The 144,179-nt window shown below is 42.3% G+C and overlaps 5 protein-coding genes across 10 annotated transcripts; 2 read left to right on the top strand and 3 right to left on the bottom strand.

Moving 5' to 3' along the window:
* Positions 1 to 9,589: 9,589 nt before the first annotated feature.
* Positions 9,590 to 16,681, bottom strand: armc10 (armadillo repeat containing 10). Of its 3 annotated transcripts, none has more exons than XM_048256530.1 (6): positions 16,156 to 16,681; positions 15,565 to 15,707; positions 13,985 to 14,119; positions 13,694 to 13,870; positions 11,855 to 11,926; positions 9,590 to 11,046 (listed from the first exon to the last, which is right to left on the bottom strand). In XM_048256530.1, the coding sequence occupies exons 1-6, from the start codon at positions 16,433 to 16,435 to the stop codon at positions 10,795 to 10,797; spliced, it is 1,059 nt and encodes a 352-aa protein (XP_048112487.1). In that variant the 5' UTR covers positions 16,436 to 16,681; the 3' UTR covers positions 9,590 to 10,794. The 3 variants fall into 3 exon arrangements, with proteins under 3 accessions (XP_048112487.1, XP_048112486.1, XP_048112484.1); XM_048256529.1 differs by having other exon boundaries at positions 15,565 to 15,710; XM_048256527.1 differs by having other exon boundaries at positions 15,565 to 15,728; positions 16,156 to 16,678.
* On the top strand, positions 15,688 to 27,082 carry fbxl13 (F-box and leucine-rich repeat protein 13). Of its 4 annotated transcripts, none has more exons than XM_048256524.1 (21): positions 15,688 to 15,753; positions 17,184 to 17,287; positions 17,666 to 17,759; positions 17,864 to 17,928; positions 18,366 to 18,520; positions 19,964 to 20,073; positions 20,175 to 20,270; positions 20,491 to 20,586; positions 20,715 to 20,850; positions 20,946 to 20,998; positions 21,089 to 21,189; positions 21,312 to 21,441; positions 21,531 to 21,629; positions 21,895 to 22,015; positions 22,280 to 22,442; positions 22,549 to 22,665; positions 22,801 to 22,927; positions 26,059 to 26,142; positions 26,272 to 26,406; positions 26,504 to 26,667; positions 26,860 to 27,082. In XM_048256524.1, the coding sequence occupies exons 3-21, from the start codon at positions 17,715 to 17,717 to the stop codon at positions 27,041 to 27,043; spliced, it is 2,181 nt and encodes a 726-aa protein (XP_048112481.1). In that variant the 5' UTR covers positions 15,688 to 15,753; positions 17,184 to 17,287; positions 17,666 to 17,714; the 3' UTR covers positions 27,044 to 27,082. The 4 variants fall into 4 exon arrangements, with proteins under 4 accessions (XP_048112481.1, XP_048112478.1, XP_048112479.1 ...); XM_048256521.1 differs by lacking the exon at positions 15,688 to 15,753 and adding an exon at positions 16,805 to 17,070; XM_048256522.1 differs by lacking the exon at positions 15,688 to 15,753 and adding an exon at positions 16,805 to 17,070 and having other exon boundaries at positions 26,812 to 26,899.
* A 129-nt stretch (positions 27,083 to 27,211) lies between these two features.
* Positions 27,212 to 33,034, bottom strand: fam185a (family with sequence similarity 185 member A). Its single transcript, XM_048256526.1, has 8 exons — positions 32,396 to 33,034; positions 32,180 to 32,289; positions 31,871 to 31,963; positions 31,616 to 31,754; positions 31,111 to 31,152; positions 30,860 to 30,955; positions 28,619 to 28,753; positions 27,212 to 28,238 (listed from the first exon to the last, which is right to left on the bottom strand). The coding sequence occupies exons 1-8, from the start codon at positions 32,805 to 32,807 to the stop codon at positions 28,126 to 28,128; spliced, it is 1,140 nt and encodes a 379-aa protein (XP_048112483.1). The 5' UTR covers positions 32,808 to 33,034; the 3' UTR covers positions 27,212 to 28,125.
* Positions 33,035 to 33,725: 691 nt separating this feature from the next.
* Positions 33,726 to 44,889, top strand: snx33 (sorting nexin 33). Its single transcript, XM_048256525.1, has 2 exons — positions 33,726 to 36,188; positions 43,572 to 44,889. The coding sequence occupies exons 1-2, from the start codon at positions 34,757 to 34,759 to the stop codon at positions 43,823 to 43,825; spliced, it is 1,686 nt and encodes a 561-aa protein (XP_048112482.1). The 5' UTR covers positions 33,726 to 34,756; the 3' UTR covers positions 43,826 to 44,889.
* A 14,013-nt stretch (positions 44,890 to 58,902) lies between these two features.
* Positions 58,903 to 100,024, bottom strand: cspg4 (chondroitin sulfate proteoglycan 4). The gene is made up of 10 exons (XM_048257704.1): positions 99,917 to 100,024; positions 78,290 to 78,453; positions 74,194 to 77,754; positions 69,873 to 70,343; positions 67,382 to 67,558; positions 65,442 to 65,640; positions 64,945 to 65,076; positions 64,584 to 64,744; positions 63,353 to 63,530; positions 58,903 to 63,166 (listed from the first exon to the last, which is right to left on the bottom strand). The coding sequence occupies exons 1-10, from the start codon at positions 99,984 to 99,986 to the stop codon at positions 61,347 to 61,349; spliced, it is 6,933 nt and encodes a 2,310-aa protein (XP_048113661.1). The 5' UTR covers positions 99,987 to 100,024; the 3' UTR covers positions 58,903 to 61,346.
* Positions 100,025 to 144,179: the final 44,155 nt, after the last annotated feature.

Below are 144,179 nucleotides of genomic sequence, written 5' to 3' on the forward strand. Positions count from 1 at the left end.
CTTATAGAATGTTCCAAACATTCTCACAATCAAATCATAACAATCCTTGTACTGAGACTGTTACAATGATACCAATCATGAATATATTTTCATTTCATGACACATGGATACATTATAGCAAAGTAACATCCTTTGTCTTGTGGATCTGATAGCCCTTGGAACCAGTACATTAGCATTTCATTGGGGGAGGGGAGGGTGTCTCTGTTTAATGCCAAGAGGGGCCACATGGCTAACTGAAACTAGTCTTGAATTTTAAATTACAATTAAAATTATTGCTATCAGCTGTCTCAGGAAGTATAACCTCTGCTAGGCCTTTTTCTAGATAGCGTCAATGTGGAGAGGACCACCTAAAGGAATCCACATTGGACACGGTGTCTTTCTGAATGGAATGGGGGTTCTAAAGTCCACTGTGATCTCCACAGTCTTCTTGGAGTTAAGCTCCAGGTGGTTCTGACTGCACCACTGGGCCAGCTGTTCCAGAGTTCTGGAGTTTTACAGATGGGCTCTTTGTGGTGCAGTCATTAGTGTAGAGGGAGAAGAGCAGCGGGGAGAGGATATACCCCTGTGGGGCGCCTGTACTGATGGACCGGGTTTTTCTGACATACTGCTGCCTGTCAGTCAGAAAGCTGATGATCCACTGACAGGTAGAGGCAGGCACTGAGAACTGGGTGAACTTCTGATGTAGGAGTTCAGGCATGATGGTGTTAAACGCCGAGCTGAAGTCCACAGACAGGATCCTGGCATACGTCCCTGGGGAATCGAGGTGGTGCAGGAGTTGCAGTCCCATATTGACGGCATCATCCGCCGACGTGTTTGCCCTGTATAGGCAAACTGCAGGGGATCCCAGCAGGGGTCCTGTTATGTCCTTCAGATGGCTCAACACCAGCCTTTCAAAAGATTTCATGACCACAGACACCAGGGTGACGGACCTGTTGTCATTTAATCCTGTGATAGAAGTTTTTTGGGGACTGGGGTGATGGTGAAGCTTTTGAAGCAGGAGGGCAAACAGCACAGCTTCAGGGACTGGTTAAAGATCTGCGTGAAGATTGGCGCCAGCTGTTCAGCACAGACACGCAGACAAGAGGGGGACACACCATCAGGTCCTGGAGCCTTCTTGATTTCCTGCTTCTGAAAGAGCCGGTTGGTCTCACATAAGGAAGTGGTGTAAAAGAAGAAAAACAGGGGCCCTAATACTGATCCCTGAGGCACACCTGAGGTGAGGTCATGAGACTTTGATGTCCCTGCCAAGACGCACTAAAAAAAATCCCCTTTAAAGAAAGATTCAAATCAGTCAAGAGCTTTCTCAGAAATTCCCAGTTCAGATAGTGTAGAAAGGAGAATGTCAATATCAAAGGCTGCTGATAAATCTAGTAGAACTAATAGCCTACTGATGACTGAGCAGATTTAGCTACTCTCAATGCTTCAGTCACATAGTGCTCTAGAATCTTTGATTGAAACCCTCCTAAACTTGACGTCGGCGCCGGACATATGGCTGCCGTTGCTCAGTGTCCTCCTCAACTTTACGTTTTTTCATCTTTCTAGTGTTATTCTCGCACTTTTTTTTATCATGTGTCATACGCTGATCACTTACAATAGACAGACTCTCTTAGATATTAAACTAAATCTGCAAGCCGCAACGACATTGGGTGACTTTCACTCCACTAGTTAGGCTACCAAAGTTGTTTACATGGTTGTTTACCTTGGTTACCTGGGAAGAAACGCCGCCGGAGGAAAAGAGGTAGAAGAGCCGGGATATTGGTCAGATTGAGGAAAGGACAACATCGTCCTCCCCTTCCTAGCATTCTCCTGGCTAACGTCCAATCACTGGATAACAAACTGGATGATTTCAGATCCAGACTGGCGTTTCAACGTGATATCAAGAACTGCAATGTCTTTGTTTTTACGGAGACGTGGTTGGACTCCTCGATTACAGACCGTCATTCTGCCGGAGGGATTCTCCATCCATCGGCAGGATAGAACAACGGAGTCGGGCAAAAACAGAGGTGGTGTTTGCATTCTGGTTAACAAATGCTGGTGTGTGGATGCACAAACAACATCGACAGGGTGCTCTCCTGACCTCGAACATCTCATGGTCAAATGCAGGCCTTTCTATCTACCCAGGGAATTCTCAGCAGTCTTTTTAATCGCCGTTTACATTCCACCACATGCTAACACCACACGGGCGCTGGACGACCTGTATGAAATTATTGATCGGCATGAAACTCTGCATCCAGAGGCCACATTCATAGTGGCCGGCAACTTCAATAAAGCCAACCTGAAGAAAGTTCTACCGAAATGCCATCAGCGTGTGAGTTTTCCAACTCGAGGTGATAACACCCTGGATCATGCATACACTCTAGGGATGCACGATATATCGGCGGCCGATATATTATTAGCCGATAAGTGAAAAAATGAAAATATTATTATCGGTCCGATAACAGAATTCTGGCCGATAATTTGCGATAAATTAAAGTCTTAATTTAGGCCTACGTAAGGTCCGTCCTGCTACACTGAGCTACTTGAGCTTGGTTGGCTATACTTTTTCCTCAATATAATGTTAGCGGTGTGAATGTATTTCACCATATTTCATTTGGGAATCTGTGCATCTCAAAATCCTCTCGTGAATGATCCGCCATTAACCATAACAGAGCGGAGCTCAGCCCTATCTAGAGCCGTCTTGTGCTGGTGTGTTTGCACTTTACCGCGCTGGTCGGGGAAACAAATAAACAAACTTGTTAGTGGGACGAGTACATAAGTAGGCCTAGTTCTAAGTTGTGTTTTAGTATTATATTTGCATTACTTTAGCTTGGGTTTTGTATTTTTACCTAGAAATATGCTAACAATTCGTGCTTCAGTTCCAGACAGGTCATCATAATAAGTTATTAAAACCTTCGGGGCTAACGCCTTTCATTTCTGCTGCAGCAGGTTGTGCGCAACAGAGTAGACATAAGATACAGTCTGAGGAGTTGCAGCTTTATTCAGTTACCCGCAGTTGAAACTAAACCTAAGTTTCCCTCACAAACTCTGATTTGGTCGCTATACTGTAGCTTATTCCAAGCTGAGCCGTTTATGAGCGTTTAGTCCTAAATGAAAACGATTCAAACTCTCTAGCCACTCACTCGCAATTCACTGACGTCAGGTTCACTTAAAGGAGCCACACATACTGCAGGGCTAGGCTACTGTTATGTTGTTGACTGCCGTTGAGGATTGAGTTCTGTCCATCATTTGGTGGTAGGTAAAATTACTGCAATAAAATTATGCTTATTAAATGCTTTCCCCAAATCACTTTTCACATTTTTTTTTCAAGAGTAATATTATCGGTTATCGTATCGGTATCGGCCACAACAAACCAATAAATATCGGTTATCGTTATCGGCCCTAAAATTCCATATCGGTGCATCTCTAATACACTCCATACAGCCATGCCTACAAAGCATGGAATCATCCAGCCTTCGGTAAATCGGATCACTCTTCAGTCTTGTTACCTCCCGCCTATAGACAGAAGCTAAAAAATGTGAGCAGCCTGCGATTCGCTCAGTACAGCGCTGGACGGATCAATCAGATGCCGCCCTGCGTGACTGTTTCCACACAACTGCGTGACTGTTTCCACAAAACAGTCCTTTTTCGGACTGCTGCTGATAACATCAACGATTACACTGAGTATGTAACGGGCTATATACGCAAATGCATTGATGACATTGTACCGAGGTAGCCTAGAAATCTAGATGCACCCTAGCGGCAGCAAATTACATTTGCTTCCAGGACTAGTCTAGCAACTCTCCGTTGGCTTGTGAGCTCGAAAAATTAAACTTCTATCAGGCCAATCAAATCGTGTATAGAGTCGTTAGGCGGGCTTAACATAATGATTGATGGCAGAGTTGCAACGGTTTGGCTTGAATTCCCTGCTACTTGCAAACAAAGAAGATGGATGTTGCTGTTGGCCAACAGTGTGACACAAGTTAAGCTTGTTTTAAGATGGCAAAAGTTTAAACTAGCCAACTAGCTCCGCTGGTGGGAAAACGCATGGGACTTAATGTTGTCCTATTGCGTGCAGAGGGAATTTGAAGGACAACCGATTATCCCGCCCCTCGGACTGAGCACTGCGAACGGTGAGTGCCCAGACCCTACATTTTAATGTGGGTCTGGCTCGTCAGGCTAGTACCGAGGGTGACCGTACAAACTTTTCCTAACCAGAAGCCATGGGTGAACGGAGAGGTATGTTTAGCACTCCGAGCTCGGACAGCTGCCTTCCATTCTGGCAATCCAAGCGAGTACTGTAAAGCACGTTATGAACTGAGAAAAAAAGTGCTAAGAGACAGTACAGGGAAAAGGTGGAGTCACACTACAGCGGCTCTAACACCAGAGACATGTGGAGTGGACTAGGACAATTACAGACTACAGAGGAAGGAGTGTCAGAGCAGAGGTGTCTGCATCTCTTGCAGAGGAGCTGAACTCCCTCTATGCCCGCTTAGAAAATGACATCAGGTCAGAGGCTCTGTTAGAGCAAGATTGCTGCCCATTTCAGTTATCTGAAAGAGATGTGTGTAAATCATTTAGAAGGGTGAATACACATAAAGCTCCAGGACCTGACAGCATCCCAGGTCGTGTTCTCAAGGCTTGCGCATCTGAACTGGCTGAGGTCTTTATGGACGTCTTTAATCTCTCCCTGCATCAGTCTGTTATCCCTGCATGTTTCAAGAGGTCCACCATCATTCCAGTCCCTAAGAAATCAACAGTGAGCTGCCTTAATGATTACCGACCTGTTGCTCTCACCTCTGTTGTTATGAAGTGTTTTGAGCGGTTAGTTAAAGATCATATTACATCCTCCCTGTCTTCTACATTAGATCCACTCCAGTTTGCCTATAGGCCAAACAGGTCCACAGATGATGCGATAGCATTTGCTTTGAACACTGCTCTTTCTCACCTGGATAAGAAAAACACCTATGTACGGATGCTCTTCATCGACTACAGCTCCGCTTTTAACACCATCCAAGCTGATCATGACAAGACACAGGCGGTACGGCTGGGTAACATCATCTCCTCCACTCTAACACTCAGTACTGGTGCACCGCAGGGATGTGTGTTAAGCCCCCCGCTGTACTCGTTGTATACTCATGACTGTATGACAACTCAAACCTCAAACACCATCATTAAGTTTGCTGATGACACCACCATAATCGGCTGTATCACGAGTGATGATGAGTCTGCTTACAGAGCAGAGGTGAAAACCCTGACATCCTGGTGCCAAGATAACAACCTGCTGCTCAACGTCAGCAAAACCAAGGAGTTGATTGTGGACTACAGGAGACATCAGGAAGAGCACACACCATCTGTATTGGAGGCACAGCAGTAGAGGGAGTCAGCTGCTTCAGATTCCTTGGAATTAACATCAGTGAGGATCTGAGCTGGTCACACCATATAGGTCAGCAAGACAGCGACTCTTCTTTCTTTGGCTGCTGAGGAAGTTTGGTATGGATGGTGAAATACTGACCAACTTCTACCGCTGTACCATTGAGAGCATCCTGACCGGCAACATTACAGCATGGTATGGTAACAGCACCACTCATGATCGCAAAGCTCTGCAAAGGGTGGTCAGGTCAGCACAACGCATCACAAGGACTGAGTTACCAACTATCCAGGACCTTTACAACCAGCGCTGCAGGAGGAGGAAGACCAAGCGAATCCTCACTGACCCCAGTCATCCCAGCCACAGTGTCTTCCCCCTCCTACCATCTGGTAGAAGGTACAAGAGTATGCGGACTACAGATACAGAGATAGCTTCTTTCCACAAGCCACCAGGATGCTGAACTGTAATTCTCTTCCCCATAGCTAATCAACCTCAAACCTCAGAACCCCCACCCAGACACACAACATACCCCCCCCCACACACACACAGTACACACCTTTTCATCATTCCCCTTTTCACCCCCCACATACCTTCTTAATTACTTTTTTTTTTAAATTGTACTCTTTTACTCACTCAGAACTAAGTGAAGTGTTAAACACATGCGTGACTGCCAGTAGAACAGCAGGTGCGATAGGCTGTAGAAGAGTAGACGGGACAGTATCCAAAGGGAGGTTGTTGGACGACTTCGCTGAAGCAGTTGAGAGACCGCTTCCTCATCAAGAGGAGAGAAAGAGTCCAACGATGCCATGCCAACACCAGGCAAAGTCCTCCTTTTAGGTATAGAGACTTGAAAGTGGAACAAAGTTTTCTACTGTCAGTGACGCTCTCAATCTGCCCTGATAGAATGCCTTTTTTGCAAGTGTAACAGTGGATGAAAAAGATGATAGCACAGACTGGTAGTTACTGAGATCATTTCCACCTCTGGATTAACATAATTTCCTCTCAGCAAGTTCCTTTCGTACAAAGCGTATACTGTTTGTCAGCCAGGGATGAGGTTTAGAACGAGGGGGTCTTGTGGAAAGAGGACATGCTGGATTCAGACAAGATGCCAGTGTAGAGCAAAGAGTCTCTGAAGCGTCATTAACCTCAAGTGATGAAAATGAACTTGGAGTAGGCTACTGTAGGTAAAGCAGATGTTACTATTAATGTTGCAAAATGGTCGCTTAAGAGGCTTCTGAGGTTACACCGGAACGAAATTGTCGGAGGAGGAGCTATGTGTGACTCAAGACATGAGAGAACTGACAATTGTTGAGATTGTTAAAAGACACGAGAGAACCGACAAAACCAGACATCAGTACATCAACTCCAGGAGGACAAACTCCCTACGAACTTTGGAGTTAACAAGCCGTAGCTGGACACAGAATAGTCACAGTTAAAGAACACACATAAAGAATAACCACATCGGACACCACATTTTACTGTGAATGCTGAGCATTGTTATCCTGGGAATATTAACCTTTGGCAAATTTGGGATTTGCTCTGCAGGTCCATCTGGCCAAGAGGCCACTGACATTAATTTCTAATGTCCCTAAAACACTGGCAAGCCATTACAATCACTAATCCGGCGTATTCTCTTTGGAATTGAGTAAACAACTGCATTTAAAACCTTCGTTTACATGATTGATGCACTTCTGAAATGATTTGGGGAGAGTTTAATGCACAAATTCAATTTCACTGCTAGTTATGGCCCTGTTGTGAGTTGTAGTGTTAATTTCGTCAGACGAGACTAGAGAAAAAAATGTTAGTCAACAACCTTTTTTTCCATGACTAAGACGAGACGATGACAAGACTGCACTAATGTCCTGAAACACTGACTAAGACTATCTTAAGATGCATTATTGTTGACGAAAAAGACGAGATTAAAATGTTTTGCATGAAATAAAAACTAAGATAAAATCTCTCTTCATTTTTAGCCTAAAAAATGAGAAGCCAGAATAGCTGTTACGTTTCAAAATATTCAATGAGTTCAGGTTCATGCTAGCAGCTTTCCTGTAGGCTAGTCTACGTGCTGTTGCTGCAACTAGACATTCTCTGCTGCAACCCTGTACCTAAACTACATGGAACAAGAACACCGGAGATTTCTGCCAGAGTTAGCAAGCTAACTACCTAGGCATTAGGCCACAATGCTACATACCCAGAAGTTGAAGCTTCTCTCATACATATACAGATTAACATCCCCAGAATGTCCATACGAAAATTTTCAGCAAGTAATGTCAACTATTTAACTAGTTACACTGATGATGCAAAGTTTGCTAGCAAGTAAGCTAATATGGAAAGTTCGCTAGCAAGTTAGCTAAGATAGAGAGTTTGTGTTGCGTTTGAAGATATTGCCATCTAGCGTGACGGAGTAAACATTCATACTTGAGTCTAAGACAGTGTTTCTCAAACTTTTTTCAGATGAAGGACCACTTAACTAATCAATAAAAAGAAACGCACGGACTACCTAGCTAAAAACAATTAAAAATAGACCTAGCAGTATATTAGCCTACACAATACTCACTGAACCACCTTGCTTATTGTCTTTGCACTTTGCTTAATTGTGTCGGAGGATTCATATGATTTAAACTGGCATATCTGACATAGACAGTGTTGTAGAACTGTTTGAATTTACATACAAGTTGGTTCAATATTGCAAACAACTCATCTATATTATATTTTACCAGGTCTGCTCGTGGACCACTTGGGATAACTTATGACCACCAGTGGTCCCCAGACCACACTTTGTGAAACACTGGTCTACGAAAGATCATGACAGTGGTCCAGTCAAATCTTTACTGTCTATGGTCAAATCCCAGCCGAGCTATAACTGTAGCTCGACTTACCTGTGCATGTAAACATACTGACTGACTGAAATAATTTGTTATAAAAAAAGACTGAAATGTTTTGACTAAAACTGACTAAGATAGCTTTAGTTTTCTTTTGACTAAAACTAGACTAAAATTACGAGACTTTTAGTTGACTAAAAACTTGACTAACAAAAATGATATTTGAATGATTAAATATGACAAAGACTAAAAAGGACATTTCGTCACAAGACTAAGACTAAGACTAAATTAAAAATAGGTGACAAAATTAACACTAGTGAGTTGTAAGTCAATGAACCCTCCACTGTCATTTTCAATTGAGAATAGTCTGGTGTCAACGAGGCTAGAACATTGTGGCTGTAGGTTACACTTTATTGCATTGGATTGAAGCAGCTTTTAGCTGAAAAAAACTGTATTTCATAAATTCTTTATTAAATTAGACAATATTTCTAATGTTGTGAAACAAGGCTTAGGTCGAATAGTTTCTCTTTTTATAGTTTCGATCATAAGTTTCTCTTCTATTAGATAAAAATGGTCCGGGCAGAGCTATTTAATTCCCTCACTAGTCAAGCTCTTTGCCATTATAAGCATTGAGCCTTGACATTATTTCTGTGTATCTTAGTTTATTGCATGCGTCTAGTAATGCTGCTTCATTTCAGTTCAGTTTCAAAATCTGGCTCTACACCTTCATTGGTTTAATCCACATCTCTGTGTTGTTTTAGTCCTTACATTAGTAGGCTACATTAGTCCATAGTGTGTGGACTCAGAATGCATCAGAATATGAAGGTTCCAACCTAGAAACCGCAAACGATCCAGCCAACGAGACCTCTGCTGAGTCAAAATCAGTCATACGCCGTTTTATTTCCTAATTTCCTCACTATCTTACTCAACCTCTTTCAAAAAACAGTGTTCATATTGGCAATTGGTTTAGTTAGTCTTAGTCTTTAGATGAAAATGTGTATTATTGTTTGTCGCATTTTTAGTTTTATCCCATTTTAATCAACAAAACGTTATTACATTTTAATCAATTTTTTGTCATTAATTTTAGTCAAAAGGTTTCCACTCTTTAAACATGAAATGCTATACATGAGTCATTTTCCTGGCATTGTAGGCTACATCATGAACTTATAATATGGACATGATAAGGGTACAATTATTTTATCATCATAAGAAATGTATGTTGTTATTCAACCTCAAAATATATTTAAATTATGACTTAGGTTCCGCTCCTTCATGTGATATGCGTGTGATATCTGCAGGACCAGTACAGTACTCTGTAAACAAATCAACAGAGAAGGAGGGGTGTGATGTGAATAAATTAAGGGTAAAACATAATCAAAGACTTTATGGAAGTATTTTAAATGTCACACACTCCAAATATTGTAAAACCAGTTTATTTGATTATAACAAATATTAAAGCATTCAAATGTGCAGATCAGTAACACATAACTTAGAATAAATAATTCATTTAACATATTTTCACAATTCATTATGTTATCTTTATTACACAGAAAGATCTGTGTAAATCAAGATGTCTTTACTCTAGTCTACTGAAATGTTATGGCAGCTCTTATTGGATTTATCAGATTTGGAGTCCGTCTCAGTGGCCAATTGTAGCAAATGAAAGAAGACCATATATAGATGGGTACATATCCCTATACTTCTCTCTAGAATTTCATGACAATAAATATGGATATCATTGTGTTGATTTTAAACAAGTAGGAGGTGTTTTATCTTTTGGAAAAAATTGTGCAGTTGTTCTTTGGACATGTTATTTTAATGTAAAAGTAGTTCTGAACAACATACTACCTGGAATGTCTTCCTCCCATTTTCAAGATAGTTTGGTTAACTTCTGATGCCACTCTTGGGATCAATTAGGCAGCAGGGTTGAGGAGAAAACCAATTTTTTTTTTGCAGGTTTGCATTAGACAACGGTTTTGTTATTTTTGGTAAAAACAACCAGTTCAAAAAAAGTCAAAGCTTGAACTGGTATTAACTGTCAACTTCAGAAGACAGGAACTCTGGAGATATCCTACTTTCTGACAATTACTATAAAAAGACCTTTAATTGCTGTGCAGCATTTTTACATCACCAACATTGGCACACAGACACAAAAACGAGAAGAATCCAGTCAGTCAGAAACTCACTCTCCATGCTAAGGCATGCATCTAAACCTGAAAACATTCCCTTTTATAAACTGTCTGTGGCAGGACACAGTGGTGTCACAAAGGCAATATGAAATGCAAGTCTCACAAAAACCTCCACATAACGAACTCCATTCCCTCTACAATCCTGCCAGAGGGTCATTTCTGGGTGCATGGGAGGAAACACCTGATGTCTCAACTGACATTCACATTCACTTTTCTATAAAAAGATTTGGCAGTGGGGAATTTTCCTAAGCCCCAAGGGAGCTCAGAGAACTAGAAGAAGACACTGTGTGGGCATTGCTGAGCTTACATTACGAGCCTACAAACATGGCCCAAAATGGCAAGTGGACAGTGAATGTAAGTGGGCATTTAGAGGGGTGGTGTTGTTATAGGGACAGGGACATCAGAGACAACATTACTGGGCCCAGCTTGGAAGCTACGTGAGGATCTTAGCCACCTGAGCCTTGACTTCGCCGTCAGGGTGAGAGAGTAACTGCGGGAGTCTATGATGCACCTGGGAGGAATCGTCCAGCAGCACACAGAAGAGTGAGTCCTGCTTCCAGCGCAGGGCCTCTGCAACCTGGGCCGAGGGTCTCCAGGCCCTGAGGTTTCCCATTAACGTCAAGAGACGGAGGAGCACAGAGACCTTGGTGCAGCAGTCAAACAGAAGAACCAATGAAGCTGGAGCCTGCCAACACATAAGGAGAAGATAAATAGATAGATGAATTCATAGAATAATTCATTCATCTATTCCAGTTTCATGACACATAATATTCTTGCGCTGACTAATGTTGGGGGCAATGTATGAAACATGACAGCATGGCATAATAGCATGTAAGTAATTACTTTGTAGAAGACATGAAAGAAAGCTTACAGGATTACAAGTTTTCTAAGAACAGACACAACATCCCTTATTACTCCGGCTGCAAGTTGTTTTAATAGCACAGATTCATTATTTCAACTGCTTCAAGTATGATCACTATCTCAGCACATATCGTATCCCTTAAACAACACGCACTGCTATGTGCTTTGAAATCTACTAATAGCTTTATCTATTTATAGACTAGAATTCCAGGACAGTCGTCACCAGTCTTTTACTGATATAGTATCAGATACAACACTGTATATTCAGAAGTGATTATGAGAAGAAGGACTTAATTTATTTTACTTTTTGATTTTTTTTACTTCTGAAGAAATAACCTAAAACACTTTTCCCATTTACCTGCAGCAATAAAATGAGCTGTTTTCACTATGGAGAAGAATTGAAAGAAAAGCTGAATAGCATGCTCAGGTAGTTGAAATAGGAACAGCACACTTTTGTTGTGTTCACTACCTCAAAATCTCAAACCACAGTATGCTAAGGGATTTTGCCTTCATGCCAAGTCGGTAACCTTTGATCTCTCAGTTCTTGGTTCACATTATTTTGTCAAATAAAGTTTATTGTCAAATGAAACAGCTGAACCATACATATAACTATTCTTCACACATGGTTTTACCTGTGCTTGGACAATGTCTTCAATCATATCTGGATTTGAGGACAAATTCACCAGGACCTTTAAAACCTGAACCTGTGGGAAAGAAGAAGAATGAGAGCAGAAGAAACTAAATAAAAAAATAGACAAGGCAACAACTACTAATATATTAAGGGTGCAGTCCACCATTCTAATCCCATACACATTTTGTTAAATTTAAAAACGCCCTCTAGCTGTCTGTTTAAACTAAAATAACTCCACTGTTTGTACACAGTCTTAGCTCAGTAAATGGGAAACAAACATAGTGGCTGTGGGGTATACTACGGAGATTGATTAGTGGGTTAGCGAGGTACGCTGAACTCAAAGCCAGGGTGTGACACGAAAGTGGCTCTGTTTTAGCGTCGCTGTATCACCATGGTGTCTTATGCGGTCAACCAAACCTGGTCTGGAGGAGGTTATCAGCCATCAGTTATCAGACTTTCGGGTTAGATCGGCACAACAAAACACGATTGGTGGACACAGGCCCTTAAAGCGCTAAGCGCAGCTTCCAAGTCCCTCCTTTGACAATGGCATCACTTTTGTGGGTATTCCCTTGACCTGGGAGACAGGGGTCTCTCCGGAGACAGAGGGTCTTTTGGGACAGATCTGATTCCTTGGCATGAATCCTGAAAATGTTCTTTATTCTTTTTGTTTCATTTGTAGGTGGATTTTTTAATATATTTTTTAGGTGTCCTCTACGAAGGAAGTGTTTTATGTTGCTTTTTGAGGAAGTTCTTTGTTCAATAAATCTTTTGTGTTCGTTTAGAAGAAATACAATAAGACGGAAATACATTTGTTCATCTTCCATATACGCCACCGCCTCTCCCTCACAGCTGTTGAAAAGATATACAGTTATTGCATAGGGTGTAGTTAACGTGAATTCCCTAAATTATAGAATAAAATACTTTTCCACAAAGCCAGTTGGACATTGCTTTTGCATTCTAAAATCACCATCACTTTATTGCAGTGTTGTCAGTCGAGTCCGAATCATGAGCTAAATTTAGAGATTCGTGACTTGACTTGGACTTAAGCACTGAATGACTCAAACTTGAACTCGGACTCGAGGCATAGTAACTTGACTACAACACTGCTCTATTGGGATTAATGGCAAACAATTATTTTTCAGACAATAATATGCAGAATCTTTTCACTTACGAATTTACACGATCAAATTTTTGCCAGCACACCTCCCTAGCCTTATTATGCGCAACTGTGTTGCCCCAAGCAGTGATCTGCTGCTTGAACCGAGTTTATTATTAGGCTATAACCTGTTCCTCTTGCGTGAAGTAAACCGCTCCAGATCGATCCATTTTGTGAAGGTGAGTAAAATGACGCGATAAACGGCATTTCTATGGGAACGCACATTGAATTTACTCGTAAGTGAGCTTCGTGGTACCGCGAGTTTCGTATTTGTCAATCCAGGTTATCCAAAGAAAGCTTGGGTATGTTCGGCGCGCTCCGTAGTATACCCCACTGGGGGGTATTCCAAGTACATGGTTTAGTGACAAACCTGGGTAAGTTAACTCAGAGTAAGTGATAAACCTCCTACAACAAGAGCCCTATGGCATTGCTTTGCCATACAGCTCTTCTAGTAGGAGGTTTACCCCTTACTCTGAGTTAACTTACCCAGGTTTGTCACTAAACCACGTACCTGGAATACCCGCCTGATCTACAAATAACTGATCCTAGACGATCATGAGCATGAGAGAGAGGACTCATGAGAAAGAGTCCCATTGGCTGTGGAGCTCAAATATCAACACTTTTTTGCTGAAACCAAATTGTGGACTGCAGCTTTAATGGCTGGTGCTTCCTATGGACAAATACCTGAAGGATTTCATTGCTCACTACTAGCAGAGACAGGAACAGGGTGACGGAGTTCCTCATCAGATGTTGGTGTTTGTCTGTGACTGACATATTGGTCAGCAACCTCAAGGCTGCAAGCTGCAAATCTGAATTGACTGGTGACATTTCTATCATCTCCAAAATCTGAGGAATGTACACCTACACAAAAAGATCAAATAAGCCAGGATTAAAACTTAACAAAAGAAAAAGACAGATGACATGAGAACCAGTGTAAAGGTAAACACAATAAAGGCTGCATGTGTTGTGCTGTACCTTCAGCTGTTCTTGATTTCTTATGTTCATACTCAGGTTGTTCAATGCGTTCAAAGTTTGTAGTCGAACATCTGCTGATGTGTCTGTAAGGGACCCCGCAATAATGTGAAGGCCTCCAAATTCACGGATGAAATCCTGGTAAAGAAAAGTTTTGTTAAATGAACATTGAGTAACAGTTTAGTGGGTCATTCCACGTCAATTCAACCAGGGCCCACACACTTAGGTCTCAAAAAATTCTGAAAAAATTACCAGGTGTACCCAGGAGAGACACTGTAAAATTACTTTTATGTAAGATCAAAGTTCACAAGCCCAAAGCACAAGAACTAAACCATGTAGGTGGCTCAAATTTTGCATGCTGGTACATCAGTAGGAATATGTTGTAGCAAAATTGTCACATTTGGACTGGATGATCCTGCATGGTCATAGCTGTCCCTCAAAGTTGATCAAAATTGTATTGGAGTTTTTGGCTGGGCTCTGTTTAGGCCTTCAGAAGATATTTGTACTCAACATAGGCTCTTGATTTATTTCCCTTACTGAGATAAGTAGAAACACTCACAAAAAGCAATGAACAGAAAATAAATCCCTTCAGGGTCTGAACAGCAGACCTCACAATTCCAAACACCTTGTGGGAATATACATAAATATTTTTTTTCTTTTTTCTCCATAATCGCTTCTTTTTAAAAACACCAATTTGACTTGTCTTGTGCAAATATTTATTTTCTATTTTCCATCCTGAACATGGGCAAAATGCACCATTGAGATCAATATGTTTTGATTACCAGTTACCATAGGTTATACAACCACAGGTGGCACTGTGGTAACTCCACACAAAACATATTGATCTCAGTGGTGCATTTTGCCCATGTTCAGGGTGGAAAATAAAAAAGAAAATGCATAAGACAAGTCAAATTGGTGTTTTTAAAAAGAAGGGATCATGGAGAGTGAAGGAAACAATATAATTGTTTTTTGTATATTCCCACAAGGTGTTAAGGCGCTCTGAAAATGAGAACCAAAATTATTTTTCAGACTTGTGAAGTCTGCTGTTCATACCCTGAAGGAATGTATGTTCTGTTAATTGTTTTTTGTGAGAGTGTTTCTACTTATCTCAATAAGGGAAATAAATCAAGACCCTATGTTGAGTACAAATATGTCTTCTGAAGGCCTAAACAGAGCCCAGCCAAAAACTCCAATAATTTTTTTTATCAACTTTGAGGGACAGCTATGACCATGCAGGATCATCCAGACCAAATGTGATGATTTTGATACCTACTATTCCTATTTATGTACCAGCATGCAAAATTTGAGCCTCCTACAGTTCTTGTGCTATGGGCTTGTGAACTTTGACAAAAAAAAGAGGCTGAACAAAATCAACACCCCCCTCCCCCTGTAAAACTGGCTGTATCTTAGAAAGTATTGATCTTACATAAAAGTAATTTTACAGTGTGTCTCCTGGATAACATAGGTACACCTGGTAATTTTTTCAGAATTTTTTGAGACCTAAGTGCGTGGGCCCTGGTTTAATTGACGTGGAATGATGACCCTGTAGGGAATACACAGTGACAGATTGTTAGTGTCCCTACCTGATTCACTGTGAAAGCAGCACTGTTCCCCAGTGTAACAAGTACTTGAGACCTCTCTGAAGTGGTAGGACTGCTCTGCAGAAGGGAGAGGAGCATCCCTATGTGCCGTGGCTCCAAACAGTTTGGGGACTTCTTTAGAATGTCTGCTATTAAAGGGGCAAAGACTACAACGAATCGTAAACACACATCGTAAGTAGATGCTATCCTAGCTAGTTGAGTGAGCAATATTGCACATTTTCATTGGCTTATATAAAAACAGCATAGGCTGTATAAGATGAAGAACAGCATAACGGTGACAGTGACATTAACGTTAGGTCAGAAGAACCTTGAAGATGCTATAACGTTAGGTGACTGGCTAAGATCAATCAGACTGAAACAGCTAGTAAATGTCTTCTTAGCAAAGTTAACTAGTAATTCATTCAAAATAAACTCACAGAACAAAGTCACAATTGGCCTCTACTGATAGCACGTGTACATAGACAGTTGGTCTACTCTAGCCTAGTTATTAAATACCGTTCTATTTACCAAAGCTAGCAAAAATAGGTTGCTAGCCAGCTAAAGGTTACTAGCCTGTCAACAATTTATTCTTACTTGATGCCTCAGCGGTGACCTGAGAAGGACTTTTGCGTACTCCAACCACATCGAATCCCGACACTTTGGCCATTAAACTCCCCGGTTCGAGAATTACATCTCCCGAAGCTCTGATATCTTGACCGCTTCTTTCTAGTGATTTCGTTCTGTTTTTCTTCTCGGCATTTCCTCCAATACCGCGGACAAGTTTGTATAACCCATAAGAGGCACCTGCGCCAGCAAGTATCCCCAGTACTGCTTTCATATTACCCAATTTGGGTATAACATTTCCATCTCCCATTTTGACAATCGTCTTCTAAACATGAAGATAATGCTCACTAAACCTCGTCAGAATTAAAATCATTCCCCCATGCTGTCTGCCATCCTCCGCGTCAGGCCAACCAAAATCTTTCCATGGGATTGCCGACACTGCCTCGCAGTCGTAAAAGCTTCTGCAGAGAGACATACACTTATGTTTTATGTCGACTAATAGTATAATTACAAGCATAATAGGAACTAATGCACTCTTTGAATAGATTATTTGAGGAAGTTATCAATGCAACGGGTTCTTCCCAGGACAACTAATATTAGGCCTAATTTCCAAACCCGTTTTTGTTACTTAGTAACATGTAGAACTACGTTAACAAGCTTGTGTTGTGTTTAGACCAGACCACCAGACCATAGACTGTAAAAAAATAGTTTAGACCTGAGAGGATTGAAGCTGTTAGTAAGGGTATTTTCAGACTCTGGCCTGATTGTCTGGAAAAGGATATATCCCGTTAATTTGACGATTTTGACAGGCGCAGCCTATTTCTGACAATAGGGTCTGGCCTAGCCTATTAAAGAAAATTTGAGCGCAGTATGGCATCACTGGAAAATGCAGACCCATCGCTGAAAGAATACATTTTGAAGAATTCTCTTCCTCAAATTTTTCAGGTAACGTTAGGGCTAACATTAGTAATACAACCTCTCAACCACAGGGAAGAATTAATGAAGTTTTAGTTAATGATTAAATTAATGCCATCATACTGTTTTTTTTTCTTTTCAAGTCTCTTTTAGCTGGCCTGTGCACCTCGTGTCCTGACAATCCCCTGCATTATATTGAGGAGAAGCTTTTAGCAATCCAGGGGAGCAGAGAAATTGATATTGTGTGGTGGGTGACATTAAATGCCTAAATGAAACTTTTCATGCGTCCCAGACAAAGTGTCCTGCATAGCCTACAAAAGGTTATCGTAGTTGTTGAAACCAAAGAGAGCTTTGGTTGAAACTACTGAAATTGTGACCCTATAATAACACTAAAGTGGATGATACACGGAGCAACTTTTTGAGCAATGTTGCTAAGCAACCAACCATATGCTGATTGGATGATCATGAACATTTTAAAGTGGACTAAACCTACTCTCCAGAATAGAATGTTGTTCAATGTGAATGTACCAGAACAACAATATTTAGGGAACATTACTCTGCAACATTGCTCAAAAAGGTGCCCCATGTATCAGCTTAAGATCATAATCAGCTTCTTTTGATACAGGGATGTGGAGGATGACCTTTACCCATCTGATCAAACTTTGGTGCATGACATGATAGGTCTATGTATTTCTGAGAACTCAGATGACGACATTACGGTAACCTACACAATGCCAATCTTAGTGTTTATTTTTGCAATGGATAATTTTGCCCAAAGAGATATCATTGACATCTGTATACTAATGCTAATTCGGTTCTGTAGAAGTCATCATTTTTTGAAGAGGCATTACACTGTTACCGGAGGAGTCTCATGAAGATGGGCTTCATGTAAGTAAGCTTTTAATTAAAATGAAATCGGTACCCTTTGCACAATTTAGGTGTCCCTGTAGTTGTGAACTTTAGATTGTTGGGACCAGTTGGGACTAGTTTTGAGTTGCTTACTATCACACCACTGTACCCCAAAGGCTTCTGATAATACTGCCTGTAAATGTATGTCTGCCTGTGTAAATAGAGTATTTACTCAACAGTCATATTAATTAACTTACACATGGAAGACATTATTTAGGCTTACCACTGATTTCCCCTGAGCACTGGTCTTTATTCTAGTTAGTTACTTTAGAATTTGATCCAGTGGGATCAGTTTCATTAAATGAATGCCTGAGTTCAGTGTTACAGCTTGAGGGCAGAGTCTTTTGTTTAACCTCGAGCTTGTAGTGGTTTGTCCGTAGTTCCTCATGAATTAATAAAGCATCACTTGTGGGTAGGGCCTGGAAAAGGTATACTCTGATAAGACGAATAGAAGCTGTCATTCTACGTCGGAACATGGATACTGCTAAGAGCCACCATGCAAGGAACGTCCTGCATTACACTTTCAGAATATGGATGAAGTGGGTCCAGAGTAAGAAGAAGAGAAAGAGCGGTATGTGGTTTTCATTTGTTTAATGCTCCAGAAATTAGTTTTCAAATATCCAAGTGCCTGAAGAGAGAGTTGACTATAATTCTGTATGATTCTTACATGCAATAAGGATATCAATAGGGTTTAGGGCAGGGCTCTACACTAACAAAAAATTTCAGGAGCACTTGTGCGCCCAAGTTAAAAAATTTAGGAGCACAGACAAAAATTTGGGAGCACAGTCAGTTCTGTACTTAACTTACACATAATCTAACATTATACTGCAGCTAACAGTTAAACATGCCAGTGCACCAATTGCGAATATTAAGAATGACTGACAACATTTAGGCTACAGGAAACAGGATTTTAAAGATCAGTGCCTACTTTATTTTCAGTCTGTTCTATTTTCCTACATTTTGTTAATGTAAAATAATATAATACATTGCCATACTTGCATTTAGCCTGTATATCAAGTATCCTGCCAAATGTTGGCTAATTTATTTATTTGTGAATCCATCTATAGCTAATCCAAATATGCCCATGGTGACCTATCTGACTGCATACTGCCTAATAAGACTACTACTACTAAAACAGTCCATTTTCTGTTCCACAAAACCCAACATAGGCTAATCAAGGATATATGTTTTATACTTTTAGTTTTTATTTGAAATATCTGCATTGATGGGGGCAGTAGGCAAACGTTAGGCCTACTTTCGTTTTGCACTTCAGCTTGTATTCGGTGTAAACAAACATACATGCGTGGAAGCCTGGAGTTGTCAGTAGCGTTCGATCTTTGAATAAAATGGGAGTATTACGGGAGGGTACTTTTGTGCCGGTTCGTTCGCTACAGCTATATTTTGCATATTGCAGCCAATACGTCAACTGGGCTAAAAGGCATGTTAGGTTACCTTTCCTTCTCTCACTGCATTCTCAGAATCTCATCCTGTTCCAATTATATCCAATGAATTCGGTGGATAGAAGAACTAATTTCTTCAATCTTTGCATTTTGGCTGGCTAGTCTAACTTTCCCCTTTTTCTGCGCGCTCTTGGATTTGATAGAAGCGACTACTAGCGAGTCACAACGCGAAACTGCTAACGTTGATGGGAGGTGTAGTTTTTATGCTGCATTCGCGACGTGATTCTATGGCTTGCACCAGTAATGTTTCTCGATGTTGCGGTGTATTTTGTAGACAAACATTGACATGGTTAGAAGTCATTCGCACCAGTGCGCCTAAATATTTTTTGCACTCGCACGGCCTCATTTTTACTCGCATGTGCGAGTGAAATGGGCGCACTGTAGAGCCCTGGTTTAGGGAGTTAATTGATAGGGAGTATTTTGATCCACAGACATTAACAAAGTGTAATTTTGTTTTCTGTAAATTATATTTATCTCTTTGAAATTATAGCAATGATGCTGTTCATCTTCTGCACTTGATGTATTACACAGTTCTACTATCTTTTTTTATTCAGATGCTATTAAAAAACTCCAAAAAGTGCATAAACTACTGCAGTGTAGAAACATTTTTTTTGCCTGGCGGTATGTGGTGCAGGACTCAAAGAGAACACAACAGTACATTGAGGTACCCTTTGCTCATAGATATTTTCAGAGTTGAAAGAATGGTGTATTTATTACTTATTGTTAAGAGTTATAGATCCTAACCTACTTCTTTTGTAAGGGCAGAGGTGGGAAAATAGCCTACTGGAGAAGTCTAACCAAGAGGTGGACAGCATTAATAACGACATTATTTCTGCGCTGCCGAGTAAATTGTCTTTGAAGGTATAGCATGGCTTTTAGTCAGTATCGTTGCAGGAGTTTTAATTGAATCATACTTCCATTGAGATAATTTGATAAAAACTTCACTGTCAGCATGTACTTAAGTAATAATAGTGAAGATATACAGTTGTTCTTATTACACTGGAATTGTTGGGTGTTTTAAAATAGTCATTTAAAAAAAAAAATTCTCATTTTGAACAAGGCTGGATGTGTTTGATCTTAGATCTTTCAGTATTTAGAATCCGGAGACCTGATAAGGTGTGCTAAGGTGTGCGACACATGGATGGCCATAACTCAAACCTGCAGTCTCTGGAACAAGGTGAGAGAGGCTGTAGACTTTTATTTTACAACACTGGTATTTAGCAAATATATTTTATTGTACTCCTTTAGCGTTATATACATATACAGTATGTATGTATATATGTTTATGTAGTCTTCTCTCGTAAGATAAATTTTTCAGTAGAAAAGCACTGGATTCAAAGCTGTGATATAGAAAAGATACTGAAGAAGTATCGTCCTTTTGTGGTCCACTTGAATCTACGCGGTTGTATGTCTCTGATGTGGCCCGCATTTAGATGTATAAGTGAGTATTTCTCTCAATGTTTATTAAAATAAAATAAGAAAACACTATCAAGAGGAAGAGCTGCATTGTAATTCTGTTTCATTTTAATCCATTAGGTGAATGCCGGAATCTTCAGGAACTCAATCTGAGTGAATGCACCAACATAGATGTCAGTAGTACCTCAGACTTAAATTTGTACTTCAGTGTGAGTTAAAAACAAAACTGCAGAAACCAAATACCTTTTGCCCTTTTTTTTCAGGATGAGACAGTTCGAATAATATCTGAGAGCTGTCAGTCCCTACTCTACCTGAATCTTTCCCACACCTATGTGACAAATGGAACTCTGAAAGTGCTTTCAAGGTAACGTCTATATCAGATTAGTTGGTTCAGAGCAGTGTTATTCTAATATTTCTTCAGTTTCAAAAGTATGTCCTTCTGTTTTCTTCTCTATACCCTCCTGTCTTCCTCACAACATATTGCAGGTCCTGTATGAATCTGCAGTACTTGAGTCTGGCCCACTGTAGAAGGTTCACAGATAAAGGGCTGCAGTTTTTGGCTACAGAGAAAGGCTGCCATGGGCTTGTTTACATAGATCTTTCTGGCTGCACTCAGGTTAGTGTAGAGACACAACATATAATACCTGTTTTCACAACAGATATCGCTCGCAAGTCAAAATCTAACCCCTCATTCTGCTGTTGTAGATAACAGTGGATGGGTTCAGATCCATTGCAGATGGATGCAGTGTGCTGCAGCACATTGTATTTGACAACATGCCTACATTTACAGATAGGTGCTTACAGGTAGGTATTTTAAGGATGTGAGTATTAAGGCTGTTTTCAATAGGGGTTTTAAAATGTGTTTTTGTGGCATGAAAGTGTAAATGAGGTTAAAAAAGTAAACACAAACACGAACAAACAATGATTTGGAGGTTTTGAACAATGTGAGTTAAATTGTTATTATGCAAAAATGCCCTCAATCTCTGTTTTAAATTAGTTTATACTTGTAGGGAGGTTTTGTTTGGATAGACTGCATTGCACACATTAATCTGTAATGATGTCTTTACAGGTGCTGACTGCTAAATGCCACTCTCTAGTTACAATATCCCTCCTGGGGTCCTCTCATCTCACTGACACTGCATTCAAAACCATTGCTGAAGCAGCTTCTCTCATAAAACTACAAATAGAAGGTCATTGTACAAATCAGTGTAGTATGCAGGTTTTAGACCAAAAATGTTTTCTGTGATTGCTCTGTCTGTATTGTACCATGTAAAAAAAAGCCATGTCAAAAATACAATTACAGATGCTGAGATCAGATTAGCTAGTTTCACTCGTAATATATAAATTAGTATAACACATTATTATACATACACACCATATGCATACAGAAATATGCTCTTTTTTTAACATGCAATGGTTGTTTAGCTAAAAATGAATGCGTTCATTCTATGCAGGCAACGAGCATATTACAGACATCGGCTGGAAGGCTGTTTGCAAGAGTTCTCCCAACCTAAGTCATCTACATGCTGCTGACTGTCCAAAGATGACTGATGCCAGTCTGAAATACATAGCATCCCTGAAGAATATTAGTTACCTTGACATCTCAGATTGTGTAAGGTAGGACACATTTGCCCTCACAGAAGCAGCCCTTTTGTGTACAGGCAGACTGTTGAAGGACATGGGGAATGTTGACCTGTTGTTCTTTTTCTACTTTGTCATTTAGGGTCAGTGATGTTGGCCTGCGTTGCTTCATTGACAGTCCATCTGTTGCCAAGCTCAAAGAGTTCAATCTCAGCAACTGCCGTGTCAGTGACATTGTGGTCGTCAGAATTGTACAGAGGTGCAGTGTGTGTGAGCATTGCCACACATATCCATCTATACACATTCCATATAAATAATGTAAACGTTGTAGCCTGGCTAAGGCAGCATGGGAAAACCCAGGCTATAAACGTTGTGTTTTATCTCGTCTTCACAGATGCAGCATGCTCACTACCCTGAATCTGGCGTACTGTGAATCCCTAACAGACGTGGGCATTGAGTTCCTGAGTAACTCCCGCTGTCTTGTCTGTTTGGACATGACTGGCTGTCATATGCAGGACAAAGTAAGCTGCCTTTTGTGACTTCATTGTAGAAACAATAGCATCTCTGTCATACCTAATACATTTATTCATGGTTATGGTTATGGTATTTTGCAGATGCTTCTTTTCCCAACGCGACTTACAGTATATGAACATTACATTAGTTAAAAATAAGATAGATAGATAGATGATAGATAGATAGATACTTTATTGATCCCCAAGGTGAAATTCAAGGGTCTCAGTAGCATACAGACATCACACACAACATGCACTTACAGCAGAAATGGTAAACATAAGTTAAGTATAAACATATAACTAAACTCCACTGTACAACAAAGACAGTAGAAGATAAGAAAGATAAGAAAACTAACAAAACTAAATATTAAATACACTATATAAATTAAATTAAGAAAGTCCAATGTGCTTGAGGGTGATCAAGCATAAGACGCTTGTAGTGACAGGGCCGGGACTGGTAGGGTGCTAAAGGGAGTGAGTGTCATGGTGAAGGTGCAAACAGTAGTCCAACCATAGTCCTTAGTTATGTGTGCCTGGCAAGGTGCTCAAGAGAGTGAGTGTCATGGTGAAGGTGCAAAAAGTAGTCCAACATTAGTCCAACAGTGCAACAGTGCAAGAGTAAGGTCTAGAGACCAGCATAAATAATATGGACAAATATGAGAGTAAAGTATAATGTAGACAAGGTAAAATAAAAAACTATTTCAGTGCAAGAACAAGTTGAGGTAATAGGGTTATAGCCATTCATTCATTCAGTATTGTAGCAGAAGCCTGACCGCAGCCATTGATCATGTGTGCTAATATAGCATGAAAAACAGTGTAGCAGTAAAACATTAGGCTGTATACATTAGTAAAACAGTAGTAAAACAGTAGTAAGGAGTAATGGGCAGTCAGTACTCAAAACATGGACATGGAGAGGGTGGAGAGGCAGACAGACTAAGCAGAGAAGTCTATCTCTCCTCTTCCCTTTAGTGAGGCCTAGGAACAAATGACTTCCTCAGCCTTTCAGTTGTGCATGGCAGTGAGTGAAGTCTCCAGCTGATCAAGCTCTTTTGGTTTTTGATAGTGCTGTAGAGCAGATGACATTCATTGTCCAAGATGTTGATCAGTTTGTTTAGGGTCCTTTTGTCAGAAATTGAAGTGAATTGAAGTGCACTCCAGTTCAGCTCCCACTACAGAGCCAGCCTTCCTTACCAGCCTGTCAAGTCGCAAGCATCCTTCTTCTTTGTGCTTCCTCCCCAGCATACCACTGCATAGAAGAGGGCGCTGGCCACAACAGACTGATAGAACATCCTGAGGAGCTTGCTGCACACATTGAAGGACCGCAGCCTCCTCAGGAAGTACAGCCTGCTCTGTACATTCTTGTAGAGTGCATCAGTGTTGGCTGACCAGTCCAGTTTATTGTCCAGGTGGAGACCCAGATACTTGTAGGTGCTTACCACCTCCACATTGACCCCATCAATGGAGACTGGTAGCAGAGCGGGCTTAGACCTGCGGAAATCCACCACCATCTCCTTGGTCTTTGAAGTGTTTAGTTGAAGGTGATTGAGTTTGCACCACTGCACAAAGTCCTCCACCAGGCTCCTGTACTCCTCCTCTTGCTCGTCTCTGATACACCCCACAATTGCAGTATCATCAGAAAACTTCTGCATGTGGCATGACTCGGTGTTGTAGCAGAAGTCAGATGTGTACAGGGTGAACAGGACTGGAGAGCACAGTTCCCTGTGGCGCCCGGTGCTGCTGATCACAGTGTCAGAGAGGCAGTTCTTCAGTCTGACGAACTGTGGTCGCTCAGTCAGGTAATCTGTAATCCAGGTTACCAGGTGAGCGTCCACACCCATCTGCAAGAGCTTGTCTCCCAATCTGAGGGGTTGGATGGTGTTAAAAGCACTTTTCCCCTTGTCTAGGTGAGAATGTGTCCTGTGTAAAAGATAAGTGATGGCATCGTCCACGCCCACTTTCTCCTGGTATGCAAACTGTAACGGGTCTAGTGCATGGCATACCTGGGGTCTGAGCATACCTAAAACCAGTTGCTCCATTGTTTTCATCACATGTGATGTTAGAGCGACAGGCCTGAAGTCATTAAGCTCGCTGGGGTGTGGTTTCTTGGGGACGGGGGTGAGACATGATGTCTTCCTCAGTGTTGGAACTTGTCCGAGACGTAGACTCCAGTTGAAGATGTGTTTCTGTGGCTCCCCCAGTTCAGCAGCACAGGCCTTGAGCAGCTTTGGACACAGTCTGTCAGGCCCGGCTGCCTTACAAGGATGGAGTTTTTTAAAAAGATTACTTACTTGATCAGCTGTAATGATGGAGGGGATGAGGGGAGTGAAGGGTGAGGAGGAGGAGGGGTGCTTCTGTGAGGGTTGTCATGTGGCTAGAGACTGATGGCCGTTGGCTGAAGCCATTGTTGCCGCACTACTCGTGGTCACCATGTGGGGGAGAGGTGCGATAGCCTGATCAGCAGTGATGATGGAGGGGGGGAGGGGAGGGGGGCAGCATCTGGGGTCTGTGTGTCTGATGGCTGTTGACTGAGGTCGTTGTCACCTCGTTGTTCGTGGTCGCCATGTGGGGGAGGGGTGCACTGGTAATGAGGTGGGGTGGGGGATGGGCAATCGAACCTGTTGTAAAAGTGGTTCAGCTGGTTCGCCCTGTCCAGGTCTCCCTCCACAGAGCTGCTGCTCTTCTTAAGGCCAGTGATAGATTTCATACAGTCCCACACCTCCTTCATGTTGTTATCTTGCAGCTTCTGTTCCATCTTCCTTCTGTAGTCCTCCTTAGCCTCTTTCAGTTTAATCTTGAGTTCCCCCTGTACTCGCCTCAGCTCTGCCATGTCCCCCTCCTTAAACGCCATCTTTTTTCCTATTGAGAAGGGTCTTGACATTACTGGTTATCCAAGGCTTGTTATTTGGATAGCAGCATACAGTCCTTGTGGGAACAACAATGTCCATACAGAAGTTCAGATAGTCAGTAGTGCAATGTGTGATAATATGTGATAATATGGAAAATGGAAAAAATGAAATGGGGGAAAAAGCATAATAGTAATAATAACAACAATATCAAAATCGTCAATGAAATGACATACATGGTATATTGTACTATCAATACATTTGTATCTATAGCTATTTAAATCTGTTGTCTTCCAGGGACTGACTGCAATAGGACAAATTCAATGTTTAAAGAAGCTCAGTATATCTGAATGTCTTTGGATAACCGATATTGGCATTGAGGTAATTTTAATTCATTTAAAATCTGATGCCCATTATTCAATCAATTTATCTTGTTGGATTTAGGTAGTGTTATAAAGAAATCTGTAAGAGCTGAGCTTATGGTCTGTCTCTTCCCTGACACCCTGTCAGATGTTCTGTCGGCGAGCCAAGCTTCTGGAGGACTTCGACATATCTCACTGTGTGTCGCTGTCGGACCTGTCCATCAAAGCGCTCTCCTTCTACTGCAGAGCCCTGTCACGACTTATCATGGCAGGCTGCCCCAAAGTACGCCTGGTCTGAATGCAGTGAGAGTTGTAGTGCTAATTCATTGTCTGTGTCTGTGATCGCTTCATGATGGGGTGAAACTTGTCTGTGAAACCAGATGACAGACGTGTCCATGCAGTACCTGACTGGCTCTGGACCCCACCTGAGAGAGCTGGACATCAGCGGTTGTGTTCTCCTCACTGACCGGGCCTGTCGCATCCTGCTCAAGGGCTGCCAAACCATCCACTCCCTCACCATGCTCTACTGTAGGGGAATCTCCAAGTAAGTCACCATGAGTGTCCACCACATCCAGTCCTCCACCGAAATCTTTACAATTATTATTCCGGGTTCTGTTTTGGACGTGATTGGTCCACCTACATTTGCTCTGTAGTCATGTTCTTCCGTGTATTTCTGGACTCTTTCTAGATTTCTCTTCTCTGTGCAGTACTTCTTAACATGGTGGTGATCTTACAGGCAGGCAGCGTTGCGCCTTCAGCCTCGCCTCAAGCACTGGGAACATAGCAGAGATGACGCTCCTTACTGGTATGGCTATGATGACCTGGACCACCTGATGCAGCTAAGCAGCAAGCCAGAGAAGCAGGACATTCCATCGGAATATGACAACAGCCGTCGCCATAGCAGCACTCTGCCCACATGACTGCCCAACACAGATGTGCTCTGGAGAAGAGTATTAGCCAAGGACATATCATGATGTGGGCTAGATTCCACGTGTGTGCCAGGAACAATCCAGGAACAATCATCTCAACACTGCATAATGAATTCTGTAAGACTCAGGATTCAGTTGTTATAACACCTTTCAAAAAGGTAAACAAAATATTAAAAATGCACGTCTTTATTTCATACAACACATCCATCCATATTTTTTTTAACATTACAGTTTATAGAGTTATGGTATATCATAGCTGGAGTAATAGTACATATTTTACATACAGCACATATTGCAGTACTTATAGATGGTAGCATTTTCTTATTGTGCGTGATTTATGTTCTCGGGAGAGCTACTCCTTCTTGTCCTTAGAAATTGTGATACACATAGCACTTTTAGCAGCAACACAAATACAGTGTAAATAAATAGTATATTTTATACATTAAATGAAACCTGCTCTTTCTGCACAAGTTCTGTTAAGTTTCCATGCCCCTTTTCCAAAGCCTTGATTTCATCAGCGTAATCACATCACAGACATTACATCTGGTGGTCAGTTTTGCCTACAGTACACAGGCTTCATTTTGGTTTCCTCAAGCTAAACAAACATCTTAGTGCAAGTGCATCCTCTACACAAGAGACTAAAATGGTCCCAATAACTCAGTAGAGACACTGGAGTAATACTGATAACTCTTAACAACATCAGCCTGACCTGCATTTCAAGCCATTCTGAAACACAACACTTAGAACTCCCCTTAAGGATGCCATCCTTTTTTTGTATCTTTTTGGCACATATTTTTTTCATATTTTAATTTAAGTTGTGTACAATAGGTTTTCATTTATTTAGGGTTACCTAAATAAATGAAATTTTATACATACACAAATTTTATACATACACAAATACATACATGTTTCAACTTTCAGTGCATTAGGCTTGCTTCATCAGTGTGGCATTTACATAATCTCAGTTACAGCCATTTATGTGTCTTGCTAGTGTAACCTGATTGAATTTGTAGACTGAAGTAAAAGCACAACTTTAGCGATCCTTCCGAGGCCGAGCGTAGGAACAGACACATTTACTTCTCAAGTCTCAGAGACTCGAACCAGCTTTGTGGCCTCAGGCTAATCGACCCTTTCTTAGCCTCAACTTTAATCCATTGCTCTCTGGCTGATGGTCCATTCAGAGTACCTGTCAGGGAAAGTAAAGTTTTTACAGCTGAGATCTACTTAACACACTTTTCTATATGCATTTTAGGCTTCCTGTATCATTTCTCACAACCTTCTGGACATTAATCACATTTGCACTTATTGGGGTGGTTTCCCATCCATTAACACATGTCTGATAGAAACATGCATTAACATTCTATTTAAGTCCAGGACTAGGCCTAATCTACTGTATGTACAGGAAACCAGCCTATAATGTATAACCATAATGCGTGTCCCTAGTTTATCAAACAATGACCTAAATGGTTAGTTAAGCCATTTATATCATAGGCTCTGAACATGTGTCTAACCTATGTGCATTGGCCTTGACTGAGCTCATGCCATTAGATTTTCTATTTGACTCACCGGTGACAGTTGTATTGCTGTCTCTGGACTCATGTTGACCCTCGTGTAGCATGATGTCAGAACTGATCTTTACAGATGCCCCAGACAACTGAACTTCCGCTTTCATAGAGGCAGGAACCCGTACTGACACAGACCCTGTAGGGATGGGGAGTGCAATGTGCTCTTAGACATACTAAGAAAAGTATACATTATATACAGTAGCCTCCATAAGAGTTGGAACCCCATGGTAAAGATGAGAAATGGATAATAATAAATTCACCTTTTGGTGAATTACCTTAATTTAACACTGAAATAGGAAAAACAAAGCCTTACATTGGGACATTACAATGGCCTTTGTAATATAATTGAGGAAAGTCCCTTAAGATAAAAGCATCGGCTAAATTAATAAATGTAAATTTATTCTGAGGGGGAAAAAAACTGCAATTGCCAATCTTGATCATGATACCAAGAACTGTGCAGCACACTGTATAATGCAAACTATTGATAATATATGAAGTATTTTTATGAGTTATGGTTTGTATATTATAGTATTTGTTTATTTTAGTTAGGCTATTGATCATTGATATTGCATTGACATTATTGTTTCTTAATGCTATTTTCCTTAATGTAGTCTTACCAACATTTTAAAACTGTTCACTTATCATTTTTAACAATTGTATTGGGTCATTCCACGTCAATTCAACCAGGGCCCACGCACTTAGGTCTCAAAAAATTCTGAAAAAATTACCAGGTGTACCTATGTTACCCAGGAGACACACTGTAAAATTACTCTTATGTAAGATCAATACTTTCCAAGATACAGCCAGTTTTACAGGGGAGGGGGGTCGATTTTGTTCTGCCTCTTTTTGTCAAAGTTCACAAGCCCACAGCGCAAGAACTAAACCATGTAGAAGGCTCAAATTTTGCATGCTGGTACATAAATAGGAATAGTATGTAGCAAAATCGTCACGTTTGGTCTGGATAATCCTGCATGGTCATAGCTGTCCCTCAAAGTTGATACAAATTTTATTGGAGTTTTTGGATGGGCTCTGTTTAAGCCTTCAGAAGACATATTAGTACTCAACATAGGCTCTTGATTTATTTTCCTTACTGAGATAAGTAGAAACACTCTCACAAAAAACAATGAACAGAAAATAAATTCCTTCAGGGTCTGAACAGCAGACTTTACAAGTCTAAAAAATCATTTTGGTTCTCATTTTCAGAGCACCCAAACACCTTGTGGGAATATACAAAGATTTTTTAAATATTTTTTTCTTTATTCTCCATGATCTTTTCTTTTCAAAGACACCAATTTTACTTGTCTTATGCAAAACTTTCTTTTTCACTTTCCACCCTGAACATGGGCAAAATGCACCATTGACATCAATATGTTTTGTATAGAGCTACCACCGGTTACTCTATACAACCACAGGTGGCAGTGTGGTGACTACATAAAACATATTGATGTCAATGGGGCATTTTGCCCATGTTCAGGGTGGAAAATAAAAAAGAAAGATTTGCATAAGACAAGTGAAATTGGTGTTTTCAAAAAGAAGGGATCATGGAGAATAAAGAAAAACATATTTAAAAAATCTTTGTATATTCCCACAAGGTGTTTGGGTGCTCTGAAAATTATTTTTCAGACTTGTGAGGTCTGCTGTTCAGACCCTGAAGGGATTTGTTTTCTGTTCATTGTTTTTTGTGAGAGTGTTTCTACTTATCTCAGTAAGGAAAATAAATCAAGAGCCTATGTTGAGTACAAATATGTCTTCTGAAGGCTTAAACAGAGCCCAGCCAAAAACTCCAATAAAATTTGTATCAACTTTGAGGGACAGCTATGACCATGCAGGATTATCCAGACCAAACGTGACGATTTTGCTGATGTACCAGCATGCAAAATTTGAGCCTCCTACATGGTTTAGTTCTTGCGCTGTGGGATTGTGAACTTTGACAAAAAAAAGAGGACGAACAAAATCCGAACAAAATCGACACCCCCCTCCCCATGTAAAACTGGCTGTATCTTGGAAAGTATTGATCTTACATAAGAGTAATTTTACAGTGTGTCTCCTGGGTAACATAGGTACACCCGGTAATTTTTTCAGAATTTTTTGAGACCTAAGTGCGTGGGCCCTGGTTGAACTGACGTGGAATGACCCTATTGCTTTTATTTGTGAGTTGCTTTAGACAAATCCGTCTGCTAAATCATATTACCATAACCATAAATATAACTTAGAACGTAATACTTCAAAAGTGGTCTCATACCCTGCTGAGTCATCAGGTCTGCTGATCCCCTCTCTCCAACATATGTATCAATATTACCACTGGTTGTCAAGATTCTCAAAGCACCATTTGAATTATCTGGAAAACAGTGATACCTTTACAGTCAAACCAGTTGATCATTTAAAACCCTATTTCAGATTCCCAATACTTGAATTTGATCATTGATGTAGCAGAAAAGTGGCCATTCATTGAATGTAAATAGTTTGCTGTTGACACATGTATTTATGACATACCGACATTTACATTTCCTGCTCCGCTCTGCACGCTGGCATCACCTGTTAAAAAAAGTAAAATGATCAGCTTAGGATGGAAAAAATGACTGTAAACAATATTGTTGTTTACAATAACATAATTTGGGCAATAAATGACCCGATATTTTTTTTTATTTGTTATACCTTTGGTGCCAGAAATAATCAAATATATTATTATTATTATTATATTATTATAATATTCATAATATAATAAACAACCATTTTCAAGTCTTTAAACTATTCATTGCAATCTCTGAATGTACCAGTACGCGTATAACACTACATTAAACTAGTGCAGAATTGACGCAACATAACAAATAAACATTGGTCACAGCCATCGGTGACCATCGGAAAATGTTATTTGCATATAGACCAAGACCAGTCAACAAAGCAAATATTGCCTAATGCGGATATATCGGTATATCCCCCAAATTAACAGTATCCTATGAGTCTTATCGCTCTTAATCAACAGTCCACAAACACAAACCATGGATATGCCCCAACTGAATTTCCCCTGATGACGATGACACTTTGGAGGACTCTGCATAGATAGCTTTGACTTTCAGCTGCCCTTGTTCTGTTGAGACATTCATAAAGGACCCTTGGATCTTTTTAATGTTGACCTCCTAGGATGTGAACATGAATAATATCATTAGGTATGAAATTTATTTTGACGTGTTTTAACACTACATTATTGCATTATCTGTCAATAAATTAAAGTACAGAAATAATATGACCATACACTGCCTTCCTTTGCACAGACATCCACATTGCCATGGATGGTGCCAAATCCTATGATGTTCCCCCCTGCTGACAGCACATCCACTTTGTGACTCTGGAAAAAAAAATACATTAAAGGGTGTAGCCAAAATGACCACTTCACCCAAAAATATTGAGCATACTCATCCTTTCATCCATACTGCCCTGAATTCTCATAAACACACTGAATATTGGATACTTGGATTATGGTACTTCCTACTAAATCCTACACGTGACCACATAGTTACCAACTAGAAGAAAATCAAATTATAGGATGATAGGACAAACACACCCTAATAGAAGTCAAGGTGCAGTTGCCGGTTTCTGTCTGCACTTTGCAAACATCACTTTCCATCTTCTGGATGTTGACATTTCCTCCTCCACTAGTTGTGATGAAAAGATCTAAACAAACAAACAAATAAAATGCATCCAAAGAATAGGTCTATCATCCGAAATGTATAGAACATTAAACTTTCAATCTGCTTTCAATATGAATTTACACACTCACCACATTTTATTGGCGCTGTTAATTCCACAGTGACATTGCTGGTCACCTTATCACCGTGAATAAGTAGTTCCTGACTTTGATCACTGTAATGAACATGCAGATCATCCAGTTTAAACTCATGGTCAGCATTTGTGCCATGGACCGAGATGAAAGCCCGGTCAGCTTCGGGAAAAGCATGCGGATCCAATGGGCAGACAGACAAGTCACAACGAATCTTCACGTTAACTTTGCTGAAAGGGCTAACTTCCAATGACCACTGTTTCAATGGTTGATTAATATCTTTAAGAAGCGGTGCTGTTGACAATGAACGGACAACTGTTGAAGGTAATGCACAGCCGAAACGAAAATATCCTTTGTTTATAAAGCGCAGTGCTCCTAAGCATATCCGCGTGCTCAATGCTACCGAATGCATGACGACTAGCTAAAGTGACTGGCTATTATGAATTTTACTCGTCTCAATGTCTTCCAAAATATTGTTATTTATGCAGACATGCTACTGTACGGTCAGTTTAATTTCTGTCCCAGTCAACAAAAGATAAAATAATCCACTTGACATTCCAACGATGAGGCTGTACAGTTCGTAAGTGACATTGCTAGTTGCCATACATAACTTCTACAACCCTCTTACTCAACATTCGCTATGCAATGTATTGTGGGAAATGAAGTTAAAACACGCTGTCCCTATTGTAGGTGTGCATTTGGCCCATCTCCTTAAACAGTATAAAAACATTTTCCACGTGCACGAAATGGTAACAGGTAACAACTACCTTTCTCGCAGTCAGAGAGTCCATATGCTATTTTAATGAAATCTACTTGTGTATTCACAAACCACAATAACCACAGTGCAATTCTGCCGTGGCGTGTTAAACAACAGTAAGGAACACGTGTGCCATCTCGCGGTTGCATGCATGTCCTGGTCATCTGGTTGTTCATCAAATTGATTGTGTTGGGCTTATTTATATTTTAGGATATGTTTTTTCCTTGAGAGATTATTAGATGTTAACAATACGATATGTTTGAGCATTTTCCAAGCCATGCAATTGTTTTAATGTTTCATTTAGCATGCAATTGAAGCTTTTATTTTGGTGACTTTTGCAATTATTGGACTAGACAATTATTATTATATTTTCTGTTATATTGTCAGATATACAGCCAACTTACTACTGGGCGAACTGCACATTTTGAAAGGTATTTCAATTTGTGTTTGCTTGGGTATGTACACCCTCCTTCCCACTGAGAGGCAGTGTGGAGTCGCCTTTCAGTCACCTTATTGCATAAAATAAAAAAAACTTTCCTAAATTCATTGTCCATGCTTAACGTCATGGAAAGAGTTACTTTGCTGCTGATGGGATAGGAAGATCAACTTAAACGATTAAAGGAACGTGTATTTGGGTGTTCCCCGGACGTCAGCTGAGACAATACACAGCGTTTGTATATTGCATTATGTTGGGGCTGGATGCTCGCGAACCTGTTTTGTTCTGAAAATGGAGCAAGTTCCTAAAGGAATGTGGATCAAGCCCAGAATGCACTAGGATGTAGTCATTACTCATCGCTCTCCGTTTCGTCAAAATGCTATTCCTCTGTAGCGAGCACTTTGTTTCTGTGTTGGGACTAAAGGTTGCGACAATGTTTTGATGTTATTTCACATGGGGATGTATAACAAAGCGGATTTTGTGTGGATTGCTTCTCGTGCAAGGCGAACGATAAAGTCTGCCCAAGGGATTACAGTGGTCGTCTCCATCTTAGCAATTGTTTCATGGAAATAACTTTTTTTGTGATTGAGCCGGTGCGTCTGTGGTTGGAGATGGCGAGTTGATTTTTGCTGTAATTGTTCAGGTGACACTGATCTTGCACATATTGGTTTGGGTGGTAAATCCATGGAATGCTTGAAATATCTTTTTGCAAAGTTATAGACAGGCCTAAAGTTAACTGCAGTGGAATCTTTCCTTTTTTAGCCATTTGCTGGAACACAATAGCAAATTACGCGTTTGTAGCACAGGAAAACAAGTCGATATGACGTTTATAACGTTCTTGATGATTAATTGTTGTTGACAAATGTTTTAGAGACTAGTGGCAAGTTTACAACTTGTTTGTAAACAGCGGAGGTTGGGACGTCTCTGCTGGCTTTCATTCGCATTCAAATTTCTTGAAAACTAAGATGACGTCAACTGCATAATTGAAAGCTTAAAAGCTTTTAACAGCTTTTTTCTTGTATTTGTAGTGTGGCTTCTAGCATAAACATTCCGGTCTTTAAGTTCACCCAGTAGTTGCAATGAGTTGAAAAGAACTAGAAAACAACCAAGGTTCTACCTTTTACTTTATATTCCTTTGTTCTTTAACCTGTCAGCATAGAGAGTCACAATGTCCCTCAAAGCTAAGGCGCTGTACACTTTCCAAAGTGAGAATAAGGATGAAATCAGTATACAGGAGAATGAGGAACTGGTTATTTTTGATGAGAATTCTATAGATGGCTGGTTGCAAGGGGAGAACAGCCGAGGAGAGAGAGGCATTTTCCCAGCCTCTTATGTGGAGATTATTAGGCCACGCTCCAACTCTAACCTGACGGACTGCTCCATAAGCCCAGCTGGCTCCCCTGGCAATGACTCTTCCTATTTTCCTTCGGGTTCCAACACCTCTGGTTCCTTTAACATGCAGCAGAGTTACTATGACGACGACGATGACGACTGGGATGACTGGGACGACAGCTCCACTGTGGTTGAGGATGAAGACCCCCATGGGCGAGGTGCCAATGGGCATGCCCACCAAAGCTCCTTCAATAACCCCAATGTTCACTACCGCGCCAAGCCTCACATGGAGAGACAGGACAGCATCTCCAGCTCAAGAAAAGGCAGTATGGTAGGCAGAAACCTCAACCGGTTCTCCAGCTTCGTTCGATCAGGGGTAGAAGCCTTCGTTCTGGGTGATGTGCCTATGATGGCAAAAATAGCAGAGTCTTATAACATTGAGATGGGGCCCAAAGGAGCACAGTGGGGCCTGAGCCCTCAGCCCTTTTCCTGCTCCATCGAGGACCCCACCAAGCAGACCAAGTTCAAGGGCATCAAGACCTACATATCTTACAGAGTGACCCCTAGTCACACTGCCCGGCCTGTGTACCGACGCTACAAGCACTTTGACTGGCTGTACAACAGGCTACTGCACAAATTCACCGTCATCTCTGTGCCCCACCTGCCCGAGAAGCAGGCAACAGGCCGCTTTGAGGAGGACTTCATCGAAAAGCGCAAGAGACGGCTAATCCTCTGGATGGACCACATGACCAGTCACCCAGTCCTCTCGCAGTATGAGGGCTTTGAGCACTTTCTCATGTGTGCGGATGATAAGCAGTGGAAATTGGGGAAGCGGCGTGCGGAGAAGGACGAGATGGTGGGCGCTCACTTCATGCTCACCCTGAAGATTCCCAACGAGCATCAAGACCTGCAGGATGTGGAGGAGAGGGTGGATACCTTCAAGGCCTTTGCCAAGAAGATGGACGACAGTGTCATGCAACTGACCCATGTGGCCTCTGAGCTGGTGCGTAAACACCTTGGAGGTTTCCGAAAGGAATTCCAAAGACTGGGCAATGCCTTCCAGTCCATCAGCCAGGCATTCATGCTGGATCCCCCTTACAGTGCAGACGCTTTGAACAATGCAATCTCCCACACTGGCCGCACTTATGAAAACATTGGGGAAATGTTTGCAGAGCAGCCTAAGTTTGATCTTTTTCACATGCTGGACAAACTCTCTCTCTACCAAGGTCTGCTCTCCAACTTCCCCGACATCATTCACCTACAGAAAGGTAACACCTTGGAATGTTTGCCTTGTTTTCTGATATGAAAGGTTTGCTGTACATTGGTTAATGGTGATGCTGTAAATATACATTCAGAGATGCCCTTTGTACTTTGGCATACATTGTCTGATGTACTCTTTCCCTTATCTTTTACTGTAACATTTACTCAAAAACTGTTTTTTATAGTAGGTCTGTGGGTAACTAAAGTGATGAATGGAAAATGACTGGACACTTAGGCACACACACTTGTACTGCATGAATCATGCACATCCTCCCTTTTAGTGGAATCAGCATGTTGGAGACCGTCTGAAGTTCGTCAGTAATGCTGACAGGCTGTTTTGGGGGAAAACTCTGTGCCTGAAAACATTGAAGGCAACTGGAGCATGTCTTGGCACCTACTTCAAATCAAGCATAACTATAAAATGAGACTGTTTAAAACAAATCCAAGCCAAATAGCAACCGTTTAGTGCAGATGTATTTGTGCAGCCTGACTACTAGTTGGCTAAATTAAACTTAAATTAAATTAAACTTGAATTTCCCCCTGGGGATCAATAAAGTATCTATCTATCTATCTATCTAAATTATAAGACATCATCTAAAATAATGTTGGTTCTTTAAAGGAGAATTCCGGTGTGACATTGACCTAAAGTGTGTTGAAACATGATACCGAGTGTGAACGTATGTCTCATAGCCCATCTCGGCTTTCCCCCTGCACTCCAAAATCTGGCGCTAGTTAACCGATGCTACCAACAGCTTTTTCAATGGTGGTGCTTCGGCATCGGGCTAGCCATGCAAATAAATCACTGTTTTACACCATTTATGAGGCTCAATGTATCTCCACACTTCATTGGTAGACTTCGAGGGCCCCTGACATTTAAAACAAGACATTGAGAACTTTGAAAAAGCACTGGTAGTTTACTTACAAGACGATTTATACAGACAGTATCTTCCGCGAAGTTTAGTCACGATAAGTCGGCGGCGAAGTAAGAATGAACAGGTATGATAAGGGATCAGATTCCAAAAATAATTCAGTGGAAATGCATGGATTCCAGTTGTTTCCAGTAGAAACAACTGGAATCCATGCATTTCCACGGAATTATTTTTGTGTGCATTGCTTTTGTGCCCTCTGATTCATTTCGAGCAGCAGTTAAGCTTTATCTTGGCAGATCAGTAGCCTAGTGTTGAGTGGAGGAATTGCTTTGTAATATAAGGCGTTGAACAAGTTCCAGCAAGGGGCGAGGGAAGTTGACTTTCTAGTTTCCACTGATAAATATGGGTGAGAAATGTTGCAATCTTAATCATCTACCACGCCTTGTTCTTGATATCCGCAAAGCTGGGAAACTAGCTTTCACACCGCTGTGCATTTCATCACAACCATGAGCCATATCTGATCTTTGACTAATTTGGTTAATATTGATGCAGACCAGACTTGTGTGTGCACTTTCAGGTTGTTGTTGTTGTTGTTGTTTTTCCTCCTCCCTCATCATCCTCTTCATCATAAATGTCAGCTTAGTCATGCGTCCCCCTGTCCTTGTGGCCTTTAGGAAAACAAGCCTCTCCCATGCGGAGTTCAAGCTGTTGGCCCACCTCAAGGAAAGACTGAGGAATGAATGCCATTCTTGACAAGCCTTCAATTTACATGCCTAGACACTCGCGCATACTGTACCAGCACCCAGGGATCATAAGGGTTATATAAGGTTGGCTCTGATTTGGATGAATATGGAGACTTAAACAATAAAACAGTTTGTACTCTCTTTTAGACACATTTGACATTAGAGAAGCAATGTTTTATTTTAAACTAGGTTTGCAGGTTATATCACAATACATAGTCACAAAAGTGAATGATGAATTGCTCATTTGAAATTCAAATATGTTTGGCAACAATCTATTTGCCAACACACCACAGAATTAGTGCACTAATTAGAATGTCCCTGATTCCCTCCAACCCATTTTGATTTTATCTCCATTTCCTCGACAAGACTTTTGCATGTAGGGGCAAGTGAACTTAGGGAGTGAAACTTGAAAGCCTTTGGGTGTGGTGTGAGCAGCATATGGAATTAATAAAGAGAGGCAGGGTAAGAAAGGAGAAGCTCTGGAAATAAATAAAAAATATTGCTGTAAGTCTGTCTACCAGCCAGCTCTGTCCACTGCTCTCCCTGGTCTTTTGTCTGCTGAGAGGACTCCAGTCCTAAGTTACCCCAGTCAAGTGAAAGGCCATCTGCCTCCCTTCACAAAGAGAACGAAAGGAAAAGCATTTCCTCTACTGATGGCATCAGGATCACTTTTTCTAGCATGTGTGCCAAGAAGGATCTAATATAGTGAGCAGTGATTTCAGGGAATGGCTCTTTTGCTTTCAGCTTGAAAGGAATAGATGGACTCCTGGGCTCAGTACTGTAATGCCGCTGTCCGTATGGGATCAGTATCACCTGGGGTCATCCTCAGATGTCCTGCGAGGGAAACCAAGGAGCTCTGTGTCCTGGCCAGTAAACCAACTAGGTCATCAGTGTGAGTGGCATGGAAAAGAGAAGTCGTCTGTTATGTCAGAGGAACTAACCTGGCAACTGAACAAAGACATTGGAAAGTGCTGTTTGAATTTTAGAGAAGTACAGCTATTCAATGTATAGTGATCATGCTTACAGGTCTCTTGGCTGCAGTTCCTGTTTGCATGAAAGATAATTTAGCATTGATCACCAAGGGAAGTGCCTGTTATGCAAGTCCTGTTGCCAGGGCTGTTTTTTTTTTTAAAGCATTTTTTTTCCATCATTTATGACAGTCTCAGATGTTGACTTAACATGAGCTCCCCCGTGCGCTTCAGATATAGGTTGCTCACAGGATATATAACATCTTCCTGGATGGACTAAGACTTTGATGCGAGTCACACTACTTGAACAGGGAGATACAAAGGGACCATTTCCAACTTTGTTTTTCTTTATCGTTTGGCATGTGCTAAGTGGGAGAAGGCCAGTGCCAAATGACCTGTCCATCTCTGTTCAGGTCAATGGGGGCAGCAGCAGAAGAAGAGTCACTCTAAGCTTACCACCAATGTTTTCACTCTGCTTACCTGGTCTAAATAATCAAACATGACAGTCCAAAAACAGCTCGGCTGCCTGAGGCTTTCTCCCCTGGGGACTGACTTGACATGGGTCGGTTCTAGACAGGGAAATACCATTTCTCTTCACGGCCATTTCTCATTAGAAGATGTATCCTATCCAAGTTTGAGGCATGGCCTATGATGACCGCATTAACAGGAAACAGGGAAGAGATTGCTTGCCAAATGCCTGTGTTGACATGAGTTGCTGGTAAACAAATGGCATGACATAAAGCCTTAGCTACTGCTTAATATTTTGTAGGGGGTGTCCTTTTGCTTTGTTCTGTGCCTGTAAATATTTGCTCTTCTTATTTGCCTGTAGACAACTGTAGATGGAGGGCACATGTTCTCTCCACGCCATGGAGCTAAATGCCTTCACATTCCAAACCTTGTTGGCGTAGCACTCAGTTGTGTTAAAATGTACAACCTGTCTGACTAGTCTTCAGTCTACTGAACTGCTGGATAAAGGTCTGCTACTCTAAATAATTGAACTGACTCTCCAGGCTTGACTTCTAAAAATCTATCTTTTGGCTGAGGGTAAACCAGGGAACCATTCCGATTCAACTGACTACTGCTGTTATAACTGTTTAGTTATCTCAGATCTGAGTAAGAGGAAGTCTGCTCATACAGTCTGCTCACACAATGTTCTTGGAATGCTGTTCTACTGCTTGATTGCAGAGCACAGAAAAAGGCCATAACCGCCCAGCCTTTAAAGATCTCTGGCATTTGCCCTTTCTGGCTTCTGTACTGATAATGATGATGGTTCTTGGCTGTAGAATCTTAGCTTATCAATCACTACTGCCTGTCTGTTTAGTCTCCTCTTGCACCACCTTTAAAATAGAGCCCGTCTCTCACTTCCAAACTCTATTCAGAATTTCCACAGGTGAAGTAACCATTCAAAACAGCATGGTTAATTTATAAGTACTTGGTTTATTAATGGTAATGCTATAGCCCCAATGATTTAGCAGGGCCTCCCAATGGATGCCTTCTTAGATTTGAGCTATCTCCCTCTGGACTTTGATCAAAGCTGAAATAAACATTCAGTATGTTTTTACTTAGAAAAGAAAGGGGTGGAAATTGGTAGCCTGCCAAAGGGAACAGTGGGTCTCTAATCGTGAGCCCTCTATAACAAAATCTGAAAGGCACTGCAACAGACAAATAAATAGAGTTATTATTTAGTTAAATACCAGTAATACTCAGTTCAACAAATGTGAGTTTGTATAAAGTGTGAAAGTGTCCCAACTTTTTGACTGTATTTTATTCCCCCTGGGCATTGTACATCTGTTCATATGAAGTCAGGACAGTATTGTAACATTATTTTCTCTTGCTTAACAGTAATGTATATCAGGCTATTTCATGGAAGAAGAAATGTAAGGATAGATATTTAGGCCTTGAAAATCAGATGAGAACATCAGGGATCATATTATGGCATGTTATTTGAGTGCTCTCTCTCTCTGGAATTCTAACCACCACCCAGTATTTAATTTAATCAAACCAGCATGCCTCTAAATGCTACAAATAATGTCAGTTATTACTCTAAAGTTATCAAATTAGGGATCAAATTACACTTCTGTACCAATAGAAATAAAAAGTCTCAGAGAGCATGCAAGGGTTGATTTGATGCCGGCAAAGAAATGGGGATGAACTGTCTGTACAGGTCATTGCTGTGCTTGGCACAGACGTCAGTGCAGAAATGTGGGCTAAACTGCTATTCTTCAGTTCCTCACATCACCACTTGGCAACTGTGGCCTACAATGGCTTATTCTCTGGTAAGGTTGTGTTTTATCTACCCCCAGTGGTTCAATGGTGACTTGTTAGATAAATATTTATGTCACTACAGTAATGTAAAATGCTAACAGATGGTAAAGCTCAGTTTAGCTCATGTTTTTCATTGAAATTTAGGACTTTCACTGTTGGAAAGACGACCCTTGATGTTCCCAGAGAGAGAGAGAGACAGACAGACAGACAAGACAGAGAGAGACAGACAGACAGACAGAGTTAGAGAGAGTGTGCACAAATGTTCATACTCTTAAGAAGATGATGGGAATGGCAGTGGGGGATATGGGCTCACCAGGTTGCTAGATTCCATTATCTGACTCTGTAAAACTGTGACATTCTCTTGTAATCGCTCTCCCCTTCTCACGCCCCACTCTGTTCAATCTGCAGTTCATTATATGTACAGTATATGGTGGTAGGGGAGATCTGTGTAATGTTATGGGGGAATGTTAATAGGGAAATAAACCAGATGGTCCATTTCTAGGCCATTGGACATTTCACACTGTTCTATAACCCTGTGGGCGTGGTGATCATGGCGTTATCAGTGGCATTGCCACTGGGCAATCAGTTGGCCCAGGTTCGATTCTCAAACCCACCTTTGCGAGTCAGCCATTTTGGATAAAGTCGTCTGCTAAATACGAGTCACTTATGCTTTACTTTTAATCTATAACCCCAGCTCAGACTCTTTTGCCTTTCTGAACTTCATGAAATGATTAGAAGAGATTCAGTAAGTCTGACAAAAAGAGCTCCCGTTCCGATGTGAATAAGCTAAATGATTAGCTGCAAATCGATACATGTAGTCTGAAATGGTGATCAAACTAATGGTAGTATTACCCAAGGCTTAAAGTTCTCAGGCACTCACTGTGCTGGAATTCAGGTGTAGGCAGGGTTGTTAAGAATTTGTAAGACCATTTCATATATATATATATATTATTCTCTCTCTCTACATTTCTCGTAACTTCAGGCATAGATATTTTCCTTGCTTTAAGCCCTGTAACACAGTCGTGTTCATTTTCTGTCTCTACTTGGTATCTGATAAGCCTCTCTCTCTCTCTCTCTCTCTCTCTCTCTCTCTCTCTCTCTCTCTATCTCTGTCTCTCTCCCTCTCTTTCTCTCTCTCTCTCTCTCTCTCTGTCTCTTTCTCTCTCTCTCTCTTTCTCTGTCTTTCTCGCTCTCTCTCTCTGTCTCTTTCTCTCTGTCTCTTTCTCGCTCTCTCTCTCTTTCTCTTTCTCTGTGGAAAACAATGGCTGAATCTAGGTCAGCTTTACAGACTTGTGAATACTACTCTTTATGGAACAGCCCATCAGTGGCCGATATGCCAACTCAATCTGTGGTTAGGCATTGCTTTAAAAATGGAACAGGAATGCAGACCACATTTTTATGGTTTTGTGACGTCATGGTAAATGTAATTCTTTTTTGTCTTTTTAATACTGGTGAGGTAATTTGTGTATGACCACATAACAATATTATGTCTGAACTATATGGGTAGGTTTGGACTGGTTGCCCTTTATTCCATATGTAGCCTACATATGGTCTGCGTACAGACATATTTGATTAAGGTGATGTGTTAAACATGTGGTTTACTGGATTGCTCAGTATCTGGGTTACAGCACAGTTGTGCGATGGAATGCATTTTAACCTGGGGTATCTCTCTATCTGTAGTGAGTCAAGCATGCATCCTGGCTGGAAGATACCTATTAAAATTTACTGTGTGAAAAAGCCAATTACTGGATTAGGTTTTATTCGCAGAAACAGCGTCTGACAAGTTCAGACATTATTTCCTGGTCCTCCATAAAAGATAAGATCATACTTTATTGCTCCCTGTCAAGGGAAGTTGTTTCCTAAGAGCTGCTCAAACAATCACATGAAGAGAAAATATATTGAACTTATATACTTAGACATCCATATACTCATGCAAACATACTCAAAAGCCTTCTTTATGTACACACTAACATGCATATACTGTACATTTGTCCTTCTATGAACATATTTATATTTTTATAATAGCCTATGTAATTGTGTAGTGTATGTTTGTGTGTGTGTGTGTGTGTGTGTGTGTGCGTGTGCGTATGCACACCTGTACCTATCTGCATGTATGAGGTTTCTGTTACAGTTTTGCAGTTTTGTTTGCAGAATTTGCGCAGTGCTTCTGCTGTCCTTCTCTTTTCTCATGATAAAACGGTCAGCTGTTCCTCAGTGTCTGTCATCCCTAGTATTTCACACTGGTAGCCACGTGCCATGGTTATTGATGACATGATATCAACCAGGGAAAATAGAGAGAAATGGCAGTCATGTATGGCTTCTGTGGAAGTTGACCACAGGCTTCTCATGCATCGAACGTCACTGACTGATCGTTTGACCCGGGTTTGATTCCCGTCGTTGCGAGTGTGTGTCACTTTGGATAAGATTGTCTGCTATGTTATTCAACTTCAAAGTAATTCTTAGGGGTTGTGAGGTGGGGTATTTAGTATGGTGTTCCAAGATTGAAACATCGAGACACTAAGTTTTGAATGCTTCTGTCTCCCCAGGTGCCTTTGCCAAAGTGAAAGAGAGCCAGCGCATGAGCGACGAGGGCAAGATGGACCAGGACGAGGCGGATGGTGTGCGCAAGCGCTGCCGGACTGTGGGCTTCGCCCTGCAGGCCGAGATGAACCACTTCCACCAGCGTCGTGAGGTGGACTTCAAGGACATGATGCAGGCCTACCTCCAGCAACAGATTGTCTTCTACCAGCGTGTGGTCCAGCAGCTGGAACGCACCCTGCACATGTACGACAGCCTCTAGAGCCACGCAGTGTTCCTCACACCTACCCTTACCCTTGAACCCCTCGACCCTTCCCCCAACCAACCTCGATCCTCTTTGACCAGGGCCGGCCCTGCTCTGCTTCCCCATTCCTGCCTCTGAAAAAGCCATCTGTTATCCTTCTCAGCCCGATTGCCGAACTGCTTTGAACATGGGCATGAATACCAGGGAATTCAGTTAAATTGTTTTTAACCTTCCCTTGAAATAAAAACGCCTGTTACAAACTGACAGCTGTTTCAGGATTTAACAGCGAGTCTTAAAGCTGGTCATGCCAGCCTGTGCACTTTCAAAGTCACTTTCTTGGCTGAGTCTACAGCCAACCTTTTTACATTACCAGGAACGTATGTACTTCTGCCTTCGATTGAGAGTATTTCAATTGTATCTTGTGACCATAAAAAGAGTTTTATATGGCTACAACGTATCTTATTTAAATGTCTTAACACATTAAATAACATACATTTTGTCAGTATGAATTTCAGTGGTTTTGCTAGGCTGGTGTTGACCAAACCCATTCAGGTCATGGCACTAGGTGCTTGGGGTAGGTAGCCTCTCCTCCAAGCCAGCACTGCACCCTAGCATCTTTACAGCTTTATAAATGGCAATGCATAAAGGGAATTACCCTCTTACTTGCATCATTTAGTGGTCCCAACAAGTGCCTGTGGCAAGAGATGGCACAGTTCTTGGTTTTACTTTAGTTGGTTTAAACAAAGCTGGTCCTTTCTTGTCTCTGCTCTCTTGTGTAGAACTGTTATATTCCTCCAGCTGTAGTGTAAAGGCCTCAGGCTTCTGGTAACGTGGATGTTTGTGTCTTTGAGGCAATTATTTTGCTTATATTTGCAATTTTCATCCTGTTGAGAAACATAGTCAAACACTACACTGATTGACAATACTTGATATGAGCAAGAACTGTGTCGCTAGGCTTTATGTGATCAAAGATAGACTTGGGTTTATGTTGTAGCACACTGTGTGTCTGATGATAGCCAAAGTCCTAACAATATTGTTCTCGTCAAAATCTGTGATGATGGATTAAATGCCTGGTTTCTTTGTGGTGTGTGTGTGTGTGTGTGTGTGTGTGTCTGTGCTCTACAGAGCACTGGGAATCTGGGGTATAAGCAGCAGTGTTGAACACACATTTAATTTTAGATTACAAATTTGGATGACCTCTAAAGCCAACAAATTGTGTCAGTTTTAAGTTTGAGGTGGGAGAATGAGTACACATGCTAGACACAGCGAGCATGACAACCCTGTACACGTGTCGATTCTTCACTCCGTAATTTGAAACCACCCAATCACTCAAAAGGCATCAGCTCTGGAGATTGCTTTTACCTCAGGCTCTATATAGACTTAGTGGTTTGTGTCCAGTAGATGTATGACTGTAGGACTGAGTCAGGGCTGCATGCTGCCCCTGTGGCTGTTTCTCCAGAACTATTTGTTTGACCTTTTTTGTGGGAAGTATATGTCGTTGCTGGAATGTAGTTGTCTCCTGGGACACCTTTATTCTATTCTATTGTTCACAGACCAAAGCATTGTCAGTTTGTACTTGATGCCAAAAATGGTACTTGTGTTACATTAAGACAAAGCAAAGAGTCAGCGCTCAATCCCCCCCAGGCTACCATCTTTGGCTAGTCCAAACAAACAAAAACTTTATAGACAGTATTGCAGTAGTTTAGTAGACAGTTGCCTAGAAAAGGACCCAAGGGAGGCAGCGCTTGGAGAGGCTGCAGGGAACTGTGGAATGCCGAGGACTGCCTGTTCGAGTCATATGACCGCAGTTCTCTCAGAATCCTCTGGCACAGAAGAGCCTGAGTTGCTGTGGTCATCATGACTTAACGATCTGAGACATATCACAAGTGAAGGGACTGCAGATCTCACACGCATGACTCTTGAGGGACCTCTGAGGACGTGTGGGGCTTTGTGAACTTGTGAACTGGTTCCTGATGGAACGAGAGTGAAATAAAACAATGTCTTAAATTTCCAGTAGTTTCATAATGTCACTAAAGGAGAACTCATGATGTCTTAATAAAGATTAAATTGTTATAAATCTATTGCTGTTTTGTTAATTAATAGAGCTACACCTGGGTATACACCCTGTCTGTTGCTTAGCATTGTATACAGTAATGCTCACAATACATGAGATGGCAGCTCATCCTCTCGCTGAAACATTATTTAACTGTATTGATGGAAATAGGGGAGGAAGTAAGAACATCCATCCAATTCATATCAGTGCTACGTCCTGTTGACTCAACATCTCTACTGGTTTAAATCCAATTAGCCTTGTGGCTACATCAATAATATGGAACTGACCTTTCGTGAGCTGAATCTAATGGAGATGGATGGTCCAGCACAGGACACCTTAATTATGCATCATTTGTGGGCTATAGGCATATAGGCTAGTCACGCTATTCATTCACAGAACAGGCTTGGAGATGTGACCAAAGTTACAGTTGCCTTTACCTGTCAACCATCTTGTAAACAGATGCAGTGGCAGCACTTTTCTCCTGGAGTAGGCAATCTGATTGACCCCAGCTTTTTTCTTTTTCTGTGTGTGTGTCTCTGGATGTATGCATGGTAAACCTGTTAGGGCTGAAAGTGCCAACAGATGTCCATAAAAGGCACAGCATGCTGGGAAGTGTGCAGAAATCAGGTCTTTTCAAATCAAACAGAGGCTTCTGTGGGATGTATTAAATATATAGGACACTGTTTCTGGTGGTAAGATGGTAAGAACTTTAGGTACAGGCAAAGTCCTTTCAGACAAGTCTATCCACTCTGCGGACATCTTGGTAGCACCTCCAGACAGTTATTTTGGATTTTGGTTCCAACTCAAATGAATGGAAAGGCATACATCAGGCGAATGTTTAGATCTAAATTGAACTGTATAAATGTCTCCACCCAAATCGCTAAAATAAGGCTAAAAAGATGTTATTCTTTACGTTAACTTACTCGCTGCATATGCACAAACATTTGTGGCATGGCTAATTCCATGAAGGCTAAACGTAAACAATGACATTCCTGTATTATTTTATTCCTGTCCCAGGCCTTTGCCATTGATCACAAGGGTGTGCTCCTTTGTGCTATCACCCTCTCTTTTCCATAGAATGATAAAAGCAAACTATGTTGCATCCAGGTCATGTTATCAGGTCAGTCTCCAGAGAACTGTTGGGTTCGTGGAATGTCGAGTGGTGACTACAGGGGTGGGGTGGGATGAAGTGAGTAGGGGCTTCTTTTTTGCAGCAAAAGAAAACAAACAGAACAGATGGCCTTCTCTTCTCGCAGCATGTTCCTTAATCCCTGGCCTGGAATCCGTGGCGGTACACAGCGCTGCTGTCACATCAGAAGGATAAAGGCACCTCCTCCCTGCCTGCTGCATATACATGTACAGTGACAACATTGTACACGCTCAACACACCACATCTTAGGTGAAATATGGATGCTGGTCTTGCACTTCTGCAATTGATTGAAAAGATGCATAATTCAAATATCAAAGTCACTAAAGTCAAATAAGACACAATAAACTATCTGTCTTGTCAATGTGTTGGTACAAAGCAGTGGGATCAGAGAAGGCAACATAACAGATTTATTGATATAAAATGGTTAGATTAGATTATATTAGATGAACTTTATTGTCCCAGAAGGGAAATTTGTCTTGGGCATACAGTGCTACATACAGCTGCTTACAATACAAAACACACACAAGTTCAACGCCCCACCACATAAAAGACAACAGGGATAAGAGTAATAGGGTTATGGTACAACTTAAATGTATTTATTTTATGGGAATTTACTCAAATACCCAGGGCAGTGAGCTGAAGATGATGCCTGGGTTTCACATGTAATCTTAAACATGGGCAAAATGTGACAACCCGTTATGAGTTATATAAAGCTCAGACATTTAGAGTAAATTAAGAGCAAGTCAAGATTAAAAATCAGTAGGCTTATTAAAGAAAGAAAACAAAAACTCTACTTGAACTAATCTCAATGTCAATGCAAGCTCTGGTTTAGTACACATAGATGCATACAGATAAACAGGATTACAAAATATATACTGTATATCTTAAAAATTGCCATGGAGGCTAAGGACGCTAATGCTAAAGGCTAGGAACTGTGGGGGCTCTGGAACTGTGGAAAGGAATACAGGACGCAGGCCAGACAGAGGCAGTAACTGACCCACGTCTATTTTGTGAAGGACAGTCACAGTCACTGACTCCAGATGTACTCAATTAAGCAAGCCTTGCAGTGCAGCATTCTCAGAGTGAGTGGTCATTGCCCGGTGGGTGTGGCACTTGGTCCCCAGTACCAGGAGACGACGCTGCCAAACTTAGCTCTCCCCTCTCACCCCCACCCACCCTCCCCACTACCGCGTTTGCTGGGAAAACACAGTGAAATTCCAGTGGTTTGTGTGCATTGCTTCAGCATTCGTGTGGAAAAGTCGGAGGAGTCAGAATTTGTCCGTTTATGGTGTGCATCAAGCAGGAGCTCTGACAAGTTAATAATTTCCCATTGGACTCTTCTGGTCACAATCTAATGACATCATTGCTGTGCTGTCCGGCACAGTTTCAGATCTACATTATAAATGTTTTTGTCTCTTGATGTATAACACATGGTATTGGCTGGTGGTTGTGTGTCATGGTGATTATAATAAAATAATATATAAACTAGTGTAGATGTAGCTTTAGTGTAGAAGCTGCAGTTACACCAGCTGTGTATCTTCTGACATGGTTTATGTCCTGATGTGAAATCTATATGGATGTACTATGGCTCTTATTGTGACATTTCATCACATTCCCATTCTATTTCTTACCAATAACATTGAAAATATACTCAATCTAGAATTTCTGTTTTGACTTTTTGAGTTTTGCTTTTTCATTACATATGCATTTTACCTAAAAACCCAATGTGACTACTCTTCAAAGTAAACTGTAATATATGCCCCTAAGTCATTACATTGCCCCTTATACATAAAAACTTCTTGTTTTTCATATAAAAAGTAAAAAAACATAAACACTGAGCAACTACATGTCCTTATGATCTACAGAGCCCATGGAAAATATGACCAGTCCACATGAAATATCTCAGAGGTATGCTCAGAAACATGAGCTGGCAATCCATAGCAAGGATAATTGCTATTAGATGTTCTGTTGCCATCAGTAGAGCTTGAACCTCCCTATAGATAGAGCTCCAGCAGTAGAAACCTGTTTTGTTTCTCAGCACACATAGCAGTTTGTTGACATAGCTTTGTTTGCTTGTTTTGAGCATTGTGTTCTTCTTATTAAATACACTTACAAACAATGCGGGCACGCACTGTTCAGGTTTTTTACAAAGCCCAGTTTTTCTCATAACTGCACATCTGCTGAAAATTAATTGGCTTGAGAGGCAGAGACACACATTGTGAAGGCCTGCTGCCTCAAAAAGAAAAAAAAAAAACAGTGTTGCAAAATCCTTAAGATGTGGATGCTGGCATGACGCCAAGTACTGTGTGTTTCAGGAAGAGACAGGGATTGCTGTAAAATGTTAAGATGAGACATGGGACGTCAAAGTGCCCCTGAGCCTCAAGGGTGGCCAAATACTTTTCTTGGAGCATGAAATGAGGCCTTTTGATTGGATGTTTGCTTTGTAATCATACTTGCGCTGCAATGGAGTGTGTTGGAATGGAATGGAATATAATTCTTCATAGAATATGTTACACATGGTAGGCTATGTCATGCAATACAAACCTGGTCACAGAGTGTCAACAACCAATTGATGCAAGTCCATGGTTGATCTCAAAAGTGAAAAGGTCATTTCTTAACTCAAGGGGAAGTGGAAAATGTGTGTAATTCCCCAAATGGTGGAATATCCCTTTAAACAATTGATTTTTACCTTTCTCCAGTTCATTCCACCATTCTCTGAGACTGGCGATATCAGTTTTAGCTCCAGCCTAGCATAGATCTGATTAGACCATTAGCAGAGATGGGAAGTAACGAAGTACAAATACTTCGTTACTGTACTCAAGTAGATTTTTCAGATATTTTTACTTTACTTTACTGTTTATTTTTGAGTCGACTTTTTGACTTTTACTCCTTACATTTTAACACGAATATCGGTACTTTGTACTCCTTACATTTTACAAAACTGACTCATTACTTTAGTTTCAAATAATTTCAACCTACCATTATTATTTTTCGTGTCATCAATAGCGGATCGGAATATAGGCTACGTTGCACTTGACACACCACTACAAGATGACTCGATTTGGGCGGCATTCATTCGCGGCAAATAATTGCAGCTTGATGGCAGTAACGTTAACGTTAGCACATAGTAGTATGTCTCAATTAAATTTAATCAGTAGCCTAATGCCTTCCTCATCTCCTCGCCTTTGGTGCTTCCCTAACTTCTAGTAATAAGTAGGCTAGATGCAGCCTTGGGTCTTGAACAGGGATGAAGTCTAGTGGAGGCCGCTAAACGCAAGCAGACTAAACGCAGTTAACCCACCACTGAAATTTCAGAAATAGTTTCTCCACCTCTTATTAGAATTTATCCACCTCTCAAAAGAGTTTATTCACCAATTACAAATGTTAGCATTTAAAAATCACACTGTATTATCCACAATAACAATGTACACTCATCAACACTCTATGAACCACTTAATGGCACTTGTATTGTTATAAACATTTGACAATAACTGCACCATCATCAAACATGTTCTGAATGCCTTTTCTAAAAATCTGATGCCTTACTGTGATCACAGAATTCATAGTTTACCCACCTCTTATTTTACCACTACATTCCTGGTCTTGAAATATTCACAGGAATCCATAGGAATTAAATATTCATGTTGTTTTATTCAATATTAGTTGTGCAGATGTATAGTCCATCTTATACACACACATGAGGCCAACAAAGAAAATACAAAAATAGAGCCTTTTGTGTAATTTTTCCATTTTGTGTAGTCATTCTATATCAGAACCTGACACACAATCCAAATATTCTACAAGAAACCTCAGAAATGCCGACTTTTATTGTCAGTATGGATTTTGGGTAACCAAAAGTCCTATGAGGAGTTTCCATAAGGCATTACAAAACGCATGAGCATACCTTGGCAAATAATGGTCTAAAATACTGATTTTTCATTTTATATTGATCTACTTTTGCACAAAGCTTCGCAAGACCTGGTGCTAGGGCTCAATTGTGTTTCTAAAATCATATCAAGTGACCTAGAGGGCTGAAATGCAGTCCAGAGATGCTTGTTATCTCTGCAGAAACAAAAAAACAATATTCTAGGCTCTGTAACTCTGTGCCAGTGCTTCCTAAGAAACTACAGGATCTTAGCTTTCTAAAGATGTCCAGCATTTGATGGTAGTCCAAAAGAACACACTGCCCTCTGAAGTAGGCAGTGCAATGTTGGGGGAGAAAGCCAATAAATGGCCAAACAGGTTATGGGAAGATTTGGAGACTGGCACTCTTGCACTCTGGTAACATTTGTGTGGTCCAGGTGCTGTTGCATAAAAAATGGTTGTCATTCACAAGACTACTTTTACTTTTATACTTTAAGTAAATTTCCAAGCCTGTACTTTGTTACTTTTACTTGAGTAAAGAAGTTAAACCAGTACTTCTACTTTTTAACACAAGTATTTGTACTTTTACTTGAGTATGGAAAGTGAGTACTTTTGCCATCTCTGACCATTAGCTTCTCGCCTGCAGCACAATGATATCATGCAGCACCAGAAAATAGTCCCTGTGGGCTAACTTCCAGCAACAAGGTTGAGCTGCAGCAGACGAATTGGTTAGTGACTGTTTCATTATCTGTTAGTCTTATTACACTTTCTAACTTGAGAGGAGACAAGTTTTAAATAGGAAATTTACCGGAAGTCTTAGTCACTTTTAAAGGTGATGCTAGCAGGCAAGAAGCTAATGGTCTAATCAGATTCAATGATCTATGCTAGGCTGAAGCTAAAACTGGTATCGCCAGACTCAGAGAACGGCTGGATGAACGGGAGAAAGGTAAAAATAAATTGTTTAACTCAAGGGGAGGTGGAAAATGAGTTAAATTCCCCAAATGGTGGATTATCCCTTTAATGAATAATCTTCATTGTTGTATTCTTGCAATCATGTTTCATGATAATTAAACGGAACTCCACTAAAGTCCTGCATTTTACTGTGAACTGAATCAGCAAAATATACATTTATAGAAAGCAGTTTTTCTAATCTAGTCATGACAGTAACTATGGCTATGCTCATTTGCCTGAGCTTGTTCCTGATTTATGCATAGAGAGCATAAATTAATAGGTGAGAGGTAAGGGACTATTTTGGAGGCAGCAGCTCATGCTGTGACTCCTCCTCCAGTTCTTCCATCTTGTCCCTCCCTCTGAACTAAGAGCCAAGTGTGAGTCTTTCCCTTGGAGACAACAGCCATTTCCTTAGAACACTGCGTTAACATTCCTGGGATTCTGCCTGACCCCTGTAAACAACATTCCATCTCCGGGAGAGACACTTTGAGAGAAGGCTTACAGTTAAAGTCACTCAGTTTTGTCATGTTGTCACTTTTTTTCAGTTCTACCATCATCACAAACATGAATGTCTCCATATGATCTTTGTCAGAGCTGTAACCTAGACTCGGCCCATCTGCAAATCAGATTCAGGCCTTGTTCAACTGTACACACACCAATAAAGAGCATTTATGTCTGCAGCTCATCCAGTTTTCCCTCTAGGCAGTGCTATTAGCATTATAATGGACCAAGCCAGGCAATCCTGTGGAACTGTCCGTTGTCATAGCATGCTTGAGAAATTACTGTCATCAGAATAGCTTACACCTTGGTGTGGACTGACCAGCCATTTTGTAGCACTGAAATGTCAACCCTGAGCTTTCCTTATAATGGTAGTGTCTCAGTGTTGTGGACTTATTTTCCTCCATCTCAGTGGAAATTCCCAGTATAAATGGCACAATCCAGTTAGTCTTACTAACATTAAGTACAAACCAAATGTGTTTAAACCTTTAATATACAGTCTATGGTTTAAACCGGTAGCCCTCACATTCATTTGAATCATAATGGGTTACTAGTCTGTTGCTGAACACTTGGCTAGCGGTTTTGTTCCTATGCCTACCTTTACCACACTTCAGCTACGTCCAAAATAGCTGAGTCGCTATCTGAATGTGAACCAGCCAGATGTGAACCTGAGTACTATGGGTGTTGGCACGCAGTGTGAGGTTGTTATTTGTGGCTCTTGTAATAAAGCAATTCATTAAGTATTCAATTTCAAAAGCTTCAGAGATTTGTTTGATGAACGCATTTGGTGGAATTTTCAGTGAATATCAGAGGCCACATGCAGGGTGAGTGGAAAAACATCTGAAAATGAGTCTTAGTTCTGCTGTGACTTCGACAAGCTTTTGTGCCAGGGCATCTCATTTCCAGCACGTTATTTTGCAGATTCTCTCTCCATCTGTGGTTCTAAATGTTTCAGGATGGAGAAAGTAATCAAATCAAATCACGTTATTTCATAGAAACAATCCACACACATGCACATGCACACACACACACACATACACACACACACACACACACATACAGGCACACATGCACACCCACACACAGAGAGAGAGAGAGAGAGAGAGAGAGAGAGAGAGAGAGAATACAATTTATTACAGTTACAAAGGAAAATTCATATCGGTGACTCAGCAAGTATTGAACTTCCAGACAAGCCAAAATTCAGTTGTTGTTGCCGTGAAGTGTTTCTTCACATATTTGGCAAAATGACCTCATTTCACTTCCTTTTTTTGTGTGCAAATTTGAAGCCTATTGTGTAACTCGTCTGGGTCGGCTCTCAGAATGGCTGAGCTGGCTGAGCTGTTGCAAAAAAGTGGCTGCGGACAGCCTAAGTGCATTTCCAGAAGCGCACGCTCCGAAAATATCAGCACAGCCAGTCTGCATACCAGCCTCGGAGCGCTAGACCTCTCCCCTCACCATGCATTCAGTGGCAGGCCACCATCCCTAGGATACCGCCGGTGATGACCGTTTCTTGCTGGGGATTCCACCTCCATAATGTCTTGCCGCCTCAGTCGTTCACCTCCTTTGCCTAGCCCCCCCCCCTTTGGGCTGCCCTGTTTTTTCCTAGACAAACATCCTTAACAGGACAGACCATCATGAACACTTGGTCTCCATGACAGTTGTTTTCCAACCAATGAGGGGAGCTCCAAAGTCATGATGTCAGGATATGAGAGGCACTTACGGGATTATGTAAATAAAACAAAGCATTTAAACTGACCTGAAGGGTGTGGGTGTATTTCTGCATGTCAAGCATTCTATACACCTAACTGTTCTTCCACAAAGAGGACTAATGAATTTTGTTTTTGTATTTTTCTGAGTTGTTGATAAGTCAAACAGTCTTTGATAGAATGAAGCAGGAAATAAAAGATAATTTCAATTATGAGGTTTTCAGGAGTAGGCCTAATGCTATTTTATAAAAGATGATATTTATTGCAAATGCTACCTGTTAAATTAATTGGTTAAAAATTGAGTGAGCATGAGTGTTCTAACAGCTGTACTGAGGGGGGCCCATGTCCATAATGTGACAAACGTGGCTGTCTCATCTAAACACATGGCACCACCTCTATTGACACACACACAAACACAACACACACACACAAACACACAATGGTTAGTGTATGGAGGACTGCAAGGGGGCAGCTGACACAGTTGAACCCACGTGGTATAGTGTCATCTCCGAACCTCTTGCATTCTTGTAGACTGTCTGGTGAACCGCAGTGAAGGGACCATTCTTCTTGCTGGGAACACTACGCCACTGTTCAACTGGCCACGCTCATGACCCCACCACATGCCCCTCTGACATACGTTGTACCCAACACTGTGCTACAGCAGCTGGGTCACATCTAGAACAAATTGCCTCGGAGGCATGGCATTTAAAACAAATAGAAAAGCCATGGCAAGTGGTATTGTTGTTTTAGATCATTCATATTAAAGACATGCCAATAATGTGGGTTAAATTAGGGCTAAATAGATTCATCTTAAAGATTAATCTTAAATAAGGTAATCTTTTTGTGCGAATCATGGTGAAAATGTCAAAAATATCATTACTAATGTTTGCATTGTAAATAATGCTTTACTCATTTATAATTGGGATTCTTAGCCAATGATTTGGTGCATCATAGCATGTTCATTGGGTTGTTTATTTAGCTTAATGCACCAGTGGTCCAACTGAATTTTGTCACCTGATGTATGCACACAGGGGTACCCGGCATAGAGAGCATAATTAAATGTGCTCTAACTTAAGCGATGCTGGGTAACGTCACTTCTGTTGACTTTCAAACAAAACAGAGCGCTAGCTCGCTACTTCCTCCACCTCACTCCCCGTGCTGCTCCTGTGCAATTGAAACTATCCTAAACGCACATCTCGTCTGTGATTTGCTGGAACAGTTTGTTATGTTTTTATGGGCTAGGTTTGCCCAGGTTGTTTTTGGAGTCTGGGCTGTCCACAGAGATCACATTTTTACAGTGTATTCAGGACACAGACAGCTAGCGGTTGGTTAGGTGATGTTTGCAGTAAGTGACATAAAATGTTTTAGCCTAAAAAACGCGTGGCATCGCTTAGAGCACATTTTAGTTACAGATAAAGTTGTAGAGCCAGGTTATGTTACTAGTATCTTCATTTTTCGTTCATTGTAAAGAAAACAGCAAAAAGAGCCATCACCACTGACAGAGCTCAGCCAGGCTTACCAACCTTGGGTGTTTGGCTGGAGGAAGATTTTGTGAAGTCATAGTGTGAGCGCGCATTTTTCCTAAACCTAATTTTAAAAATGTCTAATCCTTGATTTATGTAAAATAAAAGTCTGTCGTTTATCTGTGAGGCAAAAGGATGACATTTCTCAAAAACGCTTGCACTGAGAGGGAAGATGCCAAGTGAATTTGCTCTCCTCGGGGTTTGCGTGAAATTGATAGGTGGAAAGCCACTGGTGAAAAAATATTTTATCCCTAATACATATATACATTCATAATTATCTCGTAATTATGAGATACTATCTCGTAAAAATATGTTATCCCTGATACATATACACATTCATAATTATCTCGTTATCTGATTTTTTTTGTGATGTGAATGCAATGCGCCACCATAGATAGACGACCTGCTGTTGGTCTAAAGAGCCTATTTATGCCTTTAAACTCGTCTTCTGTCATTTTTAAACAATCCTGTAGTCTAGTCTATCATGAACAGAAAATGAACGGATTGAAAAAAGAAGAATGAATGGCATGACATTTCTTATGCGTGAGATTGATGCTGAAAGTGTCACGCCAGATGCGTGAGAGTTGGCAACAGCTGCCTCAGCTAAATAACCGTAACCTATTATTCCAAATAGCCTAGGCTATTTGTAGAGAAATGTAGACGCCTCAACGCATTTTCGCCAAGATAATTGGCGTCCACTGTGATAAACAGTTTAACGTGGTAGCCTACAGCCTACAAGTCTCTCCACTCTTGTATGAGGGCAAAAGAATAACATCTCTCAGGCCTTTGAAGGTAAGATCACTTTACATGTTCATCTTAACACAAATGATATAGGGCAGAGCAGGATTAGCACCTATGAAAAATAAATAACTTAAAATATAATAGATCATTTGTTAGACAAGTTGAGGTCACCATTATTACAGAGCATACATATTTACTAGTCAGATGATACAGGAATACAGGGACCCCGCCCCTACACCAGACAGTTTTGACAAATAGCCTACAAACACATGGCACAGCTTTCATCTTCACTGAATGATAGCACCACCACAGCACAGTTCGTTTTGCGCGTCTGTAACCTACATTGTCCCAGTAAATCTAATGTTAGGTCAAGCCACTACTGGTACCTGCCAGTTTCCAACTAACCGAAGGCTAGGGCTGTCTGCCTTCACTGAGCCACTTCACCTCAGGTGACTGAGGCCAACGTCATTTGGGCCTCGAGGCTTGGTACAACCCATGTGGCTGGTAGCAATTCTCTTTAAAAACAATTTTGTGACGATATCCAGATAACAAACTTCAGAGAAAGGTAAACACGGTACACATCCTTGATAAATAAACGGGCTGAGTCACAAAGCCAGAGAAAACAATGGTGGGCTTACTCTGTTATGAGAAGCTAATGCCAATATTACTTGTGGAAGCAGTTCAGGGGGGTAGGTTGAGAGAAGAGACTCTGCCCTCTGCCAGCCACTGTTGGTGTGTTCTGCATGACTGACAACAAATGCAATCAAACACTTTCAGACACGAAGGCCTGCGTCAACTTATTCCTAAGATCTTTGATAACAAGCAGTGTGTGTGTGTGTGTCTGTGTGTGTGCATGTGTGTGTGTGTGTGTGTGTGTGTGTGTGTGCATGTGCTTGTGTGTGTATTTTGGAATGTTTGTCTTTCCAGCGAAACCAAACACTAAAATCAGCTTACTTTCAGGACATGTTTACAGCTGTGGTAAGGTAAGACAGGAAATGGATTACAGGAAGTCTCGACAAGTGGCTTTAAGGTAGAATTCAAGTCAAAGACTTCCCATAATTGTTAAGGTGCAATGCGACTCATCCCATATCATTGATATTTGACAGTTTGACAGTGAAAATGTGTTAATATGAGAATTTTTACTTTCCATCCCTCTACAAAATAGTGAGTGAACCAGTGATTTTTTCTGCATCAATATCTCAGTGAAGCACATCAAAATGTCTGGGAAATATTCAGACACATTATTGAGTTGAGAGACAAGTAGGCCTACATGATTTGATACATGTTTGTAGGGCTAATTAATTTAACAGTTTGTTAAATGCTTTCTATTTCTGGATTGAACATGAATATGGTTTCAGACAAAAACATTATAACATCCAGTTGAATAAGCTAAAAACTTACCATCACCATCCCAAAAAACTTAATCAGCCTTTCCAAGAAACGGTACAGGCCCCCTGAGAAAGCCACAGTTGTTAAATTGATTTACTATAGTGGAAGATGTGTTGCTGGATTTGATTCAACTTGTTTCTTCCACTTAAGTAGCAAGTTTCTTTCTCTTTGTATCTCATCATGACTGATTTTTTTTTTTTAGTTCAGTGAAATTCCACATTAAATGTTCCTTTTTACTGCAGTTGAGAAACTGATGTTCATATTAAATAAAGGTCTTTCTACAGTTATTGGGAAAAAAAGTCAAGAACTGTTGTAACGTGAAAAAAATGACAAAGATGGACTTTAAAACACTGTTTCAAGTGAAAATAGATTTCAAATGCATTTACAATGTAAGTTGACAAGGACGGGGTTCCTCGAGTTGTGAAACACCAAGGCCAGGGCGTAAGCTATGAACATATGTTGAGAACTGAGGTAAGAATGACGACAAGGTTTAAAAAAGACTGAAAGGTGCAATGAAAGAAAAGGCTGCTGGTTGGAAAGTATGACTGCAGTTGAGGGGCTTGTTAAATGTCGACTAATAGTTGGTTCATGTCTGTAAAGCCAATTATATGCCGCAATACGCCACCTGCTGGTAGAAAACGTATGATGCAAGACTCCTCTCCAAGCGCTAGAGATTGTTTCCCCACTGTGTAAATCTAATTCTTTATTGATTGAGAAACTTAAAATATGTAATGATTTCAAGTTTTAAACAATTAGTTAATCAGTCAGTGCCCCCCTGGAACAGAGATATTTCAAATGATTGTTAAGTACATTTGTGCTTAGATTCATTAAATTACATTTATTCATTTAGCAGACACACTGTTGTCCAAAGTGACTTACAAATGTCAACTATCATATTACAAGGGATCACATTGTCCCTGGAGCAACTTGGGGTTAAGTGCCTTGCCCAAGGGCACAGCGGTGGAAGCCAGGAATTGAATCCACAACTTTCAGGCTACTGTACGCTAGCCCAGCTCCTTAACCACTATACACTACGACCGCCTCAGGGATAGATGAGGGGTTTGCTTACAATCACAAATCAGTTTACAAATAAAGGAACTCTAAAGCACTAAAAACATTTTAATATCTTAGTGTAGTGTAAATATTATTAACTTCGTAACTTCTTTAATGTGCTGAATATAAAAATATACAAAAAGCATTAACAGAATTAAAACATTATATTTCTGAATTTAGTATTTGGACTTTATTGTCTATTTTCCAGGCTTGGGTAACAAACATTTTCAAGGCAGCTTGTGGGTTACAATTTCAACATAGATCACATTTTCCTCACTGCCATACAAGGTAGAAAAATAAATAACTGTTGATGAAAAGTCATTGGCAATGTCCCCCATGTGATCAAAAAGTTGAAAGTAAAAATTAAATTTTAGGAGTATGCTTTAGGATACAGATCATTCAAAGGGTTTTTGTTTGTAGCACACATACTGATGCAGTTAACACAAACATATTGACAAATGCAAGAAATCAATAACCATTTATTTTAAAACATAAAAAATCCAACTCCCATTGGTACACACAAAAGACACAAACTTTTGATTTCCTGAGCTATCTCTTAGCCTTTGAATAATGTAGTTGAATTATCACGCACCGCAGATAAAACACACACACATTTCCTGAGATATCTCAGTCTGGTTTGATCCAAAATAGTCAAAAATATATAAATACTCATATGGAAACATTCTCAATGGCAAATGCATGCATCTGACGATAAGGGAATGTTTATGTGTCTTACAATCAGATGGGGATAGTGACATCTTTAAATCCATCTGATTTACAATGATAATACCAACATTATTGTAATACCTAAGAACAGTACAGTGAATAGCACAAGCCAACTATGCTACCTTAACATGATAGGGAAGATTTCCTTGAAACACAGGAAATGTTATTCATTTTACTTTTACGTTTCATCATGTTTTGTACACTGTACTCATAGAACATATTACATTTCAGAATAAAGCATAACAAAGGAATGTGAAGATATCAAAAACATTAAAATGTCTTTTCTTTTTTACATCTGAATTAAACAGTTTCATTAAAAAAAGAGAGGACAAAGTAAGAAAGTAATTCTGTTGATTTCGGTCAGCTGTGCCAAATCAAAGTCACTCCGCACATTTCAAAAGATAGAAACAAAACCTGTTTTTGAAAGTTACATGAAACAGATGCTGCTTATTCAACATGTGTGACTCTGGGATATTTTATTTTTGGCCGGTGACCAACCCTGACTCTGGGATATTTTATTTTTGGCCGGTGACCAACCCTGACATTTTATTAAGGCTATACTGGTGCTATTTCATTTCAAATGATTTAACTATATTGACTCTTAGTGACATACACATAGTGTTAAATGGCATTCTGACTGATAAACCTGTTACAACAACTCAGGAAACTTTATGGTATATGTATATATACAGTAGCTTACATATATATTCATGAGATTATATTTTTAGCACACACAATTTGTTATCCCCACATGGCTATCAGTATCAATTCCAGGACATATGAGGAGTGCATACACTTTTTAAAAGTTTTCGGCTAGGTTAAACAAAGCTTTTTTTAATGTCTCCACAGGTTATAGCAAAGATGACAGATTAAAGGGCAATTTAGATGTTAACACTAAAGACTGGGTTATTGGTTAAAGCTAAGCACTAACATAAATATTCAGTTATTCATTAATCTAGACTTCTAAAAGAAAATATCAGAAAGAGCAACATTATGTTTAAAATTGGGAGAGATATGGATATTATACAGCAGCTGATCTATCATGGAAAATGTTCTCCCCAAAGCAAGCAGTAACGAGTAATACTTCATCGCCACTACTCTGGAAAATCGGGCCCAGTTCAAATTGACCTCACAACTTCCTGCCAGCCCTTTGGGATGGATTACCAGCCGCCACTGGAGAAGGACTTCCTGTCTGTGATTTGCAATCGCATACTCTGCAGATATTTCTTCAGTGCCATCAGTCAGTCCAGTGAATGTAAGCGAGAATTTCAGTTGTGTTGGCAATACTACCACCCATAGCCTAAGGATACAAAAGTCATATCGCAAGACAAAGCAAATATTGTACATTTGTAGAAAAATAAAACAAAAAAGCACTAAAATGGCACCGTGCCCATTTCATATATATAGGAGTTAATTCAAATATTAAATGTGAATTTGATTTCTGTACACATATATACTTTAGCAATTTAGAACTAATACTAAAATATGCTTGTAGAGCTTTAAAACAAGATAATACTAAAAGAGCACATTTGGATAGTTCATTGTAGGAACAAACCTAAAGAGAGTTTCAAACACAACATGTGTTTATGTCCGACATGTCCTACAATAAATAGAGTAAAATCAAACAAAACTTGCATGTAGCTTTACTTTGCCTTCTTTCTTTTAAGTCTTGTGGAATTCTGCAGCATGCCAACAACCTGAGAATAGACAGCTGCAGATTTTTCCTTTTTCGTTTTCAGATAAAGAGCAAATATGATCTATCATCTGGCAAACTGCTTTAGCAAATGTCATTACAAATGGCTGGTGGAGGAGATTCAACAAGCCCTATGCCAGGCTCAACAGTGAGTGTACTGAGCAGTACAATTTGTTTATTCATGGTGAACTCTCATACCCAGTACTGATTTTTTTTCAGGGCAGGGTTTGTTGTCCGGCAGTGCTGCAGCAATTCAGGATCGGCCTCCTTTCCGTCCATGCTGGACATGGGAATGTTATTGGCTGGATCTGTTTTCCTAAATGTCTCCTGACTGACTTCACCGTTTTTGGGCTTGGTGGCAACCGTCTGGACGTTGTGCTTTCCCGTCTTGTTCCTGCGCACCAGATAGTACGCCAGAACAGCGGCTAGAATCAGAAGCAGGAGGATGATCAATATTGGTATGAGGATTGACCACAGGTTGCCCCGCCGGGACACCATTGGGGTCTTGCGTGACCCTGGATTTGGGGAGGCTGTAGTTTGACCCGCCCCATAAGGCCAGTTTCCCCGCCGCCCTGGGGATACACCATTCTTTTCTGGTAATGTTGGGGTTTTTACAACTGTTGCTCCATATACACCTTTGGGACTGTAGAGGGCAGTAGTGAACAGCAGGACACACTCAGCAGGCGGGACCCCATGAGCTTTAAGAAGCAAGCGGGCCTCATCCTTCGCATCAGCATCTGCCTGTTTGCCGGTGTTGTTCAAGATCTCCAGGGCAACGAGTCCGTCGTCCAAATCCTTTTGAGTGAACGTGTCCACAGGCTTGCCCTCCCCCTCTCCTTTCATTCTGACAAACCGTGCTGACTTTGGCTTCTGGATGACCGTAAATGTTGGGAGGGTCTTTGCCTTGTTGGCAAGTGGAGTGGCGTCCAGCAGCTGCCCATCAACCAGGACAGTAGCGCCTCTGGGAAGAAGAGGATCCTTTGCTATCTTCGCCAGTGGTTTCACTGTGATATTCAGGACAGAAGAAACGTTGGCAGCTCTGCTCCGTGCCAGGAAGAGAATGCTGTCCCGTGGTGACGTAGATGTCACAAACCGTACACTCACCCGACCCTCACTGATTTGCTTTTGAGTGAAGGCATGGGTTGTTTGCCTGTCCACCATCAAGGCAGCATACTTAGGTGTGCTGGTGATTTTGTAGAGGACTTCCTCCTCAATGGGCCCGCCAGTACTGGCCCTCAGCATGGAGTCAGTGATGGGGGTTTGATCATCTCCCTGCAACACATAGATCTCCTGGGGCTTGGTCAGCACCAGTGTGTGGGCCAGAATGCCAATATGGAGCGTGTATGGTGTGGTGTGATGCTTTCCATCTGTGACCGTGAACTCCATAAAACCTTGTGAGAGGCTCCCGTCACTTACAAATGCCACTCGTTCAGCATTAATGTCCTCCTGGGTGAACTCCTTGATTTGTTGGTTGGTGTCTGTGTTGATGAGCTGGCCGTTGGCGGGGCTTTTCAGGACCTTGAAGCGCACCTCATCAGGGGTGCTGTCCTCATCGATGGTGTTGAGGTACTGCTTGGAGAGGACCTCAGTGGAACCCTGTAGAACCTCCAACAGCAGGTCCAGGCTGACGAGCTCCGGGAGGCTGGAGTCGCGTGGTCGGACGTTCAGGCGGAAGATCTCCTCCATAACCAGAGCGGACTGCTGTGGGCTAGAGGGGCCCCTCCCGTGGGGGTTGAGCCAGGCACGGAAGGAGAAGCTGTCAGAGGGGGCGCCAGAGTCATCGTGCTGATACTCTAGAGCATCGCTGTCCACGTCCTCCTGGTGAAAGTACGGGGTGTCTTGTGTGATGTCCACACCGGCCAGTTTGAGCCGGCCATGAGTGGGGAACTCCTTCACTTTGTACAACACATCCTGGGTGTCGTGCTCGGACTCGGGAAGGCTGGCCAGCAGGTTGGAGGCATCCAATCGGGATCTGTCTATGACCCTACTCTGGCCTTGGACTACATCTAAACCTGGAAACACAATAGACACAAACATTACCCCAAATATCTTCCTGCACATCAGTGACAACAGTTCATGCATCATCAAATAAGGTGTTGTGCTTCGTAGCTGAGATTTAGGCCTTAAGAGTTTAATGTATTAATCATTTGTCAATGAGTTTGCATCAGAGATGAACAGAATGGCATATCATGTCAAACCTTTATTCTTCCAGAGCTGAGATGAAACATTGTGATCAGCGGCGGAGAAAGACACAGTGATGGGTAGGAGGACGCTCGAGAGCGAGGGTGATGACAACTGCAGCTGCAGCGAGTCACGTACGACCCAGAAGGGTTCCTCGGGCATCTGGTGTTCATAGTAGATGTTTCCAGCTTCCAGCTGAGCAGCGGGGGGGGAAACAAACACTTTCATTAGCTCAGCAGCTGTGTCCACATCATTTGGGATGCACTCCTATTTATATCAAAACAATTTGCAAAGGACACCCATATGGCAGGTGTCAACATGTTCCAAACAAGGGATCATTCTGTGTCAGCTATTAGCTGAAAAAGAGCACATTTTGATCCATCAGTCTGATAAACAAAATTGATGGTACATTCTTCTTGGCCTGAAATATTTCCAGGCATATCGGAGGATGACGACAATCACCAGGTAATTATGTCAGGATTCAGGATTGGTAAACAAGTTGAGCTGAGGGCTGTTTGTTTTCAGCAGGGCACCCTAGCTTGCAATTACTCGAGCTGAACTCAGTATACAGTGCTGTGCCGAGACGGGGAAGGAGTCATTTATATGGTCACTGACATCCAGCTACTTCATTTCCAGACCACACTGCTGTAGAGTGCTCTAACTCAGGGGTGCTAATGTGTGATGGTGTTTGCTGAAATGGAAGATGCTCAGTGTTGGACAAGACTACTAACAAGACTTAATCACTAAACACAATGAGATATCTGTATTCCTATGATGAGATTTCTGGAAACCTCTCAATGAGGACAAATGATTCCTTTGTCCTGAATGTACTGGGCGCAATGTATTAAATATGCAACAAGGTGCACATGCTGTGGGTACTGTGCCACTGGATAGGGTTGTTCGGAGGCCTCTAGGGTGCCTAATGAACAGCGGAAAAACAATATCAGGTGAACACACCTCCTCATTGTCTTCGTTGGCTAAAAAAAGCAGAATGCACTAACATATTCAAAGATATCATTATTGCTCATATAAGCCTGTAATAACAGTTGTTGCATTACTTATTTAATGTGAAATTTCATCTGAAAGGACACCCTAGTTATTTTCTAATATGCACCCTTATATTAGGATTGTTATTGGAATAGTGATTCACTGCTGAATTGCATTGCTTCCAGTTTAACATGCTCAAAGTTAACAGAATTTTTCACCATTATTTTTCTCTCTCTCTACATGGTGACTCAGAGCCCTCACCTCTGCTTGTGAGAAGGTTGTTATCTCTTCGAACTGGTTTCTCTGGATTTGCCTGATGAGTCTTCCTCGCCGAGGTGATTTCTGCAGTGAGTACCTGATTTCATCTCCATCCTCATCAGTGACAGCCTTCAACATGCCACTGCTGATTGCCTGTTTTGTCCCTGCGAGAATAATGAAAATAATGTTTTTTCCCCTTTTAATAACCAATGTTGGGCAAAATGTAAATCAGGATAGGCAGTTAAAGGTGTCTCATTCTGAGTCTCAGCAGTTGGCATTATTATTTGCCATCAGCTAATTTTGTGTTGCATGATCGCCACAGTCTGTCACATAATGGTGTGCATGCTCCCCACGAGCAACACACCTGGGAACACCATGAGTTCCTCTCCTGTTTCCACGGTGATGGTTGGTTGCTTGGCGGTGACCTCAAAGTGATAAAGTGGCGATGTGTGTTCTCCATCCGTCACGGTAAACTTGAAGCTTCCGGACTCAGAGCCTGAGAGTCAGAGAGAGAGAGAGAGAGAGAGAGAGAGAGAGAAAGTGAGAGAGAGAAAAGAGAAAGAGAGAGAGAGTGCTGTCAATTAGAGAAATGCACTAGGATCCACACTGCATGGTCCTTTATCACTGAAAGCCTGGCATGGCAGCCCATAATGTCAGCATACAGGCTTACAGGAGGCCCGAAACAAATAGCACGGGATGCTGTGGAGTAACCTATCATGAGATGGCAGGCCTGGTGCTGTGCGCTTATTGCAGGAAATGATGATAACATATACCCACACTCTGAGCTAGCTAGAGCTCTAAGGAATATCTCCCAGAGGATTTCAGACTAAGTCTGCTTGAGGTGTGTAGACTATGCTATACCTTCATGAATGAAAATGATCTCGCCGTTGTCGATTTGTGCCTGAGTGAAGTTGTCAATGCTTTCATCAGGGGTTATTTTCAGAGCCACCATCCCATTAGTGAGTGCTTCAACAGAATAAATCAATTCATCTTTTGGCGTGTCCACATCCTGGGTATTCAGCTCTCTGTTGGTGATAACAGCCTCTTCGCCAACAACAACCTGAGAAAGAACAACGATACAAAAAACACACAAAAACACAGTTATGAAAACACAAAAGCGTTTTGTTGTTGGAGAGAAACTGTTTTGTTTTTTTTTGTGTCTGGCAAAGTGGCTTGACTTGTTATCTGAAGACCAAGCTAAGTGCATATGGGGATTGCCCTCTCAGGGCAGAGGTTTAATAGACTTCTTACGGCCGTGTTGCTGAAAGGAACATTAATTGAAAGAAATGGACCAGATGTCTTGAAAGACACTCTAAGATGGGCAGAATCAGTTGGGAAAAGTCAGGCTTGCCGTGAAAGGCATATATTGATTTGTTCAGCGCTGTTCTCTGTGCTGCCTCCATCAAGACTCTCCAGACGGGGGGAAAAAAAGGACTGGTGGGGAAATTCAGAGAGCAGAGTGGCGTCCCAGATAAGCCAGGGCTATTATTCTGTCTCCTCCCGGCATGTGGAGTGCTAGAATATGCAACCTGCCAAAGCCACCCAGGTGCCTGAACAGCAAGTCCATATTGTCTTTATATGTTGGGAGCACAGTTTCACCTCTCACTGAAGCAGTGCGTGTAAATGGCCAGCTCGTTGTTCTCTAGTGACAGTGGCAAATGCTGCCATATCTCTACCACTCTCCTGTGGCTTCACTAAATCAGACAGCCACACCAAATACGTCATATGGTGAGAGTGAGCGGGTGAGTGAGTTAGAGAATGTCCACTAGATGGCAACATCGGTCCATTGCTACAGTCTCATTCAGGCCCATGCTGAGGCAAAGGCTCGCAACACAATCACTCTGTAAATTGTGCAGGAAATTGATAATTCATGTTGTAATCAATGTGCTATACAAACAAAATTGATCACAAGCTGTGTGGCAAATTCTATTTGGTCATTTGGTAACAGTCAGTAATATCTCACTCGAGGGCATCTCGGGAGATGTGTCGAAACATAATGCATGATGTTAAAAATAGTCTCCACAGGGTACACTTTACGATTTTAGCAGAACTAGAGGGCGCAGGGAGCAGGGGCATATGCTAAGCCCTAATGAGTCTTTGCTACAGTCTCCGAGTTTTAATAGACAGCAGCTGTGGACGTGGCTAGCTAGGATCTGTGGTGATCAGTTTCTGTCACGGCTGTGTTATTCATCAAGTGTGATCATCTCTGCTGTAGGTCAGCATGTTCACACTTCCTGCCTTAAATCAGACATAGGACAGTGTAGGGTCCACGAGAGAGAGAGACAGAGAGAGAGAGAAAAAGAAAGACAGACAGAGAGAGAGAGATAAAGAGACAGAGAAAGAGGGAGATAAAGAGACAGAGAGACAGTGATAAAGAGACAGATAAAGAGACAGAGAGACAGTGATAAAGAGACAGATAAAGAGACAGAGAGACAGTGATAAAGAGACAGAGAGAGAGAGAGAGAGAGAGAGAGAGACAGAGGACAGAGCTGCGTGAATGTGGCCTGTATGCAAAAGGAAGATGTATCATTAAATTCCATTTTGTGGGAATGAGGCTGAGGCTTGGATTGGTTGGCTCTCACAGCTGCCCTAGAAGTAGAATTCCAGCCACAGTCATGGTTTTCCAAAAATATGTGTTACCAAGGAGACCCAAACCCACAAAGTCCAAAAAGCTGAATGATACATTTGGTTTCTAGTTAGGTGTACATATTTAATGTTTTCCTAACAAGATTTGTATTCTAGAGTTGACTTTGGTTGTTTTTGGAATTCAGAGACAAAAAAGGTCCAAGAAATGACGTTACCTCTATTCCAGTATTGCGCTCAAGACGTGGTGGTTCATCATTTACAGGGATAATGGTGACACCAAAAGTGATGGGGAAGCTTCTTCTGGTGTTCTCAAAGTCAGATGCAGTGAGAGTAAAGCTGTCTTCTGTGGTCTCTGTGCTGTCATGCAGGTAGTAGACAACCTTCCTCTTCACCTTAAGTTGACAAGACAAAAACAAATTAAAGAAAGTTAGGTTGAACTGTTATTATAAGACATCACATGTTCCAGCTGTCAGTCACATATGATACAGGGTCTGTGGCTGATACATTCCGCTCGCAGAGACACAATGCGTGCTGTGTGCTATATGTTCTATAATATAAAATACTCATTAAGTGAGCTACACTTTTGTTTACGATGCCCTAATGACTAGCAAAGGGAGTTCAACATCATACCCAGGGCAATTTAAAAAAGAACATTCACAATAAGCTCTGTGGTATGGGGGTAAAGTTTTATTGATTAAAGGTGTTATGTCAGCGGTCATCAGCAATGACATGAGGACGAACAAACGACGCTTCTATCCTTACTCTGTGATTTATCACATTTAATTTAGTGTGCCTCTTGCTTGAGTGATATTGCCCGAGGTCATGTGCACAGATGAGGAGAGCAGTCAGCAGGCCCCAACACTCTCACAGTGCAGAATTAATTGGCTCCAGATGAGTGTAACCAGACTCAGAGAAAAGCATAGCACCTCCGATTGTAGAATAGCAGCTCACAATCTGATCAGGAATAAAAATAAATATTCTAACATAAATCCAGCTTGTGAGCTTGTTAACATTATGAAAGATGTTAGGGTACATGAAATGGAAGATGTTAAGCTATGTTTCAAAAGCTTGTTTCTTACAAAAGTAATAATACGTTTAAACACTTTGTAGATCATTCATAACAACTATGACTATGTAGATATGTATAATCAAATAAAGTGTTACCACTTTCAAGTTTAGGCTGTTAAGGGTTCGTTAATAGCCATAATTGTTACGGTCTGCATCTATAACATGGCAAAATATGATGCCATGAAATACTTGACCCTTATCGAATACTCAACCCTTAACACCCTGTTGATGATGGATGAATGGATGATGGCTATAAATAAATATGGTCCTACTATCTTTCCCTGATGAACAACAAAGCAAAGTGAGCAAAAAGCAGTCTGTGAGACTGTGAACCACCCAGTTCTACAGTATGTTTGTCCAACAGCGTCTTAAATGCAGTGCGAACGCACAAAGTGTGCATTTCCTGCATCACACTTCTACTGTAGAGGGTAATTAGCCTCACTCCAGCTTACTGAGCTCCACTGCAGCCCCTCATTGCACGAGAACAGTCTGGCTGCATGAAAGGGAACCCCGCTTCCACACGAGTTGAGAGTGGGGAAAAGCTGAGAGAGATGTCCGATAATGAGCGCGCTACATCCGTCTTTAATTTCGGGAACAATTACACTCTCATTCCAGTGCTGTGCGTGCCCACAGTCTGCAGCTTTATGCGTCAATGTGGAAGTAATTTAGGGAACTGCTGTGCTTTGTCCCCTTGTACTGTAGTCTACGTCTGGTGGCATAACCTGCAGAAATACACAGAGCACTGAAAGTTCCCACTTCGCGCATCGGAGCAAGTCTTATTCATAACTCTAGAGATGATGATATGTCCAGAGTCTCCGTATAACATCTGAATTGGTTCCTATCCCTGATTTTTTTTTCCTGCCTTGACTAATCAGATTTAGCTGAATCATGGCTCTAGCATGTGGGTTCTATTAGTTCAAATGAAGCTCACAGTGATTCCTTTGAGAGAATGCGTCTGGCGTTGCGCGGGAAGGCCGTGTGCACATGCGTTATTATAGAAATATATGGCCCAGTTTATTTTGGCTCCAGGCGGACGAGGAGCACTGTCAGATTTTCCACCGTGCGGCCGAGAGGAGGACAGGAGAGGAGAAGAGGGCAGGACTACATGATCAAGTCCACGCTGGAGTGACTAACAACCTCCACTAGGCTCTAGTGCACACAGTGCCCCATGACGCTTTTCCACCAGTGCACACTTTGTACCCTTTTCATTCTTTCCAGGCTCCTCACTGACTTCTGAAACCACAGCAGTAGTAAATATGGTCATGTATTATATGCCTTCTATGTTCTGAGCACATTTTCCAGCAAGATATCACTCAGAACCAGGGGTATACTGTAGATGACTATATGATGAGTTTGTTACCTTTTTCCACATTTTTTCCCAGAAAAGGGAAAAGGGATGGAAAAGACTGCTTGGTATTACATGGGACTTGTAATTATGGATATGAATGGTATTTTTTTGCTTGTGTGTCCTTAAATTACAGCCATGGTGGAGATGGAATATGTTTTATTTTAGGCTATAACGTACACTATCTGTCAAGTCCTTTCAAACTGAATTTTGAGCCAATTTTGAAAAAAAAAGGAGGGTGACAGTAGACAGTAGACAATAGAGGAAGAGATTTCAGTAACTTCTGGACTTACCTCATCCCAAGTAAAGGAGGACAGCTCAAAATCATCCCCCTCCAGGTAACGAATGTCTCCGTGCTCAGGAGGTTCCTCCACTATGAAGTCAATATTGTTCATCCGGTAGAAGGCATGCGATATGTTCAGCAGCTCCTGGGACAGTGCAACAGCCCCACCTTCCCTTACAGTGAAGTTGAAGGTTTGAACTGGGATGAGCCGTGGGACGATGTTGACGTGCACCTCCAAGTCCTCCACTGAGGTGAAGCCATTGCTGACATCAACGCTGAAGACATCAGTCCCCTGAACTGGGGTGGACACGTAGAGGATGTGACCCTTATTAAGGTCCTCCTGGGTGAAGGCTTGGATGTAATCCAGCACTGGGGATGCTGTGCTCTCTGAGTCCTTGTTCATCTTCACTACGTGTCCCAGTTGTGGGTATTGTTTAATGGTGAACACCATTTCAGTTGGCAGGATGTCAGGTTGTTCTACCTGTAGGGAGTAAAGCAATGTATTCAGGTGATGTCACTTCCTCATTCTGTCTATAAACATTCTGAGTGTACAGTGCATCCACCTGAAAGTGCACTATTCGTGAGACATCTCCCTGGTGAAAAAACAGCCTGACCAGCTTAAGGTGGTTTGCTGGTTGAGCAGCTTGTTAACTAGCTTGTTTGACCAACCACCCTTGTGTGACCAGCTAGATGAGCAAAAGTCTTGCAAAAACATACCTTCAACTGGTTTACCCAGCTTACGATATGGTTCAGCTGTTTTTGCTTGTCGTACCACCTCAAGCTGGTCATTGCAGCTAGTGTTGCTGGTCTTACATTGCTGGTTTAACTGGCCATGCCAGCAGTTGGTCATTCTAGCATGGCCATCTTACACCAACAATGTCAAGCTTGGCAGGCTGGTCACCAGCATGGCCATGTTACACCAACTGTATACCACATGACAGGCTGGTCACACACCAGCATGACCAGCTTCCTCAGATGGTCATGCCAGCATGTTCACCTGGTGGCCCAACCAGCTACACCAGCAAAGACCAGCAAGAGCTGGAAGAAAACCAGCAAAGACCAGCTAAAACTATTTAAAACTAGCTACCAGCATAAGCATAGCAAAACAACATAGCTGTTTTTTTGTCATAGCAGCTTGAGTCATCAGCATTTTCGTACACTATTAACGTTTTTCATGTGACGTATTCTAGGTTCTATAGCTTTGTTTACATCCAGCTGGTAGGCAAGGGACAAGTTGAACCCATTGAACATCGTTGTATGCAGCTGCCTCTCAGTAGGCTACATCTCTGTATTTCAGCAATGTCAACATTTCAGGCATCAATAAAGGTGATGATGAAACGTTATCCCATTGTTCAATATTTGATAGCCTGTCACAGGAACGTTGTTTCGCTAAAAATCGCCCTGATTTGGTGCATTGATCTGTATCGAGAACCTGCATGTAGCCTAATGGTAGCCTAACTTTTTTTCTCTGTTCAAAACTCGGTTTACACAAAGACAATAGCCTTTCTTAGAAGCTGTGAAATTTGACCAGAAAGGAACATGTCTTCCTTCTGAAAGCTGACACAAAATCAAACAATATTTGATCATTTAACTTCAACTGAACAGCGACAGGTTTTGGTAGGCAGTAGACTCAGCAGACTTTAAAAGCGGTAGCCTAGAAGCTACTGTTATAGACAGCATCAGTCAGCATCATAACATTAATGGCGTTAGTCATGAATCCTGTAACATATTATATCATATAACAGCGATGGCTTATTCCAAGACGATCTGCATGGATATATAACCACCCAGAAAAACTCAGAATGTGAGTGATAAAGTTCATTAATTGTGTGAAACTTTTTATTAGTTATCCATTGCAGCATCGCCTATATTAGGCTGTTATGCTAGCTCAGCCTTTAAATATGTTGTTATTTTGGTCATGTGGACTTGATTAAACGGGTAAAGATAATTCATAAACTGCTTATTTCTTACATGACTGAAGCAGTAGCCTAGGTTCAACAGTGGTGTTTGAGGTTGCTGTGTTAAGTTGTTGTGTGTGATCGCTAAACTATTAGGATCAAATCAGTTTATTTTGACATACGGGAGTTAGCCTAAGTGACCTGTAACGTTAGCCTATAGCACAAAAGCCTATTCTGTTTTCATTTATTAGCATTTGTTGTGATTATATAATCAAATGACACACATGATAACTTGAAATAGAAGGACAGAAGATAGGTGATTGATGTCCACAAGCACGAATTTCATGAGACAAATTAGAACAAACTGTTCCGTAAAAATAATCTTGCCATGTATAAAATGCTGCACTTTTTCCCTTCATAGCCTGTCTCTGGCAATTCATTTTTGATGACTGTAGATAGTTGTATTTTAGCCTACGCCTTAGAGTAGACAGTAGGCTACACCATTAGGCTATCTTGAGAATAAAAGACTTCACAGCTGCTAACGATCATCCTCCACAACCAGGAGGATTGGTAGGCTAAACGGTCGTTCGTCGCCTTTTTGCTTCTTATTGTAAAACCAACTGTTAGGGCCTACACAAGTGGTCGGCATCCCGGTCAATATTTGATATTAAAATTTCAATTTTGAAGCTATTTGTAACTATGTGTAGCCTATGCAACCCGACTGTTGTAGGCTTGCCTACCACTCTCTGCAGTGCCTTGCCTACCATTCTTGCCTACCACTCTAGTTGTAAACAAACGGTCACATGACATTATGACGTTGGTGCAAAACCTTAATAGACCCTTTCAAGAGAGTTCCATTATCAGCATCATAGTTGGCCCCACAAGACTTCCTTTTTAACATTCCATATGTTATCTTAATGCAGAGGAAGTAGATTGGGGTCCAAATAGAACGTTCAAGCATTGTTTTTGTTTTTATTGTTGAAAGGGTCTATACATGTTTAGGTATTCTTGCCGACATTAGAGCTCCCTCTAGAGTCGTGATGTATTTATATTTTACTCTGCCGTTGTAAATAGCAAACTTCTCGTGACTTATCCCCCGTGTACACAATGCAAATGCTTTTCTTGTGGATCTCCAAAGAGTTGTATCTACTGACAAGGTAATGTTTCACGATTCTCGCGAGATTTAGTGGGGTGCCACTTTTGGAAGTTGCATGGCTGGTTTTCTCAGTAGGGACTGGCTACGTCTATGCTGTGTATAGCTATGCTAGGTGAACGATTTGCCTGTTACAAGTTTGTTTACCATCCAATTGGCTTTGCAAAGGTGTGTGTGTGGATGGGTAGGGGGCAGGGGATCATGTAAACAGCTCTCTCAATGCATTAGTCCATTTTGACATTGTGAGTAACCATTGATTGCTCTCTTTAGATGAGGTGCTGTATCACCACAAAATGAGAAATATTATGTGAGTGACTAGTCAGTTGGAGGTAAGTCATCGTAGAGTATCACACTGGTAAATACTTGAAAGTAAGTAAGTATATGTTTAAAGCAGGATTGCACAATTATGGTGCACAGCAGGTCTAATGTGTTTACTACCCTGTGATCCATCTAAGGATTGTGAAGCTGTGATATGTCTTTTTGATCTAGTGGCATGATGTAATTTTTTTTGTCAATGAAAGCGACTATCAGGGCTTCATTCAGATATGTGTCAGTTCTTAATCCCTTCAGTTAAAATGTGTCTTTGTTTATATAGTCTTCTTTGATTAATAAAAGACAATGGTAGGCAGAGAGATGCATGAAATGACATCTCAAACGAACTTTGAACATATGATGATGAAGGGCTTTGTTTCAAAGATCCTGTCCTTTGGCTAAACACAGTGTTTTTCACATTTTGCAGACTATAGTCTGTAACAAATTAATTTAAGACACACATTGCAGAAAAACACATTATTGCTGTTTTCATGTGTGGAGTTAATTAGTGTTTGATTTGGAAAAAAAACATAGGAACACACCCATGACACTTCAGTGGTCTAAAATAGGCCCTTCCCAGCACAGACAGTGTATTGCCATTCAGCATTCATCATGATGTTTTAGGATTTGTCAATGAGTGGAGTGCACGCACATCTACAAAGTTTAAACAGGTGCTGGGTATAAGGCTTAGCCGACAATTACCCGCACACTGTTCTATAAGCTCCCAGAGTGATTTATTAACAACGATACCCACACACGTTACCGTATACTGAAAAATAAAAAGATACCCGCACACTGTTCTATAAGCTCCCAAAGTGATTTATTAACAACGATACCTGTTCACGTTACCGTAGCAACGTTTCGACCAGAGGTGACGAAGACTCTTTTTATTTTTCAGTTTTAGGATTTGTGTCATTGAAAAAAATATTTTCATGTAAAATATATGAAAATGCAACAAGAAATTTTACCTTCAAATGATCTTGGTCTATTACTGTATGTTCTCCCTCATATGAGACGATCCTCTGATTATTGATCACTTTTGGTTCAGACAAGTAGCCTTGTTTGAATATTTTGATCCTGAATACTCCATCTTCGGAATGTTCTTTACATCTAACTGTGAAGCTAAAAGAGTCTTTTGACTTTAGACTGTAGTCATGGTGTTCATATGACACCACACCCTTCTTCAGATCCTTTTGTGTGAATTGCGAGGCCTCAATTCCACTGACGATGATCCTCCCATCACTTGGTGGCACTGTCACCTCGTATATGATTTCACTGCCATCTTGGATGTCCACATTAGTGTCGGCACTAAGCAAAGTAGTGTTAAGTGTTTTTGTACTGCCGTGATCCATGACTGCGATGCTGTTGTTCACCACCTGAAGGTACGGATCCCCAGCTTGAATTTCAAGCAAGGCTGTCGTCTTGTGCAAACCGTCAGATATCCGAAGTTGGAACCTCTCATGGTCTGCCCCGTGATGAACAAAGAGGACTTTGTGGTCCCTCAGGTCAGCTTGAGTGAAACGGTACAGGGCCTGGGAGGGATCTGCAGCAGAGACTATGTTGCCGGACAAAATTCCCACACGTGCGTACACCAGCTGAGTATCGTTGAAGTCCGAATCGCTGTCGCCAAACAGGATGTCATCTGTGGTCAACAACCTCTGTCCGTTCCGCACCACATTGAAGGTCTTGTCAATGACGCGTTGTGGCACATGATCATTTTTCGACTGGATTGATATTCTAAAAGTACCACCCAAAGACTCCACTCTGTCAGTGCTCACACTGCCCTCTGTCTGCTCGTATGCCTGGAAGGTGAAGTAATCATCTCCTGTTTCTGATCCATCATGTTTGTAAATGAGCCTGTTGAGGAGCAGGTCTTCATTACTGAACACTGTCACTGCGCCTTCAAACCTTGGCTGATCTGGGGGAGACTCTCGAAAGATGTAACCATGCTGTGGGCTTTGCAAAATTTTGTACACATAGTCTGGTGAGTTCGGTGTCTCAATCCAGAGATATTCTTTATTTAAGATGTTTTCCCCTCCCTCAAGGATGGTAAGCCGCTCATTAGTTAAAACTGGAGTGTTCGAGTCGGCCAGAATTTTAATTGGGAATGTGTACATGGGAGAATACTGATTGTCTGCTAACACTTTAAACTGAAATTGGTCCTGCGCATCGACCACTCTTTGGACTTTGGGGCTGTAGCTTATGTGAGCACTTGACAGTTCTTGCTGAGTAAATGTATCACCCTCCCCAAGTTCTCTGCCTTGTGACTGTAGAGTCCCCAGGATTGGAGGCTTCACAAGAATATATTGTATTGAATCTGGTTCCAAGGATGTTCCTGTCACTGTTGCCTGAAGTTCTGCTTGTGAAATAACTCTCTGCTGCCCTGCCTCAACCTCCAGTGGAGCCATGTTTTCCACCTTCACTTTAGCAGGTGTGATCTTGATTAGAAAGCTGTTGTCTGTCAGTGACTGTTGTCCAAGATGGACATTAAATTGAACATACTCAGCCACTGTGTCCTCCTGATCACTTGTGTCTGTGCTGACGTACCTTAAACGGTTTTGTTCCAAATCTGACTGTCGGAAATATGTCACCTTCCTTGGCACATCACCAGCTGTGGTTAACTGCAGCTCACCATATCTCAGTGGCTGAGTGATATTGTATAAAACATCTCCATTCCTGGGAGTGACAAAAACAGCCAATTGTTGTATACCAATGGTAGAATGACCACCTTGGGATATAAGAAGGCCTGTGTTGGTCACAAGTTTGATTTGTGGTTGTGTCACAGATAGCTTAAATGTGGTGGGTTCACTAGAAGACTGACCATCTGATACCATTAATTTCAGTCCTGCCCCACTCCCTCCTTTATGTACATAAGAAATGAGTCCATCCTTTAGCTGTCGACAGGTAAACTGACTGATGCTCTCTCCAGGGTGCTGGACGTTCTCTAGATATCCCTCTGGTGTATTTGACTCGGACATCACACGAACAACCAAGTCATCACAACGAGTATCTGAATCAACAATCTTTATGAGGTTGGGGCTCAATCGGGTGCGTCCGTTTTCAGTGATAGCGATGTCTCCACCACTCAGCTGGGGCATGTCATTGACGGGGAGGATTTCCACTGGAAGGACATACTGCCAAGCGGTTTTTAGGCAGTCTGGAAGGTAGCCACTGCTATGGGCTACCACTTCCAGCTGAATCTGGTCACCGTACTTCTCATTTCCGTCATGAAGATACTTAATCTTCTTACTGGCCACATCCAGGAGAGTAAATTTTTTTGTCCGTCTGCTATTGATGTTCATATCCACTAATCCGTACCATGGATCATTTTGAAGAGTGAAAATAATCTGAGATTGCCGAATGCCAGCTGCAGCTATGTCAAAGGTTGGGTGTAGATTGTTAATGTCTAGGTAGGCTTCACCTCCTTCAGGGACAAGTAAAGCTGTGACATCAAGAAGCTTTGTGACATTTTGGAAGACTTCTGGCATGTCATTAGTTGGGTAACAATGTCTATCCTCAGGAATTACATCAACATATCGAATTCGTACTGGGGCAGTGGTTGTGGGTGTCTCAAACTCATCATAACTTGAGTAATCATAGTCCTCCCCCTCACACTTGACATGCACATCTTTAGTGACCAATGCATCTTGAAGGCTTTTGTCTTTTTCATTCACTTTAATTTCTCCCATACATCCAATGAATGATTCTGACGTGACTTCTTCTTCCATCCGTGACAGGTAGTTTGCCTCTCTAAATACATCTTTCATCTTGCCTGGAATTCCTCCTAAATACAGATTGCCAATCAAGTCCAATGTCTCTGTCCCACCAATGGTAAGAGAGACAGACTGACTGTCCACATTCATTTCAAACTTGTCAGAGTCAACCGTAACCTTGATTCTGTGCCACTGATCGTCATCCAACTGAACCTTCAGATTGTCAAGTGCCAGAATGCCATTGCCTAAGTCCACCACCCCTTTCAAATACCCGCCCACCACTCCAAGAGCTATGAAGTCTGACTCTCGTCCGGGATGAAAGATCAAGAGAGCGTCTTCAATCGTGGTCTTCATCAACAGTTCAAGAGTGTGAATGGCACTGCTAGTCCTGACCCACGTGGGTAGGGAGACGAAAGAGTCAGGGCTGATGAAGCTTATAGCCTCCCCATCGGCAGCTTCAAACTCATCACTGCAGATCTCTTTTGTGTCTTGACAGTCTGTGGTTTCTGAGGCAAGTATATCAAACTGATGGGACTCAAACTTGACATCAGTAATGCAGCCTCGGAATGGAGGGACAGCGTGGTTGAGATATGACACATCCAAGTCGTCTTTGCCTCCGAGGAAAACACCAACATCGATGTTAAGGTCATCTTCACCTTCCGGTACATCAGTGTCAGTGGTAAACAGGTCATCAACTGCCATTGTGAATTTGGATTCTTTCAGCGAGATGGATACACGGTGGTCCAAAAGATTGTTTAGCTGAAGACCCTGTGATGTTGAAAGGACCATCTCTCCAGCTCCCATATTCATTCTTGCCTGCAAACAAACAAAAAAAGATATTAGATATTTTACATTGTGTGTGTGTGTGTGTGTGTGATATAAAAGTTACACTGGCACATCTATCTTCATTGTGTAAAGCCATTTACACTAATTTAGTTACAGGAATGAAACACAGAGACTTTTAAAGAGGAGCTGCAACTCATGATTTCTCAATGACATTCAAAAATGTCTCTGGAATAGCTTTCAGATTAATTAAGTCTGACCACATTTTAATATGTATCATAAGACAATGTTTTTCTTCATAGCTTTGCCATGATGCACTCATGGTCTTACATTTTAAAAAGAAATGTAGCTCACAATATTCCACTGTTTTTGTCAAAATATGAATTAATGCAATTTCTTGTTTATTTTGCTGGGATAATACCTAATCTCTTTAAACTGAACATGGGTGTCTTGTTTCAGTGAAGTGGAGAAAGAGTTTTATTTCATAACATTACATTCAAGTTTTCCTCTTGATCGATCAGAGAATTGTTAATAACTGATTGTTTTTATTAAGGAATAGCATCCTGACCTGTAATTTGCCATTGTAGAGTTCTATAGAGAGGTAATCCTCAACACCTGCAGCAATAAGAAGAAGACCACTTCGTTTTCCGGTCTTAAAATGTAGTGAGAGGTGGAAGTTGGAGAGGTCTTGGATGGCATGTATCCTACAGAAACTGTCTCCAAAATAGGATGCTGTAGGGAACAGAAAACAGAGCAAAATCTTGTCATTTGGTGCATTTCATTGTTGCATTCACACACAAACCTAACAGTAATATTACACCATGGAAATGTGTCTACTTTGTCTTGATGAGCTGTGATACGTATGACCTAACATGCACTTGGATACTTCCAGCTGGACCAGCTGTTGCCTGTGCGAAAAAGAAAAGAGGCCAGAGAGATCTTCTGAATAGACCCGTATGTCTCTCACCAAGACGTTAGTCATTGTCCCATGAGACATTCACTGCTCCAAGTCCAAATTGGGGTTTCCCAAGCTTTGCACATTTGATCACCTGTCCGGTTTTGTTAAGCGATGTAGAATAAACCGGAAGTCTATGATTTCCCATGTTCTTTCAAATTTAACTGGAGGACCTCCAAGGCAGTGGTTTCCAGAGGCTGAGCCAAGAGACATATCTCCTAAGAGCTTGTTTCACAAACACCCACTCTCACTTTGGATCAAAGGTCACATGTAGAAAAAACTTGCTGGAAGGACTCTGAACAAGCATGCTAGTTAATAGACAAACGGCCGGCAATGCAGCATTTTTCCAATATGGTTCCTGAAGGTTGTAGAAACAGTGCTATGGTGAACATAAACAACCAGCTCTAACCATAATATCTCTGCGGGACTATTTGTTTAAGTGCTACACATCTGCACTGGTGAATGTTTCAACTCTTGTGCAGCTATCAAACTAAAATGGGACCGGTGAAATGTTATGTTTGGGCTGTGTTATATCACAGTGCATACATGGACAGCTATATTTAATTGGCCAGTGGTCATTTGAATATGAGATTTCCACAAACATTTCCATAACATATAGTGTGCAACACCTAATGTCTTGTGTTACTAAATCTAAGTGCATTTAGGGAGGAATGTGTAAATGTAACACTGTATCATCGCAGAGTTAGGCAATATGACAACAGCCAGATGAAGATATCAAGTAAGCCATTTTTTCTCCGCTTTGTGTCCATCCATTGCCATACAGCGTATGCTTGCCTTGAAATAGCAGACCGGAATAGAGCCATACAGCGTATGCTTGCCTTGAAATAGCAGACCGGAATAGAGCCATACAGCGTATGCTTGCCTTGAAATAGCAGACCGGAATAGAGCCATACAGCGTATGCTTGCCTTGAAATAGCAGACCGGAATAGAGCCATACAGCGTATGCTTGCCTTGAAATAGCAGACCGGAATAGAGCACAAGGTGGAAGCGGAAGTTGAATTCTTAGTGTCTTATGTCATGCCACTACTGTAAATGATGTTAGCTCTTGTTGAGACAGTTATACACATAGTTTCTAAATGGTCTGTTGACCACAGCACTAACTTCTGTTAGTCACGATTCATTGCACGTCACAAAGTAGCACAGACTGTATAATGCACAGTTTGTGGTGGTGGTTATTTTTGTATTGTTTTATATTGGTGCATAAGATTGTGCAATCAGGGCTGAAACAAAGAATGGCAGTACTGTATGGCCATAAACAAACACTAGTGTGGAAGTGGAAGGCGGGACAGGAGCCAATGAAACAGGAGTTTGTGAGCCGGAAAAGGGGTAAGAGAGTCAATTGAATTGACAAAAAAAAGAAATCACAATCAGCTTTATGATCCTCTAGGCTCAGTTTTTCTTGGACGACTCTCTGAGAAAATTAGGATAAAATATGTGACTCCAAACTGGAGCCAAATCATTCAGCCCCCCAGTCTTTGCGGTTGGTGTAGAAAGCTAGCCACAGCTGGTGAGGAGGGGGAGGGGCTCTGTAACAACCGATGCTTTGCAGTGGCCATTCACAGGAGAATAGGTGACCAGACATGGTCCCCATTATCTGCCCCAGACGTCTACGAAGGAGACTTGTAGTGAACAGCGATGTCATCCGCGCAGCAGTGCGTGTATGTACTGTGCTGAAACAGCTGTTTTGTATTAAGGGCTGACAAACATCCAATCCAAGCTTGGCTATATGGTTCTGGAACCTAAACACTCATGCTGTGACAGTCAAGGGTTTACCTTTGTTTGAACTGATTGATAACACTGGCCTCCCCATCTGTGCTCGATGGCACAAGTGCAAAAAGTCACTGCGGGCCCGAGTGAAAAGTACTATGTGACATGCCATAACTTGTGAGTTACTGCTGTAGAGGGCCTCAGAGGACCCAGTAAAGGTCCAGGTTGTGCGGTGCAATGTCTGTGCTGGTGGCCATTTCTCTGGGAAACCATGTGAGTGAAATGAATGCAACAGCACTCTCTGTCTCCACTGAAAGGCTGCTAACCACACCCTAGTGAACACTGGCTTATTGTGAGTGTGACGTCCTAGGCACTTTAGAAAACGATGGATACCATGTTATGACTGGTCTGTGTTGCACTTATGATGTTTTAAGGCACTAGAAACCCATGAATGAATCTCCCCATTGTCAGTTAAGCCGCCTCTCTTCCTTCTTTCCTGCTCCCTACCCTTTGCTTTTTGTTTCTCAGACCGTCTGGAAAACACATGAGGATGCAGGAGCGGTACCATCAACAGGAAGCTGCAAAAGACTCCAGTATCCAGAGTATGCAGGCTTTCATAGTAGTACTGCCCCCCTTTGCCTACTAAGGACTTGCTGGTCTTGAAAAAGAGTATTAAATAAGTATATGTAGTCTTTTAGAATGACCTTGAAGATGGCACTTTATTTCAGCTAGGCCTGCACTCTAAAATCCAATAGATTATGAAGGCAACATTAAAAGGATGTTCCAGTTCTTTCTCTTAAGGCCTGGTCAATAGTTCAAGAGTTCTAGTAAAATAGTGTAGAAAAAGGCTGCAATTATTCAGATAATTAATAATAATTTTGTCAACAGCACAAAGATGAGTTGAAAAGAAAAAAACATGTTTATTCAAAGAATTTGATTATTCAAATCAAAACTTATGTTCCATCACTGACAGAAAACAATTCCCTAACAAAAACAGTCTCCATGGAAACTGTGACTGACCATTGATTTTTACAAACAAACCAGCTTTGATTGTGGCTCCAGTAAACTTGTCTATATTTATAGTGGTAATACTGGTCTTTTTTGAGGCACTTGCCAATGCCAGTACACCACAAGGAGGACTGGATATAATTTTTCAAAGCATGTAATGATGTGGAGTTGGTGTCTCTTTTTATAGATATGACGTCAAATGGGTACATGATTGTGCCTGTCCAACAAGGTTCCACCATTTGCACTATAACCAAATCTGCATTTCCTATATCATTGAATGTATTTTCATAGGATGCTGAAAATAGCTGGTACTAATTTCACAGTCATTTTCACACCTGCTCTAAAAGAGTATGTTGTTGTGCGGTCACATGTGGTCGACGAGTAGAAAGAACATACAGCACTGGCTTTGTCTTCCTACTGCACTGTTTCTTCATTTGGGGCCATTAGGAGCCATTATGGCTATTATGTGGCATAATGTCATCCACAACATACAGTGGAGGTTCCCACATGATGACCCAAGTGTTGGCAGTCAGGAGGAGCTACACTCCCGTACACATTGCCTCTAAATCTGATAATAGTAACAAATCCCCCTATTTAGAGCCACTCTCCGCAGTAAGGACATGGTACAGTGCCAGTCTCATGCAACAAGTAGCAACCATCCTAACACACAGATTCACGTTAAGTTACTTTACACTTTGTCAATTGTCATACGATTTAAGCCCTGTGCTCTCTTTTGTGATCCCACCAGGGACATTTACTACCATCCTGGAGCCAGACCTCTGTAGAACTGCAACACTGAGAGGAGAAACAAAACATTGTTCTTCTTGCCTTTCAAATTTACATACACCCTATCCCTCAGAGATTTGTGAAAGGAGTAAAGACAGTGAGAGAGAGAAAGAGAGAGAGAGAGAGAGAATAAAACATAAATATGGCTCCAGTATAAATTACATTGCATCTGGCCACCCCTCAGCTAATAATTAAATCTTTTCAGCTCTTTCATAAAAACGGACTCTGGGACATTGGTAAGGAAATGTCTTGCTGGAAACAATCCTGACTTTCCATATGTGGGAGAAGCAAAGTACACCAGAGAGAGTTCAGCTGTGCAAAAAAACACTCAGAGGAGACAAAGGAAAATTTGGAGACCTCTATTCCAGAAAGAAGAAGCCTCTGTTGTGATTGATTCATGCTGTACCAACGTACCATTCCAAATGAGAAAAGGGTTATAATATTTGGAGTCAGATTTTATGTTGTGCTGGAATGTGTTTGTGTGAGACATTGGGCATTAGCAACACATTCCAGACAGAAGCCGTTGCCTCTCTCTCTCTTGCTGTTCTTGTGCTCTTTTTCATCAAACGATTAAATGTCAGTCTTTGCCTCTGAACAGGAAACGGCGCAGGTCTGAGAGGTGAGAGGTGAGGAGCAAGCAGAGATAAAAAACTGGGGCTCCCAAATGGAAGACTAATCACAAAGCCCCCTTTTGTACTGCATCAGCTATTTCCCCAGTCCTGCATGCTGTAGCCCACTATTGTTGCCAGTTCAAATATCAGTTGTTGGCACGTCCTGAACTTCATGTTGGATTTGCTATGGCTCATATCAGACTGGGAGAGCATGGGACCCATTTAGTGGCCCTATGTGATCCTACCTGTTGACTCTGAACTTGACTCTGATTCGCTGCTGCGCTTTCCATGATGTTGAGTAAGAGGACAACACGATTCAGGTTCATCATACCTCAAAGAAAGGCCAATAGCCAGCAACATGCATGTGCTGGTTGTATGGTTTCATTCACCTCTTGATATTGTAGGAAAAACAGAAACCTCAACAGGGCTATTGTATAAGCCCAAAAGCTATGTGTACTTTATGACCAGGCAGTACAAAGAACATCTCTGTCAGGCATGGCAAACTACGGAAGCCGTCAACTGCCAAGGTCCCAGAGGGTGGGTCTGTTTAAATAATTCCCCCCCAGTGACATCAGAAGAACCTGCTCCCCCTAACTCCAGGTTTTCCTCATTTTTAAAACTATTACACTAAACTATTGTAGAGAGCGGAGACAAGTAGATATCTGTGGTATTATTATTATTATCTTCCCTTATAAATCCATATGAAGACAACATATCACATTGCCTTTGATCTTATCCTTGTCTTAAGGGAGAATGAAAAGAAAAGTCCAGCGCTGACGGAGTCCAGGGGTCGTGAGATTGGATTTCCTTAAAGGCTCCAGACCTCAGGACACACATTCTCCATGACTAAACATTCAGATATAGTTAAACTTGAAGATAAATGCCACTAACAACAGTAAGTGAGCAGCCACATTTAATTGAAAACATCTGCTTACTAACCATCTATGCCACATGAATGACGTGATTTTTTTTTCGTAAACAGGACAATGCAAAGCTTTTTCCCCTTTAGTTTTTTTATTTCCCCAGTTGCTGGTGATTGGTCCGATAAATATCAGTTGGATGTTATGCTTTCAATGGGGTGGAAAGTACTCAGTGAGAAAGAGAACGCGTTCCATTAATCAGTTCATGAATAGCAACATCTGGACAATTGGCCTCAGCGCCAATATGTTCCCCTGGACTAAGTTGGTGTGACTGTGGGCAGGCCAAAAGGCAGTAGGACACAAGGCCCTATTCTCTGCAACACCCTTGCTACAGCGCATGAGTGTGTGCAAAGACCAGTGGCAATAGAGTGAGAGTGCAAGAGGCCCCATAGCCAACTGGGCTCTCTCTGTACGTTAGTATGTATTTCATCAAGTCATGTTGCCGCTAAGGCCCCTAATGCTTTGCAGCTGAAGGAACACTGAAGGACCGATGCTGCTCAGCTTGACTCACTCACTCACTCGCGCGCTCGCCCCATCCCCCTCAATATGTGGGTTTTTTCCATTTAGGGCCCTGGTGAATGCTTTACCAGCACATTTCTGGTCCCAGCAATAGTGAGTTTCCCCCCCAAACCTTCAATCATGGTGTTCACTACCCCCCCCCCCCACCCCACCCCCACACACACACACACCCCAGCCTTCACCTCAGTAAGGGGCCACTCCACCCATTATTCCCTGCTGCTTGCGCCACCGTTTCCACGATGCTACCGTTTGCGGCCCCACCCAGGTCTGCTGGCGTGGTTTGCCATTTGGGAGACAGCAGGTCTGCCAAAGCCTCCCTGCTCTCTCTTCCATGGCTCTCAAAGCCCAAAATAAACAGCCCTTTCAAGGAAACCCTGAAATTCTACAACAGCCTTAAACACCACTCAAATGTTTCCACCCCTAAATTTACTTATTCATTACTTTTTGCTTCTTTTTTTTTCTAGATGTATCAAGCCTAGACTGTGGTTAGTCTCAATTACCATGGAAAATCTTTTGTCACAGTAAGCAATAGAGAAAACAAAAGCATCCATTAAACAAATGGACGTGAGATAAACTTTGTTTTCCATCTCTAGTGTGTGCTTCTGGTATCTGACTACACTGCACCACTGACAGCCTAAACAAAAGGCATCACTTGACTGTTTTGTGATAAGTAAGCAGATGACGTTATAGTTTTCCCAAAGATCGTTGACCTAATTGTGCACAATTCCACACAAAGCTAAACAGAGGGTTTAGTTACTAAAGTTACTAAGACTACAGCTTGCTGTTGTTTGTTAAGGAGTACCTAGTAAACATTTTCATGGCCCATTCGAACTAATGGTTTAAACATGTGGTTCCCACCAAGAGTTCCCCCTGGGGGAGATGATGTTCAGCCTCTGTGCCATCAGTCATGAGCGGCGACTCCACACAGCACCCTGCCACACACACAGACACAGCACCGGTGTCCTTTGAACAGCCCCGGCGTTTTTATCTCCCTCACGACACATCTACCTCCTCTTTTAGATCAGTGTGTTTGTGTGCCGCAGTTCAGCCTCCAGAGGAAAGCTACACATAGGTTTTGTGGCGCCCATTGCATTTAAAAATAAAAATGAGAAAAATATATTTCCCCTTTATTTGCATATCTGTGATAAGCATCACAAAGTGATTTAATTCTTTGCTATCTAAACAGCTTTTGCAGTGTTTAAGCAGATGTAATTACGAGCAATTGCACTTCATTGCCCGCAATTGTTTTCAGTGTTATCTCTTCATTCCATGCGTTTGAATTAACTGCTATCCTCTCGCCAACCACTATTCCTCTCTTTCTGACTGAGTGCAAACAGCTCTCAAGAGGAAACACACACAGAGTTTGCATTAAACCATGTCAGTAAACTCCAGACAGACCTCCTACATGCAGTATGTTCCCGGTTTCTGAATAGCAACATATTTTGAATAAATGTTACAATTATGGTGAAATTTCTTAATTTATTTCTAAACTGAAAAATATGGCTTTATCTGTGTCTCAGCCACAGATGTCTGGTGAAAAATTGTCAGTGTTATTGGGGAAAGCAAGATATCAGTCACAAGCGGAAGACATCTTTGATGTTGTCATGGTATAATTATGTTCATGAAAGCAATTGAGTTTTGTGAGTGATTGCAGAGATCAATGATGCCCTACCTACAGATGGTTGGTGGAGATATTGGAATAAAGCACACATCTATGGTCACATTTTTACGAATGCCGCTGCAGACAGGTCTTCAGCTTGATTTAGATTTATGAGCACATTCTTCCTGCTCGTAGCGGCATGGCACGGCTCTTTTTTCCCCATTCCAGACAGGCTGTATTGACATTCCTGTCACTCAGAGATGAACAGGCATCCGTGTGCAGCAAACCTGACATCAATATATGATGAACGTTTATATACATAGAAGAAAAACTCATTGAGATATTGAAATCTTGGAGACGTGGTTAAATTAGGTGTATCTCCTGTGACTGCAGTCGATGTATTGGTAACATTACAGATCGGCATTGTGTAGCATGCACTCTCTCTTTCTCACTTTCTCTCTGTCTGTCTCTCTCTCTCTCTCTGCTGAGTCTGGCACAGATCTACCTTGTTGTGGCACTGTTGTATCCCCCCTCTATGTCTCTTTCTCTCTCTCTCTTCATACCATCTCTCTATCTTCACCCCCCCTTTCTTTGTGTCTCTCTTTCTTTCTCTCTCTCTTCACCCATCTCTCGCTCTCCCTCACCCCACATCTCTCTTTCTCTGTTCTGTATTCATTTTTATGTGTATCTGAACACCCACTTATCAGTACTGCTGAGGGAGCCTGGCTTTGAATATTTTTGTTGCTGTTCCCCAAATGTCCGCTCACCTCTTACTTAACTTAATTATGGACCTGCAGTGACATGCCTGGCATGAGCTCTGTCCATGCATGTATATTTTTATTCCTGTCATTTGCATGCATGCTTTTATATAGTGTACATAATGTATATACCTTTTGTTAATAAAAAAAACATGATGTATCTTCTGCTCCATCTTTATGCTTAACCAGTGTTTGCTGTGGAGACTGATAAGTCTCAGAGTTATGCATGTGACATGCATATTAAAGGCCAATCTATCACACACCCTGCACACTGGATCTACCAGGCCACCCACCCCCCACCCCCCTCCTGAACCCCACAGTCCTGGAGCAGGTCACATGTAATGATTTAGCAGACGTTACCCTGCACAAGTCTGTGGGGACACATAGAAAGCAAGTTGAGTCAGCGTTCAATCATTGCTTTCCTACATAAGAACAGTGCTGAACCCCCCTTAAGTCTATCCGTAAATCAAGGTTGTGCAGGTGCAACATTGTGAGATTCGCTAAAGCAATAATCAGGAAGGGGGAAAGCAGGCAGAATGTACAGGAGTACATCATTCTTCATGCATACCAATGCAGTGTATGAGAAAACCATATCATTTCAGTTTCACCGCAAAATGCTTGACCTTTCCCACTGGGATGTTTTTCATTTCTCTTGAACGAGGGATACTCTGTGACATTCTGTTATTAGAGGGTTACATGGGGCAGCAAGGAAGAACTAACTATTTGGTGCTGTTCTCTCCTCATTAAAATCAAAGCAATACACTGTGTCCATAAACCGAGGGGGAGAATGAACTGGGGCCTCTACACCACCAGGCAGGGGAAAACTATCTGCAGATGTGCACAGTGGTGCTTCCCCTAAAAGTAAGCATACTGTCTAAACAAAGCCGTGAAGTGTCAATGACTGTGAGGATGTATGTGCCATATGTTTTGAATGTGCACATAATGTCCACTGATATTACTCCAGGGAGTGAAGTAGACATCATAGACACAAAGACAGACTTTAAATCAGAGACACTATATTTTTTTATTTTCTTTGACAGTTTGACAGTCAAAGCATAAAACAATGATTAACAGTAATAGGGAAAGTGACCCTTTGATGTTAATCTTGTGTCATTTATTCAACAGTTTGGAGTTGCCGGAGAAGGTCTCATTCTTCCATTTAATTCATGGTGGTTTGTTTACAGTGAGGTCCAAAGCTGGGGTGGCTTTGGTGTTTTCTCAGCTGGGTGAAGGAAAAAAACTTGTCCTAAACTTGTCCTTGAGTTGTCATTCATTTGCTGAGGCAAGCTCAAAAACAGCCTGATAGCACGATTGAAGCTATAGGGATTATTCTTGTTTTCTTCTGTTTTGTCAAACATGTAGAACAGGGGCAAGTTTATATAATGATGTGTAGTTCAAAGCTATGCCTGTTGGAAATGGTTCAACTTAACATTGTTGCAGTGATACAAGATCGTAAAACACCATAATGGTCAGCTTGGCTATCAAGGACATTCTTTTACTGTGTTTTTTTTTTTTTTTGCAGCAGAGCAGAAAACATCTCTCTGCAGAGTAAATTAAAAACAAACAACACAAGGAACCAATTTATAGGCTCTCTTAATAATATTAAAATTGTGTTTCACATTCCAGTGCATTTCAGTGTAGTTATGGCTGGACATGGCTGTTTGGGAGGAATGTGGTACCTTCATTGTCCAATTTGTCCCATCTCTCTCAGTGTTGTTTTGGTCCCTTCATGGAACCACATAAGGCAGCACTGATGAATCAGACTACATAGACACGCTATGTGAGAGGACTCATTAGCACTAATAGGGTGAATGGACTAAGCAGCAATTTTAAACAGGTGATGTTTTTAGCCACTCGGCATGGTGGCCGAGACTCATAATCCTATTCCATGTCTGGGATGTCTAAAGTAGCTAATACTCAGAGGAAAATGCTGTGCCCCTGATGGTCTCTTAAAAACAACCCCGTCCCCATGAAGACATGGAAAAAGCTCTTGAATGTTTGTAAAGAGTCATCAGTGTTACAGAGCACATTGTATATGTCTCCTTCCAGTGTGTGACAAAACTACAATCACATGTGTGGGAGAATAAGTCTTGGACAGATTCATAGAAGTTTCTTTTGGCTCTCTGTTTGAAAAAACATAGACATGCATTTCGCTGTGGTAAGAGAAATTCTACACTACACATTGTTGAAAGCACATGGGCTTTGTCTTGAAGGCGTCTGTTTTCCTCAGACAGTGGAAAGGCGTTCCTTCATGTTAGCGTTTGGATTATTTATTGCATCAGCCCGTCCCCTCCTCAAAGAAGAATTAGAGCTGTTGCAAGAACCGAGTCACTGCTTTGAGTCTCAGTGGATGTTCATTGGGAGCTGTTACTGAAACGCATGAGAAAAAAATCTATTCCACACACACAGACACACACACACAGTCATTCAAAACAGACTGGAAAAAATAAGGATGCTTATTCTATAACTTATAGAAGTCCCCCCCCATGAGAGCCTTGAGAATGTGAGGCTTGAGTATGTGAAATGATTGCATTTGAGTAACATCTGTTTTCCAGTGAGCTCCAAGTGAATGCATATCTGTGTGTGAGGTGGCTTGATTGCATCCATGCGTAATTAGAAGCAGAGGTCCTGTGAAGCTGATCGTGGCTGGTGCAGTGTGTGTGTTTTTTTGTGTCAACCCCAGCATAAGTGTAAAATAGTGCAACATAACTTTCTCTTTGCAAGCTCAGCACAGAGTGTCGAGCCATAGTCATGCATTAATGGCCTGATTTATGTTGCCTCTGAAGTAAGCACGAGGGAATGTCGTCTTCGGCCAGAGCAATGAATGCAGTCCCATTTTTATACTTTGCTTTATTCTCCACAAAATAAGAATCAGTGCACATCCAAGATCTCAGTTTGCATGCAAGTCGTGTGTCATTGTTTCATAGAAGTGTTCATGTAGTCAGGAAAGCAGGAGTAGGATACCATGGGAATAAAGCATTGGCACAACTGGTTAAAGTAAAGTTGTTATTAAATCAACAATGAAAAGTAATGGCAATATATCATTACACAATAATACCGCCCAAAAGATTTAGAGACGCAGATGCCTTTTACACCTCGTCCACCAGTGTTGTGACAAGGTATAAACATTTAATTGAGCCGACATTATGTTATCATAACCTAATTAATAATGTGTGAGTTATTTCACAGTGCATTAGAATACAAGATGGCCTCCAGGCTCTCCTAGTCTGAAGCCTTGTTATGATGGACGCTCATGTGTTTACCAATGTGTGAATGTTGGAGAGAATTCCTCGGGAAGGATGCTTTGACGGAGAACATTTTTAGGGCCATCTATCAGCAGCAGAAATGACAAGCAGAGATGGCGTGGGATGAACTGTGACCACAGGGCCGCAGCACCACCCCTCACAATGCACACACACACACACACACACACACACACACACACACACACGACAGTATCAGACCACCAAGCCACAGTCACACTCCAGCTCTAACCACAGGTTCACAGCTACACATCTGCACAGCCGCCAGCAGACGAAGAGTGATGCCGAAACATGACATGGGTGTTGAGCGCTCAGCTCACACATCCAGCGGACATGCAGCTGTAGTTTCAGTGTGTGTGGCAGGAATGCCGAAGTTTAATGGGAAACACACATACCGTACATAGTTCGATTTGTTCAATTCGTTTTCAAGAAACATCTCAGGGTCACGACCAAAGTAGGGTTAACAAATCAAATTTAAAATGATCACTCATTTTGTTTAATTCATTATCAAGAAACATCTCAGGGTTACGACCAAAGTAGGGTGAACAAATCGCTAAAAAAAAAACTCATCCTGCGCCTCTTCTTTCGTGACTTCTGCCTTGTTGCACCTGGTGCTTTTATCTTCCTATGCATCTGTGTTTGCATTATGTCTTTGGCCCCAGGGCACACACACCGCTGCCTGTATGTGTGAAGGCGCATCCTAAAAAGCCTAAGTTGTCCTCTTGCAACACACAGCTAAGTACAGACATTAGATATGCATTCCCCCTGAGTATACCTAATGGAAATGAAGCTATAGTGGAGCTAAAGAGCAGGCCTTCTGTTCCAGTCAAACTCACAGTAAGGCTTTCGTCTGGGCCTCAGGGGTGGTCCTTTCTCCCGGTGGAGCTTCAGGGCAGAAAGCAGTGGGCCTAAACACCCCGATCACCAAATGAATGCTCATTTTGAGTGATTAAGTGGATGCTGGAGTCAATTAAGCCATTTGGTGCGAGTGGGTAACACAAACAGTCTTTACTTGAGTGTGGCATCAAGGCTCTTTGAAGACAGAGTGGCCACGCAGCTAGGCACGCACTGTTCCCTCTAACAGCCCTGCTGCTCACATGTGCGGAATGTGCGCTCTGTTTTTAAGCACACAGCTTTCGCCTGGGCTCCTTCATGCCAAAACGTTTGGGGCGGTTTCTGTGCTGCTGCCCTGAGAAGAAAGTTTCTTTTTTTACTTTTTATGAGGCGAAGGGCGAATCCACCTCAGACAGGAGGGGCTGGGCCAGGCAGGGTGTGAGACGCGAAACTGCACCGAAAAAGCAAACAAGCCGCACAAAAGTTATTTTTCACGGGACTACCGTTAAAAAAGGGCCTTTGTGCTGACTAAACCTGTGAGCTTCTGGTTTCTGGCCAACAACTCACTCCATTAAAAAAAAAATGAGAAAAAGAGGTGTCAGAATCAATGGATGGCCCAAGAATAAAAAATGACTAAGGGTGTGTTGGAACAAATGTTTATTGTAGCATAGTAACCAGTCAGAATAATTTTTACTGTGACTACTGGACCCATGTTCAGACAGTGCTGGACTGAGGTTAAGGGTGTTGGTTGTATTTCCAGTGTATCATATCCTTCTCTGCATGGCAATGACAGACATTTGGTAATATAATATTCAACCCAAACATTTTTCAGAATCTGACGAATCTATCAACACCAGTCATGTTCGTGTCAAGAGGTTTTAAGTAAGATGGATAAATATATTCATGAGGGTCCTGATGAGTGCCTCCTGGGCTGTGGTTCTGCTAAGAGATATATTTTTTTTACTTTCCCATGTTCCCTTAGTGTTCTCTAGATGGTTCAGACTCTGTAAAAGCTATTTCAATTGCTTTGGCCACTCAACAAATGAAATGGAATTGTATTAAGGTATATGCATTCATAAAGGTATGTGTTTTAAGTTCTCCAGTCTCATCCAGAAAACGGATGAAGTACATCCTACTTTTAAAAAGAGTCCTGTTCCATTCTCATACCAAATCCTTTAATGCAGTCTTGACCTCAGAGGACACCTATCTTGTATTGTAATATGTACAGTACTGTCACAATATACACTAATGGATACAGTGAATTCTACCAATGCCAAGACCAGTTAAAGAATGTATTCATAATGGCCACTAAACAGTATGGCTTCAGAGGAGATCGCATATGTTCTTGGCTGGGTCCACTGTAGTTTCAGGAGTCATTGTTTGGTGCCATTTTTCTGAGCAGTATTCTTGAAAAGTAACAAATAATTCAATGTTTGAACTCCAAAGTACAACTATTTGGAGTTAAATGTTTGAACTGAAAAGTATGTTAGCTAGAACAAATTGACAGCTAGAAATATGGATTTACAGATTTCATTGTCATTGCATTCATTGCACTCTATGAATAACACATGTGCTCACAATATAGAACTACTCCAAGAACCTGTGGTTCAGCTAAAAATAGCACACTATAAGGTCCATTTACCAGGTTGACCCTTGCTTCCCTGACAAATGGATGCCGCAATTCAAACTTAGCACGCAGCAGTGGACAAGATGTGTGGTTCTGTGTCACCAAAAGTCATCAAGTCAATGTAGCATGCCAAAGTTGACAAGGCATAGCAGCGCAGCCAGCTACTGTCACTGCATCAACACTGATCATTTCCCGCTGTATCTGGGGTCCACACTTCTGAACAGAACTCTTTCCTTTCATTCTATCTCTTTCTTTCTTTCTATCTTTCTTTCTTTCTGTCTTTCTGCCTTTTTTCTTTCTTTCCTCAGTTATGACAATTCACAATTCCCTTCATAGAGTCAACCACAGAGTGTTCCTGGAATATGAAGCAGTTTACTCAGAGCCAGATGTCAGGTAACGCCTGAACTTGGTATATGGATTATGTTCCACTAACATATGAAGAGCTTTTCATTTTCCTTTAGGACTTTCTGTAAGTGTGATGACTAAAACACATGAAGGTGAAGTACATGCCGGGGTCGACAGAGCATTCGACAAGACAAGCTTATCCCACAGGATGGTTTTATAAGTCTTTCTTTGTGCCTATGTAGATCCAATATACTTTTATACCAAACGTTTGAAAAAAAATCATCACACCAAGCTGAGATGAAAAGGTTTCCTCAGTGGTAGGAAGAAGACTCAATCCAAAGTCATGAAAATTAGTTTTGTGAAAAATGATGATTTTGGTGGCATGTTGCCTTAGGCCCATGTAGTCTATTTAATACTTCATGGTCCACCACCCCTCAGCACAACTTGGGCTAATGAAGGCATTGCACTTTTTGTGCTGACCTGGTTGTCTCCAGAACTTACTGTCAGTTATAGCTGTTTATGAAATGAATGCAACAGCCTACTATATCCTTTAGGAGGATTACATCTGGACATTCCATTCATTAAGATGCCTTATTGGTTAAGTAATTAGGCTCAGTACCTATAGCGTATAGACATTTAAAGCAACACTGCAGCAATTTGAGATACTTTATGAGGACCTGTATTTGTAATGTGGTCATGTGTCGGACAGGTAAGTAACTGTGGTTCCAGATAGCTGTAAAGGTTATTTATTACACGGCTCTTCATAATGCTGTAGAATGCTTCATTTACTTGAATGGGCCTTCCCAGTGTTCAGACTCGGAGGTCTGGTAATTCTGTTTAACAGACCGTTGCTATGTGTAACAGACCGCCGTCAAGGAAAATGGGTTTTGTGCTTCTGATTCATGTCTTTCATATTCCGCGAGTAGTTGGTTCGCTTGTCGCAATGGAAAGTTGCAACAGCAAGTAATACATTGCCACACAACACCTGAAACTTTCAAGTTCCATTTGTGTGGCGAAATATTTGTTTTTCTCAGTGGAAGCTATATAACGGTAACAATATTATAAATAATTTGAAGTTTCTTGACTTCTTGATGCAGGATAATTGGGCTGGACCAAGTGAAAGCACGGTCAGAGGCAGAGCATTGACTTCACATCGCCAACAATATCGGCAAAAGAAACTAGTTCGCATTTTAGCAGGCTTCGATCAGTGGCACCTGGGCTGTTGATGATGTTAGTCGTTTTTGGATGTATTTTAGGTAGGTAGTTAGCTGTCTACTTTGAAATGAAAACTAAAGTGAGATGTTTTCATAGTATTTCCTGCAGATGTATGACATTGGACACATGAGGATATCCTATATCAACCCCATGGACTGAAGTGCCACGTTGCTTTTAACAGTGGTACTACCAATGGTATTTGATGACACCATTAAAACTATGGTGAATGTTTATTAGTCAGGGTCCAATTTTTATACTATGGCTTTTGGATTGTGGCTCAATGATAGCACTGACTGATAGAATACTGATGTAGCATAGTTTTCATTATTGCTGTACAGCTGTTATATAAAGCTACAGCATAACTTTGGATGTTATGTTAGGACACTAAATGCCTTTAAATACCTCCTGTATCTCCAGATGCAACATACATTAATTATTGAGTTGCTACAGATGACTGGGCATAGACTAGAGCTTGTGCTATATTTAAAAAGTGACGCAACTATGGTTTGAATGGGGACCACTGAGAATGAGAGGGTCTGTCGACTCCCCAAATTAGCGTTATGTGATTCTGACCTCGGCACAGGCCAGACAGCCTTCACTTTCAGCTGCGACAGCAGCTCAACAGTAGACAGCTTCTTCCGTTGGATATTTGGGGCCTTTCGTGGCTGAGGGATGACGACACGGCTGCACATAACGGCATCTGGATGTGTGTCCATGGGAGCCGAGCCCCCACCATTCACTGGCTCCCGGGACCCACTCTGACACACAAAGCTGGCATTGCTCCCTCTCTCTCTCTTTCTCTCTCTCTGTCTCTATCTCTCTCTCTGTCTGTCTGTCTCCCTCTGTATCTCTCTCTCTTTCTCTCTTGCTGCTCATTGTGGCTATATTTATCCAGCACTGGTTTCAATTTTGTGAGCTGCCCGAGGCCTAGCCCATCTCAGGACATTTGATTCTCTCCCCAGGGGGCCTGGACCATGAAGAACCCTGGTCACAAATTCTTCATAACACTTCAGGTCTGACAGAGGCTGATAGGATAAGAGTTAACTCTGACAAGACTATTGACAAGGCTTCGCTCCCTGTTGAAAATACTCTCTCAAATTCCTCTGCCCACTTAGATCCGGATTGTGCCAGGCTGTGTCTTGATGAAGGGATATCCATATTTCAACCAGTGGGGAGAACAAAGAATATTTGTTTTAAAGTGTATGAAAACAGTTGGAACCTGGGTGGACATGCTCAGCAACTAAAAGACTTTCAGTGCAGACATAGAAAAGAAAAAGAGAATACCCTAGAGATATGTACTGTGCATTCCATTCATAAGCTAAAACCTTCCAGCATTTTATGGGAGAGAGAGACAGATCAACCCTAAATGATTGTCCGTAGTTTCTTGGAGCCACAGACCATGTTTATTTTGCCGAGAAGAAAAATGGAGGTGGTTTGTTTCTAAAGCCCGCGGCAAAGGCGCTGGTGCTCTGTCACAGAGCGTCTCTGATGTCTCCTTCCCTCCCGGCCCGACCGTCTCATGACTCTGTGACTCATCACTCCTCCCCTGGGTTTCCACCCGCGTCCAGTGGCGACGGATCTCAGGCACCCCTGAATTGGCCTTCATTAGTCACTAAACCATGTGAACCACCACAAAAACCACCCCTGCCTCAGAGAGCTTTTTACAGCACTCCCCGTTACCAAGCAACAAAAACACGGAATTGCCTTATCATTATGTACAGATGGGCCTATGTCATATTTGTCATCCAAACATTGTGACTTCTAACATGTCTGTGCTTCTACATTTGTGTTTGAGAGCTTTTTTAGGTTCATTTGTGAATCAAGACTTAAAACGGTTTCCAATGAAAGCACTTGCAAAAGATAAAGAATCTTTATCAAATACTTATAATGGTTACCATAAAATCCTTGAAGATACAATCTTTTTTTTTATCTAACCAAAATACTTGACTATATAAGGAGACTAAGTAAAAAATGCACCTCAATTAAAAATGTAGCCATACTACAATTGCTAAACCAGATGCAAGAAAGACAGATAACTTTAAACACATTTAGAAAGGAAATTAACATTTTACAGCTCAGTGACATGTTATCTACCTAAAACAATATGTTACAAGCTGATATCTCGGCTGATGTTGGTCTTCATTTTCAACAGTCTCTTACGTGAGAAAAAAAAACAGTCAACTCCTTAGCAACAGTCTCATGAAACGCTCCAGATCTTTTTCTCTGTCACACATTGCCTCACCATATAAGAAGCAGTGGAAACAACTGTGCTTCATGCATAGTTTCTTCACATTTAAACATATTTTTTCTCTGAGTGTGTGTGGAGTTCTCTGAAGCTGAAGTTTCCATCAGAGCATTTCTAAAGAATTCACATCAAAAATGAATGTGCTGGAGAACACAGACTGCTCACTGACTTGCATTTCCATTTTTGGGACAAACCAGGACGTAACTTTTCAAGAAAGCAAACATGGTGTGAGACATGGCTGAGGGTTGCCAAGTCAAAGCTCTTTCATTAAATATGCACAAATGGCACCTTCCAAATATACTAGACAATGATACCTGACAAGTAGGTGTAGCTGGCAGACAACATAGTGTTGGGATGATGACAAACGGCTGCTCTTTCAAGTGTACATTTCTATAATAGCATAGCAAGCTCAGGTCAATTATAGCCTTTATGTCCCCTTTTACAATGATACACATGTGATTCTGACTGAGAAAGAGAGAATGCCGGTCTGGCTAAAGGGTTTCGCTTTGGATGGATGTTGACTTAACTTAACTAACACAACAAGATACACAGCATAGCCACATACCACAGTCTGACCGTTGACCTCTACTCAGGACATTGACACGTTGTTTAAGATTGTGACACCTCACACGTGTGGGTTCACCTACCCCAAAATGGGGGCTGTGAATGCGGCCAGGATGTTAGTATTCCCGTGACCTGAGCAGAGGTTAGCACTGAATAATGCACAGGCAACCGGCTAACCGTATTTTAGATGCTAGAGCTAGCATCTATGCGTCTCCGTCCAACCGGCTTTATGATGGATCTTTATGCTGGTGTTTGCCTCTGGCCACTGCCTGACAGGACATTAATAAATCAGGACAGCAGCTGAAGACAGCTCATAGTTGAGGTCCAAAGCTGTCGGGATTAGAACAGGAGGCTTCTGCCCTTCATTAAATCACTCTGCATTGATTTTTGTACTTTTTACGAAGCTACAACTTCCATATGATTTTGAGAAAAAGGATTATGGTTGAGTGTGAGAAAGATCTCCAGTACTACATTTATCCAGCAGAGGGCCGTGATAAAAATGGTCCTTATACTGGGATACTTCTCAATTACGTCAGACCCAAGTACCAAGGGAAAAAAACATACACAAAAAAACGGAACTATGTGGTGATGTAATTAAAGAGTTGTTAACCGAGTACATGAAATGAGAGCATAAAGCACGTTTGGATAAATACAGTCATCTACTGACAGAGTGTCTTTGTGTGCTTTAACCCTTACCAAAGTAACAACGAATGCCACCCCCCTGGTTAGTTTACAGTACAGAGCATACTCAAAACATCTCCGAAGCATGTAGCAGACCATCAAACATTGCTTTTACAGTCTCGTCCATCTATGTCCACTGTTGATACTGCCTGGGAAGGTTGTAAAAGAGGAGTCTAATCTCATCAATTTCCTAAAGCTAATATTGTCTCTATTAATCTCCCTTCCAGAAGGCCATAGTAACTATGTTTGCTCTGCTCACTTCAGAGGCTCACACCAGCTCCTTGTATAGCTTCAAAAACTCTTAGACGGGCCTCAGCTGAAATCACTATTTATTTATAGTGTTGCCAGGGTGACATAATAGACCTGAGAAGATGAGTTCTGTCTGCAGATGCAGAATCCCATAAGAGGAAAATGAGGGCACAAACACATTAACAAACATGCCGTTCTCTCTGAAAATGCAGTTCTTGCGAGGAGCTATTGAATATTGAATGATCATTCGCTTGCTTTATTTTTCTAAACATGCCATTAATCCCTCAGCATAGCAAGACTTTCTCAGTTTTTCAGTGGATGTGTTTTGATCTGCTTCAAATGTGGAATTGGAAATTGGATTAGGAATATACTGACTTGCCATCCAACGCAATTCCCTATCAATAAAAGGATGAAATTAAACATACTGTTGGATCTCAACCTTCTTCTCTCGTGAGGGTTTTGGGCTGGTGTATGTCTCCTCTGCACACATCCTGACACTGAACCACGCCCAATTTGGCCGAGGGATGGATTAGATGTTAGAGCGTTACAGCCGACTGCTCTCCTCACTAGGTGGCGGGAGCCGCAGCACAGATGGAATCCTGCTGCTCTCGGTGATAGAAGGCCGAAATGTAAACATGGCACAGGAAGTCAGGTCGGTTTTTACAAACATTCCAGGTAGCTCACAGCTCAGCTCAGTGACCATTGGCTGCTACTGATGGATCATGGCGGGCTGAGAGGCTGGGGCTCAGGGTATGGGTGGGGATAGGGGTGTCCCCTAACAGACACAATGAGAAAGACACATGTGGTTCCCATCAGGAGCTAAGTAACAGGTCAATAGGTTAGCCAGCAGTGCTCAGGGGTGGTTACCACCACGTTTAAAAGCTGTCTGACAATTGATTCAACCTCCCACTATAGAACTTACTTTTGTAATGGGTTACACATAAGGAAAGAAAAATAGCTCTTTCTCTATCCCTCTTTTTGATGTGGCTAAAGTGGTTACTCTCATGATAACTGACATGATGCAGTCCTTGGGAAGTTCAGAGAGGAGGAATCGTCAAATATGGACAAATTCAAGGAGTGGCTGAGCATGCTAACATTCTCACCGACTGAAACCTGGTCCAATCTCCCTAGCACACAGCAAATCACACAGCTTTGATCCCATGCCAGGGAGAAGATCTGAGCGGCCAGTCGCTGTCCAGAAGAGCTTCTGCTCCCCAACGTGCTAAGTGAGAGCATTCTCCTAAGAGCTCGCCTATTTTGAAGATCAGAGGCTCACGAAGGAAAAGAAGTCAATTGAAAGAAAAAAGAAAGTGAGCAACAGGAAACACGGCTAAACATCTGCACAAAGAGGAGCCCATCCCTGCCAAAGTGCCATGTGTACAGTCTTGTGAGGGATCCAATGAGCCCTGAAAGGCATCTCTTCATTCCCCCACGTCTTATTTAGGGCAAAGCTGTTTGGCCAGCACCAACTTCCCTCCCAGACACAGCAGATGCCAGAGACATCCCCCCCCCCCCGGCCACCACCACCACCCCACCACCTCAACTCCGCGAGAAACTCCTGGAAGGAAATGCATTTAACAAGTGAAGTGCTGCCGATGCATCTAAAATCTCGCACAGCACTGTAGGCTCATTGTCTGAGGCCGGCAAGCTTCCCCCAACCCCCCACCCTGACCTCCCTCTCCCACCTTCCTTGAAGACTCGCTGCCTTGTGTGAGCCCTAGCAGAGCTCTGCTCACCCAGCTTGCTCGCTCCCTCGCTCCCTCCCTCTCTCTCTGTCTCTTGCGCTTCTCCCTCATGCGTCCGTTCTCTCATCCTGTCTGAATGAGTCTTTCACAGCGAGCAGAAAGCGGCAGACCTCAGTTCACCTTCCCGCACCTAACTGCCACACAGTGCTCAGTGACGGCCCTCCCACACACATCCCTGTAAAAACTGGGCTGTGGCGCCAGCAGCAGCAGCAGCAGCAGCAGCATACTGACATAGCTCAGTGTTCTCCTCAAGACTCCCACTGAAGGCTCTGCCTGAGGCCAGTTCTAAACTCCCTCGCAGTCTCACAAATGCAAAAACCATATACAAGAGAGACATATCTGACCCAGATGCATGGAAATATTGCTGGTAAGGAGGAGGGGCTAGGTTGGGGTTGAGGGAACAGAGTCTTGAAGTTGATTTGGTTTGAATGGGGTGCTCCAGGAATCTGAGATGACCGCAGAGGACCCCACTCTCCAAAAAAGCCTCTGCCGCTCTGACAGGTTGGTTATTAATAGATGGAAGTCTGATTTAGAGTTCTTACCTCCATGGCCGGGATCCGGCAGACAGAGCAGGGCCAGGAAGGCGCACGCTAGCGAGGGCAAGACTCTCATGTTACCGGTGCAGCCCGACTCTCGCTGTCCATTCAAAGCACTGCCTTCCAGTTTGGGACCTGAACAGCCCTGCAACTCATTCTCATGGAAGGGGTTGGGCAGAGGGAGGGGAGGCCGGAGTGTGTGACGCCCTACAACCCCCCAAAAAACTTCAGGAAAGCCTCCACCTCCAGCCCCAGCAACATGACGCCCCTGCACGGGGAAAAAAATAATGCATAGCCCTGCCCTTCTTTCTTTCTCTCTCTCTTTCTTTCTCTCTCTCTCTCTCTCTCTCTCTCTCTCTCTCTCTCTCTCTTTCTCTGTCCCTCTCTCTTTCTCACTATCTTCTCATTCACTCAAATTATACACTTTAAGAAGTCATCTTTAACTCTGCCATGCTGTCACCCTCTCACGGTCCTCTCATTCCCTCTAATTACATACTTGATGAGGATGAAGGAGGGTTTTGTTTCTCAAACTAATTGATGCCGCCTCTTTCTCCACTCAGAATAAAGAATGTGACTCATGTACTGGTTGTCCTGGACACCCCATGTAATGGCTGGAGGCAGCATATAATGTAATAATTCAGTGTGTGTACTCACACTATTTGTTGCACTATTTCTGTCTTTTTCCAGTGAAAGTTTAACAAACCATTTCTTATATTCATGCGGAAAGATATTCTTCAAAGGAAAGTAAATCTCAAGCATCAGGGTTAACCGCGACATACACTGTTGAACTGTGCTATGCTCACTCCGCGGCGCGCGATATGGAAACCATCAACAGCGCAGGCACATCTGAGAGTTTTGCTTGCACATGGAATGTTCCTCCTGTATTTAAAAACACAGCCGACAGCTTTTCTCAAAAGACAAACAAAACGTTGTGGGTGGGACTTTCATATTAAAATATGGGACCGCATAACTCAACTCTGCTGCCTTTAGCATGAAATCCCTGCCTGCTGTTGAGCAAAGCTCAAATACAGCTCACTGTGCATGTTACTCTTCACCCATATGGGTGAATGGGTGAATTTGACATCAGCACTGGCAAAATGCTAAGAAAAAGAATGTTTTTGTTGGGGCTTTATTTTCGGTAAATCTAATATTACTATTTGCCCATTTAGGTGTACAGCCATCATTTGGCATCATTTAGTCAATGGCATTCTGCAGCTGAGCTGGCTGCAGAGCATAGCTCTTCCATGCGATCAAATATGGTCCCATGAGAGTGAGTACATACTGTATATATGCACTGAAATATTCTGCACATCTTCAAAAATCCCTTCTTTTAGGATTCAATGGCAACGTCTGGCATTTGTACTCACCGTCACAAGTCTGAATATGCAGTTTATCCATGTCATTTATAATTCTCTCTTTCAAGAGTTATTTATTGTGGCTTTAGACTAACACATGATTAGTCTGTTCGTAAAAAAAAAAGTCTCTTCTGTGGCCAGGAGAAACAGTGAAGAACTCCACCAACTAACTGCACCGCCTCACACATCTCTCTCAGACCCACTGCTTCTCATTTTCTACCGCAAATGAGGTGAAATCCCCACCGTGAGTTGCTACTCTTTCCTAACAGTCTGTGGTTTCATACTCATGGTAGAAAACTTCACTAACCACAAGTTGTGTGTCAACGTTACCCCCAACTGTCTAGTAATAACCTGTGTCATGTCCAAGTTGATCACAAAGGCGTTATTGTCAGCTCTCGGTTTTCACTTCTATGTTAAGTGAAATTACAGTGTTGTGGAGGAAGGGGCTGAAGTACTCTGCCCCCTGATTTCTTTCCAGTCAAAATATGGGCAGGGAACTACTGAACTCTTATGAATGAACAATACACTCATTTACCACTGTAACAACAAAGTCTTGACACAGACATACGTATCTCACCTTTGTCAAAATAAACGTAGGACCTACAGGGGAAAAGCACCTTGCAATTTGTATAAATTACAGATTAGTTGAGCCTAACACAATCAGTGGGAGAGACCTATGGTCACACGGCCAGAGCAGCTAGAAAAGGCTGCCCAGTCATGTAAGTATGGACACACATAGGATAGGGGAATGTGGTAGGGGAATGTGGTAGGGGAATGATGACAATACATGCAGGGATCCCCTGACACACAGTGCAATTAGATAATGACTTTTCTACAGTATTGCATTGTTGCTGAATATATAGTGCATCTCTGTTGGGGACCTCTGGTGAATTTATCAGGTTTGAGAGGCTAAATGTGTTTTTCTCAGTGCCCTGTATGGCGCCCACTTAACCTTCAACAGCAGCACATCATCGGCTTGTCATCTCAATAGCCAGAAGTGACACCTTCATCTCTGAATGTGAGAAAAAAGGAACAGCACCCATTTTGGCTCCTGGGGTGACCAAAGTAACTCTGACAATCTGTGAATGTTGGCCATATCGGCAGTCAAAACTAGCTGAAAGAGGGATAGAATTGTTGCGCATATTCCAGATTATCCGGGGTACTGCATACTGCATACATATATGGAGTTTTTAAGTGCAAAATATTTTTGGTTTTTTAATATATATACCTATATATATAAAAAGTTCAAGCCCAGAAGCCATATTTACTTAAAGTCTGAGCCCTGCCAAGCTTTAATCTGTCTTTCCTCCTCTCCCAGATAGGAGTGCAGTAAGCCCTGACTAAATTATAATCCTCATTATACAGAGTTCTGTTTATCTCCCTCTCTGGCAGCTCTGCGGCTGGGAATCTCCATCTCTAATGTGATGCTGTTGGCTGAATTGTCTGTGAATAGATCAGAATAGGAAGCCCAGGTATGAAATTCTCCCCCAAGAACAAAGCGAGAGGAGGAGAGGGAGTTGGAAAAGTGTGAGCGTGAATGAGTGGCGGGGGGGTGGTGGGGTGAGTGGGAAAGATCCTCAGAGACGACTGAAAAGATAAGAATGTCGGCGAAACAGTTTATATCCTCTCTATTTTTCACAGTGGCTTCACAAATATTGAACGCGTGGGTGGTGAGCTCCAAGTGTTAACCTTAGGGAAAAAGTTTAAGATGGCAGTTTAAGATGGCGATCCTTGAAGTGCGCGTGGATAACTATAGTGGAATAACCACAGACCTGCTCCCTTTCGTCTCCTCCGCACTGACTCGGCATAGCCAGGAGTCCACGTTATGTTAAGCCATCTCTCCTCCCGCTCTGCCTGAGGAGCATGAGCAGTTGCTGTGTGTGAAACTTGAAAGAAGCGTTTGTGCTTCTTCTAGCTGTCAGGGTAAGGAAACAAGAGGGCAGAGAGAAAGAAGACATCTAAATGTCAGTGCCCATTTAAGGGTGAGGGATGGCAATCACGCTGCGGCCACAAATTAGCTTGTTACATCTGTCAGGATGAAACGAAAGCTGAAACAACCCGCACAAACTTATTTCCCGCTGCTCGCGATGCTCAAGCTCCTTTCAAAGTAACAGTGGCACAGCATGGGACATCCATGTAAATAAACAGTGATTGGACATGAAAACAAACATCAAAGGTATGGTGGGTGGTTTAATACTTCTTCAGAAAAGCAGATAGATAATGTATTCAAACAAGTGGCATGGTGGCCTGATGGAATCAATTAATGATGTTTTGTTCGCTGACTAGGCCTCCAATACGACAGGATTACTGTTGCATGCATTTAAACAAGTTACATCATGTTTTCTGAAAGTGTTGAGTTGGTTGTAGGCTACACTTAAGCAGACCATAAATATGAATCATCTTAGAAAAGTAAATGTTTTATATCGAGTTGTTGGAAAATGTATGAATATTAATGTTTCCCTGTACATGTATTTCATTGCATGGTGCAACATGTAGGATTTTGTCTGACTGTGCTTAATGTGCCAGTGCATTTTGATGAATGGTCTGTGAAGCCTTGCACCACTTTTGGTTGTTATATACTCTCATTTTCTATGAAAATGTTCTGAATACTCTGAAAATGTTCATACTCTATGAAAATGCAGACAGCATTCAACATTACATTGCATTAGTAATACACTAGCTACCTTGGTGGTACTATTTGAGATCAGTCATGTCAACATGCTATTGCCTTTCCTGCTTTTTTAAGATTAAGCTTTTCACTGTATTTCTGATTTCTTGTAGGCTGTGACCACTGGGGCTAGTTTTGTAACGTGTCACTGGTCTGAGTATCAAGTCAGTCTCTTAAACCTAAGGCCCCTGATCCCTGGTGAGAATTCTATGAACAATGCTATCTATGTGTGGAGACCAATATTATGATGTATATGAATGGTGAAAGTAAATACTCCATTGATTATCACATTATTATACTTAAATCCATGTTATAATTGTCATGGGCCATAGCCTCAGGAACAGGTCACACACATGTAGTTTTGTCACTGACCGCCCCCTTGTGGAGATATTCCACCTGATGGAATGGGAATACTCTAATCCAGAACACATATTCCACTTGATGGAATGGGAATACTCTAATCCAGAACACATATTCCACCTTATGAAATGGGAACGCTCTAATCCAGCATACATTTGTATGTAGAGCCATTCAAATAAACACCACGTATTGGTGCAAGTAATACTGCAGAATTACTCAGTATTCAGGTCTTGGCTACACAATGAGAGTAATATTGTATTCTAAACCATCAATCCTCTGCTAAGTGCCGATACTTAGATGCTTCAACATGTTGGGGAAAAGTGTCTGTTTCTCAGCGGGCTTGTAAAAGCTACCAGTTAAAAAAACAAACAAACACAGACTAAACACCAGTGTAAACATGCAGCGCTTTCCCAAGCCCTAAATAACGTCTCATTTTGAACAGGGCCGTGCAATCGGACTCCGCCGGTCCTTGGGAACCGGGAGAACAGGAAGCACCCTGCGAGAAGAGCCGAGGGGAATTTCCAGTGCGGAGAGTGGGACCAGGGGAGCAGGGGTGAGGGGTACCACCAGCTACTCTCAGGGTGAGTCACTCACACCACCAAATCATCCTAGGATTGCTCACATATGTATGCACAGGGTTGGGAAAAGGAGGATCACTACAAATGAAGCTATAGTAAGTATCTTGGAGTGAACATTCAGTACTAATTTTGCAGAATAACACACCATGCAAGATCGGAAAAGAAGTAAAGTGGTGGTTAGTTAGTGGAAGTTGGGCATGTGAGGGTGTTAGAGGGGTTCTCTCCTCATGGAAAGGAGCTGTTCTCAGAAGAGATGAGTCTTCAAGAGATTCTTGAAGATCGAGAGGGATGCTTCTGCACTGATAGCACTGGCAGCTCATTCCACCATTGGCGACGACCAAGGGAGAGAAGACGGGACTGCGATTACCTAGTGTGTAGTGCTGCCAGTGCATTTATTAATATTAAATCATATTTATTCATGTTAGTTACTGGAACTGGAGTGTGCTTGCGTATAATAATATTATTATATAATAATTGCATATAATAATATTATTATACCTTCACTTGTTCGTTTTCTCAGATAGTGACTCGGGTAGGTAGTGTGGATAGGTAGTGTGGATAATAGTGTTTAGCCCTTCACCCAAACCTCTGTGGACAATGACGAAGATGCAGCTGGCAGAGGTCCAGTCCCTCTCTAGTCACAGGCTCAATTGTCTGAGGTGCCGAGTTCATTTGTGGCCTTGGAGAGACTGGTGTGAAGCCTCTCCTCCTCTTGGAGGAGCTGTGAGTCCTTTAGAATCACCGCTACCTGCGTAACCTTGACGAAAGGCAGTCCAAAGATTGAGGATCAAGGCCGAGCACATTTTTGCATTAATTCCGAGGCCTTCTGAGGGCCGATAGATTTGCAATCGAAATCCCTCTTTCCCTTCAGTCGCTCCGCCAGAGTAATGACCTGCGCTTGTGTCTCCTGGTTCTCTCCGCTGTGTCCAGCCCTCCCCTGTGCCACCAATCACAGCCACCCCCCCCCTTGCAGAGGCCTGACCCAGTGGTGATGCCTCAGCTGTCCTGCGCGTCCTGTCCTCTGTCTGACAGCCGGCACCCGACAGCGCCTCTGCTTTGCTGCCAGCATCAGCCGCTGCCGCCGGAGGGCTCCTTTTGTGTGTGAGCGGAGCCTCTTGATGCTGATGGGCAGGGGCACGGAGCCGTTTGCCCGGTACGCACCACGGCGGCAGCGGGTACTCTCTCTCTCTCTCTCTCTCTCTTGCTTCCCTGCAGCGCTTCTCCAGATGGCCCCAGTACGCTGCCTCGTGGCAATGAAAGGCCAGCGCTCATTACTGGAGTCAGATGCCATTAGCGGGATGATCACATTATTTGGGAGCAATTTGGCTGTTGTACCCTAATCATCAGGCTGTCACTACAGACGGCCACGGAGAAAGTGAGAGACAGGTGAAGAGAGAGAGAGAGAGAGAGAGGTGAAAAGAGAGAGATGGATAGAGATGGATAGAGAAGAGATGGAGAAAAGAAGAAAAGAAGCATTGGCTTTAGCACTCCAGCCTGTTAGCACGTTGATGGGAAGCTATACAGGTCATAAGAGGCGGCTACATGGACGAGGCGGCCACGTGTGAAGAGCTTTATATAAAACTCACATAGAAACATCACACACCGCAGCACTCCACCATGCCCTCATAATGAACCCCTTTGAAACATTTTTTGTACCTGTGCATCTGACGGCATACCAACAGCATTCAACAGTGGCAACATAGGGAGAAACCGTGAAGACCTTGTATAGGTGCTCAATTCAGGCTTTCACTCCTCACGGTAGAGAAAGAGAAGAGGAAAGAAAAAGAGAAGGTCTCTGCAAACCTCTCTCTCTCTCTGTCTCATTGTATAGGCACTGTAAAAGTTCCGCCTGGCTGAACAAGTTAAAGCGAGCCATTGTGGTCCGGCGCTGCCCATTTGAATTTGAATCCTCCTCCATCCAGCCTTACTGCAGATACCCTCGCCTCATTTTTTACAAACAAAGTGGCGGCAATCAGCAGTAAATTCTCTACATGCCCACTCAACGCATCTGGCTCAGATACCGCACTCCTACAACCTCTAGGGACTGCTGGAACATCTTTTTCAGCATTCACGCCTCTCTCCGAGAATGAAGTGTCCAGACTCCTGACATGCAGCCGTCCTACCACATGCTCGCTGGACCCTATACCTACGAGCCTACTTCAGTCCATCAGCCCGACCATCGCTCCAGCTATCACACATGTGATCAATGCTCAAGCATCTCCGCACATTTCCAACAGCGCTCAAAATGGCCCGGTAACACCGTTATTTAAGAAAGCTTCTCTCAACCCTGCTCAAGTCGAGAACTACCGCCCTGTCTCACTACTGCCTTTCCTATCCAAAGGCATTGAACGAAAGCAGTCTCCAAACAGGTCTCTGACTTCCTTTCACAGAACAACCTTCTGGATCCAAATCAGTCTGGGTTCAAAAGCGGCCACTCTACCGAAACGCTCTGCTGTCTGTAACAGAAGCCTTAAAGAAGCCAGGGCGCACTCCGGTCATCAGTACTCATTCTGCTTGACTTATCGGTTGCCTTTGACACGGTTAATCACCGTATCCTTCTCTATACTCGCTGACATGGGAATCTCCGTTCTGCTCTCTCCTGGTTTGAATCCCACCTCACAGGACGCTTTCGTTTAACGTATCATGGCTTGGTCAGCTATCCGCACCTCACCATCTAACCACAGGGGTCCCCAGGGATCAGTGCTGGGCCCCTCCTCTTTGCTATCTACACCACCTCCTTGGGACAGATTATCCGCTCGCGACGGCTTCTCATACCACTGCTATGCAGACCTACACACAGCTCTATCTGTCCTTTCCACCTGACGACCCCCTGGTTTCAGCACGGATCTCGGATTGCCTTTCAGACATAGCTACATGGATGAAGGCACACCACCTCCAGCTGAACCTCTCAAAAGACTGAACTGCTGGTCATCCCAGCTAAACCTACCATACACCACGACATCAACATCAAATTTGACTCCCTGTCTGTTTCAATCGACCAGGACTGCAAGAAATCTAGGAGTTGTTCTTGACAACCAACTAAACTTCTCGGATCATGTTGCCTCAGTCGCCTCGGCATGCCGCTTTTGCACTCTACAACATACGGAAAATCAGGACTTACTTGACTCAAGATGCTACCCAACTTCTGGTTCAGGCAATTGTCATCTCAATGACTTCGACTACTGCAATGCTCCTCCCTGACAGGTCTCCCAGCCTGCGCAGTGAAACCACTTCAGATGATCCAGAACGCGCGGCGGCGCCTGGTCTACAACCAACCCAAAAGGGCACATGTTACCCTCGCTGCTCATCCAGCTACACTGGCTACCTATGGCGGCCCGCATCAAATTCAAGTCTCTAACGCTTGCCTACAAAGTAGTCTCCGGTTCTGCTCCCACCTACTTGAATGCCCCTCATACAGACTTACACTACCTCCAGACCGCTGCGGCCCTCTGATCTAACGACGCCTAGCTCTACCACCGCACGCCAAGCCAATCCAAACTTTTTCTCATCTGTTGTTCCTCGTTGGTGGAACACACTGCCAGTTCCTACAAGGGCAGGGACATCCTTTTCCACTTTCAAAAAACTCCTGAAGACCCAGCTCTTTAGAGAACACCTACTCTCATAGCAACACTTACAACAAGTCTTACTGATCCTAGCACTCACCAGCCGCTTTAAACTGACAAGTAACTGTTAAAAAAAACAGCACTCACCGACGACTTATTCTTACTGTACTCTAATGTTTTTTTTTTTTTAAACTGTCCTAAAATTGTGAGAATTGTTCTAAAAACGTACTGTTTACCATGTTGTTAGTCGCTTTGGTTAAAAAGCGTCAGCCAAATGTAATGTAATGTAATGTAATGTAATGTAATGTAATTTGAATATGGCTGAATAAGCCGGCTGCAGGGAGCTGATTGAATTGATGAGGGACACTTTTCATTCGTCTCCCCCTCTCTGAAGTTGAAATATATAATTCAAATATATGTCAGAGGGGGGTCAGCTGTGTGGAAAAGCACCTTCGCCACACAATGGCTGGATTACATAATGTGTTCAGTAATCCTCCAAGGTCACTCCATAAGTAATCAGTGGCCTTCTGCACTTAATAAAACTAGGCTGGAGACAAATAGACACAATCGGCGCTCTCCTCTCTTTACCCCTAGTCTCTCAAAGAAAGCCAGTCGATAATTACTCTCTTAATCCCGCTCTGAGCTCGGAGATTTCTGAAGAAAGACATGAAAGACATTAAAGGAGGTGGTGAGGGGAAGGCAGATCGTTACTTTCTCCTGAGTATAGACTAGGATGCATCCCCAGGTTGCCTCCCTGGCCTTCCTATCAAGCCTAGTTTGTATTCAGGGTATCATTACTTTCTATATGCAGGAGGGGAAGGTTTGGGGTGGGCGGTCCCATGTTGCAGCAGCATTCTCTGTCTCATAGTCCCTGAAGTTCAGAGATACTGGGAGGTGCAGCACTGTGAAAAGAGTCAGTAAATATCCATAGGTGAAACAGCACGAGGTGTAGCTAGCACAGACGAGGGGAGATGAAGGGTTGCTTTAGTGTGTATGTGTGATGATGGGAAGGGTGGGGATTGTTGAGGAGGCCCCTGGGTAAACCTTCTCCACTTCCTTATCCTGCCTCCTGCTTTACTACAGCAGAGCTCCGGCGAGAGTGAGCTAAATGAAAGCAAGTCGGCTTGTCTTGTCGTCGCTGCTTGTTTGAAAGAGCTTGTTTTGCCTGTCTGAAATGCACAGGGCATTACAGGATATTAAGCCCGGAGCCGCCATGGAGTGACATAACCATCACTGACCTTGAACTCTCTACATGCTTGGCCACTAATGGCGTGTTGCCCATGACGACTAGGAGCAGTGCAGCACCGCAAGTGGGGAATGTCACACATTCGAACGGCACAGCGGAGTCGTTCTCCTCTTCTGAGCACCTCCGGGGGTCTCAGCACTTAAAGCAGCCCCTCAAAGGTCCCCGTTGTTTCTAATTCGACAGGCGAACAAGCTGCCCCTGCAAGGTGATCATTTCGCTCCCCACATCAGTGATGTAACTATCGGTAAGCAGGGTATGCAATTGCTTATGGGCCCGGACCAATCAGGGGCCTGCAAGACAGAAATGAATTAGCGGCTGGGCCCCTTCCAAAAAGTTTACACTTTGACTGTAACATGCTTCTGCTCGATGGTGTTCCCATTTATATCATATTTCTAACGTGCAAAATGTTATTTCACTATGTTTATACATGGGTTAGGCCACTGCATATCCACATAAGTGCCCTTTATGACCAACAGCCCTTCAGTCTCCATAGGTTAACATGGCAAAACTCAATCTCCTAGTCCTAACATATTTCTTAAACTGCTTTTGCATGTCTCAGCCCCTTAAATGATAGAGATTAAATAACAGAGATTAAGGACAGGGCAAATTAAACTGAAACGATGGATAAGTTTAACTAGCTCGAACATTAGCGAGTTGTATTTGTGTGTAGTATAGGCCCGCATTCAGGCGAATTGCAACAGAAAGTGATGTATCGTTTGTGATGTAGGCCTTTCGTTTGCGTTTGTGAACGACCATGTAGCTGCCTCGTTTGTTAGCATTGCTGGACGACAGCAGGCATCTTGCATTGCGTGCTGTACAAAAACGGTGCTGTACAAAATGTAATTACATAAAAAACATAAATTAAATTTGGGTCGCACATAAATCGGCAGGGTCGGTCGGTAACCGGAACCAAACTATTTTTTTTTTCATGCCCAATCGTCTCATCTGTTATATGCGTGCTGTAATTTAGGCAGTATCCTATCCTGTCCTATTTATGGTAGGCTTACCCGTGGACATTGCATTATCACTTGTTGTAGTGGCCCACCTTGATAATCCTGCATAAAGGCCCGGTGTTGGCTCGTTACGACACTGCCCCACGTGGCTCAGTTAGCCACATCTCCCCACCGACACACCCTCACACCACAACACACACCCTTTCTGCTCTGTGGAAATAAATGCAGAGATAACGCACATGGCCTCTCATTACCGCAATTCAGGCCCTGGGCTCAGGTCAGGCAGCCTCTCTTCACCTCTTCATTTGGTGTGTGGACCGCGTGGTGAGATAAGGCATTTTTCTCGGCTATCATCTAGCTCAGGGGTAAGTGGCTAATGCACATTCCCGATGGGGGCTCAAACACTTATGAATGGATATTGAAATAGGGGGTCACTCCAGGTATGCCTCATTCAGTTGACTGAAGGCCAGACTGTGGGAGGGCAGTGCTGTACATGAATACAAAAACCCTCTCTCACTGCACACAGCCTATTTTTTTAATACCGTGGCACTATTTTCAATTTAAATGTCGGGCATAAAAATAAAAAGCCCCTTCATTGTGATGATGGAAAATATTCTGACTTCTGACAAATTAAAAACAAATTGTTAGCACAGAATAAAGAAATATAATAATAAATGCTAAATTATTTTACATTAAGATCCATATTGGAAATGTTGGCCTTCCATGGCCACAGCTTGCAAAACCAGGATCTAAATGTCATACAAATTCAGGTTTCAGCTGACCTGGAATAAAAAAAAAAACCCCCCTGTGAGGTAAAATGGTGCGCTTTTTCCCCTTATTCACTTTTTCACGCCCAGATTGCTGCAACCCACTGGCTGATTTTCTGGGAACATGGCACCATAGCCAATTTTAGCCTCAGACCAAACACTGGGAACTGGAGGCCAACAGTGCCACACACTCTGGCTGCGTCCCTCTCTCCTTCTCTCTCTCTCCCTCTCTCTCTCTCTCTCTCTCTCTCGTTCTCCTCACTCCCATTTCCTTAAGTGCCCACCGCGCTCAACGGAAGAATCCATCGTGAAATTAATCTAAAGCCTGCTGGAGGTGGCGGGCGTTTCCTGTCCCCCTGGAATGACCGCAGGCCTGCGCGGAAGGGGTTTTGTGGACGACGCCACACCATTTCCCACCTTGAGGGGGCGCTGTTGCTCAACACTGAGTCGCAACCGAGGGAGCAAGAGAACTGAAGCCAAGCCTGAGCGGTGTGTCTGTCACGGACCAGCAGCTGGAAAGCTCAAAACTAATTTGCAATCAGATTGTTGAGAGTTTAAACACTTACCAAATGGAGATGGCTCAATGACTGTAGTACAGTGTCCTTTTTTTTAGCCGTTTTATTTTTTCACACTGTCGATGATGCTCTTGCCAATTTCATCTTCGGTCCTCTCCAAATGTTGATGATTGTTCTAATCTCCACGCAGAGCCATGAATCAGAGGGGTTATCATCATTTGCATGATAATGCAGTGCCGTGTGCTCAGCTGAGCCGTGCGGATTGGCCTTAAATTATTTTCTATGGTGAAAAGGTCAGGGGGATAATATTGTGGCTCTGTCCCACTAATAATCACAGGTAGGTTTTGCTGCTTTTGTGGCTATGCCAAACACATCAAATGTGGGTTAATACCAAACAATCTTTTGCTTGATGTGTGAAGCACATCAAAGGCAATAACAATTTGTGGCCTCTAAAACTGATAAAATCATTGATATTTGAGTCATTTTTTATGCCTCAAACATTTGAATAGAACATTGTTCTCATCTACACAACAGGTTTGATAGACCTCCACAGGTAAAGTATAATTCAGTATTATTCCCTTGGCCAAATTGTTTTGATTGAGAGGCACAATAAAAGTTACAAAATGGGGAGTTAAGACCACAATATAAGTCGCAGCATATTTCAGTTAGTCAACATAATCCGTTTATGTGTAGACTCAATCATCACACACCCTTAAGAGTTTGATAGGGCAGAAAAATGTAATAATGGCATTCCATTTTGCAAATAGCAGTTGTGAGCCACTAGTGGAATGCAGCAAATAAATTCCTGCATTAGGTAGGCAGGCACCGTCACTGAGTGACAGAAGAAATGGTGTCAGGGAGAGAGGCGAGCCTGGCACTAAACTGTCAAGAGCCACAATTCACAAAAGCAGTGCTGTCTGGCCACCAATGCTAGCAGACAATAATAACCATTTGACTCTCAGCACTAACACAGTTTGTCATCACTTCGACCCATTAATTCTGCGATATGTCATTCGTTAGCTCGTTATTGCGCTTCAGAGTGTCTGCATAGAGCGTTTACAGTATGTCTTAGCCATTGAATTATTTTCTATTTCAACATAAGACCATGACCTGATCAGTTGTGTCTTTATTGACAGCATACTGCAGATTATACAAGCTATCTACAGTGGGTGTATAAGTATGCAAGTGTAGTATATGAGTGTATTCAGAATTGATGTAAATGATCTATGATGAGAAGTCCATAGTTCACATAGCTTTTTGTGTATTTGCATGAGGTAATATTTGCTTGTTAATGTATGATATTACCAAACTAATGAGACTTTTCCATTGGAGTTAAAGTGTTCTATTACAAATATAAAATATGTCCTAAAAGAGGATGTAATGCCTTAAAACGGCATAATCTGACATCAGAAGGGTTTTGTAAGTATATCTTCTGCCTTTAATCAGATCAGGCAGAAGAGTGACAGGAAGCAAGTGGGAGAGAGAGAGATGTGATGGGATCAGAAGATGACCACGGGTGGGGTTTGAAACTGGCTCCCCGTTGGCACTTGGGCCCGAATGTGGTACAGACACTGCAGTCACAGCGCCCGCAGAAGGGTTGTTTTTGAGATCTAAAAAGTAAACTCAAAACGATAATTAATGGTAATTTCTCTGTATTAATGAGATCTTTTAAAATGTGCTAAATAAAAAAATAAAATAAAAAATAACTAATTAGACTTGCTCAGCGAGCTCAATGTATTTTAAAGAAGTGATGAAATGGCATCTGACAACATGTGCAGGATTATGGGAGAGCGGTGACTAAGAATGTGTAATTATTGTCTGAAAACAAAAACAATTTCTCACTCCCTGTCACACGCAAACATAAATTCAGATAAACATTTTTCAGTGATGATGATCTCTCTGACAGGATGGAAGCTGAGGAAGACCGTTGAAACATGAGAATAACATTTAGCTGAATCTAGCTCGACTGTGGAGCCATCAATGAAATATTAAAAACCCAGTTGTTTCAAAAATGCCAAAATCAGTTCTGCTCAGAGCGCAACTAAACGTTTGAAGATCTAAAAGACCAACAAAACATTTAAATGACAAGACACATTTTGAAAAACAGAAAGGTGAACTCAAGAGAACAAAACATGGTGATATCCCTGACTCCCCTGTAAGGCTCATCAATTCAACACATGTTGAGATACTGTAACGAGATGCATCAGAGAGCATGATTTATAGACCATCTCATTATATCTAGACATACAGTATCCTATATATCCATTTCAAATAGTGCATATATAGTGAATTGATCATCCATGATTGATGCTTCTGTTCCAATTATTCAACTTTCTCCCAGTTTTTCAGCTGAACTGAGATCACACATCTACTTCCTCATGGACAGATGCATGCCAGATGACTCACATTGTGTTAGTGACTCTTGGTAGATCCAATGAACTTGACGATCCAATCTCAGGAAACACCTCAAGAGCTGGTAGTGTTGCACAGGTTAGGGTGACACTCGCAAGAGTATTTATTATTAATTTAGATTTAGATTTATTATTTGTTAGATGGTGATGGCTAATCATTCTTCTGACTTCCTTTCTAAATGTGTTGGTCTTCATCACAACTTCTCTCTGAGATTTTTATGATTTCATGACTAGACATATTCAAAGATAGGGTGGCTGTTAGAGTTACTGAGGTCTTTCACACTTGTATGATAAAGCCTCATGACGACCAGAGAAATGCTAATGTGTCTCTAGTGCTTGTTGGTGCTCAATAAATGTCCATTCAGAACAGCAGTTTAATACTGTAGAGCACACAAAAGGCAGAAAAATATAAATGTTTACCAGCATATATTTTTTGTCTGATTCATCCTCATGACAAGTTATTGGTGTGGCAAAATAAGGTGCTGTGAGCGTGAAGCTGGCGCCATTTCAAGGTGTGAGCCCAGTGATTTGGGTTAAAAAGTTTACTGCTGTGTTTTTACCGCAATCGATCGGACAAGGTTCCATCAGGACATCGACTGAGATGATTACACCAGGCGTCAACGTAAAATATGCCCTGGTAAAGCAGAGCTAATGCCTCTCTGTAGCAGCAAGGAGCCCAGGGCTGGCCTGATTGATGGGAATGCTACCTGGCACCATTATAATCAAAACCTTTCTGGAAGGCAGGGAAAGAAGGATGCAACCCCCTCTGGTTTGGGCATACAATCGGAGACAGAAGCTAAGCGAATTTGTTGGTGAAAAACAACAAACAATCTAGGCTTCAGGTGCCTCTGTGTAGACCTGTATTTACTTGGACGATAAACCGGTCTGAGGGCTGTCCGAAAGAATGGATGGTTTTTCAATTTGGATGATTTGATGGATGGAGTTTTTCCTTGCTGTCAAAGTGAAGGCAACAGTAAATCTCTGCTTCTTGAATTTTCATCATTTAAGTTAAAATGACCAAGGACTTTTGACCCTCGAGGAATCCTGTAACATCAGTTTAACTTTTGTGTGCCCTCTGAATTAAACTCATTAGCATGGCCTGAAGGAGCTATAGCAGGGCATCTGAGTTTAAAAAATGAAGTTTACACTCTTATCAGCACTTACAAAGTAAACCATGTTTGTAGTAAATTCTTTGATTCTATCTGGGTTGAGGTTTCCATCCATTTTTGAGAAAGTAAAATAAAAAAAAAGTTACCAGACTTCAGCATAACCCACAACACAGTTAACATTAACAGTCTGAAAACGTGTTTCAAATATAATCAGTATTTATAGACATTAACATAAACAAACAGCAACATCTGTCTATAGCCCATCTGCCAGTGCCTGTAGTGGGTGACCGTGATTTGTTCAAGTAAGAGTTGTTGCTGGACCAACATTCTAAAGACGGTCCTGGACCAACAACTCTTTAACCAATCACAGCCTTGTGATGTCATCAATGTGAGTCTTCTGCTTCTCCCATTGCCATTTTGAAATTTCCCTCCAGAAACAACCAGTGGATCACCAACTTGTATCTCAATAAAGGTAGGTCCTTGCATATCTGTGTGTAAAATAGTTGTAAAATAAAGTAATTCCGAGTGGAATCTGAATATATGCACCTTAGATTTTTTTTATTTTCGTTTTAGTTGACTTGGTTCCATGTTTGTCTGATGTTAGCTGCCAGGCTAGGGACCATACATTTACTGTAATACATTAGCTTCCTAATAGGTCATTCAGTGGCTATGCATCTTTTAAATAACTTATTTCGAAGGGATACAGTAGTTGAAGTAGCTTTGAAGCTCATTTAGCAATCTTGGTGCCGCTGTTATTATGTTAGAGGCTAGGCTAGGGAACATACATTTTTGCTACCAAATTAGCTTGCTAATAGGTAGGTGCAGCATGCAACTATGTGAAGTGCCAAGCCAGTGTTATGTTAATTCACTTGCTAAGGAGCACACTTTTGAACTACTAATGTAGCTTGGTAATAGGCTAAAGCAGTAGCTTTTGTTTGTACATGGTCCTGGAGCGACATTGCCATGTTGGTCTTGGACCGTATTTACAATGTTGGTCCAGGACCCATATTGTCATGCTTGTCCAGGACTGTCTTTACAATGTTGTTCCAGGACCCACATTGTCGTGTTTGTCCAGGACTGTCATTACAATGTTGGTCCAGGACCATCTTTACAATGTTGGTCCAGGACCCACATTGTGATGTTTGTCCAGGACCGTCTTTACAATGTTGGTCCAGGACCCACATTGTCATGTTTGTCCAGGACCGTCTTTACAATGTTGGTCCAGGACCGACATTGTCATGTTTGTCCAGGACCGTCATTACAATGTTGGTCCAGGACCGACTTTGGTCCATGTTGTCTTTTGTCATGTTGGTCAGGGACTGTCTTTAAAATTTTGTCCAGCACCGTCATTTTGTTTGCAATGTTAATCCTTGACCAATATTTTATATTATTTTTTAATCCTGGACCAACATTGAGACTAAAGACGGTCCCACCTGGGACCAAAATGGATGGAAATTATCCATGGAAGCATGTACAACAAACAAAATGGAAATGACTGCTTTAATCCCCTTAACAAGAAGAGACCCAATAGTTGATATAAAACCATGTTGAAGCTCATTTAGACAATCTTGTTGCCATGGTAATTAGAAACAATTTTGATTTTTGTCAATTTTTGAATATGTAATGTTAGCTGCTAAGGGTAAAATACAAAAAAATAGCTTGCTATTAGGCAATACAGATCTGTCAGTTGTCGTTAGTGTATCCCTGTATCCCTTCAAAATAAGTTATTTAAAAGATGCATAGCCACTGAATGACCTATTAGGAAGCTAATGTATTACAGTAAATGTATGGTCCCTAGCCTGGCAGCTAACATTAGACAAACATGGAACCAACTAAGTCAACTAAAACGAAAATATTGTATCTAAGGTGCATATATTCAGATTCCACTCGGTATTACTTTATTTTACAACTATTTAACACACAGATATGCAAGGACCTACCTTTATTGAGATACAAGTTGGTGATCCACTGGTTGTTTCTGGAGGGAAATTTCAAAATGGCAATGGGAGAAGCAGAAGACTCACATTGATGACATCACAAGGCTGTGATTGGTTAAAGAGTCGTTGGTCCAGGACCGTCTTTACTGTAGAATGTTGGTCCAGTAACAACTCTTACTTGAACAAATCACGGTCACTGCCTGTAGTGTATTCACTGATGCGTGACCAGAGCTGAGTCATCAGCCAGTGTTGATGTGAATATTGTTTTACTTTTGATAGTATCACCACAAAGTGAAATTAAAACCATCTGTTACTTCAATTTTGCCTCATATCATTAACCGTGGGGGAAATTGATTTGCTGTGTTACTAAGCTTGCATCGTAATTGTTTTTTCTAATTGTTGGTGCCAATAAACAAACAAGTGAGCAACTGAGAACATCCAGTACATGTTGATATGTACATTATATGCTGTACAATGCTATATAAATATGATATTCCATGGGACTAAACGGCTTGAAAACAAAAGCAAAAGCACAGAGGCTATAATATGAGGGAAATGCACCCATGGCCGGATTATGAACTTTCGGGCCCCTGGGCCCAGATGTATTAAGGGCCCCCCACTAATTGTTGTATATGTGGGAGGGGGGGTTTGGGGGTCCTCCCCCAGAAAATATTTAATTTGTTTGATGTGATTTTCTGTATTCTGGTGCATTTTGGGGATGGCCAATACTAAATTCAATCAGATTCATAGCCTACATCCTGATTTGTTGATATTGAGGCAATGATTCCATGCAAAGGCTTGGGCTTCAGGGCCCCCTGACCGTTTGGGCCCCTGGGCCTGGGCCCGGTAGGCCCGTGCAGTAATCCATCCCTGAATGCACCAGCAGGATCCACAACACCATTGCTAAAGACCTGCAGAGTAGTTTCATTCCATCAGTTTAGACTGACCATCAGTAAAGTGGTGTGCACTCTGGACAGCTGTATTCATGGATGCTCAAGCCTGAAGGATTGTGTTCTGTCGAGGGCTCGGCCTGAGTCTCCATTCACAACACACAACTAGTAAGTCCTCACACGTTTAATTACCATGCAGGGGGATGAAGTGGATGAGGCGGCTCCCTCTTAATTAAGGACCAAGGCACTCTGTCTAGGCGTGTTTGGTTGCACCACTGCTGCCTGTTGAAGTATCTGACAACCTTCTTTAGTTGCGTGTGTGTGTTTGCAACGAGCCATCTCCCAATATGGGACAGCTGGATGAAAAATGTCAGCAGAAGCAGTGCTGTCTGAGACGCGTCAACATGGTAATCCCTGTTTGGGGAGATATGATCCAGGCCTTCATCTGCTTCCAAGTGCACGATGACATGCAAGGGCTGATGAATTGGGTGTGATATGAACAAATTGGAAGTGTACATTGAGTGTGTGGAATCATCCCTTGCTTTAAGATTGATCCAGAAATATAGCCTTTCTGGGGCTGTAGGAGCATAGCCACATTTCAAAGAGACATCTTCATTTCCGACTGATTCACCTAAAGCGGTGTCTGCCAAGCTTCCTCTGCATCTATTGTTAGCCAACTACAGATAGCACGTGGCCATATATAACCACATTTGAGGCTGACATTTTTACTATTTGCAATATACTTCATCCCAAAGAGCAGCAACAGCGTCCTGCTCTCTGCTCAGGTACATGTGGAACATAGCCAACATGCGGCTACAGCCTCAAACGGTGAAGTGATCCAGTGACTCACAAGATATTTATAGCATTGTTATTCAAGTGCAATAGTATGCATGGAGCAAAGCTTTCTCTGTCATTCTCATATGAATTCTCTGCCATAGCAAGCAAACGACTACAGCTTCGCTCTGACCTTTTGTGAGGGTAAGGGCAGAAGATGCATATTCTCCCTCCAGTGCACACACGTTATTGCATTCCTATCCAAGTTTGAAATCCCCTCACACTAAAGTCACCAGCCTTTAAGATATACAAACAACCCCCTTAGCTGGAAATAATAAGTCCAGCGATGGCAAGCCCACCTAGTGCTGTCCAGTGGCTGTCATCTCCCAGGCAAGTCTAAGTGTCTCCTGACCTTTAGGGTAATCAGCAGTCCTTACAGCAGTGGCTGGCTCTGCTCACAGCCATGGAACATGAAGACTACTAAAAAAGAACTTTAGGCCTACTGCTAGCATCCATGCAGAGAACATACTTCTTAAAATATACATTTAGATTTTTTTGTCAGCATCATGCAGATGTTCAGGTTCAAAACATTTTAAAGAGATCCATTAACATTGCAATGAGCATATGTTCTCAGCTCTTGGTTTGTGCATCTTCCAGAGCAGAATGCAAAGGAGGATTGTAAGGTCAGTAACCATCTCCAGTGGCATGTAAATGTTAGAATAAATAACAACCTTTATGGTGCAAACAGATGGCATTTGTTTTATGTGGAGTTTGCCGCATCCTTGACGTTTTAATCTGAGTTTAGTGTTGGATGAACAGTGTGGCTGCACAACTAATTTCAATCTGCCCGGCTCGTTTTGATGCAGGGACGTTAAGTCGGTGATCTCTCTGTGTCTGTCTCACTGCCCCCATTGATTAGATGTATAAATCTCCGTCTCAACTTCCTCGGCGAGCCCCTTAATTTAGAAAAAAAGGGCCACTGGCAGGGACACGCTCTCCCACCATCGATGTGTCCACTCGCATCTCTTATAGGCTCAAAGTAAATTTAGCCCCTCTTTGATGTTATTCTCCATGTCTCTCTGATCTGGCAGTGTTTAATTAAGTAATGGTATTCAAGGCACTCTTTCTTCCTCACTCACTCCCACCCTCCCTCCCTCCTCTCTTCCTCCCACCCTCTCTCTCTTCCTCCCACCCTCTCTCTCACCGTGCCCTCATAACTTTAATTTAAACCTGTATCCATTGCAGCACAATGCAGTGTGGTGCGGTGCACAGCAACATTTCACCTGGGGCTCACCCGTGCTTCCATCTTAAGCTCTAAGTGAGATGCTCTGTCACTCATCCGAGAATTCCAATGTGCCAATAACACCAGTCGGGCCCCTTGGACCACCCGACTGTGGCCAAGCTGGAAAATGATGAACTGTTCTCAGGGTCTGACTGACCCTTTTTTTGAGTCCTGTTTTTTTCCCCCCTGAAGAGAGCACATTTCAGCCTGACTCTGGGTGAATCGGAGTGAATATGACCAGCCGAGGCCAGTGTTGCCCGAGGCCTGGATGCCCTTTGACACATTGATGAGCCGTACTGTGCTGTCACTAGTGATCTGGTGCTGGACGTTGTGAGTCCCAGGGGAGGCCCCGGGATCATGGCTGGCAGGTGATATAGGGGGGGAGGTCAGTCAGTGGCCTAGACAAGGGGCCTGACGGCTCCCATCAATCACCTGTCGCCAGGTAAGATCAGGAGGGGGTGGGTGCGTTTGTGTGTGTGTGTGTGTGGGGGGAGTTCACCCGGTTGTGTGGCCAGTCCAGTGTCCATCAATAATCCGCTGGTAATGTCTTTGCCACCGTGTCTTTCTGGCGCCAACCTGAGCACCAACCCATCACTCAGTCAGTGATTTTCCAGGGTCACGCCTGGTCTCCGAGGCCCATTTCACAGGCGTCCTTCTCCTCTAAAGCAGTGTGCTGTTTCACTGCCCTATTGATATTCCTAAACATCTTAAAACAAATCATCAATCAGCCTATCTATAAAGATCAATCCTGCTTTGTAACAGCATTTAACAAAAAATTAACCCAATGGAAGAGTACGCTCAGACGCACAAGGCCAAGAGACACTGTTTCATCCGAAATCATTGACCCCCCCCCATCTCTCCCAAGTTTACCACTAGAAAGTCTCCACAATAATCTGAAGAAAGTAGTCCATTGTAATTCAAGTCTGCTTGCTCTGTGGAGAGTGCAGGAGACAGGTGGCGAAATAGGAGCTAACGGACACGGAGGAGGTGGGGGCGGAGAGAGTTAGTCCAGTCCAGGATAAATAATGTGGACTTCGTGCAGTGGCCAGACAGGGGAGAGATACGGTCCAGTCTCTGTGGAATATTTGGTTGTTGAAATTTACTGAAGCTGAACACAGTGGACAGCTTGAGTTAACTAAGAACAAATCTAGTTTTTGCAGCCTGCTTCCACGAGAGCAACCTCATCTTCCCCCTGAAACGATGTGTATGTCTTTCTCTGTGGACTAAAACATGAGGCGAGAGCAAATGTAAAATTGTTACAAATAGAAGAAGACAAACTCTTGTAATGCCCAGCAAAACTGCAGTAGATTACATTTGGATTTAAGAAATGCATACTAAAACTGCATTCTGTGTGTGCTTTTCCAAACCAAGTTGAATGTTTTATTTCACACGCATGTTTAAAATGATTGACTTTACACTAGCTATTATGGTTGTTGACCTCTAAGACAGGAGAAATAAAATACATCTATGAGTCAGTCAGTAAATTGTATGCATTATGGAACAAGATTATTATGCTGATATATGCTTGTCATGGCATCATAACACACAGTAAATCACACAGACCTTGTAGATTCTTTTGGACTGTACCAGTGGCTCAGTGAAATTCATTAATATTGTATTACCAGTATTTTGAGTGTACAGGTTGAGTTTGTGGAATGCTAACATCCTTTGATGCTTATCATTTGAAATGATGTGACAAAACTTTGGATGAGCCATAATGCTATGAAAATGAATCCCAACTCCTCAAAATTGAAATGTGTCGCTCGTACCCACTTAACTTGCACTTAGCATATTGGGTCAAGTTTGTTCCTTGTCCTCCACAGCAGATGTGAGCGGTTTCACTGTGCTGTGGGCCATTACTAGACCCTGTAGCTCCCTAGTGGCATGGTCCCTCGCTTGGAGGGCAGTGGAGCCTGCAGCTAATAATGCTTATCTAAGTAGGGGAAGGTCAACTTCCATTTTATGGGGCCAGGAAAATATATTGTGTTTAAGTGCCACAAAGCACAGTGGTGACAAGCTCTTCGGGATATGATCAACCACAAATATGATTGGAGTGCACTGGACCAGTGATGGCTTTGCCTTCGGGATGGCTTTTATTATGCCATGGGCTGCCCGCTAAATCAATAGACCCTGACACTATCTCTGTCTGCACCACAAACACACTCCCTCCCATGTAGTGCACTTGTCGAAAGGGCCGACGAGACAATCTGTCCGGCTGCACTCCCCAAACCAACACTGGATTAAAAATTCACATCGATATCTACAGTAATAGAGCACATTACAAAGGCTCACGCGTGGACGAGTGTGTCGAGGCAAAATGCTTTTGACATTTTGTGCATCATTAGGTTTGCCATTCCGCGGGCTTAGCTACTGCTGGGCACATTGTGTGACCATTGGGTTGTCAAAGTCTTGCATCTTCTGCCGAGTCTCCCACAGAAAGAGATTTGCTGGTGGCATCTCTTGGAGTGATGCCCTGGAGCAGCGGAAGATTTCACCAAAATATGCCCTTCATCTGGCTAAGTGCGGCCTCATCAATCCTCGGTGTGTTACGCATCATTTTTAATAACGCTGTCTGTTGGCGGTTGAATGATGACTTTGAGGCCTTCAGGCAAAACAACGAACAGTGTGGCGACGCAGCCCTGTTCTTTACTACCACAGCTGCAGGCAATTAGGAATATTTACTGTCTTATTTATTTGTGTATTTTTTTTCCCTCTGGCTTCTGACAAAATAATAAAATAAAATCTGCTCTGCACAGCAGCCTGCATATGGCCACTGCTCTGCAGGTACAACCACTTACTCTTCCTGATCCATTCAATTTGAGATGCCCCCAACATAAAGCAGCTTTATAGTATGTTATATCACATCAAATGGGCTTTATCTGACATGGAAAATTATTTCATCTGAATAGTGTAATGGCTCAAGGACATCATCATTAAAATGGACAGGCAATGGATTTATTGATGAAACAAAAGTGAGAAAAAACAGTAAAAAAACTAAAACAACATGTGGTGAGAGAAGAATAGAAGGCCATCTGATGGGAAATGCTGTATAATTAAATCTCAGTTACTTTGCACTCACAGAAGTATGATTGGCTGTGAGACCTTGTAAAGGGGGACCATAATCTCACTCTGACCGCATAATAGTAATTATCACTCCACTTTATAGAACTTCATGCCCCAGCAACTGTTGCTACTATCCTATTTCAGAGTGTTCCACTGCAGATAGAAAAGTAGCTTAGAGAGCTTTGAATGTGTGTGCCCCATGCTGATTGTGATGTCTGAGTTATGTAGGATGTTCATATTCAGTCTGATCATCAGTGTAATCTGAAGTACCTGCTATAGAAGTGCAATTTCACTAGTGACTGGTTTTAGTTCATATGGAATTCAGTCCTCTTGTGATGACCAAACAAAAGCTTGTTGGGGAGAGAACGTTATGTCAGGGCATCAGAGGTGATGTATGGCCTTAAGGTATTGGCTTGACGTCATTCATAGCAATGGAAAAACACTTTAGAGAAGCACTTTAGAGTGTTTGGGCGGTCAGGTGCTTCTTCTTTTCTTTCTTTGAGCGCCGGATTCCTCTTCTCCTCTGCTTCTAAGCTATCCTTCTGTTTGTATGTCCTTCACAATTTTTTCTCACCCATGCATCTCATGCATTCAAGTCTATCTGGTCTATTTGATTCAACATTCAAATGGATTTGGTCTAACTGGAATCCAACCTGTTTATTCCATTGCTATGATTTACAGTCGTACACACACATTTCTCATCCTAATATTGAGATGATACTTGTAATATTTACGTTTACTGTAAGTATAAACTATTCATTCATTTACCATTCACACAACACCTTTTGTGATATGATAACTTACTTATGTACTGCTTAGTAGTGGTGCTGGTCATTGAATGATTTAACTGAGTCAAATTAATTGTATTGTACAGCAATATCCACCACTTTAATGCATCAACATTTTGACACATCACATTCTGAGGTGTGGACCTCCCAGACTGTTGTTGGTAACATTTGGGCTACCCTTATACTGCATACAATCAGCTTCAGATCAGAGATGCACCGATTGAATTCTTTTTCTGTAATACATTTTTCCAGAGATTATACTCAGCATCTAAAACCTTGGTTTAAGTGTATACACTGAAGATGTATCATAAAAATTATGTTGAGGGATTTGCAACTTCTTCTGAACTCTGCAGTCTTTGTTGGCCTGTGAAACAAGATAGAAGATCCTGTACCTGTGCCTGGCTGACTGTTTGCACCTAAAGATGCACAGATAGTTAGTTCAATACAGGTGTACAATGTAGAAGAATTTCAGGAAGTGCAAGTTGCCCAACCTAAATTAATATCATCTTGAATTTAAAAAGAAAAACAATCACCTCCAGATTCACTGTTAGAAACAAGCTAATATTGGTGTGTGCTGTTTCTAACAGATTCACTGTTAGAAACAAGTTAATATTGGTGTGTGCTGTTTCTAACAGATTCACTGTTAGAAACAAGCTAATATTGGTGTGTGCTGTTTCTATTACCTTTATCATCTTTGCCACTGAGGTGTCCTTCAGTGTGAAATTTTACCCATCCATTTTGTGAATCTTGAACACTGACACTAAACGTATTTCTTTTGAATGGTGTGTCTGAGAAAACAAACTACTGTGTCCTTTGTTTATCTGAGACCTCATTTGTCAGTGCATCCAATGTCCAAAAGACAAGTGAACTACGATACCATCATCATAGTTGGTACCTTCTTTTCTTTGTTGATACCTTTTCATTGCAACATAATTGCTTCACTGTATGTGCAGTTGTTGTGCATGCCAAACAGAGTAACAGCAAATGCACTCTTCAAAAAGACAGTCAAATTATTCTCTGTGCATGATTGTCAGTTAATTGTTTTCCCTCTTCTCACACTGTCATTGAGGCAAATGGGGTCATAGTTTCCTGAGAGCAATCAGAAACAAGTAATGCAGAAGTGAATGCAATCCACAGGAACAAGCAAGTACGAATTGAAATGATTAAATGCATTTTTTTCAGGCAAGGAGATTAAGTTCAGCAATTCAATTTGAAGTTCAGCTCCTGTTTCTGCTCTGCAGGCTTTCTGGTTGGAAAGCAGCTCAACCCCTACATGCACTTAGCTGTTTCCGATAAAGACCGGAAATTCTACCGTCATCCAGATATTTCATTAACATAATACAGATCAATTTGGTTTCCAGACACAATGATTTCAATTGACCAGTTCAGTATGTAATCACCAAGGAAAAACGTCAGTGAATATAAATAAATAAAAGCAGTTTACTCATCTACAGATTACTCATCTAATTTTTTCACCTGTGTTAAAATCTTATGGTAGCCCATTCATCAAATACATTGAATAAATATCAAATACAAAAGCAATACACAGGAGATATTAAATGCCTTTTGCTGTAGGTAAAACCACTACTGATTATAGGGGCCCAAGGGGAGAGAGGGCCCTTGAAAAGTCTGGAATATATTTTATTTTACCTGGGTTGAGGAACATGGGGGCCCATCAGGACTGCCTATGCAGGGGCCCAGGATCTTGTGCTACACCCCTGCCATTTACCATCAAAAACAAAACCACCAACAACCAAGACTATTTACCATCAAAAAACAAAACCACCAACAAAGCAACCTTTGTGGACAAAAATCACCAGCAACAGAACAGCTTTCGAGAGCATTTCACTGGTATGGGGTTATCAGGCAGTGTATATACAAGCACTGATGACTGATATTGATATATGATTGTTATTAGCATGGTATAGTGTCAGTGACATCTCATTAGCGTGCAGGATGCTAAGGATGCACCATAAACAAATAGCGGCTCCAACAGCTTTCACTGTTTCGTATTCTCCTCTCCTCTCTCCTATATCCTCTCCTCTCTCAGCCGGTTTATGGAATGAGTATCCCTGCAGTGTTTAATGCACCATTTCCTTCCTCGTTGGAAGTTGGAGAGAACGGAACGGGGGTGGGTGGTAAAGGGGGGAGCTAAATGTCCTTGCTTTTTATGGCTCCTTTCGTCCTTACAGCATGGCTGGGCACACCGCTGCCTGGGGGTCCGCTGAGATATGGGGCACCTCTTGCAGCAAAACGGAGCAACTCGCCAAACAGACTGGACAAAAGGTACACACAGTTACACACACACACACACACACACACACACACACAAAGCACACACACGCATGCACACACACACACATACACACGCACACTTACATGCACACACACACACACACACAAGCACACACACACATACACACGCACACTTACATGCACACACATACACACAAACACATTACACACACACATACACACACGCACACTTACATGCACACACATACACACACACACACCACACACACACACACACACACACAAAAACACACACACACAGACACAGAATGTACCCATGGCTGGAGTTATAGGTGTATGACCTAAATGTGTCAGGAGAATTACGAGGGTGGGCCCATACCCCTAGATTTGTTTTGCAGCACGGGGAAGGACAAACTGGTCTATTTGCGACCAGACCAGTCACAAACTCATAATGCATAAGCATTACTATTCATATCTTTCTTACGTGCCCAAACACATTGCAGATGTTTACATTGGAGAGTCAGCTAAAGTCGTGGTTATAAGGACAATCACCAAGCTCGGATGCCTTAGACAGTAATGAGGCAGGACTAACTGGTATTACATTCCACTTTAATTATGGGCCGTTAATATGCAGTTGCTTTGAATTGTTCATACTTGGCTAATTTTAATTCTACAATTAGAAATTGATTTATACAGGCGTAATGAAAGTGTTATCATGTGGGGCCATGGCACTATCATCTCTGAAGACTCATTAAGGCAACCAAGCAGAAAGAACGGAGGACTTTGGGCATTTTTCTTTAATTGTGTATGTATATAAAGTAGTGATGACACATTATTTTAGACAGGTAAACAAAAGACAATACAACATGTGTAATAAATGTTCACTTGAGCATCATAATCAATTGAGTAAATTCAGAGTTCATTCACCTGTGTCATGATTGAGATGCTGTGCTGTTGCCTTGTAATGTAATGCAATGTCATTGCAGTAGTACTGGTGTAGGATACAGATTTAGTATGTAATTGGCTGTAAAGAAGTAAGACTAAGAACTATCATATTTAGTCTTTCCCTCTGAAATATATTTATGACGCTAGCAACATAAGGATGTAAACCAAATTCCCATCGGCTTCATAGCTGTGGTCCAAACAGATGCGTCACCTCAAAAGACAGACTGAGTTTCATGCTTGGGGAGAGGCAGAGGAGGACGCTGGGAAAAACGACAGAAGAAGCACAACAATGACAAGCGCCTTTCAGTAGAAATAACCCCATCAGAAATGCAACGACTCGCAGCAGCCTGGCTGCCACACCTCTGATGCTGAGGGACATACCCCTGCCAAACGTCACAGAGGAGCCCGCACACAGAGGCGGCAGGATCAGAGGCAGTCACATATTAAGACTTTTTTATCTCTCTTTCTCTCTCTCTCTTTGAGTCTGTCTCTCTCTCTCTCACTATCTTTCTCTTTCCCTCTCACTCACTCTCTCTTCCTCTGTCTCTTTCCCTCTTTCTCTCTCTCTTTCACTCTCTCTTTGTCTGTCTGTCTCTCTCTCTGTGTGTCTGTCTCTCTCTCACTCTCTCTCTTCCTCTGCATCTTTCCCTCTCTCTCACCCACTCCTTCCCTCTCTATTTTCCCTTCGTCTTTTGTTGCTCTCCCACCCCACCTCAACTCTTGCAAAGGCAGAGTGCAGAGAGAGATTTGCAGCAGAGAATTCATATATGCGGGGAAGAATAACAGAGAAATGAGGACAACGCAACAGCCTCTCTTGCTGTAACCCTTGGAGAGGTGCTGAAATGGATTCTTTTGGGCTGTGGGTGGGTGACGCTGGAGAATACTATCAATATCCACACAAACTCCCCATTACCGAACTTGAGGAGGTTGTGATCAAAAAAAGCCTCACTTGCTGACACACACTTTGAAGCGGCTTCAGACAACATATAGATAGATGTTCTAATACAAAGTGGAAAGATGGGACACAACGTGTCTATAGTGTGTGCTATTCGCCTTCACACTTCTCCTTGATATTTTATCTGTGCATGCAAGGTCATTCATCAAGCCTGAGGTATGACAGTTAAAAAATATTTCAGAACCACTCATATTTCAGTTTAGTTTAAACCACAAAGTTGATTTGACAGGTGTACATGGACAAATAGGACAGACAGCTCCGTTACCAGGTTGTTTATTTTACTTCACTTGTACCTCCCAGATGATGTCCTCTTACCGCTTGTCCTAACAGCATGTGTGCATCTAACTGTCGCGTAGCATTGAATGATCTCTGTCCGCACTGAATCCGTTTAATATGCCGTTCTATTGTGTCATATCTCATTCAAAATAGCAGAACAATGCAAGTGACAGAAGGAAAATAGGGTAACACTTTACTTGAAGGTCTCTACATAAGAATGACATGACACTGTCATAACCCTAACACTTACCCTAACCCTAACTTGTCATGACAAAAACCGAATGACACTTGACAGAAGCATTATGTCATAAACGTTAGGACATGGTATTATACAGTACAATTGCTTTCATTTATTTTATGACGTACTGCAGCACTTCATCATACAGTATATATTCAGTCTCAAGAGCTAAACTAGTCACCTTCATTGAGGACCTTCCTGTCCTCATCATGCTATTGTTATGGGACCCGGTCAGAGCTAAGGTATATGTTAAGTTAAGCTATATGACACGAGTGGGAGTGGAGTTGGTAAAGGACATTGCCACAGCTGTAATTCAGCCGTAGGTACGAGGCCAAAGGCTGAGTGCCGCAGCTAACAATAGCATGATGAGGACAGGAGGAACTGTTTATACAGTACAACAGTTTTATTACCAACTAATTTTGTTTTAAGATACAACATTGTGTTCTCTATCGTTTATTTTTTTTGCGCCTGTGCTCGCTGCTGAGAAGGTCTCACACACAGAAATTGAGAAGTGAAAGGAGGGGCGGCCTGGGGATTCACCTCTGCACCACTTCTCCCTACTGGAACGGGGAAGCGGGAATATCACACAACTAACGCAATTAGAAGGTAAAATCAGTGACATTATGAATCGACTCCAAAAAACACATTTGTCGGGTAAGAACAACATATTTGGGGGTGTGGGGTTGTGGTGAGGGGTCTGGGGGCGCTGAGGGGGTCGGTTGCCCAGGGCGTCATACAAGCTAGGACTGCCACTGAATGTACATTGCTTGCAAGTGAACTGCAAGTGAGAAATAGACGGTAGTATTTCTGTATTAACAAATTTCAGGGGCTATGCCTTCATATTTTTTTAAATGTTAGGGAGAAATAAGCATGATTAAAGCTAAAAAGGTTTTGTAACCAAAACATAAGTCTGAGCTCATGTAGGATCTATCTGCCAGCCACCTTTCACCTATGAAATCGCTGCTCTGTCGCTTTGAATGAATGGAATGTTCGTGTTGGATAATTCAATTCAATATTTGCGATAAAAAAAGTTTGAGTGGGGATGTTCTGTCACATTGCCCCTCTTGATGACTCATGGAATGCCTCTCGTCCAATCAGAAGTTAATAAATAGTTTGACCGGATGTAACTGTTGTATAATTATAAATATCTAACTTCTAAAAGCATATTAGTTGTGGGGCTCTTGGTCATGGCTTATTCAGATGCTAAACACAGAGAACTGCATGGCCTGTAATTCTCTCCCTCAAGTGCGTCATCAGGCACTTTCAGGGCCTTTGTTAGCCAGAGTGGCAGCGGTGGAAAACATATGACGTATTTCACTCTGACGACCCATGAAACAATACGAAAATAAAAGGCTGTCTCCTATAAAAATCTTTGGTAAACAAATAAATACAATACAGTGGTTTTGCTGTGTATGTGTAATAGATGAGCCAACCAGTGGATAGGCAGACTGTACAACATTTGATATGGTCTGTACCTGACATATAGATCATCTTGTAGATCCTTAGTTGAGTTGAAATACCAAAGAGCGATGGGAAATATGATCCTGCTCGTGCTGTTTTCTTGTTTTCATGATTTACACCACTGCACAAAACCGTGTTATGTTACGCCTCACAAACATCTGATAGTTCTAGACTTTAAACTCTCTGCTGCGTTGCCAGGGCGGAAGAAAAAGAAGAAGAAGAAATGAAGTTGTGCGTGTACAAGCATATAATTTGGATTGACAACAGGAGCAGAGCTGCAGCAGAGTGACGCTTTAATCAACCTCCCTATAAATAATATTTAATCCTGTCATACAGAGGAAAGGGCTTTGGAGACCATGAGCGCCTCACAGTACACCACGTTGCCTCCCATCACAGCCGCTTCCATCAAGGTTTTCATTTGGCTTGCTTTGTGAGCTGAAGGGCCTCCCTTTCTCGCCTCAGAAGTGTTTTTGATTTGAGACGCGTTTGCATCACATGGTGGCAGTCGCCAAGATGAAATACAACTCCGTCATAGCAAATGACTTGAGAATAAATGGCTCACAGAAAGGGAAAGAGAAATCAAACAGGATTTGCTTCATGTTTCCGCTCATAAAGCATGTTCTGAAACCATCACAGTCCCGTCAGTCTGTGATGGACAACTTGACCTTTCGCATCTTTCATACACAGAATGGCAGCAGTCTGAATCATCACCAGGTCAAAACAAGGAAGGATGCTCCTGTAAGATACCTGAAATGAAGACATAAAGCAGCAGTCAGCTACAGCATAGCACACACTGTCCTGACTTGAGGAAGAAAATAGGATGCTGTGGGTTTACATTTGAGTGAATTGCTGCTCACCCATCAACAAGAGAAATGTTCAGTTCAAACCAGAACATTCAGAAATCTTGCACACAAAAAAATAACAGTCATAAAGCAGTCATTTTTAAAACGCTTGGCTTATTTCCAAAGTGAACACTTTTTATGTTACCTATGGAGCTGTTACATAAGTGTACTGTAAACATGTCAGGGAAAAGTGGCTGTCAGCACTCCTGACCAGGAGCAATATGGAAACACAAAACGGTGGGCTGGCCAGCCTGAAGATGTATGAATCTTATTAAAGGGGAGGAGAGCCTGGTCAGCAATAAAACGACAGAATAATAAGGCAGAGCGTTCGCCTCCAATATCGGCAAACGGCTATCTCTGGGACATCATCGGCGAGGTTGTGGCTCTGTCAGAGCTGGCCAGTGAGCCAGTGTGTCGCTGCCACGCACGGGGTCCTACAGGACTGCAGAAATGGCGCTGGCCGCCGTACGCCTGCCAGCTCCAAGCGTAGGGGCCGAGCCAGGTGCACTACTGGCCCTGCCTCCTTAGAGAAATCATCTCCTCGTTATTCATCACTCCTCGGATGGACACTGTGAGTGGACGCCGGGGTTGGTGGGTTGTGGGGGAGAGAAAAAAACAAAAGCAGACTCGTGAGCCGAGCGAGCTGGCAGTGTGCACACGAGGCACAGAGCGGCGCTGCCAGAAAACATCCCGCAGCGCTACCGGCATCCACACAAGCGGAAGGCGCCGGACATTGGATGCTGGCCCTCGCCCACACGGAGCACGAGGGACCGCAAATAGAAAATGGATGGAGTCGCTAATGTGAGGCTACATGCTATCGGCTGTCTGAGGAGAAGGGCCTGTGCGTGGGCCTGTGCCTGTCCTCTGCTCCTTCTCTCCTTGTCATCCTCGTGAATGTCCAGCCTCTAAGCTCCAAACACTCTCTCCTCTCAAACTGCCACGCCGTGGACCCAACTTTACACCCACCATAAATGTCATTATTTCTTTACGGTTGGTTTTAAAATGGAAAAAAAACGGAGCGCTTAAGCAACAATCCTGCTTGTGATTGATACTTTATTTCTTCTAGTCATCAGACTGCTACATTATTTGATATATTTTTGTGTGTGTGTCATTGTGTGTGTGTCATTGTGGTCCTGTGATAGAGTCAGTGTATGCTCCTAAATCAGCTATTCTAGTGACTCTTCTTTGAATAGAGGTCACTGAGCCTTGACTGGTGCAAATGTAGCGCAATGAATATGTCTGAGACATGCCGTAGCCTAAGGCTATAGGACTTGAGAATTAAGGTTTCAAATTGAAATGGGAGATGCCAAAGGAAAGTGAAATTATATTTTCATGCCAGGTCAGCCTACATTTGGGGTCTGACAGAATCCACAGCCATGTCCATGAATTAATATTTTATATACTGTGTGAATGCTGTGTATTATGATAATCTATTATGAAAAATAGGATTTTTTGCAATATATGGTGAACAAAGTTCACTGATTCTGGAGGCAAATTTCACCACCAAAATAGAGCACAATTAGTGTCTGTGCTTAACCCTCCGCAGTTGTTTGGGTTTCGTTACTGAGGGAGTGACGAGGCCCCATATTCACAATGTGAAACCTAAAGGAGCTCATTAGGTGGCTTTGTGTGTGCGGCTCCTGGCTCTGGGGCCCAAGCTCTTTAGTGCCTCATTACTGAACTCCTCCACAGCTCCCCTTAGGCTGAAATGGCTCCCTCTCCTTCACTTCCTCTCTCTCTCTCTCTCTCTCTCTCTCTCTCTCTCTCACACACACACACACACTCCTTCCCTCTCCTTCGCCTCCTTTCTCTCTCTCTCACTCCTTCCCTCTCCTTCACTTCTCTCCTCTCTCTCTCACTCTCTCTCCTTCTCTCCCTCTCTCTCTCCCTCCCCCCTCTCTTAAACAGCACGTAGACGCTCAGTGGAAAACTGTCATGAGTCACTGTGTTTTCCTGTTTGTGCACAAGACCACATTTCTCCCTTAGCCTACATATAATTCATTTCACATATGAATTTATAATACTCTGCCATGGTTCACATCATAATAATGCACATGTATGGCTCATGGAAGCCCTTGGCTATTTACTATGGTAAATGAGATTAGTAATGTGTTGCTAAATACTGATACATTTAGTCCACTACCATGCAAACAGGAATGTAGGTAGTTCATCAAAGACCCCTTCATGCAGTATGTCCTTCATCTTTACTTGCAGGGTGTTTCTGGTGATAGCGAGTTCCTAAAATTGGGTTGGAATTGAGACACAAAACCTGGCTCTGGCTTGCTGTGGTGCTGGGCCTCTTTAATGTGTCCTCTGGGACTGGACAACAGCAGAGCAACAGCAGACTGGCCTTTGATAAAGGTGGCTGTCCTCCCCCAAGGACAGTCCCGTCTGCCATACCAACTGAATGAGAAAACCAAGGTGGAGAGAGAGAGAGAGGTGGAGGTGGAACACAGAGAGAGAGAGGAAAGGGCAGAGAGAGGTGGGTGGGAGACAGAGAGAAAAAAAAAAAAGGGGTGGGACAGAGAGAGAGAGAGAGATGCAGAGGAGGAGCAGAGAATTAGAGACAGAGAGAGAGAGAGAACTCCCACATTAACACATGGAGGGAGCAGCTCGGTCTGCATAAACACTAGGCCTCAAATCAAATCAGCTCCTCAGGAAACAGGTGCTGCAGAGGTCCCCTGCGCTGGCTCCCTCTTATTAGAGAGGCTGCCACAGTTACCCCTGCTGCCGCCAGCATGTTCCAGGAACCTTGGGCAAGAGAGGTGAGGAGGAAGCAGGGCCAAGCTCGCTCTCTCTCTCTCTCTCTCTCTCTTTCTTTCTTTCTTTTCTCTTCCTTTAGCTGCCAGTGTGGGCGTTAAAGGATTAGTCTGCTGGGGAGAGGGAGAGAGAGAGCAGAGCAGAGTGTTAAATGAAGCCATTCAATTCAGACAAAATAAAAACATATTTACCTCCCCCACAACCCACGCCCCACCCCAAGCACACGCTGTACCTCTTGCCATCCCCAAAATTAGCCTTTAAAGCCTGATATCTACTTAGTTTGCACAGGTACAATTTGCAACACCTCCATGGTAATGAAGAGCTCAGGATACCTGGCCGCGGAGGAACACACCTGGGCTGCGTTTCATGGGCTACCACTCCGCCACGCCAGGGTTGAGCCCACGAGAGAGGGCCGGGAGCGGTGAACAGCGGGATGCCTTCTTACTATTTTAGCTCTTGTCACATCTGCGTCGCGCGCGATTACAGGCGAGGCTGGACACTCTGATGTTATTAAGTTAATGTGGCAGGCTGGTCGCCCGGGCCACCAGATTGTAATTTATGATGGCGTTGGCATTGCAATTCTGTGTGGCTGGTCTTCGGGGCCGCGCCACACTGCTAGCAGCGGGCCTTTCCTCGCCTGACTTGCACTTTTTTACCCACCACATTTTCCATGTGTGGCTTTTTTTGTTCCCCAGCTGCTCTGCGTATTCCCAGAGATGATTCATGCTCTCACAGCTCTCCAGCTAGACTAGTATAGACTGTAGAGGTTTGTGACTATCGTGTGGGAGTATGGATTGGCATCGTTGTTTTTTCCCTCCTGTGGGATACGTTAGGGTGTAACAATGCCAATTCAACTGATTTCATTTCAGCAGCTGACCATCAATATATTGCATGTTGCTCCCAATGATCCAACATGCAACTTAACATAGAAACCACGGATAAAAGGGGCAAAGATAGTTTGTTATTTTGTGGGTATTCAATAATCCTCTCCATTCAGACAGCCCACTTAACGTGTTCATTGATGGCACCCTCAATAGAAGCAGTGCAAGGCCACGCACACCCCAATGCCAACTTTTGGGTGGATGCAGGATCCAGTACATCAGTATCCAAAAAGAACAAGAGATGATTCGCACTCGTCAGTGTTTATTTTGTTTGTGACGTTTTGAGCCACGCGGTCTGAGAAAGTCTAGAGGAGGAGCCGCACAGCTCGAAACATCACAAAGAAAATAAACAATGTGAAGGGGAGCTATGTGGTGTGCGGATCATCTCTTGTTCTTTTTGGATACCCTCAAGAGAACATCCATTTCTTTGTCTTCAAAAAAAAGAAGTGATTAAAAACTATGACGTACTGTAGCTTGATTGCACATCCTCCAGCTGCCTGTTGAGTGTGAAGGTAACCAGGTATTGCAATGAAAGACAGGATATGATTTCCTTGAATAAAGGTAAGGAATTGTCACGCTTGTCCTAAAATAGGTTGTTCAATCATGAAACATGGGATGGTTCTTTTCAGGATAATTAAAAGCATTACCAACCTGCTTAGCCATTTGTAACAGATTTGCCCTGCGAAATTCCACATTTCCAATCCACAAAGGGCCTTGGATCCTTTAAAAGAATCTCAATTCAATTGTTGAGCAGAAACCCTCAAAAGCCGGCTTCCACTAGACTGATCATGAGAGTGCGACATGTTGTGCCAAAACGCTGTAAGAAATTCACAAGAGAGAGAGGGAGAGGGAGAGAGTGAGAGAAATTGACATGTGCGTTGTTGTGTCTGTGGCAGTCCAGAGCTAAAATGTTCTTTTTTTCTCGCTCAGACCCTGTGAGTGAGCTCTCAGCAGCAAAAGCTGAGGCGGCTGCTGCCTCTCCACATCAGCTGCACCCAACACTAGGGGGCCTCGTGGTGCTTCAGGAAATGAACGAGGGCTCTTCTATAGAAGGCTCTTATCATGACAGATAAATAAGCACATGAGAAATGTGATCCTCTCACGCTCTCCACTCGGAATGTGTGGCTCTGTAATTGGCATCGAGAGCACACTCTGAAATTTCCCACTCAGTGGGGTAACCAGATTTGAATATACATTTCAAAGAAAGCTCCGGAATGGGATTTGGGGCTGTGGTGGCATCTCGGTGCCGGCTCCATGCATGCCACTCAGTCCATGCTAAAGTACATTTCCTGCAAATGTGTGTTTACACAGTCCAAAACGCTTTGCAATTTAGGGTTTTGTTTATCGTGATGATCATTGTTGTGCAACACTTGCCAGATGTGGCCCTCTTAATGCAAATCTGTAATTTACGTCATGATTACTGCTCATTTTACAACAAATATGGATCATGAATATGAGCATGAAGTTGCACTGTTTAAACTAGCGCTAGCTTGCAACCACACCGCTGCATACATTTCCAACAGCAGGTTGTATGAAAGAATGACGAGGCATTTTATTTAATTTCATTTATATTGAAGTGAAGAATGCAGCTTTCCTGGGAATACAGCTTTCTTTTTCTCACACAGGGTGCTTGTGCTGCAATAAGCTGGATCTGGCACTGTGTTTGAGGCTCTGCTTAGCCCTCAATCAGCATGATGCCAATCCCATGCCAAGCCTTTTTCCTTTGCTCTAGGCCTCCGGAGCAAGGTTTCCAGCAGTCATCCATCCTTCCGCCCACTGACGGAAGGTGTGTGTGTGTGTGTGTGTGCAGAGGAGCATGGCGACCCTGATGCACACAGGCACTGCAGAGCTGGTCATCAGAGCTGCTCAAACAAACAAAGCCTCGGGAGATGGACGCTATCTCAAAGAGAAAGAGAGGAGTAAAGAGAGAGGGAGCATGGAGAGGAGGAAAGAGAGAGGGAGCATGGAGAGGAGGAAAGAGAGGGCGCGCATGGAGGAGGAGGAAAGAGAGAGGGAGCATGGAGAGGAGGAAAGAGAGGGAGCATGGAGAGGAGGAGAGAGAGGGAGCATGGAGAGGGCGCATGGAGAGGAGGAAAGAGAGAGGAGGAAAAAGAGAGGAAGCATGGAGAGGAGGAAAGAGAGGAGGAAAGAGAGAGGGAGCATGGAGAGGAGGAGAGAGAGAGGGAGCATGGAGAGGAGGAAAGAGAGAGGGAGCATGGAGAGGAGGAAAGAGAGAGGGAGCATGGAGAGGAGGAGAGAGAGAGGGAGCATGGAGAGGAGGAGAGAGAGGGAGCATGGAGAGGAGGAAAGAGAGGGAGCATGGAGAGGAGGAAAGAGAGGGGGCGCATGGAGAGGAGGAAAGAGAGGAGGAAAGAGAGAGGGAGCATGGAGAGGAGGAGAGAGGAGGAAAGAGAGGAGGAGAGAGAGGGAGCATGGAGAGGAGGAAAGAGAGGGAGCATGGAGAGGAGGAGAGAGAGAGGGAGCATGGAGAGGAGAAAAGAGAGGGACCATGGAGAGGAGGAGAGAGAGAGGGAGCATGGAATAATAGAGGGATGCTTGAAATGGAGCTAGAGAGCTGTAATAACCTCACAAACCAACTGAACAGAATGGACTTGACATGTACCCCACCATTTGCAAACAAACATGTGATTTTATAATTGCTCCACAGATTGCAAACCTGCACACCATGCTTTACAAAAAACAAACCTCTCTAACAAATACAATGTCATTTGCAAATACAAGACACATCTTTAAAAAGTACAGTGTGTTTTACAAATAAATGTTTCTTGCAAAGTAATGCACATTTACAATTACACAAATTGTAACTAGTACAAGGCAACCACATAATTTGTGCGTCACATGTTGCGATGCCTTCGCGATCAACATAACATTGAATAGAACATAATTTATGACAACATATATGTGTAACGATTCACTTAAGGGTTTGGACCCAAATGTACAACAAACAGGGGCACTTGGAATCAAGAGGCTCTTTACTTTCACAAAAACAGGCGAAACAAGCAAACTGACAGCATGAATACATCAAACATGAACAAAGACTGACAGTGGACATAAGGGCTTAAATACACTGGGAAACAAGGCACAGGTGAAGACAATGAAACAATAATCAGGGAACAGAGCTAGGCACAGGTGAGGGGCAGAGACAGGGATTATGAACAGAAGCACATGGCAAGGGTAAACAAAGGAACACATGGGCTAGGACACAGTAAGTAAACAAAGGTAACAGGAAGTATCATGAGGAGCATGATAGAATACAACACTAAACAGGGAAACTAAACAAAGACAAGAGGCTTACAATATGACCGTGTAGCTAATGTCTGTTTAATTGTCCAGTGTTACATGAATGTCATCATGAACTGTAGTTTTCCATTAAATGATGCTCTTTCAATATTAGTGTAGCTTACTACTATTGTTTATTGATGATGTCGCTTTGGATACAAGTCGCTTTGGATAGAAGCGTCTGCTAAGCAACCATAACCATGACGATGACAAAAATGAAAGTAAACAAGGACATATTGTGCCCATGGCTTCAGAATGTAGAATTTTCCGCTCCTATCAAATCAGAGTGCACAACTATCTACTGTACTCTGCACCCTTTCAAATTTTGTGATGTACACTAACAACCTCTGCGTCACCCTGGCAGACACAAAGGCAGACACAAATGTAAAGCACTTTGCTCCAAATGTAAAGCACTTTGAGCTGCATTCTGTGTATGAAAGGTGCAAATAAAGCTTATTAAATTAGGACTCCCTTTACATCACATTTTGTTGAGTGACACTTGTTGCCAGGACTATAAAGTAACTTTTACCACTGTTTCTGCAAATAAACATTGGAGTGCAGGTCGCAGGTCGTACCAAACAGGTCCCAAATACAAACACAACACAGCAGGTAGTGAAGCAGCTTATTAAAGATGCGGGGATGTGCAACTAGAGGAGAACGTTTCTGTTAGTCTTGTTACCTTGTTGCCAAGAAGATGGTGTTTTCTGTTTGGGTTTGTCTGTCTGTTAGTCAGCAGGAATCCTTCAAAAACTACAATGCTGATTTTCGTGAAACTTGGGGGATAACTTTTACACTTCCGCTAACATTGCATTTGCATAGGTTAGCATACTGTAGGTTTGCACTCTCTCTTGGATGCCCTCTGCTTTTTATATTAATCAAAAACGATTTTCATTTGATGTCTTTAATGTTCTTAATATTTGCGTTGTAGAATCTGGCAATATCAGTATCATGATGATGGGATACTTTTCTTCTTTTTGGGTCACGGGTGAACCGTTGTGCAACCGTTTTCCGTTTTTTTTATGCGCTTGCATTTGCAACTCACACAAGCTAAGGAGAGTGTGGGACTGACCAACTTCATTTTGTATGGCAGAGTAGCATTTTTGCCAATTCCAGTAAAAACATCCCTTTGAGAGAATGAAAGCTTTATTGTTTTGGAAAATCATCAAAAATAACATGGTAGCTAAATACTATATTGATAAATAGCTGCCCTGATATTTACTAATTCAGGATCTTTACTGATCAGGGATAGTAAGTACTCTCAGAACATCCATGGAGTTAGCTGAAGTAAACAACTAAGGAGTTCTGCTGTACAGTATGGTATTTTTTGGCACTATAGCCCTCATGTAAGTTTCATGAGAAGCTATGATGTGGGAGTGATGAGTTGTCTGTAACCATGGATACCACTATACTACAGTCCCACATGTGGCCTGAGGCAACTCATGGGACAGATCATCAATCTTTATCTCTATGAGACAATAGTTACAGTATTTACAAAAGACTGACTGAAAACTCTGTCCTGGGTTTTCCACAGGTGTAGTTTCCCTTTTGCGAAACCCCGTTAATTTTTTTCTAGGGTGTTACAATACTTACAATAAAAACTACAACCTTGCAGTCGACAGTGTCAAAAACTGTGATTAAAAAAAAAGTGTTGCATTTTTGTAACAGTTATACAGATATTCAAAATTATTTTAGTTACTATCATTTCTTTTCATTTGTAGACCCTTTGGACAAAAGCGTCTGCTAAATACCATAACCATAACCATATAACCTTTCCTGAATTAGCTTGTTTATAACCTTTCTATTTCCAAAACACTGCATTTTATGATCAGCTATGTGCCTAATAATTGCAAAGCCATTGTACTGTATGTGAGGTGTATTTTGTATTTGTAAAGTGTTGCATTCATATTTGCAAATAGTGGGACATTTATTAGATGACATTTTCTTTGTTTGCAAATCGTGGGCTATTTGTTAACCTTTGAGTTGTTTGTGTGAGAGAGAGGGGAGGCAGTGAGGGAAGAGAGAGAGGAGGGAGAGAAGAGAGAGAGGAGAGAGAGACAGAGCAAGAGAGAGAGAGGGAGAATAAAAGAAAGAGTGAGAGGGAATGAGACCACATACTGTGCTATGTACCATTTATTGCATTTCCTTTCCTTTTTTTAGCTGCAGAAATGGAGAGGACAAAGCAAGTCTGGTTTGTGTTGTGAGGCCTGACCGTACTAAACACAAAGGGCCTGCCACAAATGGCCTCCCAGTTCTCCGTATACAACCACAGGCAAGGAGCACTGTCCATACAACCCCACTTCACTTCCCTCTGCCTTTAAATGTTTTTGTGTGTATGACTGTGTGTGTGTGTGTGTGTGTGGGGGGGGTGGCACGCAGCACAGAGAGGAAAAAAGAAAAGGAGGGAGTAAGGGCTTCTGTTGGTCTTTTTTAGGTTTGACAGGCATCTGTATTAGTATCACTTTCTTTTGTTTATGCTAGAGGCTCCTTGTCCACAGCCTCTGAGTGAACTTCCCCAAAGCAAGGTTAAAAGCACTGTTGGCAGCCTTAGGTTCCCCTTAAACAGCTGTTCTCTGTATTTATTACCCCGCTTCCACACACACACACACACACACCGCCTCGTCTTGGTGCATAAACGCGGGGCCCTTATCAAACTCATATATGACAGGCTACACATAGTGTGTGTCGGTGTGAAGTGGAAGCCTGCGGGGGAGAAATCTTAAATCTCTCCAGCATCCCAACAGTGACAGCCAGCCTCTCTTGCTCCCCTCCCCCTCGTCGCCAGCCGTCTCCAACATTAGGCGTTGGTGTTGCAGAGCACAGATACAGGACGGTAGTATTTCCCTGCGTCTCCTTCTGTGGGTTCAGAACGGTTACATTTCAGAGGCTCTAATCTGACGCTAATTTGCAAATGAATGACTTGTGTTCCATGATTGTATGGTCATGATTTTGCAAATTAAATGATACTGTATGGGGTTCACTTTGTGAAAGAAATCTTTCCTACATTCAAGTAACAACATTCAAGTAATTGCAAAGGTGCATGAAGGATGACTGTGTTTCATGATCTCATACAGTCACAAATAACATATAATAAATCATAAATAAATAAATAAATTAGCAAATAGCACTGACAAAAATTGTAAGAAAGAAAGAAATAAGAAAGAAAGAAATGCATCAAAGCATATTTGTTTACCTGAAATAAAGATGAGGTGAAATGGTAGGTGCTTACTTTTGACACTTTCCGCTTTAGTCATGCAAGGAGAAACCAGAGATGGTTTATGTAGGCAAAGGCTGATTCATGAAGTGTATGACTCATCTCACGAAAACTTGAATCCAGACATGATCAAGATGAGTAAGATGAAGATACATTTCTTTTATCTTAACTTTAGAAATGTTGTTGGACTTTTACAGTTGTTTTTGGACTAGACATCATAAACAAAATGTATCACCTTTAAAGTATCAAAACAATTACATCTAAAACAAAAAGGTAAATGAGCTAAAAAGTAAATGCTGAGATGCCCTGGACTTTACTCTTCCTACTGGATATTCTAGTAATAAAAAAACATGGGAGAAGTGATTTATGTTATACATTAGGTATGTGCCAGTAGATGTCAGGTTTCCTCTTATTAAAAAGATAACTGAAACGCCTCTTGTGTGATGTTGATATCAAGTTCCAAATCTAGCCTGTTTGCACCACAGAGCAGAAGCCATTAACGGCCCCAGTCTAGCAGTAGCTATCCTCAGTATGGAAAGAGCATCTATCAACTCCACTGATAGGGTGCTGACAGAAGTTAGCCTAACAACTAAAACTGTCTTGTCTTGCGCTTTCCTATCCCCAAATGTTAAACAATGTATAGATTGAAATGTACCCATTCTGAGTGGGCTAAATTATGGTCACTTTCGTGCCGATGTCTTTCATTAGATGTTCTCCTGGGAGGCTTTCTGGTTGAATTGTATTACAATGTGATATTTTTGTGAGCGTGTGCCTAAAAAAAGTGAATGGAGAAGATCACATTACAACCATTTCACTTCACAAGCTAATGAAACAAAGCGTGTAGAAAGCCATTAAGTAAACATTCAATTTGCTGGTGGATTTACTGCGAAGGGAAGGATTTTAAAGTGTGCATTTGAACTGCAGCGCCAGACATTATCCCCTCTATTCTCTTCAGTCTATTATCATTTGCTTAGCAGACCTACGAGGGCAGGCTGTGCCTGAGCAAGGAAATCCGCTTTCAGTACTCTCTCACCAACACTGAGTGCGGTGCACAGATCACTAGTTACACTCAGAGGTAGAAATGCACGTTTCTTTCTCTCTCTCTGGTCTGTTTTGATACCTCAGGGAGGTCATCCAAAGGGAGTAATAGAATTCAAGTCAAAGATAAGACAAAGTGCAAATACATCATGATATGATCGCTTCAGCGAAAGTTCTACTATGAAGACTCGTAGTGTAGCCTTTACTCCTCCCATGCTTTCATGGAGGAGTTAGCTTTGCCTACTTGCCTACTCATTCAATCAGCGCTAGCCTATAGGAATTCAGTGGGCACTTTAAATCTGTTCCACCTAACATTTCTTCTGCTTCTCAGTACGCCGACTTTGACGTCCCCTCCACCTCCCCTCCAGCCATCACTGCCAGCAGTCCCCCAAAGGCTTGAAAAGTATCTTGTGACCTCCCAGCACTGAATATCATCTAACTCTTGTGTGGCCATGGACCCACTTAACTCAGTTGGTGTTTCAGTGGAGCTGTCCAAGGTGCTGAATCATCCTCAGGTATGACTTGTGTACCTATTAATCCAAATGGCCTTCCAAATTCTGTGCATTTGCAGAATAGGCTATGAACCTTGCATCTTGTACAGTTCAGTTCTTCCAGCACGTTCTAAGAGTGGCTGATTGACAAATGTAGGGAAGAAAGGGTATGAAGAAAAAAGGGTCCCCCCCCAAATTAAATCATCTTTGTCTTTTCTGTGGATTCAGGAGTCAGATCATCAATCTCACAGAAACACAATTTTGCCCACTCTTTCAACTTGCATAAGAAGAAAGAATGGCAAAGTGGGTAGAAGTCATTTTGTGAACATAACAAATCGATCGGGCCAGGTCAATACCGTGAGGAGTGGCAGAGTGAGGGAATGTATCCAAGATATTGTGTGCGGGGAGAGGCCTAAATGGAATTCAAGCCCAGCTTTGGCTGAGCCGCAGCCTCGGCAGAAAGAGAGAGGAAACGTCTGTGATATCCAGCTGCAGCTGATCATTCTCCACACTCCGTTCCACAAGAACGCTCGGCCCTCTGCACCTCTGGCCCTCGGCCTGCACTTTTGATATGTTTGAAAATAATGATGAATGTTTTTTTTATATCCCCCCTTCTAGAGTGTTTATCCAACAACAATCTCTCGATATATATATATCATATCTTCACAGCTGAAACCAGGACCCAAGCATGAAAGAGGAATTGGTATGACAAGATGATAAAATAATAACATATTACTGCAGCTACTGCTGTTTCAGATCCTAACACAGGGGTGTCGCTAGCTATTGAAAACATTCGGGGCTAGAGCCCTGAAGTTAGAGTCCTTTTTGTCCTGGGGTTGGGGGGTTTCTCCCCCGAGAGATTTTGAAAATCGGGCTGATGAACATGACATTTTAACCTACTTTGAGAATGAAAAGGAAGGCCAATCGTAATGACTCACGTCACGGCATCCCGAATATTTTGATGTTTAAAGACCGTGTGGAGAACGTCTCTTCTGCCAAAGTGCACCACATAGGCCTACAACACCCAAAATATGACATTAAAATAGCCTGTAGAATAAACATCGTCACGCACCTCTGTCAAATGCACAGGTGTGAGCGTTCGTCTCGGGATAAACATTTGGACGTCATCACCTTCAATTAATGGGCTATGGGTGCCTTGAAAGCAATGCATTTGGGTTGTGTATCACAAACTTTTGCCCAAAGAAAAAGTTCCAATCTGTCAAAATTAAGCCCAGCATGGCCTGTGAAAACCGCTCGCTCCTCATTCATTCAACTCTGCTCAACTTTTGCCGCTTGCTCCGCTCAACTCGCTGCTAGGTCACATTCGACCGTTTCTTGGAATCATACCAACGTCAG

The sequence above is a fragment of the Alosa alosa genome, chromosome 11, assembly GCF_017589495.1.
Source record: "Alosa alosa isolate M-15738 ecotype Scorff River chromosome 11, AALO_Geno_1.1, whole genome shotgun sequence".
Taxonomy (NCBI): domain Eukaryota; kingdom Metazoa; phylum Chordata; class Actinopteri; order Clupeiformes; family Clupeidae; genus Alosa; species Alosa alosa.

Bases quoted from the DNA above. Each gene is read 5' to 3' on its own strand.
- armc10 (XM_048256527.1), bottom strand. From the start codon at position 16,435: ATGGGAGATGGAAATGTTATACCCAAATTGGGTAATATGAAAGCAGTA. The intron at 15,729-16,155 runs GTAAGAATAAAT...GATTCGTTGTAG, and splicing joins GGTCACCGCTGAGGCATCAA to TCTTTGCCCCTTTAATAGCA. The intron at 13,871-13,984 runs GTACAGCACAAC...CTTTTTGTGTAG, and splicing joins GAAATCAAGAACAGCTGAAG to GTGTACATTCCTCAGATTTT.
- fbxl13 (XM_048256521.1), top strand. From the start codon at position 16,996: ATGGCATCACTGGAAAATGCAGACCCATCGCTGAAAGAATACATTTTG. The intron at 17,288-17,665 runs GTGGGTGACATT...CTTTTGATACAG, and splicing joins AGAGAAATTGATATTGTGTG to GGATGTGGAGGATGACCTTT. The intron at 20,851-20,945 runs GTGAGTATTTCT...TTAATCCATTAG, and splicing joins GCCCGCATTTAGATGTATAA to GTGAATGCCGGAATCTTCAG.
- fam185a (XM_048256526.1), bottom strand. From the start codon at position 32,807: ATGCATTCGGTAGCATTGAGCACGCGGATATGCTTAGGAGCACTGCGC. The intron at 31,755-31,870 runs GTATGGTCATAT...TTCACATCCTAG, and splicing joins TCTGTGCAAAGGAAGGCAGT to GAGGTCAACATTAAAAAGAT. The intron at 30,956-31,110 runs GTATGTCATAAA...ACTGTTTTCCAG, and splicing joins AGCAGGAAATGTAAATGTCG to ATAATTCAAATGGTGCTTTG.
- snx33 (XM_048256525.1), top strand. From the start codon at position 34,757: ATGTCCCTCAAAGCTAAGGCGCTGTACACTTTCCAAAGTGAGAATAAG. The intron at 36,189-43,571 runs GTAACACCTTGG...CTGTCTCCCCAG, and splicing joins CATCATTCACCTACAGAAAG to GTGCCTTTGCCAAAGTGAAA.
- cspg4 (XM_048257704.1), bottom strand. From the start codon at position 99,986: ATGAGAGTCTTGCCCTCGCTAGCGTGCGCCTTCCTGGCCCTGCTCTGT. The intron at 67,559-69,872 runs GTAAGTCCAGAA...TGTCAACTTAAG, and splicing joins CCTCCTTTACTTGGGATGAG to GTGAAGAGGAAGGTTGTCTA. The intron at 65,641-67,381 runs GTAACGTCATTT...GTTCTTTCTCAG, and splicing joins AGCGCAATACTGGAATAGAG to GTTGTTGTTGGCGAAGAGGC.